The 144,179-nt window shown below is 46.2% G+C and overlaps 1 protein-coding gene across 2 annotated transcripts; it reads right to left on the reverse strand.

The window, feature by feature from the left end:
* Positions 1 to 17,046: 17,046 nt before the first annotated feature.
* MINDY4 (MINDY lysine 48 deubiquitinase 4) lies at positions 17,047 to 106,789 on the reverse strand. 2 transcript variants are annotated; one of them, XM_083466837.1, is made up of 18 exons: positions 106,556 to 106,789; positions 103,790 to 103,909; positions 102,474 to 102,691; positions 98,804 to 99,047; positions 94,162 to 94,616; positions 79,121 to 79,179; positions 78,077 to 78,186; positions 75,691 to 75,807; positions 73,724 to 73,812; positions 68,736 to 68,840; positions 67,211 to 67,274; positions 63,654 to 63,719; positions 61,959 to 62,026; positions 46,644 to 46,707; positions 44,598 to 44,759; positions 29,767 to 29,947; positions 26,052 to 26,124; positions 17,047 to 19,856 (listed from the first exon to the last, which is right to left on the reverse strand). In XM_083466837.1, the coding sequence occupies exons 1-18, from the start codon at positions 106,616 to 106,618 to the stop codon at positions 19,799 to 19,801; spliced, it is 2,316 nt and encodes a 771-aa protein (XP_083322963.1). In that variant the 5' UTR covers positions 106,619 to 106,789; the 3' UTR covers positions 17,047 to 19,798. The 2 variants fall into 2 exon arrangements, with proteins under 2 accessions (XP_083322963.1, XP_083322964.1); XM_083466838.1 differs by lacking the exon at positions 17,047 to 19,856 and adding an exon at positions 20,936 to 21,257 and having other exon boundaries at positions 106,556 to 106,788.
* Positions 106,790 to 144,179: the final 37,390 nt, after the last annotated feature.

The following is a 144,179-nucleotide window of genomic DNA, read 5'->3' on the forward strand; positions in this document are numbered from 1 at the left end:
TTCAGGCACTCCTGTCTTCCACTGCCTCCCGCAGTTTGGTCAAACTCATGTTCGTAGCTTCGAGAACACTGTCCAACCATCTCGTCCTCTGTCGTCCCCTTCTCCTTGTGCCCTCCATCTTCCCCAACATCAGGGTCTTTTCCATGGAGTCTTCTCTTCTCATGAGGTGGCCAAAGTATTGGAGCCTCAGCTTCACGATCTGTCCTTCCAGTGCGCACTCAAGGCTGATTTCCTTCAGAATGGATAGGTTTGATCCTCTTGCAGTCCATGGGACTCTCAAGAGTCTCCTCCAGCACCATAATTCAAAAGCATCAGTTCTTTGGCGATCAGTCTCTACTTTTTTTAGCAAAGTGTAGAGAGATGAAATAAATGCCCTTGAAAAAGAAAGGCCGGGAACTGAAGGCAGGGTAAGGTGAGATAGGAAAAGCTCAGACAGGACAGGAGACTTGGAACTGGAAGAACTCCCTTCAAAAACCATCGTCTGAGTAGAGCCGCTTAAATGCTTTGGAATTGCAATTTACCCATCATTCCTTGCGACTTATGAAGAAACTGCAGGGGTGTAGAGGGTGTGTGTGTGTGTAGTTGTATTGTTAAGAACCTGGCAGATTCCCCACTCTCTTCATTGTGTTGACAGCTGTGAAATGTTGAGCAGAGCACAGAGAAATTATTCATTTTCCTGGAAAGCTGACAGGCTCTCCAACACCTCCTCTTGCTCCCAAATATTTCAGGCTGAAAAAACAATGGCTGGGTTTTGTGTGTGTGTGTGTGTGTGTGTGTGTGGTGTTTTTAACTTGCTCCTTCTTGCTGTTAATCTCTCACAATGGTATCACGCTGTTATGCTAATAAGAGAAAACCCTAAATCAGTGTTTCCCAACCGGTGTTCCGCGGCACACTAGTGTGCCGCGAGACGTTGCCTGGTGTGCCGTGGGAGGGAGGCGGGCGAGTCGGGCAGCGAGAGGCGGGGCGGCGGCGGCCAGGAGAGGCCGCCCAGCGCGGGGCTCTCGCCGTCTGCCTGCCTGGCTGCCTGCGTGGCGCTGACGTCACGGGGCTGTAACGTGCCCCACATAGGCATACGCGGGGCGGCGAGCGAGCTCCCTCCCACATCCCATCGCCGCTCGCTTCGGCCGGCCTACTGGGCTGTCGCAGGCGGAAGGCCTGCGCATGCGCGAGGTTTTCGCGCCTTCGGGATTCCCTTCACGCCTTCCTCCTCCCGGGTCCTTGAGAGCGCGGGAAGCGGCAGCGCGAGACCGGCGTTGAGCCTGGTAGGTATTGCGCTTGCCAAGGCAGTCATTTGGGAAATGAAAACTTGCAAAGCAAGCAACCAGTTCAATCTGAAGTACGTGTATGCTTAATATCCTGTATCTGAAACCTGTTCTGCCCCCTCCCCCACACTTGGTGCCATTTTCATCTACACATGCAGCAGAGTAAGTTGACCCAGAATAGTACCAATTCAGATGGCAGATGGGAGAATGACAGTGCTGAATGCTTTCCCATGTAGAACAGTCCCTGCAAATAAAAACCTAGCATATTTGGAAGAGGGATGCTAGCCTAACCATTACCTTCTATGCTGTTACTATTTTTTTATTTTTTTTTACATAAGTAAAAAGTGACCTTTCCCCATCTGGCATGGTGGTGTGCCTCGAGATTTTTTTCATGAAACAAGTGTGCCTTTGCCCAAAAAAGGTTGGGAAACACTGCCCTAAATGATTTCAAATCCTTTGCCTTGTCACTAAGATACCAATGGTACACAGAGAGGGAGAGACGGAGATGGTTTTGGTGGACACTTATGTGTTGTGTTTTAATGTTGCAACATACCCTGGGACCTTAGGGTAAATGGTGGGTTATAAATTATCATCATCAACAACAACAACAAGAAAGCAGTTAAGCATCATTAAATAGAAAGGAAAAGAGGACCCAGATTTGAATTTTTTTTAATGCAGTTGTTGTTGTTGTTGTTGTTGTTGAATTATTATTTATTCAATTTTTCAAAAGATCCCAGGGTGATGTACAACACCAAGCACACATTTTACAGAGCATCAATAACATAAATAGAAAGCACAATAACAGCATGATAATAAAATAATCATAATAGCAGTCACCACCTGCCCCTCCCCACAGCCATAGATTATTTAATGACTAAAGAGCCTGGGAAAAGAAGACATTTAATGACGGCGCCAGGCGAGCCTCTCTGGGGAGAGCATATGTAATTTAGTACATACAGATGAGTGCTTAGAAATTTCTCATATAATACAGTGGTACCTCGGGTTACAGATGCTTTGGGTTACAGACGCTTCAGGTTACAGACTCCGCTAACCCAGAAATAGTGCTTCAGGTTAAGAACTTTGCTTCAGGATAAGAACAGAAATCGTGTGGCGGCAGCGCGGCGGCAGCAGGAGGCCCCATTAGCTAAAGTGGTGCCTCAGATTAAGAACAGTTTTGGGTTAAGAACGGACCTCTGGAACGAATTAAGTACTTAAACCGATGTACCACTGTACAGATAGAATTTGGACACAATTCATGCAATACATTTCAAGTGCCTCAATACCACTGTCACAGGTCCCTGGGAATCCTGGGAGCTGTAGTTTATTGAGGGTGCTGAGAATTGTTGGAGACCCCTTATTGTCAACAAAGAATTACAATTTGCAAAGTGAAGAGGGATTGATTGTTAAACCACTCTGGGGGCTCTACACACACACACACACACACACACACACACACACACACACACACCGTATTTACACCAGCTCCTGAAGAGGACTTTAGAGTTGGCAACTCTTGAAATAATAATAATTTAAAAGATCTGGTTCATGGGCAGGGCCTGGGGGTGGAGCCAAGAGACGATTCAATGGGCAGAGTCTCGACTAGGCTCTGGGGGCAGAACTAGGGTATGAGAGAGAGAGAGAGAGAGAGAGAGAGAGAGAGAAAGAGAGAGAGAGAATTTATTACAGTTAAAGACCAGCTCACATAACATAACACAATAAAAACAGCATTCATAAAGATAAAATATACAATTGGAACAGATTGCAGTAATAGCTCATGAGTTAAAATTGAGATACAGTGGTACCTCGGGTTAAGTACTTAATTCGTTCCGGAGGTCCGTTCTTAACCTGAAACTGTTCTTAACCTGAAGCACCACTTTAGCTAGTGGGATCTCCTGCTGCCGTGCCGCCAGAGCACGATTTCTGTTCTCATCCTGAAGCAAAGTTCTTAACCCGAGATACTATTTCTGGGTTAGCGCAGTCTGTAACCTGAAGCGTATGTAACCTGAAGTGTATGTAACCTGAGGTACCACTGTATGTACATACACCCATACAACTGAGATTTGGGCTACCATAAAAAATTGACCCTGAGGCGCCTCAAAGGGCAACTTCAGCATTTCCCTAGTAAGCTATTTTATTCTAGAGGATGATCTGTGCCTACAAATCTGGGCGCAGAATCTGGCTACTAGCCAGGTGTGAGCTGAGCAGGGGTGCCAACCAGAATAAAATGCCGAGGGGGCCCAGGTAAGCCGCACCCTGCATAACTGATCACAAGACGCAGCACATCCAGACCATTTGAATGGCAATGCCCATCAACTTTGGGGGGGGGCCCAGACCCCTCAAATATTTTACTGGGGAGCCAAAGGGACCTCAGCCCCTAGGAGTTGGCTCCTACGGAGCAGAGTATTATACGTGTTAAGTTGTGGGTGAACATATCAGACGACACAGCGATTCTTCAAACAGCTCTTGTTTATTCACAGGCCAGAAGAGAACTGCACTGAAGGGTTCAGCCAGCCTGCTTATATAGAGCTCTGCTACAACGCAACTGTAACCACTTTCTGTAACTATCCAATCACTGAACGTCACTTTCAATCCCCTATTTGCATATGTGGACCTGAGTGAAAACTATCTACAGTACCCCTCTGCTGGCCCAGGGTGAGAACTTCAGTACATAACACCATGGGGGAGAGCAGCCATGCCCCTTTCAGTTGCTCCAATGCAAACAAAATAAAACAACTCTCCTGCCTCTTTCCAAAGAAAAAGAAACATCCTAGCCAAGCTGTGCTTTTTTTTTAAAAAAAAATTGCAGGTTAATTAGTGGCCTTAATTACACCCTAGCACTTCCTCTGGGGTTGTGCGTTGATTCTTTTGGCTGTGAAAAGATTCCCGAGACCTCACACACACACTGTTGGTAAATAAAACCATGAAGCCTTTCTCTTTCAGAGAGACTGGGGACTTGACTATATTTCATTTTATTTTTTTTAATAAATATTTATTAAAGTTTTCACAATATTACATAATGAAAAAGAAAAAATAAGAAATAAAAAACAGTTAAAAATAATTCCATCTTTACATCACTTATCTTTCATTTACTTGTTTCCCGGACCTCCTCATACCTCCCTTTTTTGTATTCCAGTTCAATTTATTAGTTCAGCAATTCCTTTCCCTCCTTATTATCCTGATGTTTAATCTTAATATATTATAACATTAAATTTTTACCTATTAAAAATCCAATTTTTCCATATTCTTTTAAACCATTACCGCTAGAAACCACTTAACTTCAATCCAACATCATTCTAACATTCCTAGGGACTTGGCTATATTTCCCCCCAAAGATTAAAGTGATTCTTAATCACACAGTTTGGTTGAGAACTGCAGAAATCCCTCCCTCCATCCCTCCCTCCTTCACTCCTCTAGCAATTGACATTTTATTCACAGCCCCACACATCTCAAACATCCTCAGTCCTAACCCCCCCCCCCCCCCCCGCTTTCCCCTTTGCAGCCAGCACAATTCATGCTCCGAGTCTCTTGGCTCTCGCCAACTCCTCACTTGCGGTGGGAATTAGTGTATAACAGGGCTGGAAAAGGTGTTTAGGAAGACATCATCCCAGGGGTAGGCAAACTAAGGCCTGGGGGCTGGATCTGGCCCAATCGCCTTCTCAATCTGGCCCGAGGACAGTCTGGGAATCAGCGTGTTTTCACATGAGTAGAATGTGTCCTTTTATCTCAAATGCATCTCTGGGTTATTTGTGGGGCCTGCCTGGTGTTTGTACATGAATAGAATATGTGCTTTTATTTAAAATGCATCTCTGGTGAAATATACTCGGAGTCGAGAGTGGATTTCATGCTCTTTATTCAGCTCAAAGTGGTGAGGAGGAATGAAAGTTCCCCCAAAGTATCTGCTTTATATACATTATTTACACAATGGGCTGCACGTGATTGGCTAATTCCAGGATCTCCTGTAGGCCAATCAGGTTGTGGATTCACTTCCATCTGGAGCTGGATTGGGTGGCTCCTGCGGACCAATCATACTGCTGCATTGTTCTAGGACCAATCAGACTGCTGCAATTTGGATCCTATACAACTCAGTACATAACATTTGGGTTATTTGTGGGGCATAGGAATTCGTTCATTCCGCCCCCCCTCCAAAATATAGTCCGCCCCCCCCCGCAAGGTCTGAGGGACAGTGGAACAGCCCCCTGCTGAAAAAGTTTGCTGACCCCTGACTTAGAACACTGCTTCCACCTGGTGCCTGTTATTCTATAGGCCAGCAATGTTACTCAATGGTCGATACTCAGCCTGCAGAACTAAACCACCTTAGAGCATTCAAACCACATTTTTAGTGTTAAATGCATACTTACAGAAGCATAAACGCAACAGCAATGTAGAAATCTGTGCCCTGATGTCACTTGCTGAACTGGCATTTTTTTAAAAAATTGCTGGATTACAAAAATTAGCACCCACATAATCACAATGGTGGAAACAGAGGAGCGGTTTGAGATTCTGCGGTATAAGCCCCAGAAAAGGAGAGCTGTAATCTACACACTGACTTGAAATCGCTCACTGATCTCTAGTTATTAATATTATTTTTTTAAAAATGCAGGTGTCTTTCTTTTGCCTTAAATTTTGCATGTGGAACAGTTCCTTCTTTTTGCTTGACAGAGGGCAAGCACGGCTGCGTTGTACGGAATTCAAACCAGACAAAAGAGGGGGTTTGACTCAGAGGAGTGGAAAGGCTGTGACCCCTGCTCCTAAGTGTGTTTCTTATGAACTGGCACATTGGAACCGAGCCACTGAACGACTGAATAATGTCACCAGAGGCTGTTTCCTACACCCTGGGCTGTTGATGCTCAAAAATGCCAGCGAAGGCTCCAGACCAAACTGAGTTTCCCCTGTCTTGCTGCAGTGTGATTCTTCCCCAGGCTGGAACAAGAAGTTCTGTCCTGTAAACTCTGAATTGGAAGGGGGGGGCTCTCACAAAGCTATAAAAGACTCCATTTTGGGCCACGATGGAATTAGCCTCGTCTTGCCCAGATTCCTGATCCAGGAGACATTCTGTATTCACAAATGTCATCCTTTAAGATGGGAATAGGAAACCTTGGGCCCAGGAGGAATGTGGCCCTGAAGACCTCTCTGTATGGCCCTCAATACTCTCTTCAGGTCCTCCCTAGCCACACAACCTGTCTTCAGGCCATGCCCCTTCCCTGCCTTCCATTTCAGTTTTTGAGCCTCCTATAATTCATTTTTAATGTAATTTTCACTGATACAGGCATTTGACCCTGGTGTATGCATTTTTTCCATCTGTTACTTGGCTGCAGAACTGCATTGCAAAATTCAGACAAGTGAGAATTTGGGGGAGAATTGTGTTTATGTTTGCATATTGTTTCAGAAAATTAGGAAGCTTTGCCTCGATATCATAATCATAATCATAATCATAATCATAATCATAATCATTTATTATTTATACCCCGCCCATCTGGCTGAGTTTCTCCAGCCACTCTGGGCGGCTTCCAATCAAGTGCTAAAAACAATACAGCATTAAATATTAAAAACTTCCCTAAACATGGCTGCCTTCAGATGTCTTTTTAAAAAAGGATAGCTGCTTATTCCCTTCACATCTGAAGGGAGGGCGTTCCACAGGGTGGGCGCCACTACCGAGAAGGCCCTCTGTCCAGTTCTCTGTAACCTCACTTCTCGCAGTGAGGGAACCGCCAGAAGGCCCTTGGCGCTGGACTTCAGTGTCCGGGCAGAACGATGGGGGTGGAGACGCTCCTTCAGGTATACAGGACCGAGGCTGTTAAGGGCTTTAAAGGTCAGCACCAACACTTTGAATTGTGCTCGGAAACATACTGGGAGCCAATGCAGATCTCTCAGGACCGAGTTTTTGTGGTCCTGGCGGCCACTCCCAGTCACCAGTTTAGCTGCCGCATTCTGGATTAATTGCAGTTTCCGGGTCACTGAACTGCATTTTTTCCCTCATCCTTAGTCCAATGGAGTTTACTTCTGAGTAAACATGTTTGGAACTGTGGTGCTAATAAACAAACCGCTTCAGCGTGTTCTCCTTCATAGAGAGCATGTGTTTTGGTGAGGTCTGACAGGCCACCCCTCTGTTGCTGGGCGGGTTAGTATGGATGACCATCCGCAGTGATTGGGCGGTTGGGTTACTGGGCAAATTTTGGTGTTGCCATTCAGGGGGACGGACCAAAGGTTATAAAATTAAGTCATGCAGCACTGACTGGGCTCTTTTGCTGTGTGCATCGGATACCCTGCCCACCCTTCCTAATCTAGGGCTCTTGCGTTTGACCTTGCTATGCCTCTCATGGGGTCGTCTGCTTTTGGAGCAGGGGCCTGGTAGGAATTTTGTCCATTTGGCTGATTGGCTGGTGCCATTGGTTTTTTGCCTACAGCATAGCAAATTGACACAACTTGTAAGGTTGTGGTTAAAGGTAAAGGTAAAGGGACCCTTGACCATTAGGTCCAGTCATGGCCAACTCTGGGGTTGCGGCGCTCATCTCGCTTTATTGGCTGAGGGAGCTGGCATACAGCTTCCTGGTCATGTGACCAGCATGACTAAGCTGCTTCTGGCGAACCAGAGCAGCGCACGGAAACGCCGTTTACCTTCCCACCGGAGAGGTACCTATTTATCTACTTGCACTTTGACATGCTTTCGAACTGCTAGGTTGGCAGGAGAAGGGACCGAGCAACGGGAGCTCACCCCATTGCGGGGATTCAAACCACCGACCTTCTGATCAGCAAGTCCTAGGCTCTGTGGTTTAACCCACAGTGCCACCCACGTCCCTTAGGTTGTGGTTAGGCATTGGTTAATTTTTGGTTGGTGGAGGGGCAAGGATTGGCAGTGCCTGCCCCTCCAATGCTGCTGCTGTAGGGGAATTCCTTTAAAGGAATCCAGGGGCTCGCCATTCTTGTGTCCGTACCCCTGAATGGGGTTTAGGGCCATGCAAGCCCCAGGGAGCATGCGGGGGAGGGGATGAGGGTCTGGTGCCCGTCTCCATGCTCTCCCCAGTATTGTTTCCCCTTACTGGCTTTCGCTGGAATCCAGAAGTCAGTTCTGTCCTTGGGCTTGGGGACAGACAGTCATAACCAATGCCTAAGCAACCACTCACCTTTATGTATTTTAATAAAGTTGTGGCCCAAATTATGCCAAAAACCTTAAGCAAAAATTATGTGTGAATTGTGAATGATTTAGGGGTGGCTTGGGGACCTCGACACACAACAGACACCCTGTAGAAGATGCAGAAATGTACCATTTGGCATCGCCAAAGGCTCGAGACACGCTTCCCCAACCTGGTGCCCTTGAGAATTCAGCATCCTTGACCACAGGGGAGGTTGGGAACTGGAATCCTACAATCTCTGGCGGGTACCAGAGGGTGGGCCCACATTGTGCCTCCTTCTTGGGAAGAAATGAGTTGATGCCTTATTTATAACACGCCACAAATCATGCCTGGGAATGGCCACCATTTTGGAGAAACATTTATTGCCCGTGGACAACATGATTTACAAGTGCCGGCTCAACGCCCCGAAAGCCGAAGGGAAACAGATTGTTGGCATGACAAAAAGGTATTTAGCACTTTATAAACAAACCCCTGTTGCATTTCCTTTGAAAAATAAAAGAAAAGGGCAGCCTACCCGAAACCCCTCAGGAAGGAGAGAGATGTTTTCTGCAACTGTTCCAGGCAAAAACGTCCTAGACGACAGTCGGCGAAGCTCACTGGAAATCTTTTCGGGAAGGGCCGGTGAAAAACATTGCCGCTTCGTGATTAGAGCTTCCTAAATCAAGTTTTGCTGGCATGACATGAAGTGAACAAGGGCAGTAAAACCGAGGAAGTACATTGTGCTTGTGTCCCGGCCTGGACATGGAGAGGTTATGGGTGAACCGAAATGTCAGCTGGCTGGGATTGTCTTGGTTAAATCCCTGACCTTGAAAGGTGGGAACGGATCATTCACAGAGGGGGATGTAATCTACAAACTCAACCTCACATTGAGCTCTTCTGGTTCCAAAGACGGACATCATGCGATGGCAGCAGCTGCAAAGAGCCACCTTGGCTTTGAGGGCGAGAGCTTCACCTATCCATTTTTCAGTCTTCACCATCCAATTTCCAGAGCTCCCAGTGAAGGGGGATTGTTAAATCACCTGGGAATTGTAGCTCCAGGAGAGGCATAGGGTGGGGTCTCCTAAGAACTCTCAGCTCCCTTAACGAACTACAACTCCCAGATTTATTTTCGGGGGAAACGAAAAAGAATGTTCAGAGTAGTATCTCAGTGCTTTAAATGTATGTAGCGAATGTTATGTACTGAAGTTCTCACCCTGGGCCAGCAGGGAGATACTGTAGATAGTTTTCACTCAGGTCCACATATGCAAATAAGGGATTGAAAGTGACGTTCAGTGATTGGATAGTTACAGAAAGTTGTTACTGTTGCTTTGTAGTTGAGCTCTATATAAGCAGGTTGGCTGAACCATTCAGCTCAGTTCTGTTCTGGAAATAAACAAGAGCTGTCTGAAGAATCGCTGTGTCATCTGATATGTTCACCCACAACTTAACAGTGAATGCAGTCTTGGTTTTTAGCGACATGCTGTTGGGCTACCCATGTGGTACTGCAGTCTTTTTGGGTATGCACCTAGGGGATTTTGGGGGGTTGGTAATTATTGTTGAGAGTAAGGGTGAGTGCGTTTGTGTGGGGAAATGTGTGCTGGCATAGGCTGGATTGGCATTAAGTTGTGTTGGTGGGTGTGGTATTTGTTGGCAGTGTAGCTAAATTGCAGCTGGGAAGCCAAATCATGTGCAATACCGACTCTTTTCTCGAAATTAAAGCAATCTCCAAACATTTGTTAAAATATTCAACAGCTTTCTACTTTGAGAACATATAGCTAAAGAAAAAAATATGCAAAGTATTTACATTCGCGTGCTTATCCAAGCATGGACTAAGTTTTCCTTAGCTGAAGATTACAGCTTCTTCCTTAAACATTCAAGCAAATCTGTGTATATCTCTTTTTCTGGGGCTTGCATGACCCAGCAAGGCCACACAGTTCCTTCTGGGAGGTTTCCACTTTCTCTTTCCAGAAGACTTCTCCTTGCTGCTTTTTTGGGAGAACGTCAACATTTGTACTTCTTTCTGTCACATGCATTCACACAGAACCATTACCACTCCTCTCCTCTGTTGTGTTGAGAGAGAGTGTTATCTAACACAATCTCTTCTTCAGCCTTCATGGAGATGTAGCCGTTACAGTCACGTCACTCACACACCAAACAAAATGGAGAACAGAATAAGATACCTCCTGTGGGACCAGTTAACCAGTCACACAGGAGTTACTGGGGAACATTCCAGAATCAAACACACAACAATGCATTTAAGCACTCCCAATTTCAGAAAATTAAATCACTATACTTAACATAATTTGTGTGGGCATAGAGTAAGTGGAAATCTATTTTATAGATTTTTGATGTTTCATCTGTTTTATTGTGTTATGTATTTAAATATATTGTTTGCTTTTCTTTGCAAACCACTTAGTCAAATGAAAAGCAGTCTATAAATATTTGAAAGAAACAAACAATATTACCCCTTTTATTGAATGGACCAGCTGTTTTGAGTCTTGGGAGTTTGCATGTGCAGTGATTAGTGATAAGACCCTGGGAAATCAGGGTTCAAGCTCAATGCTGAAGCTCATTGGATGGTCTTGGGTCAATCTCAGCCTATCCTAACTCATGGGGTTGGTGGGAGGATAAAATGGGAAGGGAGGAAAGAGGGAATATACCGGTAAATGCACTTAATAAACAATGAAATCAAATACAGTGGTACCTCGGGTTAAGCACTTAATTCGTTCTAGAGGTCCGTTCTTAACCTGAAACTGTTCTTAACCTGAAGCGCCACTTTAGCTAATGGGGCCTCCTGCTGCAGCTGCGCCGCCGGAGCACGATTTCTGTTCTCACCCTGAAGCAATGTTCTTAACCCGAGGTACTGTTTCTGGGTTAGTGGAGTCTGTAACCTGAAGCGTCTGTAACCCAAGGTACCACTGTAGTTTGCTTTCTATCAACTATGCACCCTGTTCAGTTAGACATCAATAGCCCTGGTGCCTATAAACCAGGGGTCAGCAACCTTTTCCAGCAGTGGGCTGGTCCAGAATCCCTCAAACCATGTGGTGGGCCAGACTATTTTTTTTGGGGGGGGGGAATGAACGAATTCCTATGCCCCACAAATAACCCAGAGATGCATTTTAAATAAAAGCACACATTCTACTCATGTAAAAACACGCTGATTCCTGGACCGTCTGCGGGCCGGATTGAGAAGGCAATTTGGCCACATCCGGCCCCAGAGCCTTAGGTTGCCTACCCCTGCTATAAACCTCCCCATTCCCCCAGCCTCAAAGCCATCGAGATCCACCCTTTGAACCATCAAAACCTTCCAGAACCTACCCTTCCAAACCCTGTTAGGTATTACCACCCCTGCCCATCAAAAGCTTGCAGGCTCCGCCTGTTATCTAACCCCCAGAAGACCAGGTATTTGTGAAACGCCTGCTTGGCAGCCCTAGCTGTTATTCGCAAGGCTCAACCAAAACAAACAGGTCTAATGAGAGGATTATGTGTGTTGGACATAATTCACCGATATCTATTCTCTGCGCAATGCAGCGAGGGCAGGAAAGGCCAGTGGTTGTTTGTCCTGCACATTCTTTGCTTGCATTCTGCAAACAGATAAATACCAGTGGAACAGCATGGCGGCAAATACTTGGCATATTTAGTTGCTGGTGATCTGCAGGCCTGGGCCCAAGGAGTTTCAGAAGATCTGGAAAGAAGCCAGTTCCAAACCCAAACCTACTCTCTCTCTCTCTCAATCTCTTCACATCTCCCCCTTCCCCTTTTGTGCTTTGGGATTGCTGTGGAAAAGGAGTTTCTGCTCATCAAACACACCCCAGAAATTCTCAATTTCCCCAGCCTTGGCAAAAGCCCAGGTCCCTGTTCTCAGCCCATTTGTCAAGTGTTATCGGCTGAGCGCTGACTCCCACCCCACAGGCAAATCCTACTTATCCTTTCTCAACTGCCAAGGCCTCCTGGAGAGCCTTGATAAACCTGACCACGTTAGTTAAGGGATAGTTTCCCTTAAGCAACATTTCTGGGTGAATGTGAAGACTTCTACTTTGGCGGAATTCCTGGTGGATTCCAAAACAGCTCCCCAACACCAGAGTGTAAACGAAGGAACATAGGAAATGGTCTTATTTCCAGCGTGCACTCAGATGTGGGGGATGTTGCCTTTGTTTTCCTGATTACAGTGGTACCTCGGGTTAAGCACTTAATTCGTTCTGGAGGTCTGTTCTTAACCTGAAACTGTTCTTAACCTGAAGCACCACTTTAGCTAATGGGGCTTCCTGCTGCCGTCGCGCTGCCGGAGCACGATTTCTGTTCTCATCCTGAAGCAAAGTTCTTAACCTGAAGCACTATTTCTGGGTTATCAGAGTCTGTAACCTGAAGCGTATGTAACCTGAAGCGTATGTAACCTGAGGTACTACTGTATAATGCTACCACTTCTGTCCCCAGTGTGGTACTGTAGTTAGAGCAGGAGTCAGCAACCTTTTACAGCTGTGGGCCAGTCCACCATCTCTCAGACCATGTGGTGGGCCATACTATATTTTGGGGGGATATATGAATGAATTCCTATGCCCCACAAATGACCCAGAGATGCATTTTAAATAAAAGCACACATTCTACTTATGTAAAAACACACTGATTCCCGGACCGTCCATGGGCCGGATTGAGAAGTCAATTGGGCTGCATCTGGCCCCTGGGCCTTAGGTTGCCTACCCCTGAGTTAGAGTGTCGGACCGGGACCCAGGAGACCAGGGTTCGAATCCCCGCTTGGCCATGAAGCTCACAGAGCTGGGCAGTCACTGTTTCTTGGTTTCGACATGGGGATGAAATGAGGAATAGCTGGACCTGTGATCTGAAGTAGCAGGGCTCTTATTCCATTCCTCCCCCAAATCGTATGAGGAAAGACTGAGCTCAAGAACTTTGGGCAAAACTAAAAAAGAAAGACAGCATCTTAAAAAGTAGAGACATCACCTTGCCAACAAAGGTCCGTATAGTAAAAGCCATGGTTTTCCCAGTAGAGATGTATTGAAGTGAGAGCTGGAACATAAAGAAGGCTGATCGCCGAAGAATTGATGCTTTTGAATTCTGGTGCTGGAGGAAACTCTTGAGAGTCCCATGGACTGCAAGAAGATCAAACCTTTCCATTCTGAAGGAAATCAGCCCTGAGTGCTCACTGGAAGGACAGATCCTGAAGCTGAGGCTCCAATACTTTGGCCACCTCGTGAGAAGAGAAGACTCCCTGGAAAAGACCCTGATGTTAGGAAAGATGGAGGGCGCAAGGAGAAGGGGATGACAGAGGACGAGATGGGTAGATAGTGTTCTCGAAGCTACCAGCATGAGTCTGACCAAACTGCGGGAGGCAGTGGAAGACAGGAGTGCCTGGCGTGCTCTGGTCCATGGGGTCACAAAGAGTCGGACACGACTAAACAACAAAAAAGAAAAGCTTTTCTGTTCACTTTTTGAAATATGGCAACCCTGCATATATCTGTAATGGCTGCTGATATATTTAGGCAGTCCCTAAATATATCAGCAGCCTGCTGGGACACTCTTGTAACAGTTTACACAGCAAACGGGAAGCCGGTGTTGTACTTCAACGGCAGGAGGGATTGTTCTCTCACGGAGAGTCGCCTCTTGCCAGCAGCTCAGAAGTGAACATAATAAAAGCAGAAATACTGCAGAGTAGTCATAATATTAACTCAGATAACAATAGGTGGCTTGAGCCTTGTTGAGTGACGCGCTGAGAACTGATAGCATGGACAATCTGGACGGCAAATGTGTTCCTCTGAAAGACCACCAAATATTAGGGTACAAAAATAAAACCTCAAGAGATTTGGCAGCTACTCCATCATAATAATTTTACTATTTATACCCCACACATCTTACTGGGTTGCCCCAGCCACTCTGGGAGGCTTCCAACATATATAAAAAAACATAATAAAACATTAAACATTAACAAAATACCCTTCTCTATACAGGGCTGCCTCCAGATGGCTTGGGGATTGCATAACTCCATATCTTCCAACATTTTTCGCATGAGAATAGGGTAATCCTAAGGAAAAGCGAATAGGGACGCGGGTGGCGCTGTGGGTTAAACCACAGAGCCTAGGACTTGCCGATCAGAAGGTCGGCGGTTCGAATCCCCGTGACGGGGTGAGCTCCCGTTGTCAACCTGCTCCTGCCAACCTAGCAGTTTGAAAGCATGTCAAAGTGCAAGTAGATAAATAGGTACCGCTCCGGCGGGAAGGTAAACAGCATTTCCATGCGCTGCACTGGTTCGCCAGAAGCGGCTTAGTCATGCTGGCCCCATGACCTGGAGGCTGTACGCCGGCTCCCTCGGCCAATAAAGTGAGATGAGTGCCGCAACCCCAGAGTCGGTCACGACTGGACCTAATGGTCAGGGGTCCCTTTACCTTTACCTAAGGAAAAGCGGGACATTCCAGAATCAAATTAGAAACCAGGACGGCTTCTGTGATTCTGGGACACTTGGATAGGAGCATCCTAACAACTCTCAGCACTCTTAACAAACTACCCTTCCCAGAATTCTCTGGGGGACGCCATTACTGTTAAGGGTGCTGAGAGCTGCACTTTTCATGGTGGTTTAACAATCCCTCTTCCCAGGGAACTCTGGGAACTGTAGTTCTGTGAGGGGAAAAGGGCGTCTCCCGACAACTCTCAGAGCCCTTCGCAAGCTAAAGCTCCCAGAATTCTTTGGCAGAAGCCACAACTGTTTGAAGCGCTTCAAATATGTGGTGTGTCTGTGGCCTAACTTAGATCCATCATTTTAATGGCTCTATTCTGGGTAGAACTTAGTTGGACACAACCCTTTGTTTTGTTACGTCAGCGGGGGCTTGTTTCTCATTGATATACACAAGCATATATGTTTATATATAAATAGAATCATAGAATCATAGAATCATAGAATCATAGAGTTGGAAGAGACCACAAGGGCCATCGAGTCCAACCCCCTGCCAAGCAGGAAACACCATCAGAGCACTCCTGACATATGGTTGTCAAGCCTCTGCTTAAAGACCTCCAAAGTACGAGACTCCACCACACTCCTTGGCAGCAAATTCCACTGTCGAACAGCTCTTACTGTCAGGAAGTTCTTCCTAATGTTTAGGTGGAATCTTCTTTCTTGTAGTTTGGATCCATTGCTCCGTGTACGCTTGTCTGGAGCAGCAGAAAACAACCTTTCTCCCTCCTCTATGTGACATCCTTTTATATATTTGAACATGGCTATCATATCACCCCTTAACCTCCTCTTCTCCAGGCTAAACATGCCCAGCTCCCTTAGCCGTTCCTCATAAGGCATCGTTTCCAGGCCTTTGACCATTTTGGTTGCCCTCCTCTGGACACGTTCCAGTTTGTCAGTGTCCTTCTTGAATTGTGGTGCCCAGAACTGGACACAGTACTCCAGGTGAGGTCTGACCAGAGCAGAATACAGTGGCACTATTACTTCCCTTGATCTGGATGCTATGCTCCTATTGATGCAGCCCAGAATTGCATTGGCTTTTTTAGCTGCCGCGTCACACTGTTGGCTCATGTCAAGTTTGTGGTCAACCAAGACTCCTAGATCCTTTTCACATGTACTGCTCTCAAGCCAGGTGTCACCCATCTTGTATTTGTGCCTCTCATTTTTTTTGCCCAAGTGCAATACTTTACATTTCTCCCTGTTAAAATTCATCTTGTTTGCTTTTGCCCAGTTCTCTAATCTGTCAAGGTCGTGAGAAGAGGGCAGAGGGCGACTAATGCATTTTGGAGAGATGCAGAAACACACGAGTGGCAGGGAAGGCCAGTACTGGCACTGGAAAACAGAGGGAATTAACATTAAACACTGAAGCAGCAATTATTGTTGCTTAACACACAGTGAAATTGTCAAATGTTTCGCCAGACCAAGAGCCCTGCATTCATTTCAAAGTTTGCTGGAGGTGTAATTTCGTGGCAGGTTAGAAATGCGTCTGTGCTCCTCTTGGCTGAAAAACTTTACTAGTCTCTCCCAAAAACAGGGTTTCCAATAGTGAAGATCTGGACAAAGTTGTTGAGGTGTTTTTTTGGGGGGCGGTCCTTTGCTTTCCCCATTTTTTAAAAATAAAAAGTAGCACTACTTGCCATATGTCCAGGTTTCCCCTGACATTATGCCAATTCCCAGACATGTCAGGAAAGACCTAGACACATGGCAGCCCCACCAAAACTCTCACTTGGGGTGGAATTTGGCAGCAATTCTATTTTTAAATGTTTTTTATTGTCACACACAGTTCCTCAAAAAACAGCCGTAGTTTTTCTTTTTTTTGGGGGGGGGATGGAGGAGGGATACAAAGTTGTTGTGACAGCACTAGCCAAAAGATCTTTCCCCCTTCACATCTGAAGTAGGCATCTTATTTTATCACCCCTTCCCCACTTATCTTCCCTGTCAGCTCAAACATTTTTCTCCTCAGCCCCCCGGGCCGCATCTCATGTGTTTTGAAACCATGACAAGAGAATTTGCAAGAGCAGTCCAGGGTGTGTGAAAATGCTTTCCTAACAGTAGCTTGAACATATTTGGTATGATTCATTTGTTAATTCTACAAATGGCCTCAAAAAAAAGGGGGGGGGAATGAAAGTCTTCTTTCCTGCTACAAATACAGTCAAGAGCCACCCTGAATTCCTTCGTTTGCTGCTTCTGTGGGGAAAATAAATAATAATGCCTAATGTTAATCTTCAGGCCTTTGTTTATTTACAAAATGGCATGTCCACTAAGTACAATATATTTTGCTTTAGAAATAAAATCTGGAGCTGCAAGGAGCATCGCCAAAGGTACGTACTACTATGTTATGCTGAAAACATTTCTGCTAAGTATCGTATGCATTTGCTTTGCTTAATGGAAATTATAGAAAAGTGTAACTCAAAAGATATGCTGAAAGGCACATTTCACTTCTAGTAAACCAAGGGCACAAGTGGGGAACAAGATAACCTGCCTGCAGTCCTTTGACTTCTCCCCACATCCAACCGCTGCCACCCCCAAACCTACTTCGCCGAAATAACAGAATCCAGCCCCAACGTTGACCACGAACATTTCATGCCAAGCTCCAACTAGAAGGAACCGGGCAGCATCTCATCAGGAAAAGGCGAAGCTCTTTTCACCAGTGAAGACTGACAGGCCGCAAGAGAAACCGCCCACCTCTTGTCATTTTATTTCCGATAGATTCCTAGATAATGCATTTGATAGAATTACTGGAAACGCTTCCAGGGATGGAGACCCAGTCTAGACGTTTCGGTCACCACGGAGATCAGCATCCTCCCCTGGGCAAATTCTCTCCTTAATCCCAGCCATATTGTCTGCTGGAATGGCCTGTGTGAGTCAGGACCGTCTTGGAGATGAGTTTCCCTGCCCATAATCCACACTGCTTACGGCTTGCCAGCTGGGCAAAGGAAACTCACAACGCTGTGGCCTAGCTTCAACTTTAACTGCACTGTGACCGAGCATCACATGCTAACTCTCAACAGCTTTAAGGTGGGATCAGTTGCCGGAAATTGCTGCAGGGATTCGAGGCCTTGAAGGAGCAATTTATAGAGTCATACGTCGGGTTGTGAATGTGATCTGTGCAGGGTGCACGTTCGCAACCCGCAGCGGCGTGTCTGCACATGTGCTTCTGTGCATGCGCAAAGCGCGATTTAGCACTTCTGCGCAAACGCGACCCCTGAAACCCGGAAGTAACCCGTTGCGGTACTTCCAGGTTTTGGCGGGTCCGTAACCCAAAAAAACGCAGCCTGAAGCATCTGTAACCCGAGGTATGACTGTACTGGGATAGCCACCATCATGCTCTGTGGATGCTACTGGACTCCTGACTCCCATCAGACCTTGGTTCAATGGCCAGGGGTGATGGGAGATGCATTTGAGCAATATCTGGAGCAGGCATAGGCAAACGCTGGCCCTCCATATGTTTGGGACTACAATTCCCATCATCCCTGACCGCTGGTCCTGTTAGTTAGGGATGATGAGATTTGTAGTCCCAAACATCTGGAGGGCCAGAGTTTGCCTATCCCTGATCTGGAGGGACTCAGATGTCCCCTAGCTGCCCAAAGTGGCAACCCAGCCAGACGGACAGGTTATAAGTTATAAACTATTATTATTACCCTTATATGGGAGTGACCCAGTCCCAGAGCTCAGAACCCTGGCAAAACATTAACCGGGTAGCCAAAGCAGTGCCCTCTGTTTTGTTTGACAACAATCCCCATCGTCCCCGATCACCATGGACAGCGGTCAGGGATGATGGGAGCTGGAGTCCATCAACAGATGGAAGACGTATCACTTTGGCTCTCCCCAACAGATGCCAATAAATCTGCGTCAGTAATGTGACCCTGCCTCCTTAGGTGGTGGAAAGGTGGAAAGAGGTGTTGCAGTTGTCATTTTTTTAAATAATAAAACTGTTTGCAGTGCAGCAGGAAATATAGCTTGCGGTTAGGGTAGGACAGTGATGGTGGGAACCATTTTCAGCCCAAGAGGCTGAAGGGCCAATGGTAGAAGGGCCAATGGACCTGACTCTTAACTTTTGTTATTATAGGCTACATTCCATCTGCACAAGTCAGAGGTATCTGTACACAGCTCTCCCTCCATCCAGGCAAACAAGGGGCAGATTCCAGCCAGGCAAAAGCACTTAAGGTGCAGAGCAGGGCCGGTGAGGGGTGTGCCCTGTTTGGGCTGGGGGAGGAATCCTAAGGGCCAGAGATAGAGAGAGCTGGCAGGCCACATTTGCCCCCAGAACTTGGGGTTCCCCACTCCTGGGCTGGAGCAAAAATAGGAAACAAAGGGCCAGTTAGCGTTTAGGCCACTCTGCACACTGATGAATACTACGTGAACCTTGACACAGGAAGTACCCAAATAACTATCTAGGTCAGGCACCCCCAACCTGCGGCCCTCCAGATGTTTTGGCCTACAACTCCCATGATCCCTAGCTAACAGGACCAAGTGGTTAGGGATGATGGGACTATAGTCCAAAACATCTGGAGGGCCGAAGGTTGGGGGTGCCTGATAGAGGTACTTCCTGGAGCTTCTGACTGACAGACAGAAGCTGTGCCTGAGACCCGGAGGTAAATGTTAGAGAGACAATCAGGGATTGACAAAGGGGCACAAGCAATGGCATAAAAAGGGATGGCGAGAGAAGCTTGGGTGACTCTCTTGACTTGGATCCCGGTGGAATTTCTATGGGGGACTTGCTTTGTTGCATTGCTGGTTAACCACCAAGATTGGGGCTGACAATCTAGCTACCTCCCCTAGTGGAATATAGTGTCTTTGGAAGAGTAAGAAACCTTTATTTTCGCCGATTTTTTATCTGCTTCTGCGAAGTCTGGGCAGGGGCAGGGACACACTGTGGGTGCGTCCTTGATAAAGCTTTTGTTCAGTTTTTGCAACTCAGTCGTCTTTGCTGCACCAGTTTGGTTTGGCCGGTGGATAAATCCGCAGGACTAGGGAAGTTGAACGGATAGGCTGTGGGGATACTCGCAGTTCAGGTCCTGGCAGCTCCTTAAAAAGACCATGTTTTGGCAAGCCAGCCGTCATGATTCTAATATCTAGATTGTTTCAAAAGCACACTTAGATGCAGATCACGACGATGTATTGTGACCTGGCTTGCAGTGGGCAGCCTTTAATGCTTAAGAATTACAACCGGATAGTTCTCATTGTCCAACAATATTTTGCGGCTTAGATAAGGTGCCCCTTAGTGCAGGCACCAGTATACCCACCAGTACCTCCATAAAGGTATCCATAAATATCACCTCAAAAATTCTCTTTGACCTCAGCTCCCATGTGTGCTGGCTCAGCCTCCTCTACACTGGACATGCCCCCTTAAAACATGACATTTCACTGGGTGCCAGGACTGGATGCCCACCCTGTGTGGCGTCTTCTTCCCTATTGATGGGATGGCTGGCTGGTGGTGGGGTAGGCCCCCGCCATTTTGTGACCCTGTTTTGTATTCATCTCTCTAAGAAGTGGCAGCCATTACGCCACACCACCGCAGCGGCCATCTTGTGCTATGTCACATCCCGCCCAACGGCTGCCATTTTGTGACGGGCACCCACGGCACTTTCTCGGCATTCCAAATGGGCCCACTGAGGCCTTCCTTGGTGGAAATAAGGGAGGACCAATGCTCGTGACCAGGCATAGGCAGACTCGGCCCTCCAGATGTTTTGGGACTACAACTCCCATCATCTCTAGCTAACAGGACCAGTGGTCAGGGATGATGGGAGTTGTAATCCCAAAACATCTGGAGGGCCGAGTTTGCCTATGCCTGCTCTTGACTTGGGTCTCTCGGTAGCCAGGAGTCAAAGGACCAACAAAAGGGGAAGGAAAAAAAGAGGGAAAATGATAATAAGCGTTGGCAGTGATACCCTTTGGTCCAGAGTGTTTGGGGAGCCACTAAGTTAGCCTAATGCTTGATCACACTATTAGGAAGAACAGTTTCTTCTCTCATTTTTGTGTGTTTGTGCACTCCAGTTTCCTTGATTTAGAACGGAGACAGTGAAAAACAGCCAACTGTGGGCGCAGTCGGCGTTGTTTAGAAGCAGATACAATCGCAGGACGTGGATTGGATTCAAAAACGGAACTTGAGTAGATGTTGACAGATTTACTGCTCTCTCCCCGCAGCTTGTTTTGGCTGTCAAGGTTGGCTCTCCATTTTCACACGCGGCACGCAGCGCAGGCCTAGATGCGCGTGTGCGCACGGCCACTTGTTTACAACAATAGGAGGAGCGCACGGTGCGCCAGATGGAATCCTGAAACGTCCTTCGTCACATGCGATGGAAGCAGGCACGGCACCTTCCGGGGTTTCCTATCGCTGTGGGAACAGGCTGGTTTTCAGTCGCTGCGGGCCACAGTCATCACAGGATGGGTTCTGTGCCATTCCAATCGACGACGGCGCCTTTCCACCTAAAGGCAAAGCAGAATTGTTTACTTTGATGGGTTTAAAGGTGGAATTACTACAACACTGGTGAGGACCGGTTGAAGGAGAAATTAACAGCTGACCATGAAAAACAACATGTGTTTATTGTTGTTTATATTTCGAATCAGATATATACAGGGGCACAAAAATCTTTTAAGCGCTGAGGACCTCTAAAGGACTTAATCTGGCCTTGCCAGATGTTTACGAGTTCTAGTTTCATGAGAGAGGGAGAGAAAAACAAAACTTCTCTCTATTCGCTTTTTCCATGCCCTGCTACCATCCTGTCGCCTCTCACTCGCCTTACAAAACAGAACTGTTGTTCCTGAGTTGAGAGTCAAGATTCTGCAACTGAATGAGGCGGGCAAACCCTCTCAGGAGGAGCGCTTCGGCCCAACGACGTCACATGAACCGCCATTACAATGGGAGCTCATCAGCAAACGCTTCCTGCCGGTGGCCTTCACAAAAGTGCCCCGAGGCTTGAATCAGCCTGGACCGATTGTTCTCTTAAGGACTCTTTTGACAGTCATGTTTATTTATGGCTATGACTTCAAAGGAGCTCCAGCGAGGAGCCAGAATCGTTGAAATACACTTGGGAGTTCAATGGAGAGTCAATTCTCGCTTCTAAAAGCTTTTGTAACAGCGCAGGTTTGCCGCCTTAATTGACTCGGGAGTCAGTCCGGGAATGGCAACAGCACAACTTGTTTAACTTCTTTTATGTCCTCCAAACACGTATCTGTTTTTTAAAAGACACAGAGGCCTCTCCGGGTCTCTGTTCTTCCCACTGTAAGTCCGCACACAGATGTTGTAGAAACTTGGGTCTCCCACTGTTTTGGGACTACAATTCCCATCATCCACAGCCGCTGGTCCTGCTAGCTAGGGATGATGGGAGTTGTAGTCCAAAAACAGCTGGCGACTCAAGTTTGGGAAACCCTTTTGCAGATCATGCAGCTTTTGCCTTGCGTGTTTGCTTGGTTTTTGCTTCTTCATAAGTTGTTTTAAATGTGCAAATAAATGGGATGAAGGAATCGTATGACTTCTTTGATTTCCACTACGTATTTGTAGGGTCAGACGATTATTCTGAACCTATCTTCTGATAGACAACCTAGACAGAATCTTAAAAAGCAGAGACATCACCTTGCCAACAAAGGTCTGTATAGTTAAAGCTATGGTTTTCCCAGTAGTGATGCATGGAAGTGAGAGCTGGACCATAAAGAAGGCTGATCGCCAAAGAATGGATGCTTTTGAATTATGGTGCTGGAGGAGACTCTTGAGAGTCCCATGGACTGCAAGAAGATCAAGCCTTTTCATTCTGAAGGAAATCAGCCCTGAGTGCTCACTGGAAGGACAGATCCTGAAGCTGAGGCTCAAGACTTTGGCCACCTCATAAGAAGACTCCCTGGAAAAGACCCTGATGCTGGGAAAGATTGAGGGCACAAGGAGAAGGAGACGACAGAGGACGACATGGTTGGACAGTGTTCTCGAAGCTACCAGCATGAGCTTGACCAAACTGCGGGAGGCAGTGGAAGACAGGAGCGCCTGGCGTGCTCTGGTCCATGAGGTCACGAAGAGTCGGACACGACTAAACGACTAAACAACAACAATCTTCTGATTTTGTCTGTACAGACCTTGACTAAGATGGAACAGTGGTGGCACAGAGTCACATCTCTAGCTATATATATGCCGACTTGGAAACTTTGAACCTTAGGGGCCTTATGCTGCACTTGTGTGAGGAGCCAATCTCTTTCATTGTGGCATCTCTGGAACTCCCTGCCACAATGAAAGAGATTGTTCTTTAGGTTGTAGTTCTTTAGTTTGTAGTAGCTATTAGAAAGAAAAGGAGTTATGCTTCACAGCTAGCTTCCGCGTTATTTATACTCTGCACGAGTCTGGTGCTCAGAATGCACAGTTGTGGGTCCAGTATACTGGGACCTGCTTTCCAGAATTGGAAGGTCTCTGAAGGTGCTCCAGTCACGTTGCCCAGTTGGGGCAGAACCAGTTGTTGAGCCCAGTCACTGACATTGGTTGAAAGGCGTACTGACAGATGGGAGTTGTAGTCTGACAACCTCTGGAAGGTACCAGGTTGTGGGGAGGCTGCCCTGGGATATCTCTGTGCATGAGACTCTTAGCCCCACGTTGAGCAAAAGATGCCTCCATTGCAAGAGGGCTGGACTAGAACCTTTGCATTCCAGAGATATGCATCCAAGCCAAGGGAATTCCAGGAGAGGGAGGCCTCAGAAGTTAACAAAATAAGACGGCTGCCTTAGAGATCGCGGCGAGATCAAAGTAGCAGCCTACCCTTCGGCAGAGCTAACAGAAGTTATTTCCTCTTGCTGGAGACAGTAAACAACAGGGGGATCAGGAGTGTGATATGAGCCTCTCTCTCCCTTTCTTTTTTATTCCTTGGGGCGATGGAATACATTACGGCCACATGACATTCCGGGGGGAAAAACTCCAGAAAGGCACATTCCTTTCGTCTCTCGGATCAGAACTGAGCTTCTCGCACAGGTGATGGGAGTTGCAATGCAGTCTGAGGCTGGAAGCAGCACGAGGAAGGGGTGTGGGTCGTGTCTCCCAGATTTTCATTTCATACATGTCAGAGGAGGACGACAGGAGACACCCCAGCAGTAGGGTTTGCTCTTAGGGATTTGCAACACATTTAAAAACATAGGGTATACCTAATCCACTGAAATCAATGAGCCTAAATAGTCAGGCCTACTAAATTAGTCAAAAGGGACGCGGGTGGCGCTGTGGGTTAAACCACAGAGCCTAGGACTTGCCAGTCAGAAGGCTGGTGGTTCGAATCCCTGCGACACAACACCAGAGTCGGTCACGACTGGACCTAATGGTCAGGGGCCCCTTTACTAAATTAGTCACACATCAGAGTAGGACTAGCATGGAATGCCACCCATAAAAATGACAACATCACACCATTTATGAATTCACACAAAATAACAAAATGTTTTGTTAATCCTCCATGGGTAAGGTAAAGGTAAAGGGACCCCTGACCATTAGGTCCAGTCACGGACGACTCTGGGGTTGCGGCGCTCATCTTGCTTTACTGGCCGAGGGAGCTGGGGTACAGCTTCCGGGTTATGTGGCCAGCATGACTAAGCCACTTCTGGCGAACCAGAGCAGCACACGGAAACGCCGTTTACCTTCCCACCGGAGCGGTACCTATTTATCTACTTGCACTTTGTGCTTTCGAATTGCTAGGTTGGCAGGAGCAGGGACCGAGCAACGGGAGCTCACCCAGTCGCGGGGATTTGAACCGCCGACCTTCTGATTGGCAAGCCCTAGGCTCTGTGGTTTAACCCACAGCGCCACCCGTGTCCCAAACCTCCATGGAAGGACCACACAAAACATTCATTACACAAGGATTCCCCCATTGCCATCAGATCCATGCTAGAGGAAAAACAGTGCCTGTTGAATTTCTGGCTGTCATGCAACTGTTAAAAGCACAGGAGCCCTGCCAAGAGAAAAATAGTCCCTTGTAGAGGAGTGGAGAGAGTTGGTGTGTCATCTGCACATGAACTGTGATGGCTGAATATTTGGGTAACATATCAGATAAGTTTTTGGATGTTCTGAAGAGGAACCCCAATTGGCTGCTGGTCGCATTAAAGGTAAAGGTAAAGGTAAAGAGACCCCTGACCATTAGGTCCAGTCGTGACCGACTCTCGGGTTGCGGCGCTCATCTTGCTTTATTGGCCGAGGGAGCCAACGTACAGCTTCCGGGTCATGTGCCCAGCATGACTAAGCCGCTTCTGGCAAACCAGAGCAGTGCACGGAAACGCTGTTTACCTTCCCGCTGGAGCGGTACCTATTTATCTACTTGCACTTTGAAGTGCTTTCAAACTGCTAGGTTGGCAGGAGCAAGGACTGAGCAACAGGAGCTCCCCGTCGTGGGGATTCAAACCGCCAACCTTCTGATCAGCAAGTCCTAGGCTCTGTGGTTTAACCCACAGCGCCACCCACGTCCCTCTGGTCACATTATCTCTGGCCAAACAAGTTAGCCAGGTTTTTGAAGCATTTAAAAAAAACCTTGAATCTGTTTGAACAGAGATTCCAGCAGGAAAAAGATAAATACATAAACGAAAGTGTGTGTTTGCAGACAACAGTTATTTTATCTAACCTTCTGAAAATCCACCACCTGGAAATTATAAAAGTGTAAGGAAAAGAGAGTCTAAGGGAGGAAGGGGACAATTAGGCAGGTGTATTAGCAACAAAACAGGTTGTGATGTTTGAACAAAGGCTTTAATGGCAGCTGAAAAGACTCCTCACGTTCTCTGAAAATCGCACATAGGCTGCAGATAACGCCTTTTGCTAAGCAGCATGCAATTTAGCCGGCATTGTTGGGAGACGTAGAACCAAGAGATGCCACCTGCATTTTCGGCCTGCAAGACTTCCCAACTACCATCTGACTATGAAGTCATACCAAAAGGACTAATTGGCTGCAAGCACGTATCTGGCACTGAAGACATGCAACTCGCTTGAAAAAATATGAACATGACAGAATAATGGAAGAGAAGATGATTAAGAAGAGTTTGGATTTGATATCCTGCTTTTCACTCCCTTTAAGGAGTCTCAAAGCAGCTAACGTTCTCCTTTCCCTTCCTCCCCCACAACAAACACTCTGTGAGGTGAGTGAGGCTGAGAGACTTCAGTGAAGTGTGACTAGCCCAAGGTCACCCAGCATGTGGAGGAGCGGGGAAGCGAACCCGGTGCACCAGATTACGAATCTACCACTCTTAATCACTACACCACACTGGCTGGATTTCACCTACTTGGTCCGAATGCAGTGTTCCAGCGGTGGGATGAGGTCATTATCCTTTCCTTCGATGTAAGGCTGTGAGGTATCTACAGGGGGAAAATCAGGCATCCATTAATGTTGCATGTGAGTGGATCAAGCATACTTAACGGCTGCACGATTACTTTGTTATATTATGTTTGGATACCTGTGCAGAAATAAGTCTTTTGCTTTACAGCCAAATTTCTTTAGGCCCAGTGTTTTGGTCAAGACCACACCCAGTCTTAACCTGAGGAAAGGCTGACCCAAATCATCCTTCAGTCTCATCTTACTTAGGCTGATGATTTTTTTGGTTGCATCCTTGCCTGTGCACCAGGATATGTGCAAATTTATCGCTTTCTTGTTTCTATTTCCATTGTCTTTTCGTTAGAATAATGCACATTTTCCTGGCGGTGCTATGGGACCTCTTAAACTTGACTTAGCTTGGGGTTCCAGCATGTCTTTTTTTTTGGTATAATTTTTATTAAATTTTCTGTTTTACAATTTGGAATATTCATTTAAACAACCTTAAAACGTCAGTGACTTCTCTTCTTCTCCTTCCATGGTTCATTTTGCATATCATAAATCCCTGCCTATTTTACATAAACAAAACCATTCAGTATTCCATTATTACATCCATCAAAACTTGTTTACACTGTTGAATTTATCTTAATGCTGCCGACGTTATCAAGTGTACACAATTTCCCCCATATAATAAATAAACATGTTTCAATTTCCTTTATTCTTGTTCTTCTTGTTCTCTTATTCTATATGTTAGGTCTGCAAGTTGCACATATTCCATCAGTTTAAGTTGCCAACCCTCTTTAGTTGGGACCTCATTCGTTTTCCATTTTTGGGCTAACAAAACATGGGTCGCAGTAGTGGCATACATAGGGGGGTAAAGGGACCCCTGACCATTAGGTCCAGTCGTGACCGACTCTGGGGTTGCGGCGTTCATCTCGCTTTATTGGCCGAGGGAGCCGGCGTAAAGCTTCCGGGTCATGTGGCCAGCATGACTAAGCCGCTTCTGGCGAACCAGAGAAGCGCACGGAAACGCCGTTTACCTTCCCGCCTGTTTATCTACTTGCACTTTGATGTGCTTTCGAACTGCTAGGTTGGCATGAGCAGGGACCGAGCAACGGGAGCTCACCCTGTCACGAGGATTTGAACCGCCGATCTTCTGATTGGCAAGTCCTAGGCTCTGTGGTTTAACCCACAGCGCCACCCGCATCCCTTTTAGTGGCATACATAAACAACCTTTTTTGACACCTGGGAATTTCCACCTGAATTATCTCCAACAAAAAGAACTCTGTGTGTGTTTTTTGAAAAGTACAGTGGTGCCTCGCAAGACGAAAAGAATCCGTTCTGTGATTCTCTTCGTCTAGCAGTTTTTTTCGTCTTGCGAAGCAAGCCCATTGACGGATTAGCGGATTAGCGCTATTAGCGCTATTAGAGGCTTTTAGAGGCTTTTAGCGGCTTATCTGCTGATCGGATCAGCTGATAAGCGGCTTAGCGACTTAGAAAAAGGGGGGGGGGGAGGAGAAAAAAACCAGCAGGAACCTGCAAGACATTTTTGTCTTGCGAAGCAAGCCCATAGGAGATTCGTTTTGCGAAGCACCTCCAAAACGGAAAACTCTTTCGTCTAGCGAATTTTCCGTCTTGAGAGGCATTCGTCTTGCGGGGCACCACTGTACTTGGTTCCAGCATGTCTGAATCTGGCCCTGTTGCTGTGTTCTAAAAGGAATTTCCCCTTTCCTATCTTCGGGCTGGAGAAATCTGATTGTCCCTTTGACAGAGGAACTGGGTGTAGAAAAAGCAGGGGTGGGATTCACCCCCCCCCTCTGCAGGACATGGGCCTTGGGGGCAACATTTTGGGGGCGCCTTTGTTGAGCGTGACCAGAGGCAAAAGCAAGCAGAGCAGCAACTGCGACCCCTGAAATGCAGGCATCTTTCGCCCAACACGGGACTCGAACCCGCAACCCTATGATTCAGAGTCTCATGCTCTACCGACTGAGCTATCAAGGCAGAGGTTTCTAGACATAAACATCTCTCCATCACCCAGGTAAGCAAGTGGCAGCTTCAGAATTCAAAGACTTATCCCAGCCAGGCAAAAGCATTCTGTCTCTATAAAACCCTTCTCTCTTTTTCCAGGTGGAGCTTTAATTTCCTTGGTCAGTTTTCCTGAAAGTGCTGTAGCCCAACATTTTGGGGACATATGCAAATGTTAATAATAATAATAATTTATTTATACCCTGCCCTCCCCAGCCAAGACCGGGCTCAGGGTGGCTAACACCAGGTATAAAAACAATTGATTAAAATACCACTTAAAGATTCATCATGCTAATTGTTGTGCAAAGGGTGGGTGGATTTTTATCAGGATCATGGCTGGGGAGGGAAGGGTTAAGCATCCCCTCCCTGTGTGGTTGAAGTACGGAAAAGTATCGCACCCTCTGGCCAGGCAGGGAACTGGGACTTTTTAAAATAAAAGCCAGACGGTTCTGCCAGCCACGAAACTGAAGCACCATCTATTTGGGCCATAAATTCGGGCCACTTCTGGCAATATGATAAAGGGAGAAAGAGGCAGGCAGGGCCAAGCCGTGGGGGGGGGGGTGGCAAATGCTTTTGGAAACCAGAAGGGAGGTGGGGGAGAATTTCAGAGCTCAGCACCAAATTCCACTCCCCTGCGGCTTCGTTTTCCCGTCGGCTGAACGACATCTCTCTGTTTCACAACACCCACTGCCTCTCTCCCCTGCCGTTCCTCTATGAATAGAAGCCCACAGCTCTGGAGCTACTGGCAGCCGGGGTTGCCAGGATGGTTAGACGCGTGGGTGCATTTGGAATGAAAACAAAGAGTTTTCCTCCGTTCAAACTGCGACGCGACAATACGCCGAAGAACAAGGGCTGGAAAAGTTTGAGCCTTGCAGGTACCCTGGCAGCAGGCTGGGGGTGAAAAATGTAAAAAAAAGCCAGAGTTATGAAGGCGTCTAAAGTGAAACTTAGTACATGAACCACAGCTGCAGGAAGTCAACAGGAAGCAGCTTTTCTCAAGCTACGGACTACAATTCCCATCATCCATGACCACTGGGCTGGGGATGATGGGAGTTGTAGTCAACCACATGCAGGGACTCAAGTCTGGGAGTCTGGGATGGTAAATAAGGAGAGTTGACAGATGCCACCATGAAACTGCATCTGTTTTGAATGGTGATCCAGAAATAGGATTTTGCAAATTTCAAGACAGTGAGACTGAGCAACGCAATGTGGGAAGACTTTAAGCTAGGGGTTGCCAACTGTTTTCTCAATAGCCCCTGCTGCTGTCCTTGTAGCAGCAGGTTGATGTGCAAGAATTAAGCAGGTGAGGCTCATTCAACAATTTAATCTGCTTTTCATGTGGACTGGGATGATGTAAGGGAGCGAGTCCTTCAAACCAGAACTGAAGACCAGGATCAAATCATGGTTTGAAAAGTTGTCTTAAACCATAGTTTGCTGGCTCAAATGTAAAAGCAAACTGTGGTTTGATCAAACTTATTCAGCTGGGCATGCCAAGAGGGAAGAGAAGGGGAGGAATGGAGCTCACAGAACTTGTCCTTGCCTTCCAAAACATGGTTTGGAAAATCAGGGATGAGACGTCTGAAGGCACCCTAAGTCTCTTCATGAAATGCATGATTAAAAATCACACACACACCCCAGTTTCAATCTTTTTTTTGTCTCCCTACCGACGGTTAGACGGATCTCGTCTTGCTGATTGGCTAAGCCGTCGTAGTAATAGAGGTCAAACCGCCTCTCGGTTTTCCAGTCCGCGAGCAGATCCTTCCGCAAGCAGAAGAGCACGCTGAAATGGCTTTCGCTGCACACAACCCAGATTGGGAACTTGGGGGTCTTCAGGTAACAGCCAACCTGAGCAAAGAGGAGGGGGGGAAAGTGCACACATTTAGGACAAGGTTATATTTTCACAACTGGATAATGCCCGGAGGCTCTTTCAATCTTATTTTCACTGTGGAAGACCACAAGCATTTTAAGAAGTGGGAGGAAAGTCCCTTCAAATGTCGTTTCTGTTTCCTAGCAAAAAATCACAATCATGATGATTTATTTATATTCCACTCATCTGACTGCATTGCCCCAGCCACTCGGGGTGGCTTCCAGCAAATTATTTTGCTAGGTGAGAACGTTCCTCTTCAACGTGATACTCTACAGCCTTTTAAATGTGTCTGTGGGAAGGAGGGCGTTACTGTTTTGCTGTTTTGCTTCACTTATCTACTGGTTTTTATTCCGTGAAGCGCCCTGAGATCTTATGATGAAGGGCAGTTTATAAATCTAATAAAATAATAATAATAAAACCACAGTAAAACATCACACGTTAAAAACTCCCCTAAACAGGGCTGCCTTCTGATGTCTTCTAAAAGGCAGATAGTTGTTTATTTGCTTTTCTTTTTTTAAAAAAACTTTTTTTATTCAAAATTAAAACAAAACATATTATCCAGAAACTTATCATCCTTACTCCCCCCACATTTTTCCTCCCTCCCCCCACCCTCCCACACAAAACCCACCCATCCCCACCCCCGACTTCCCTCAGTTCCAGTCTTTGATTTCTCTAAAAATGCTGTTTTCTGCATGTTACACAGTTGTATAGATCCTCAAACTATTTAGCTGATTATTATCAATAAAAACTTTGTGAATGTTTATTCAAAGCCAGCCAAGGAGTTCAGTTCGCTTTGTTGCGTCTTCAAATACTTCAAAGGGTTCCCATTCATCTTTAAAGTCACAGTTATCCTTGTCCCGTAGCTTATATGTCAGTTTTGCCAGTTCTGCATAGTCCATCAATTTTTCTTGCCATGATTCTTTAGTTGGGGTTTCTTCAGTCTTCCATCCTTGTGGTATTGAAACTCTCGTGGCTGTTGTCACATACATGAAGTTGTTTATTTCCTTGACATCTGGTGGGAGGGCGTTCCACAGGGAGGGCGCCACAACCGAGAAGGCCCTCTGCTTGCTTTCCTGTAACTTCGCTTCTCGCAGGGAGGGAACCGCCAGGAGACCCTTGGAGCTGGACCTCAGTGTCCGGGCTGAACGATGGGGGTGGAGATTCTCCTTCAGGTCTACTGGGCCAAGGCCATTTAGGGCTTTCAAGGTCAGCACCAACGTTTTGAATTGTGCTTGGAAATGTAGCAGCTTAATTCCATACTGCTGATGTGACATTTGAAAGCCTAGGCGTTGTTGGCAAGGCCAGTTGGCAGCTCTTTGAGTGAGAAGGACCCGTGTTGTGAACAACATCAGACGAGCCCTGTTGAATCTGGCCAAAGACCCATCTAATCCATCATTGTGTTCTCCCATCCTAAGCTCTTGTGATTCCTAGCAGCTCAACACCATCACCTGTCTGGCCCAGAGGAAAAGGTGGGTGAACATTTGATCATATGTGGTGGAACTGTAAGGTGGTAAAAAGATTTTGGGAAATGATATATAATGAGTTGAAAAAAAATGTTTAAAATAACCTTTGTTAAAAAGCCCGAAGCCTTCCTTTTAGGAATTCTAGGTGCCGAAATCCCAAAGGAACAGAAAAGACTATTTATGTATGTGGTCACGGCTGCACGGATGTTATTGGCCCAGAGATGGAAAGAAGATAAAGTCCGTACCAGAGAAGAATGAAAGGTGAAGTTAATGGACTATGCAGAAAGGGTTAAAATGACCAGAAGAGTCAGAAATAAGAAAGACCAAAATTTTAACAAGGAATGGGATTTTTTTTTAAAAAAAACTTATCTTAAAGACCATTGTAAACAGTTAAAAGTAGGATAGGAATATCACTTGTAGTTTAAGGTTAATTCTGGACATAATGGAAGAGGTAAAAGGTTTGGATTATCATAAAAGATGCAGGAGGAATTGTTTAATAATAGGACCCACAAACTCCAGGAGATTCCTGTTTTTATGATTTATGCTTGATATATCTCTGCAAAATTTTAAGTTGAAAAACCAAATAAATATTTAAAGAAAAGAAAAGAAAAGGTGGGTGAACATGCAGGTAATAATAATAATAATAATAATAATAATAATAATAATAATAATAATTTTTATTTATATCCCGCCCTCCCCAGCCGAAGCCGGGCTCAGGGCGGCTAACAACAATCAAATAATCCAACATTCTAAAAACATCTCATTCTAAAAATTAATTAAAATCAAATTGATGGCAACCGTTAAGCAAAATTCTGTGCAGGTTGCCAGAGGAGGGAGTCAGGCTGCGCCCTGACCAAAGGCCTGGTGGAATAGCTCTATCTTGCAGGCCCTGTAGGGAATAATAAAAAAATATTTCAAAAGAAGAAGAAGAAGTGAGTGGTAGGAGCAGATTCAGAGGGGCTCTTGTTTGTGAGTCCCTTAACGAGTCACCATCAAATGTCCATTGATGTGGACCTTTGACGCCAGTTCTGAATGGAACAACTGACCTGCTTTCTTTTCGATTGAACAATTAGATAACCCTATTTCCACCCCCTCATTGGGGGGATAAACCGTTCTCTGCTTCATTACTTTGATAATGACTATTTTAAAAGCCATTGTTCCAGACAATGGTTTGTTTGTTTGTTTCTTGGGTAAATTTTTGATTTGCGAACAGAGGCCCGCAGTTATAAATACGCCGTCAGAATTAAACAAAGAGAGAGAAAGAGAGCGCAAAAGGTAAATTTCAAAAGGGGGAAAGATAATATCGCAAGGATTTCCTTTCGAATGCATGCATATGGAAGCGTTTTGAAAAGCAAACAAGCCGTTCAACTCTTTCCCACTCCAGAAGAAACAAATTCTCAAGAATGCCGTTTGATGTGAAATGAGAAACACATTGAAACATTTCTCCGGAGCGAAACCGCAAATGCCGCTCAATTAAAAGATTTTCAAACTTTCTAGCTTCAAGGAGCCTTTTCCGCATCTATTTGTTCTTTAAAAACAGACGACAAAAACCCCCTCCATGATCAACACAGAATGCCTGTAACTTGCATAGCAGGGACAGACAGAAAGCAAGGCGGGAGCTACCGGTAGATTTTTGGGTGGTTTGCAGAACATTGTCAAATATCTCTGACTCTCCACGGTTTAACAAGAACAGCGAAGAAGAAGAAGAAGAAGAAGAAGAAGAAGAAGAAGAAGAAGAAGAAGAAGAAGAAAGACCTCTGGGTGCCTTTGCCCAGAGTCTGATTGGCACCTCTCCTATGCCTGCAAATTTCATTCACTTTTGTAAAAACGGGATGGAAAGTTATATCCAAATAATGAGTCCAATTGGGAAAACACAGAGCAGCTCTAAAACAGATCAAGTTGCTTTGCAAAGCTACAGATATAGATCTTGTGGCTGGTGCCTATCCATAGCCTATATATTTTCAAAGTTAAACTGTGGATAGCCAGCTTTCAAAATGCTATAGTTGTGCAGAGATGAACGAAGTATCAGATCAGAGCGCAGAAGAAACCTTTCACCTCTTTTGATTGGTTCCAAGACATTCCCAGCAATCCACTGTTGTGGGGGAAATGGTGGGTCCAATATGATCAGAATAACTGCATACCTCACTGCCCTTCTGACCAAGGGAACTCTTGCTTTATCTCATAAGTCTGAGCAGTCGTTTTCATTTTGGGGGGGAAATGTCAACCTCTTTTACAATGGGGCCTCTTCAAAGGCATAGCAATTGCCAGCTCCCCAGGAGGAGTTCATGCCTGTTTGACTTCATTCCATGCTTCCGGGATGGTGAATCAATTCCTCTCAACAAGGTGACCCTGGTCAGTTCGAGCACAAAAGTTCTTAACACCCAAAGGCATTTTGCCCCTTTGTTAGAGCTGAGAGGCAGAATCCTGCCTGTAGCTACTTAGAGGGGGGGGGGGGTGATAGGAATGAAGCCCAGACTGCTTCTCTGCCTTCAATGCTTGCAACATCCCAAAATGCAAATAGAGGGTGGGGAATCAGGTTATTGCCATGTTTTGCAAGATAAAAGGAAGGCATTACAGCAAACAAGGCGCCCCAACAAATTGCCAAGGAGGTTACACTGGATAGTGCAGAGAAGGGAGCTAATAATGAGGAGGAGGGATGGATGAAATTCAAAGACTATTTAGTTAAATATGTTAAGATAGCTTAATTGGAAAAGCTTGCAAATTCCAGATAGGCTTAGGATTTAATTATGTGATTTTAGAGAACAATATGCTTAAAGTCAAAATGAAAACAAAGTAAGAGGTTAAGTGATTAAGTTAATTTTATGAGAAAATAGGTTTTGGAAAATTGTTACAATGATATAGACTGAAATGCAGCCAGGGGGATTTGAGGAAGTCACTTAACAATGTTACTAAGATTGGATCAAGTACAGTTAAGGTATATGTGTGTTTGTTTGTTTAAAATTTTGGAAAACCATTTTTTTTGAATAATAATAATAATAGCAATAATTTATTTCATTTATGAATCACATCCTATGAAACATCTCAAAGCAATTTAGCATCAAAAACACACACAACATGATTTCATATATGAGAAGAATTTCAAAACCGATACAGATTACAGGCTGGGTTAAAAAACAACACCACCTCTATTTGAAAGGCCTGTTGAAAAAGGATAGGTTTTGATAGGTGCTGAAAAGACGCAATGCCTGCCTGAAGCAAGATGGGAGGGAGTTGCAAGTATTTGACATCAACACAGACCTTTTCCCTGCATCTGCAAAGCATTTCACACTGATTATCTCAGAATGCCTTCGGTACAAGAAACAGAAGCGACCTGGATTTTTTTTGAGACCTTTTTCTTTGATGGTTCTCTTTTCCTTTTCTTTTATCCCACCTCCCTAGGTGGGATAAAATAACTCCATCGTTCTTTATGACATCCTCACCCCTGTACCACATGCCCCACAATGCCCTGGAAGGATGCCGGGTCTGGGGCGTTGTGGAGGGTGCAAAATGGCGTCCCGACACCACAGGAGTTGTCCCTGTCCCTTGCAGGGAGGGCACAAAACGCAGTGAAACAAGGGCATGGAACCATTTCAAGTTTGATGTCCTTCTTCCCTGCTGACTGATCTTCTGAGGGCCACGTACAGGTGTTGGATGGAGCCAAAGGTCAAAGTGTGTGGTGCAGGATAGAAGGCCAGGCTCTCAGCTTCCACACTGGCTATGCAGCCTCTGCTGAAATGCCACTGGCGAAGGTAAAGGTAAAGGGACCCCTGGCCATTAGGTCCAGTCGTGGCCAACTCTGGAGTTGCGGCACTCATCTCGCTTTTTTGGCCGAGGGAGCCAGCGCACAGCTTCCGGGTCATGTGGCCAGCATGACTAAGTCGCTTCTGGCGAACCAGAGCAGCGCATGGAAACACCGTTTACCTTCCCGCCGGAGCGGTACCTATTTATCTACTTGTACTTTGACGTGCATTCGAATTGCTAGGTTGGCAGGAGCAGGGACCGAGCAATGGAAGCTCACCCTGTTGCAGGGATTCGAACCGCCGAACTTCTAGTCCTAGGCTCTGTGGTTTAACCCACAGCGCCACCTGCGAAGGACAACCTGTTAAATTCCAAGGCAACCTGTTTCACGGCTGAACAGCTGTTAGGTCTCTCCCAATGTTCAGGTAAAATACGCTTCCTTGCCATTTCCATTCCACTAGCTCTAGCCCTCTGGGGCAACAGAGAACATGTCTTCTCCATATTCTAGCTTGACAGATACTGGAATACACCTGCCACACCGACCGTTAACCTTTCCACTTCCCAGGCTGAACATATCTAGTTTTTTCAACTGGTCTTCACAGGAAATGGCTTCCAGAGCTTTCTCCATCATGGTTGCCCTCTTGTGAATGAAGCCCTCGTTTGTCAATGTCCATCCTAAAATGTGTTGCCCCAAATTGTACTCCAGATTTGGCCTGATCGGCGCAGATCAGCACAAAACTTTATTATAGAGTTCCCTTAGGTGGGCTCAGCAAATCAGGGTCCTGAGTCAACTAAGCTAAGCACTTTGTTTCTTATTTATATTTTCAAAATACAAAGGTGATTATAGCAAATTCCACAGTGTCATGAACTATCAAGACAATGCAGTCATATAATTTCCACCCTGGTCGATTACACATTGGGGAAAAGGGTAACAGCGCATTGTTCCTTTTTAAGGTACAGTTTGATTGGAAGTTACCATATTTTTCTGTCTATAAGATGTCCCCATGTATAAGACACCCCCTATTTTGGGGGACTCAGATTTAAGAAAATGGGGGGAGATGGCCCCGTGTATAAGACGCCCCCTAATTTTTGATATTATTTTTTTTGGGGGGGGGGGCTAATCTTATACACGGAAAAATATGGTAGTTGTTAATGCATAGCCAAATGCATACGACAAGGAAATCTATACGCAATTATTTTTCTCCTACTCCAAACATAACAATAACTCTCTTCAAAAAAAAGTCCATTCTACTTGAGCAAATGCCTTTTGTGTATCAATATCTAAGCACTAGTCTTTATCTATCATTATCTCTTACACTGTGATTGTCACATTACTTTACCAGATAATCTTCTACACCAGGGTTTCTCAAACTTGTGATAATTGTGTATGACTTCCGGGAGTTTACCCTTCGCCTTCTCAGGTGAAGATAATTTGGTTTTAAGAATAATATTTTTTCTATGATAAATTAAAATAAAAAATTATGCCACATACCCTTTGAAACCCTTTCATATACCTCAGCAGGGAGGAGTACCACACTTGGGGAGGAAAACTGTTTTATACAAAGCAACCTTCCCCCTTAATAATATGTTTAGGTGAAAGACAACATGGCCACCCATGATGAGGTGAAAAGATTTTGGGGACAAATTTATGATGAAATAAAGAAAATATTGAAATACACTTTCCCAAAAAAACCTGAAGCGTTCCTCTTAGGTATGATCGGAGAGGAGATCAAAAGCGAAGATCAAACATTCTTCCAATACGCAACGGTGGCGGCTAGGATCCTGTTAGCGCAAAACTGGAAAACCCCTAATATCCCCACGGTTAGAGAATGGCGGACGAAATTATTTGAGTATATAGAGTTAGCGAGATTGACACAGAAGATCAGGCATCAAAAAAATGTAAAACTAAAGAATGATTGGAATAAATTTTTAAGTTATATTGAAGGTAATTTGGGAATTAAAAAAATAACAGTGGACGGAATTTAAAACCTGCGATGTATAGAGTTATTATAATACAACTGCAGAATGGTTATAAGTTTATCTAACCTAAATCGAGATGGAAGGAAGCCAATGTGTAACGTCTGTAAGTTTGTTTCTTTTATGTTAATATGTGTTAATCTGATATCTATTTTCTATTCTTTTTCTTTTCTATTTTTTCTATTTCTTTATTTTTACCTTTTAAATGTCTGTATGTCTTGGCTGATATAGTTTGCAAGAATTTAATAAAATTTACTATAAAAAAACAACAACAACATGGCCACCCAACATTTTATAATCCAGAGTTATTGGTCTGAATAGTCCAATCTACAAGAGATCCCCTTCAAACTTAGGTTTTAATATAATGGTTCTCTCAGGAGCTGTATCTCCCACTAAGTAGTCATTCATACCCAATGCTACTTTGGATGACAAGATGCTTTTATATTACTGATAATATTCACAGGAAAAGCCAACTGGGCCTGAAGCCATATTTTAACTTACTGCTCAGACTTTTCTTATAGTTTCTTTTACATCTTTAACTCTGATAAGAGTTTCCAAGAAGCTAAGTCGTCACCATCCAATCAATCAAAATGCATTTTCTTCTCTGCTGTTGAAACCACATTCTGATTGGATATATTTCACAAAATCTATCACCTGCCGACATCTCTCCCTTCTAACACTTCTTACTGGCCATGACAATTCCATACGACTTGCTCACCCCCAAAACAAAATTACATCTTTACTGCCCGTCATTCGAACATGTGGTAAACCAGTCTCCCAATAACAGAGTCCCATCAATTCAAACTCCCAAGCTCAATCCTTGCCGAGTTCATTAATTCAACAGCCTCGGCTCCGTTTACAGTCAATCAAAAGCTCCAGGTCAGTTTCTTGACATCAAATGTCCAACTCAGCTCTATAAATAATGTTTCCAGCACCACTCCGTGCCTTGAACAAGGGTTGCCAGCACAGTTTATTGAAAGATGTTCCCATCACAGTCCATTTATCAGATTCCCAACAAGGCTAAAATCAAGTACTTGCTCCCCATTCTCTTTGAAACGAAACACGAGGTGCATCTTGCCTATGGGACCAGTTGCTCTATTTGTGTCCACCCCACCCACCCCGGTGGCTCCGCTTTGGGCAAGGACCACAGCTCACTTGTAGAACACAAAGTTTTCATGCGAAAGCTCCCAGGTTGAATTCCTGGCATCTCCAAGGCTGGGAAAGAGATGGCCAACACTCTTGAGAGACGGTACCAGCCAGTGTTGACAATATTGCAGTAGACGGACCTGTTTATCTCCCCCTCTCATAATACCAGCACTCAAGAGCCATCCTATGAAGATTCAGAACAGACAAAAGCACACAACGCATAAAGGACGGAACTCACTATCTCAAGATGTAATAATGGACTACAATTTGGTTGGCCTTAGAAGAGCACTGGATAAATTCATAAAGATGGATTCATAGAGTATAATGGCTACTTGCCATGACGACTAAGTTCTACTTCTGCTGCTGGGAACTGCGAATCTGCTGGGAATTGTGGATGGGGAGAGGCCTGTCAAGCTCAGGTCCTGTGTTCTGTGTCCTGTGTGTGGGCTTCCCAGGGGCATCTGGTTAAAGGTAAAGGTAAAGGGATCCCTAACCATCAGGTCCAGTCGTGACCGACTCTGGGGTTGCGGTGCTCATCTCGCTTTATTGGCTGAGGGAGCCGGCGTACAGCTTCTGGGTCATGTGGCCAGCATGACTAAGCCGCTTCTGGCGAACCAGAGCAGCGCACGGAAATGCCGTTTACCTTCCCGCTGGAGTGGTACCTATTTATCTACTTGCACTCTGACGTGCTTTCGAACTGCTAGGTTGGCAGGAGCAGGGACTGAGCAACGGGAGCTCACCCCGTCACTGGGATTCGAACCGCCAACCTTCTGATCGGCAAGCCCTAGGCTCTGTGGTTTAACCCACAGCACCACCCGCGTCCCTATCCTTGCAGTTACATCTGGGTTAATGTCAGACAGATAGAATCTGGTATTTTCATTGTGCCATGATGTTAGACTACCCAAAAAGAGGGGATAGCGTGTGTTTGTGTAGGTGGTTGTACGATGGACAGTAGAAAAGGATATGTTCTACTGTGTCTGTGGCATTCAAAGAACATCTGCAATATCTATTGTTTCTGGGGATGTTTGGATATCTGCTCCTTGACAAAAGCTGGGGGAGAAACGTTCAGTCGGGCTAACATAAAGGCCCTGCGTTGGACTGGAATGTCCATGATGCAACAGTGGTGAACCAATGGCAGATTCATACTGGGCCATCCACAGGTCATTTTGCTGTATTAGTTGTTCTCCAAAGCTTCCCCCATGTTATCATGTTGTCGCTGCCTGGAAAACGCAAACATGGGTCCAAAAAACGCAAACCAAAATGTTTGTGGTCTGGGAAGTTCCAGGATGCCATCAGGAAGTGACGGGAAACATACCAATTGGAAACAGAGTACAGTCAACAACCATTTTGTGCAGCGGTTCTGTGCTGATGGGAGGCAGGCAGGATTGGGCCGAGCGACACTCCAACCCAGTCCAAACCTTCCATCGACTGGTGCAAAGGTGGCCTAGATTTCTCTGTCTCCCTCTCTGGTATGGTTGTTGCTTCTAGCGCTTCCTTTTTGGGGGTTGTCTTTAGCTCCTGTGATTTCTGTTGCATTTTACATTGGTTGGTTTTAGCCTGCGTTAGATTCTTGAGGTTTATTGTCACTTTTTATTTTATCCTGCCTAGAGCGCAGTCTAATTGGTCACATTTCTCACTGACGTGCGTGATGCCCAGAGAGCTTGTTCACGAGGCATCTGAGAAGCCTAAGTAATACATGCCATAAATAAGTAAATATCCCACATTTCGCCCTGTACTCTAAAGGGATTCTAGCGTTTGATTAACATACGGCGTCTGGGGGAAATTGGGCTCCTGGCAAGCGACTTAATCAATTGCAGAAATCCCTGCAAAAGGGCATGCCCATTTTTTGCCTTAAGTGAAACTCCTGATGCAAAGAGGCTGGGTATATATATAATATAATTATTGAGAACATGTGCCCCACCACTGTGTGTTGGAATGATTAAGTCTCCAGGCGCACAAGGGAAGCAAATGAAATTCTAGTGGGTTTAATTCTTCCTCGGCTCGGTTCTAAAGCGGGCTGGGGGAGAGCGGGCGTGCTGTCTCCTCTCAACCGCCGGTGTGTAAACAAGAGAGAGGCTCGTAATACTCCTTTAAGCAAGCTGGCATGACCAGAAACCAAGCTGAACCCAAACCTCTGCAATCACACACACACACTTAATTCTCCTGCCCGAAATGTCACCAAATGGGCTCAGTCAGCACTGAATTAACTCGCAGTAACTGAAAACAGGAATGGAAGAGCAGTAGGGAGAGAGACACGTGTTCAAGGATAAATGTAGGGCTAGGGAACCTATGGCTTTCCAAGCAAGGTTGTCCAAGCTTTTTGTCCACAGGGGGAAGGCTGTAGCTTGGTGATAGAGCATCAGTCAGCCTTGCATGCAGAAGGTCGCAGGTTTAATCCCCGCCATGACTGTCAAGCAGCTCTTACTATCAGAAAGATCTTCTTGAGGTTTTTGTTGGAATCTCCTGTCTTGTAACTTGAATCCATTGGTTCGGGTCCTAGCCTCCAGAGCAGGAGAAAACAAGCTTGCTCCATCTTCCATGGGACAGCCCTTGAGATATTTGAAGATGGCTCTCATATCTCCCCTCAGCCCCCTCTTTTCCAAGCTAATCATGCCGAACTCCCTCAAACGTTCCTCATAAGGCTTGGTTTCTAGACCCTTTATCATCTTGGTTGCCCTCCTCTGTCAATATTCTTAAATTGCCGTGCCCAGAACTGGACACAGTATTCCAGGTGTGGTCTGACCAAGGCAGAATAGAGCGGTACTATGACTTCCCTTAGGGACATGGGTGGCACTGTGGTGTAAACCACTGAGCCTTGGGCTTACCGATCAGAAGGTCGGCAGTTCGAATCCCCACGACGGGGTGAGCTCCCGTTGTTCAGTCCCAGCTCCTGCCAACCTAGCAGTTCAAAAGCACCTCAAAGTGCAAGTAGATAAATATGTACCGCTCCGGCAGGAAGGTAAATGGCATTTCCGTGCGTTGCTCTGGTTTCACCAGAAGCGGCTTAGTCATGCTGGCCACATGACCTGGAAAAACTGTCTGCGGAAGTGGACAAAACCAGCTCCCTCGGCCTGTAAAGCAAGATGAGTGCCGCAACCCCAGAGTCCTTCATGACTGAACTTAACTGTCAGGGGTCCTTTACCTTTTTTATGACTTCCGTTAATCGGGACATTCTATTTCTGTTAGTGCAGCCTAGAGTAGCATTAGCTATTTTTTGCTGCTGCTTCACAGAGTTGATTGACCTCCCTGTCAAGATCTGAGCTTGTTATATTTATTCTGAACCTCTCGATTCTTTCCATCCTCTCTCCTCTCTTCATTGCCTTTCATGTTCTCCATTCCTATTCAAATCTGCAAGTGATCATAGAGCAGCCTGGTCCTTGTGTTTATTTTCAGATGTGGCCTGTCCATATGGGAATGCGTTTTATTAATGACAAATCCTTCACCCTCCTGGAAGAAGCTCGTGTCCAGCTTACAGGTTTTCCGTGGGCCTCTACTTGGCCCCTGTGAGAACGGGCCTGATCTAACAGGCCTCTGCCCAAGTGTGTGTGTGTGTGTGTTTATGGATTAATAGAATTCCAGGGCTGGCGATGCCCTACAAGTTTTTGTTGTTGTTTAGTCATTTAGGCACTCCTGTCTTCCACTGCCTCCTGCAGTTTGGTCAAACTCATGCTGGTAGCTTCGAGAACACTATCCAACCATCTCGTCCTCTGTGGTCCCCTTCTCCTTGTGCCCTCCATCTTTCCCAGCATGAGGGTCTTTTCCAGGGAGTCTTCTCTTCTCATGAGGTGGCCAAAGTATTGGAGCCTCAGCTTCAGGATCTGTCCTTCCAGTGAGCACTCAGGGCTGATTTTCTTCAGAATGGAGAGGTTTGATCTTCTTGCAGTCCATAGGACTCTCAAGAGTCTCCTCCAGCACCATAATTCAAAAGCATCCATTTTTTGGCGATCAGCCTTCTTTATGGTCCAGCTCTCACTTCTATACATCACTACTAGGAAAACCATAGCTTTAACTATACGGACCTTTGTTGGCAAGGTGATGTCTCTGCTTTTTAAGATGCTGTCGAGTAGCCCTACAAGTAATTTCATTTCATGCCAATGGTGGATGATATTGGAGACTGGCGGGTGTGCAGCAGGGAAGCGGTGCTGGAGTCTGACTCGGGAGAGGAGCCCAGTGATTTGTGGGGACCTGTACCAGCCAGGAGGCAAGAATTGAAGGCAGGGGGAAGCTTTAGAGCTGGAGGGTCCAGCATAGGTTGGGCTGGAGGAAGAGGCAGATCAGGCAGGTGAAGGGCCGGGTTCATCTCCACTCTCTCCTGCACCACCCTCTCCCAGAACCAGGAGCGGATTGAAGAGGGATGAGCAGAGGCAGCTTCCATGCAGGCGTAGTCTCTGTGTGCATGCAGCCCCATCGGGCAAAGGTACATAAACTGATGGAGGGGGGTGTCCTCTGTTGCTGCAACTGCTCCATAGTGCACATACCTGGGAATAACTGCCTAGCTGTTAGATTGGTGTGTGTAGGTCTCTAGAGCTGTAGAAGCAACTATGTTATTTTGACAATAAAGAGACAGATTTCTGCTGTGTGCATTCCTTTGGCGGGGAAGCACCCTTGACAGATTACGCTCTTTAAATTAGTATGGTAATGGCCCAACTAGCCCAGCATCCTGTTTTTACAGTGGCTAACCAGATGAAGGGATGCGGGTGGCGCTGTGGGTTAAACCACAGAGCCTAGGACTTGCCGATCAGAAGGTCGGTGGTTCGAATCCCTACGACAGGGTGAGCTCCCATTGCTCGGTTCCTGCTCCTGCCAACCTAGCAGTTCGATAGCACGTCAAAGTGCAAGTAGATAAATAGGTACCACTCCGGCAGGAAGGTAAACGGCGTTTCCATGCGCTGCTCTGGTTCGCCAGAGGATGCAAGGATGCAAGGATGGCTGAGCTTTTATCAATAGTTTCTCAAGAGCAGTGAATGGCACTATTTAGTGGGAAGAAACTCCAATGAAAATACTTGTTATTACGAAGATTATTATTTATTATTATTATTATTTACGTGGCTGTTTATTTGTATTTTTTATTATTATGTTGTTGTTGTTTAGTTGTTTAGTCGTGTCCGACTCTTCGTGACCCCATGGGCCAGAGCTCGCCAGGCACTTCTGTCTTCCACTGCCTCTCGCAGTTTGGTCAGACTCATGTTTGTAGCTTCGAAGACACTATCCAACCATCTTGTCCTCTGTGGTCCCCTTCTCCTTGTGCCCTCCATCTTTCCCAACACCAGGGTCTTTTCCAGGGAGTCTTCTCTTCTCATGAGGTGGCCAAAGTATTGGAGCCTCAGCTTCAGGATCTGTCCTTCCAGTGAGCACTCAGGGCTGATTTCCTTCAGAATGGAGAGGTTTGATCTTCTTGCAGTCCATGGGACTCTCAAGAGTCTCCTCCAGCACCATAATTCAAAAGCATCAATTCTTCGGCGATCAGCCTTCTTTATGGTCCAGCTCTCACTTCCATACATCACTACTGGGAAAACCATAGCTTTTACTATACGGACCTTTGTTGGCAAGGTGATGTCTCTACTTTTTATTATACATGGGTGTTTTTAGGATTGTCTTTATTTGTAATGCCTAATAAAGGTACGGCGAAGTAAGCATCATGGACATGTTGTAGAATACATCTCTCTCCACCCACCCACAAAATCCCACAAGGCAGGGAGGGGGCTGCTTCTTTCAAGACTCTTTACAGAGTTGGTAGGCTCTAGCCACCTCTGCAAACGTTTTTGAAGAAAGCTCAAGGGATAATGAGAGGATTCAGTAGAAGGCAGCTCCATATGCTCCTATATTCCCATGGGGCTGATTACAGAAATTCACCTTATCATCCTGGAATGCGGGAGCAAGTAAGAACAACAGAGAGGTAAAGGAACACTGACACACCCCAATTTTGCACAGATGTCAGGATGGGAAACAGTGTACCCTGTGGCTCAAAGAGGGTTCTCCTCCTAAACTAGATAGAGTGGTACCTCGGGTTAAGTACTTAATTCGTTCCGGAGGTCCATTCTTAACCTGAAACTGTTCTTAAGCCGAAGCACCACTTTAGCTAATGGGGCCTCCTGCTGCTGCCGCGCTGCCAGAGCACGATTTCTGTTCTCATCCTGAAGCAAAGTTCTTAACCTGAAGCACTATTTCTGGCTTAGTGGAGTGTGTATCCTGAAGTGTATGTAACCCAAGGTACCACTCTACAAATAAATCAAAGACAGCTTTTCTGGACAGGGGAAAAAAGCCAGTTTCATCAGTGTCGGAGGCCCTGGAATTTGGTGCGTACCTGACAGATGTTGTAGTGCTCAAAGAGGGACAGGACGCCGATGTCGCTGCGGCCGGAGACACCTTTCAGGAGGGTGATGTTGCCGTTCCCAGAGTCCAGCTCCATCACGTCGTTGAAAACGTTGGACACGGCTTGGCCAGTCAGGAGCAGGTTGACTAGTTCCTGGTTACCGCAGAAGAAAAAGGGGCTCTTTGAACAGACACTGGTCTAGTAGGAAGAGCTGGTGCTCATGTCCTAGGAAGAAGCAAGGGGGTCTCTTCCTCCTCCTGCAACAAGCTCCCTTGCAGGATCAGAAGAGGCATGAAAAGGGCAGAGGAGAGGTTGGTTGCACATGGGCACAGTCTCCGATTTCTTGGGGAAAGCCTTGGAGAGAAGGGGACTTAGACAGCTGTGGGGAGGTGGGGATTTTTAGTCCCAGCAACTGATTAGTGAGGATGAGCTGCTGTGCTCATTAGGCCTGACACTCAGCCAAGTCTCTGAAAATCCTGTTTTTGCTAATAAAGAACTAACTCCAACTTTGAACGCTGTGATTTACTGCCAGCTGGTTATTTGGCAGTGGGTGCCATGGGCAGCCCTCCCCCCAGAGTTCCATCTCTCTGCCCTCTCCCAAATCAGCCCCTCCCCCTGCAGACAGAGAGAAACTTTTCCAAGGGACCTGGAGGAAAGTTGAGTCCAGCAGAATTAGTCCTAGAACAGGGGTCGGCAAAGTTTCTGTGGCTTGGGCCGGTTCACGGTCCCGCAGACGCCGCGGTGGGCTGGAGTGTGTGTGTTTGTGTGCATGCATGCACAAACGCTATTTCCGGTGCTCCTTCCGGTGCGGAGGAGGCGTGCACAGCTTCCCATTGGCTACAAGAGCTTCCCGCAGCCAATGGGAAGCTGGCCAGCGTTGCGGAAGGCGTGCTCTGCTCTGCTCTGTGCCAGCTTAGCGTGGCGCACAGGAACCAACCGAGCAGGCAACGGGGGTCCCCAAGTGGGCAGCGGGGGTCCATGGGCCGGTTAAATGACCCCCATGAGCTGCTTGTGACCCATGGGCCTTAGGTTGCCGACCCCTGTTCTAGGACTAATTCTGCTGGACCCAACTTTCCTCCAGATCCCTTGGGAAAGTTTCTCTCTGTCTGCAAGGGCAGGGGCTGATCTGGGAGAGGGCAGAGAGATGGAACTCTGGGGGGAGGGCTGCCCCAGTTCAAAGTTGGAGTTAGCTCTTTATTAGCAAAAACAGGATTTTCAGAGACTTGGTTGAGTGTCAGGCCTAATGAGCACAGCAGCTCATCTTCAGGGATCAGTTGCCGGGACTGAAAATCCCCACCTCCCCAGAGCTGTCTAAGTCCCCTTCTCACCAAAGGCTTTCCACAAGAAATCGGACACTGTGCCCATGGTCAACCAACCTCTCCTCTTCCCTTTTCATGCCTCTCCTGCTCCTGCAAGGGAGCTTGTTGTAGGAGGAGAACCCCTTGTTTCTTCAGCAGCCTGACTCATCCCTGCCTCTTGGCCTCCTCTCCTGCTTCAGCTTCTGCCTTGGATTCTGGACTGCTCTCTGCCACAGATTCTCCCTGCTCACTAAGCCTTGTTACCTCTTCAGCTTCTGACATCTCCTCCTCCTCCTAGGCTTCTCCCTCTGACCCCTTGTCGTCGTCCCACCACCAACCCCCCAGGCTCTGAGCTTTTTCGCTTTGGGGTCCCCCCAGCTGGTTTCTCCCACCATTCCTCTGCGTCCAACCAAACCATGACAACCGCTCACAAAATTCACCCCCGACATACAGTGGTACCTCTGGATTATGAACGGAATCCGTTCTGGAGCCCCGTTCGCGTCCTGAAGTAAACGTAACATGCAGGTGCGCGGGTCGCATTTCACTGCCTCCACGCATGCGCGTAAGGTCATTTTGAGCATCTGCGCATGAGCGAGCAGCAAAACCTAGAAGTAACGCGCTCTGTTACTTCCGGGTCGCTGCAGAGCGAAACCCGAAAATATTCATCCCGAAGCTACTTCAACCCAAGGTATGACTGTATATATTTCGGCCCTGTCTCAGAGGCCTTTGCCATATTTACCTGCGTACAGTACCCGTGTGCGCCAATCAGCCGGTTTGTGATCACGTCAAAATCTCCACGTACTCTGGGGTGGGATGATAAAAATGAAGGCAGCAAAGTTAGATCGACTGAAGTTCCCACCAAAAGGGCACATCAAGAACACATCATAAAAATGGGTCTAGTCCGGGGGTCAGCAAGGTTTACTTCCCCTGGGCCAGTTCACTCCAGCAGAGATCCCTCCATGGGCAGGATTGCGCTCATGTGTGAGCGTACATAGCCACAATTTCCTGTGCCTGCGCAGACGCGATTTTTGGCATCCGAGCATGCGCAGACGCGATTTTTGGCATCCGAGCATGCGCAGACGCGATTTCCAGCACCGCGGAAGCGAATCCCCACACTGCGCTGTGCCAGTTTAGCACAGTGTGCGGGGACTCTCCGAGAGGGTGGCTCGGTTTGGGGGTGGCTCATGGGCCAGTTAAAGACCCCTGTGGGATGCTTGCGGCCCATAGGCCTTACCGTATTTTTTGCTCCATAAGACACACCTGACCATAAGACGCACCTAGTGTTTAGAGGGGGGATGCAAGAAAAAAATATTCTTTAAAGGAAGCGCTGAGCAGAGCCTGTGTACATCCCAGGCTCTGCTCAGCGCTCCCTTTCACGAGCCGCGTGGAGCGTGTTTGCGGCTCTTGGGGGCTTTTCCCTGAGGAGGGAGAAGGGACTGGTGGGCTGCCCTTCTCCCTCCTTGGGGAAAAGCCCCCAAGAGCCACACACACGCTCCATGTGGCTCATGAAAGGGAGCGCTGAGCAGAGCCCCCTGCCTGCATTTGCTCCATAAGATGCACACACATTTCCCTTTACTTCTTAGGAGGGAAAAAGTGTGTCTTATGGAGCGAAAAATACGGTAGAATGCCTACCTGGCTTGTCCAATATTTTGAAGATTGGGCCAGGTTCCGTGACATTCTAGGAGATGGCTCTCAAATTCTGCCATGGGTGTGCAAAGTCCTATTATAAGTGTGCACCGTTCAACCCAAGTGCATTTTGCATTTCTGCTGCACACTTTAAACCAGCCTTAGCCACTTTCTTGCCCTCCAGATGTGTGGATTTCATCTCCCTTCAGCCCCAACCAGAATCCAAAACATCTGGAGAGCACTAGGCTGGTGAAGACTGCCTTAAACCCTTTTGATATATATATGCAATTATTAAGTGAAGACTCTGGAGGAATCTGGGTGATTTAAGAAGGGCTGAACCTGACCAAAGTCAGAGACTGAAAAGACCCAACTCAAGAACTACCGCCCAATATCATTGCTTAATGTGGATTACAAAATTTTTGCAGACATTTTGGCAAAAAGATTTAAAAGAGTGTTGATGGAGAAGATTCACAAGGACCAAGCAGGCTTTCTCCCTAAAAGACACCTGGCAGATAATGTAAGGAATGTAATAGACATTCTGGAAAAGCTAGAGGTGAACATAAACACTAAAGCAGTACTGATCTTTGTGGACGCGGAGAAAGCCTTTGACAATATTTCTTGGAGCTTTATGAAGAAGAATCTTCATGGGATGGGGGTAGGCCAGGGTTTTGAGAATGGTATGGCTGCAATATATTCTGAACAAAAAGCTAAACTGATTGTAAACAATGTTGTGACTGAGGAACTTAAGATAGAAAAAGGAACACGACAAGGGTGCCCGATTTCCCCATTACTTTTTATCTCAGTTCTGGAGGTGTTGCTGAACATGATAAGAAATGACCAGCAGGTCAAAGGTGTGCAGGTCGGAGCTAAACATTATAAGTTAAGAGCGTTTGCAGATGACTTAGTATTGATTTTGCAAGAGCCAAACACTAGTACGAAAAAGGTTTTATAAATAATACAACAGTTCGGCCAGGTAGCTGGATTTAAGTTGAATAAGCAAAAAACTAAAGTTTTAGGGAAAAACTTAACAGATATGGAAACGGAGAAATTTCAAGAGGAGACAGGTTTGACTGTGGTCAAGAAGGTGAAATATCTAGGGGTTTACTTAACATCTAAGAATGTGAATTTGTACAAGGATAACTATGAAAAATGTTGGTCAGAAATTTAAAAAGATCTAGACATATGGTCAAATCTGAAATTGTCAATGTTAGGCCGAATTGCAGTGATCAAAATGAATGTATTGCCTAGAATGCTATTTTTGTTTCAGACCTTGCAGATTCTCGACAAGATGGAATGTTTTAAGAGGTGGCAGAAAGATATCTCGAAATTTGTCTGGCAGGGCAAAAAGCCCAGAATTAAATTCAAAATATTGACAGATGCTAAAGAAAGAGGGGGATTTGCCCTGCCGGACTTAAAATTGTACTATGAGGCAGCAGCTTTTTGCTGGCTGAAAGAATGGATGCTCCTCGAGAACACGGACATCTTGGATCTGGAAGGTTTCAATAATGCTTTTGGTTGGCATGCATATCTTTGGTATGATAAAGTTAACAGTGCCTTTAAAAACCATATTGTCAGAAAAGCTTTGTTTAATGTTTGGATAAGATACAAAGATCTATTGGAAAATAAAACCCCTAGATGGGTGTCACCAGTGGAGGCTAAAGCAGTGAAGAAACTCAATATGGAGGTCGGATGGCCGAAGTATTGGGAAATTTTAGAACAGGATGGAGATAAGTTCAAACTACAAAGTCATGAGAAATTGAAACATAAAGTACAAAATTGGTTTCAATATCGTCAAATAGTGGAATTTTTCAAACAGGACAGGAAAATCGGTTTCCAGGTGGAAAAATCAAAATTAGAAACTGAGCTGTTAAACTGAGCTGTTAAACTGTCCCATTAAACTTTAATTAGTTTAATGGTTAGCACATGTCCAGTGCGCTTCCGATGCCACAATGTCCCATTACAGCAGAGCATTTCGCACAGCGGCTCAAGAAGGGCTGGAGAGTCAGCATCTTTTCAATAAAGTAATCTTGGAGCAAGCGGTTTGGAACTCAAAGAAAAGGTTTATTTACACAAAACCAAAAAACCCTGGTGAAGAACCACACATTTCAACAAACACGCCCCAAAAGAAAGAGGAAGGGGGGAAGGAAGGGCAAACACACTAGTGAGTTGACTATTTATACAAACTCACATTCCTGGAAGCCTAACGACCTTCAGCTGCTCAGTGACTAGAGCGTCTTGATTAGAGCTTCTTAACCCTTTAATACCAACAGAACCCAACACTAAGAATTTATCTAGAATGTATAACTTGTTGCTGAAATGGAATACACAGGATGAAACAGTTAAATCGGCTATGATTAAGTGGGCACAGGATGTTGGACACAACATTATGTCAGCTGACTGGGAATGGTTATGGAACACCGGCATTAAGTTTACGGCATGTAATGCCTTAAAGGAAAACATCATGAAAATGGTTTATAGGTGGTACATGACCCCAGTCAAGCTGGCAAAAATTTATCATTTGCCCGATAACAAATGTTGGAAGTGTAAAGAGACTGAAGGTACCTTCTACCACCTTTGGTGGACATGCCCGAAGATTAAGGCCTTCTGGGAAATGATCTATAATGAAATGAAAAAGGTACTCAAATGTACCTTTCCTAAAAAACCAGAGGCCTTTCTCTTGGGCATTGTCGGCCAATTGGTGACAAAGAAGGATAGAACTTTTTTCATGTACGCTACAACAGCAGCAAGAATACTCATCGCAAAGTATTGGAAGACACAAGATTTACCCACTCTGGAAGAATGGCAGATGAAAGTGATGGACTATATGACATTGGCCGAGATGACAGGCAGAATCCGTGACCAACGAAAAGAGACGGTGGAAGAAGAATGGAGAAAATTTAAAAGTTATCTTAAGGACTATTATAAACTTAATGAATGCTAAAATGTTGTGGTTTCCAGAAATAAGGGGGTACAGGGATATAAGGTTAGAATATAAAAGAGGACTAAAATGACAGAGATTGGAAAGTAACAATTGGGAGTTGCTAGTTGAATTATGGACATTGGGATGCAGAGAGGGGGGGTATGAGGAAGTCCAAGAAAAGAGGTTTATGAAAATAGGTTTGAAACTATACGTGTATGTTTGTCATTTTAAGTGTTTGTTTTTCTTAAAAAGTTTGTAAAATCAATAAAAATTTTATAAAAAAAAAAAAAAGAAGGGCTGAACCTGAAAATCCTCCCCCAAAGTCAAGTGATAGAATCCATAGGCCTCCTCTATCTCTCTAAATAAAAGACTTCATTCAAAGAACAAGGCCACAATATCTTTTCATTGTCAACATGAGTATCCGTAGAAAGTATTGAGGAAGTTACTATGAGTACTAAAAAAAATAAAAAAAGAGCCTTTATCACGGGAAGGGCATTCAAAGAGCATGTTTCAATTTTTAAAAGATGATAACTTATAAAATAAAACAATATTCTTATTATTTTAGTTACATTGATGACCGGAACTGTTTTCAGAGCTGAACTGACAAAGCAGAACGTCAAATAATGAGCAGTGAAAGAGAAAATATCACTGCACACTTTCATGGGGCTTCAGAAAGAACCACCTTTGGCTACTGGCCACGGTTTTTCGCTGAGGGAACAATCGAACTCTGGAAACCCCAAACCTTTGCTAGAAAGAACTGACCGGTGCAACCTGCGTCAATTAGGGGCCGTGGGATGTTGAGTCTGGACAATAGGAGGAAGTTTCTAATTCCATCTTTGGGTGCAAACGGTCTGGGAATCTTGAGTTGTACCTAAGACGCCCACAGAGGAGTGACATCTGCGCTTCGCATCATTTCTGAGAGTGAGGAAGCCATCAAGGACATGGGATGGAGACGGACGGCTAAGCTTGGGTTGTATTGAAATCCCCCGAGTAGTCTCCATTAGGTACATGTAACTTGGTGAGGAGCCAACCAGGCAACCTATCAAGACAGGCCAAACGTGAACAACACGGGAGCTGGGTCCATTGCTTCGCCCTCCTGCTGCCCCGAATCCGGGCAAAATACAGTGGTGCCCCGCAAGTCGAATGCCTCGCAAGACGGAAAACTCGCTAGACGAAAGAGTTTTCTGTTTTGGAGGTGCTTCACAAAACGAATCTCCTATGGGTTTGCTTCGCAAGATGAAAATGTCTTGCGAGTTCCTGCGGGTTTTTTTCCCTCCTCCCCCTTTTTCTAAGCCGCTAAGCCGCTTATCAGCTGATCCGATAAGCCGCTAAAAGCCACTAATAGCGCTAATCCGTCAATGGGCTTGCTTCGCAAGACGAAAAAACCGCTAGACGAAGAGAATCACAGAACGGATTCTTTTCGTCTTGCGAGGCACCACTGTACAGTGGTACCTGGGGTTACAGACGCTTCAGGTTACAGACTCCGCTAACCCAGACATAGTACCTCAGGTTAAGAACTTTGCTTCAGGATGAGAACAGAAACCGTGCGGCGGCAGCAGGAGGCCCTATTAGCTAAAGTGGTACCTCAGGTTAAGAACGGTTTCAGGTTAAGAACGGACCTCCAGAACGAATTAAATTCTTAACTCGAGGTACCATTGCAATTAATCTGAGCACACAGAGGCGAAAGAGGAAGAGGGAAAGAGCCTCACACTTCCATCTTCCTCCTTTGGTTCGGCACACTTTTCACGAGACAAAATAATGACCCCCCCTCAACACCTCACAAGCAAGGGTGTAGTAAGTGAATGGGCCAGTGCTGGATTTGTGTATAAGTTACACAAGCTATAGCTTAGGGCCCCGCTCTCTTGGCCCCCCCAAAGGAGAAAAAACCTGGATGTACATTTCCAAAATATAAGATAAAAAACAAATAAAATAAAACCTACATACAGCAACAGTGTTTTGTGTTGTGTAGGCTGCTATGATGCAAGTAATGGGTCCCGCCCATTAGTGGACTACTATGGTGATATTGATATTATATAAAAAATGCATTGTATTAACTACAATGATAACACTTAATTTCATCTTAATAAAGCTATTTACAATTATTAGCACAGTGGTACCTCGGGTTACATACGCTTCAGATTACAGACTCCGCTAACCCAGAAATAGTACCTCGGGTTAAGAACTTTGCTTCGGGTTAAGAACTTTGCTTCAGGATGAGAACAGAAATCGTGCTCCGGCGGCGCGGCGGCAGCGGGAGGCCCCATTAGCTAAAGTGGTGCTTCAGGTTAAGAACAGTTTCAGGTTAAGAATGGACCTCCGGAATGAATTAAGTACTTAACCTGAGGTACCACTATAGTTTGCATCATATATTTACACCTATTATTATTTCATGTTATAGCAAATTTTTAGAGACTAGATTATGAGTCTTTGTAAACTGTGTTTCTAAAAGAACTTTTGTTATTGCCAAATGCCAATGTGTTTGCATTATTAAGTTTCTTACGAATAAAAAAAAAAATCATTTTAAGTTAGAGCTTAATAATTATTTCACTATTAATATACTTCTTCTTAATTGTATTTCAGTTCAACAATTACTTTGATAAAATAAAAATTTTGTTATGTGCAAATGGCTTTAGATACATACTGGGTCCATAAATTACCCTATAGCATATATTCGGCACAAAAAACAGCAACAGCTGGACATATAAAGGGCCCCATTGCCTTCAGTAGCTTAGGGCCACATCAAACCTAAATCTGGCCCTGGGGGTGGGATCAAGAGACATTGTGGTCACTCAGGGAAGGCCTCGAGGCTGCCGCTGTCCCCAGGATGCCTGAAAAGCATTATTCCCTCATCTGAATCTGCCCGGGCTTTGAGATCTTCAAAGGAGGCCCTTACCTCAGTCCCAGCACCTTCACAGGCACTCTTGACGGGGATGTGGGACAGGGCCTTCTTGGTGGCTGCTCCAACTCTGAAAATCATAGAGAAGCTAGACCTGCTCCTTCTTTGTTGTCCTTCTTGCTGGCAGGCAAAGACGACCTTGTACCACCGGACTTTAGAGAAGGGGCTGTTTTGGCGTTCTGCTGTTTTCAATTATCATTATTGTCACTAGTGTGTTTTTTTAGTGGATCTTTTAATGTTATTTTAATTCCAATAGTGTTTCCTCACACCTTAATGACTGTTTCTGCTATGCTTTTGGCTTCGGTTTTATTTGCGCTAGGCACCTTGAGCCACCCAGACAGGGGGAAGGGGGCAGGGCACAAATATAATAATCATTATAAAAATAATTCTCAGAGTCCCTTGTCAGATGGGAGCCAGACGGGGCTCCCCCACGTTCCATGACGTTAACGGACAGAAAGTAAGAGAGTTGACTTCAGGGGAAAACCCTAACTTACAGACACAAAAATAAACCATCCTCCTCTCCTCCCTGCTCTCCCCCCCCCCAAACCTTTTTTAATTGTAGATTTTCCTACTCCCGGCCGCTTAAAAAGCAGAGGACGCCACGTGTGTGTGTGTGTGTGTGTGTGTTTTTAATGGGAGGCCTGGCATTTCTGCAGTTCCTCTCCATGTGGCGAGCTTTCAGTGCTCCAGGGCTGACCTCACACCCCTTTCTTCATGGCAACAGACTGTTAACATTAGCAAAACACACACAATTACGGGGTTGGCGACAGAAATAGGCCATGGGTGGGGGAGAAAAGGTCTTAAAATAATTGCAAGGGACGCTTCTAGGAAAAGGCAGCCTGGGCACAAGGGATCTCCGAAGGGATGTTCTCCTTGGCCATGTACATGCGCCACCATTAATGGGTTTGGTCCAATGGCATGCAAGACAGGAGAGCCCAGCAGCCACATGCCAAGTGTATCTTTTACGGGCTGAAATAAATAATAATAATACGCACGCCACTTCCGTCGCCCAGCTTGCGCAGAGGGGTGAAACGCAAGGAGCGGAGGAGGAGGCTTGGGGTGCCGAAGTTCTAATAATAATAATAATAATAATAATAATAATAATAATAATAATAATAATAATAATAATTTGTTATTTGTACCCCACCCATCTGGCTGGGTTTCCCCAGCCACACTGGGCGGCTTCCAACAAAGATTAAAAAGACACTAAGATGTCACACATTAAAAACTTCCCTGAACAGGGCTGCCTTCAGATGTCTTCTAAATGTCAGGTAGTTGTTTATCTCTTTGACATCTGATGGGAGGGCGTTGTACAGGGCGGGCGCCACTACCGAGAAGGCCCTCTTCCTGGTTCCCTGTGGTTTTGCTTCTCGTAATGAGGGAACCGCCAGAAGGCCCTCGGCACTGGACCTCAGTGTCCGGGCAGAATGATGGGGGTGGAGACGCTCCTTCAGGTATACAGGACCGAGGCCGTTTAGGGCTTTAAAGGTCAGCACCAACACTTTGAATTGTGCTCGGAAACGTACTGGGAGCCAATGCAGATCTCTCAGGACCGGTGTTATGTGGTCTCGGCGGCTGCTCCCAGTCACCAGTCTGGCTCCCGCATTCTGGATTAGTTGTACTTTCTGGGTCACCTTCAAAGGTAGCCCCACGTAGAGCCCATTGCAGTAGTTCAAGCGGGAGATAACTAGAGCATGCACCACTCTGGCGAGACAGTCCGCGGGCAGGTAGGGTCTCAGCCTGCGTACCAGATGGAGCTGGTAGACGGCCGTCCTGGATACAGAATTAACCTGCGCCTCCATGGACAGCTGAGTCCAAAATGACTCCCAGGTTGCGCACCTGGTCCTTCAGGGGCACAGTTACCCCACTGAGGACCAGGAAGTCCTCCACACCTGCCCGCCCCCTGTCCCCCAAGAACAGTACTTCTGTCTTGTCAGGATTCAACCTCAATCCATTAGCTGCCATCCATCCTCCAAAGGTGAAGATCTTCCTGTATCTTCCTTCCCTATTCCCCTGTGGCCTACAAAGCTGGTGTGTATTCTACCCTGCAATTTTAGCTCTGAATGCACACTTCTGACTGCCAATCTTACTCATTTTGCTTTTTCCATAAGCTTGCCAGTAACGTAGGTTTTCTAACCGGCAGTTCCGAAGCACGTTTTTGCATTCTTTGTAACACCGCACGGAGGTCTCGTGTACAGTTAAGCAGCATACACATTTTGTTAAATACAGTGGTACCTCAGGTTACATACGCTTCAGGTTACAGACTCCGCTAACCCAGAAATAGTCCTTCAGGTTAAGAACTTTGCTTCAGGATGAGAACAGAACTCATGCTCTGGCGGTGCGGCAGCAGCAGAAGGCCCCGTTAACTGGTGCTTCAGGTTAAGAACAGTTTCAGGTTAAGAACGGACCTCCAGAACGAATTACCGTATTTTTTGCTCTATAACACGCACCCGACCATAACATGCACGTAGTTTTTAGAGGAGGAAAATCCGTAGGCATGCCACCCGTAGGCATTTCCTCCATAACACGCACAGACATTTCCCCTTACTTTCTAGGAGGAAAAAAGTGAGTGTTATGGTGCAAAAAATACGGTAAATACTTAACCCGAGATACCACTGTACAGTTAATTAAAAAAAACCATTTAGAAGATCCAAGCTACGGCTGCCGCCTTGCATGCAAGACGCAAGAGGCCGGGGTGTGAAGATTGAGATGCAAAATATCCGGAACACCACGCAGTGCTAATAGAAGGGAGCTGTCGGCAGCCCACACAACAAAAGCTGCAAATTTCAGGGTGTGAGCACTTGTATTAATTTGAAGGCAGTGTGAGTTGAGGAGGAATTTCTCCTACACATTATAGAAACATCAATGGGATAAACATATGTTTGAATGCACAGCAAACTTCTGAACCGTGCAACGGAAGCCCGGTTCCCTTCAGGAGGGAGGTGGGAACATTTTCAGGAAGGTAAGAGGCCAGAGAGAGAGAGAGAGAGAGAGAGAGAGAGAGAGAGAGAGAGACCTGGCTACTCAAGTTCTGAGGCAGATTAAGAGGCTATGAAGCACATTTTCCACGGATTAGAATAGATTGCTCTTAATGGACCAAGCAGCCTCCCCAATTGACCTTCTGTGTCCCTGAGACTTGGAGCTGTTTTCTCAAGGCCATTGTTTTTTGGCCTGTTTTCTTTTCTTGTTTTTAATGATGCTATATATTCCCGATTAAACACATAAGCAGCCATTGTTTGCTCCATCGTCCCCAAAAGCAAAAAACAAAACAAAACAAAACAAAAACGTTTCAGAGGCGAAAGTTAAAAAGCTCCGAGAGTTTTCTGGGAGTCTAAGCTGGGATGGGGATCTGTGTTCCAAACATGCTTGATTCCGCATTCAAAGAAGAAGAGGGAGGCCAGGAGGGAGTTATTCCAAGTCGCGGGCTCACGATACTCACGGCCCCAAAATGCCATGCTAACTGTCTTGTCCGTTAATCCTCTAGCAAAGTGTCTTTCCTTACGACAGGTGGCCTACGCCTGCCTTAGCTGATGGCAATCTCCAGAGGCTCTCCTCTTCCACAGGAATGCAGGAAGCAGCTTGACAGAATCACAGAGAGTTGGGGGGTACCCCAAAGGACATCTAGCCCAACCCCTGTAATGCAGGGACCTCAACCTCATACTGAGTCAGGCCGCTGCTCCATCTCAGCACTGAATGACTGGCAGCAACTCTCCAGGGCTGCAGATGGTGCCACTCTGTGTCCTAGCTGGAGATGATGGGGATTGAAGCTGGAACGCTTTCTGCATGCGAGGAAGAGCGCAACAAGAGCCTGTTGGATCAGGCCAATGGCCTGTCTTGTCCAGCATCACGGAGGCCAATGGGAAACCACAGAGCACAGAATCAGAGAACCATGGTGTCAGGGGACGGCCATCGGAACAGGGGAGGAAGGCGGGGGGGGGCATTGGGATACAGAGAGCCTCCGAAACTCCTGAGGAGCAGTTCCTCTTCCAGCGGTGGGGAAAGCCACACCTCCAGTGGAGAAGAGAGGGAAGGGGCTAGCCGAGCGAGGAAAGGGCTTGCGGATGCTCCTGAAAGCCCCAGTGGCGGGCCAGGAGGGACGCACGCCACTTCCGTCGCCCAGCTTGCGCAGAGGGGTGAAACGCAAGGAGGGGAGGAGGAGGCTTGGGGTGCCAAAGTGTTCTAATAATAATAATAATAATAATAATAATAATAATAATAATAATAATAAATTTATACCCCGCCCATCTGGCTGAGTTTCCCCAGCCACTCTGGGCGGCTCCCAATCAGTGTTAAAAACAGTACAGCGTTACATATTAAAAACTTCCCTGAATAGGGCTGCCTTAAGATGTCTTCTGAATGTCAGGTAATTATTTATCTCTTTGACATCTGATGGGAGGGCGTTCCACAAGGCGGGCGCCACTACCGAGAAGGCCCTCTGTCTGGTTCCCTGTAGCCTCACTTCTCGCAATGAGGGAACCGCCAGAAGGCCCTCGGCTCTGGATCTCAGTGTCTGGGCTGAACGATGGGGGTGGAGACGCTCCTTCAGGTATACAGGACCGAGGGATGTTGGGGGAGAAGCCGGAAGAGGCCGCTCCCGGATTCTGCACGTGACTAGGACAGACATGAACTTTGTGTATCTGTACTGTAAACAGTTTGCACAATAAAACCTGTAAAAGACAGGTCGGAGTCCTGCCTGGTTACTCACAAGCAACCACCAAACAGCATCTGACACACAGAACCGTAGAATTGGAAGGGACCCTAAGGGTCATCTAGTCCAACCCCCCTGCAATGCAGGAATCTCAGCTAAAGCATCCATAACAGATGGCCAGCTATCCTCTGCTTAAAAAGTGCAAGGAAGGAGAATCCACCACGTCCCGAGGGAGACCTTAGCAAAAGATTGTTCTCACCTCCTGCAGTTTTCAGCAGCAAGAAGGCATGGAAAATGTCCAGCTTCTCTCAGGCCTTTGCCTAATTCTTTGGCTAACTCTCTCTCTCTCTCTCTCTCTCTCTCTCTCTCTCTCTCTCTGTGTGTGTGTGTGTTTCTTACTACAATACTGTATGTACTGTTGTGTTTTTACATTGTAAACCACCCTTCATCTTTATATAGAAACAATACTACAGTAGTACCTTGGTTTTCGAAAATAATTCGTTCCGGAAGACAGTTCAACTTCCGAAACGTTCGAAAACCGAGGCGCAAAGGGTGGCCTGCAATATCAATGGGGGAAATTGGGGGGAAAATTCAGCAGAAGCCATTTGACTTCCGAACAGCGTTCAAAAACGGAAGCAATGACTTCTGGGTTTCGGCGTTCGAAAACCGAAATGTCCGGCTTCCGAAAGACTCGAAAACTTGAGGTACCACTGTAATAAGAACAACAACAACATTTATAATTCAAAAGCATGACTGCTTCCAACCGTGGAGGCAAAACACAGCCATCGTGCCTAAAGGTAACGGTACCCCTGACCGTTAGGTCCAGTTGCGGATGACTCTGGGGTTGCGGCGCTCATCTCGCTTTATTGGCCGAGGGAGCTGGCATACAGCTTCCGAGTCATGTGGCCAGCATGACTAAGCCGCTTCTAGCGAACCAGAGCAGCGCACGGAAATGCCGTTTACCTTCCCGCCGGAGCGCTACCTATTTATCTACTTGCACTTTGATGTGCTTTCGAACTGCTAGGTTGGCAGGGGTAGGGACTGAGCAACGGGAGCTTACCCCATCACGGGGATTCGAACCGCCAACCTTCCGATCAGCAAGCCCTAGGCTCTGTGGTTTAACCCACAGAGCCACCCGCGTTGGACTGCCTCCAACCGTGGAGGCAAAAGCACAGCTATCGTGCCTAGTAGCCATCAATATCCTTGTCCTCTGTGAATTTCCCTCATTGTCTTTTGAAGCCACCCAAGTTGGTGGCCATCACTCCCTCTTGTGGGAGGGAGTTCCACAGTCCAATTAGGCGCTGTGTGCAGAAGTGAAGGCTCTGCCACTGGGGATATAGGAACATATTCAGACCATTGGTCCATTTAGCTCCACATTGAAGATGCTCAAGAGTGAGGTCAGGACCCTCTGAATGCCAAAGAGATGCTCTGCCGCTGAGCCATACCTCCTTAGTATCCCCTCTGCATTTCAGATTGGGTGAGGGGAGGACTCTGAGGCCTTTAGCGCCCAAGGCCCTCTGCTGAGCTTTTGTTGAAGACGATGCTTGAAATGGAGACTTCCAACCAGGGCCAGATTGACGTATAAGCTAACAAGCTACAGTGGTACCTCAGGTTAAGTACTTAATTCGTTCCGGAGGTCCGTTCTTAACCTGAAACTGTTCTTAACCTGAAGCACCACTTTAGCTAATGGGGCCTCCTGCTGCTGCCGCGCTGCCAGAGCACAATTTCTGTTCTCATCCTGAAGGAAAGTTCTTAACCTGAAGCACTATTTCTGGGTTAGCGGAGTCTATAACCTGAAGCGTATGTAACCTGAGGTACCACTGTATAGCTTAGGGCTACCGCCAAAAACTACAGCATCCGTCTTGCCGTCTGCCGCGGCAACACTAAGTAACTTACACAATTTGCATAATCAATTATAGGAATTAGGGAAATTGTGCAGGCCACTGTAGATGCTTGCCTGATGCAGCAGGTTCTTCTTTTAAGCGCTGGCCATTTAGAATCATAGAATCATAGAGTTGGAATAGACCACAAGGGCCATCGAGTCCAACCCCCTGCCAAGCAGGAAACACCACCAGAGCACTCCTGACATATGGTTGTCAAGCCTCTGCTTAAAGACCTCCAAAGAAGGAGACTCCACCACACTCCTTGGCAGCAAATTCCACTGTCAAACAGCTCTTACTGTCAGGAAGTTCTTCCTAATGTTTAGGTGGAATCTTCTTTCTTGTAGTTTGGGTCCATTGCTCCGTGTCCGCTTCTCTGGAGCAGCAGGAAACAACCTTTCTCCCTCCCTTTTTTTCCTCTGGGTTCTGCGTTCATCAGAATTCTCCAACAGCCCTCACATCCAGCCAGTGCCGGATTTGCGTATAAGCTAAACAAGCTATAGCTTAGGGCCCCACTCTCGGTGGTGGGGGGGGGGCAAAAATTAAAAGGGGAAAAAAACTGGATGTACATTTCCATAGATAAAAAACCAATAAAATAAACCCTACATACAGCAACAGTGTTTTGTGTTGTGTTGGCTCCTAGGATGTAAGTCATGGGCCCCGCCTGCTAGGCTGCTCCCTAAAATATCACTGCTTTGCTCATTTCTATATATAGGGTGCCTACATTCTGCATGTGCAAATGGCTTTAGATACCCACTAGGTCCATAAATTACCATATAGCATATATTCAAAACAAAAAAGCAGTGGCAATTTGTTGTTGACAAAGGACAGCTGGACATATAAAGGGCCCCGTTGCCTTCAGTAGCTTAGGGCCAAATCAAACCTAAATCTGGCCTGGCTTCCAACGCTCTGAATGTCAAAGTCGCGAGAGGCGGGCGTTGCGAATCGAAAAACACACAGCAATCAAAAAGGCATTAGGTGAATCAGAGCCGCTGCCCAGAGGAAGCGAGCAGAGGAACTAAAATGCCCCATTTCTTATCATCTGTTTACATTCAAGAACCTTAATGAGCTTATCGCTTATCTCTCCCGAGAATGACTTGTGGGGTGTTGCTGTTTTTCGGACGGCTCTGCAGGGCAGGAGTGGAAGGAGCAGGCTGCCCTGCCCTAAGTATATTTCTAATTACTTCTGTCAAAATTTTCAGGGGAAGATGGATTCCCTTGTTTTCTTGCCCGAGGAAAAAATATGTACCAATGAGTTTCTGGTACAGGCATTGCGAAGGGCAGCTAAACGGACGAGGCAGGCATCGTTTGGGCATGGGAAGCAATGGAAGGGATGGGAATTGCTGGCCAGCTGTCCTGGTATGGCAAAGAAACTTCGCAGGAAACCCACACGACTAACGGGAGAACCCCACCCTAGTTTCCTTCTTACGTTTTGGTAGGAGCCGTGGGAATGTGGCTGCCTTCACATGTCTTCTAAAAGTCTGATAGTTGTTTTTCTGTTTGACATCTGGTGGAAGGGTGTTCCACAGGGCAGGTGCCACCACCGAGAAGGCCCTCTGCCTGGTTCCCTGTAACTTGGCTTCTCGCAGTGAGGGAACCACCAGAAGGCCCTCGGCGCTGGACCTCAGTGTCCGGGTAGAACGGTGGGGGTGGAGATGCTCCTTCAGGTATACTATACTATATACTATACTAACAGTTCATCTATCTGGAAAAACTGTTCTGCTCTTTTCCGCTGGAGCGCCTATCACCACTTCCTGCAGGACATTGACTACTGAAAGGCATCCTGCCTTCATTGCAGTGTGCTTTGATAGTGACTGTCTATGCTTGCCATTTTGGTTTAATGAACTTTAAAACACTGCACACATAACAGATGCTACCTGGGCAGGTGGAGCGCAAGGAGACGTGCCCGTTAAGGGAGTCTCAGGGAAGCCTTTTTTCGAGAAACCAGGGCCTAAGGAATTCCATCCGCGATAAGCCAGAGCATACTTGGAAACTTTGGCCACGCTGCACATCGCACAACTATATCCCAGAGGCTTAGGAGCCAATGCCAGCCACCCTTCAGAAAGAAATGCAGATATACTCACTGATCGATGGATCTTGATAGTATCGCGGACAAAGTCAGAAGAATGCACCCGTACGGACCAGCTTCAAACTGGGAGGGAAGGAAGGGAAGAAGGTCAAGGTTCTCAGCTAGTCCTTACCTTCCTGAACTAGTCTTTCGCAGCAGAACCAAAAATGCATCCATTTGTGTTATTTAAAAAATAATTTTTGTGTTAAATTGCAAGGTGGTGGTGCTGACTGAGTGGAAGAGGACCGCCAACTATCCTTTTGGCAGATACTTGGGTTTCATCTTACAAAATGTAAAGGTAATTATGTTGGTGCTTAAGAAACGAATCCCAAACCTACAAAGACAGGTGGCCTTGTGGTCTAAACCACTGAGCCTCTTGGGCTTGCCGATCGGAAGGTCAGCGGTTCGAATCCCCCCGACGGAGTGAGCTCCTGTTGCTCCTAGCAGTTCAAAAGCATGCCAGTGCAAGCAGATAAATAGGTACCACTGCAGCGGGAATGTAAACGGCATTTCCATACGCTCTGGCTTCCATCACGGTGTCCAGTTGCACCAGAAGCGGTTTAGTCATGCTGGTCACATGACCCGGAAAGCTGTCTGTGAACAAACGCTGGATCCCTCAGCCTGAAAGCGAGATGAGTGCCGCAACCCCATAGTCACCTTTGACTAGACTTAACCACCCGGGGGTCATTTATCTTACCTTTCTCAGACCCATTGAAAAGAATGGACATGACTAAGTTAGGTCCATTGATTTCACTAGGTCTACTCTTAAGCAAAACTGTGAACTACCACCCGATATTAGGCCAACCAAAATATCACAATATTTATTATGATGATTGATTGGGGGGGTTGAATTTATTTTGTACTGATGTAGAATTGGGAGTTGGTCTGTAAGTCATTTTTGGAGTCCCTGCCAAACCTGTGATTTTAGAAATATAGGGAGCTGCCTTATAGCAAGGCAGAATGTTTGGTCTGTCTTGCTCAGTATAGCTTACTCTGACTGGCAGAGGCTGTCCAGGATTTCTGGCAGGCAGCCTCTCCTAACCCTGCCTGGAGACTTCAGGGACTGAACCAGTAAGCTCTTGCTTGCAAAGCAGACATTCTGCCTCTAAGCTATGGACCTTCCCAGCATTCTGTACCTGGAAGATGAGATTCTATAGAAGCAGAGACAGCTAAAGGGGTCAAATCCAGTCTCTTTGACAAGTTACTGTCGCCAGCCAAGTCTGCTACATGCTCCACAGAAACTTGCTAACTGAAGATTATAGTAGACAAGCCGAAAGAAAGCAGGTTTTCCTCCCTTTCCTAGCTGGAGGTAAAGCCATCAAGGTAGAATTGTAGAATCGTAGGTATTTATTGGGACAGTGATTTTTGCAGCTGCTGTAAAAAGTTGCAAAACAACGAAACACAGGGCAGAGCAATGGAGAATTTCTGAAACAACAATGGGATATCAGCTCTGCCCAAGGCAGGACGCAGAACAGCAACAACCAGGAAAAGATAGATATAACACTTTACAAGGACAGGAAGAAACATCACAGATAGAATAGTTGGCACACACAGGAAGAAGAAGGATATAGTTTGAGTGCCTCACTTGTAGATTTATGAATCATGTAAGGCAACGTGCAAATGGAAATAAATGCTCTGAACAAGTGTGCGAGAGAAAAATCACGCTGCGATTGAGAAGCGACTGAGAACCGGACCGGGCCAAGATTCGTACCTGATGAATATTTTGTTGCAGGAACCTCAGCAGGTCTTCGTAACTTGTGGCAACGTGCAACATCAGCTGTGAAAGGAAGAAAAAAGCATGGGGGGGGGGGAATTTAGGCCAAAATACAAGGGGAACATCCAGCCAAGGTCTAGGCAACAAATCCCAAACTGAGAGAGAGAGATAGGACTACTGTCATGTGTAGCAAAGAGTTTCTCTTGGTGGAGACAGGCATTCTGCTATGCATTGGGGTCCTGAGGCTTTCTAGCAGGGTTATAAAGGTAAAGGTAAAGGACCCCTGACTGTTGGCGCTGTGGCAGGTGGAGCTGTGGTCTAAACCACTGAGCCTCTTGGGCTTGCTGATCAGAAGGTCAGCGGTTCGAATCCCCGCGACGGGGTGAGCTCCCGTTGCTCGGTCCCAGCTTCTGCCAACCTAGCAGTTTGAAAGGGCGTCAAAAAAAAGTGCAAGTAAATAAATAGGTACCGGCTTCAGTGGGAAGGTAAACGGTGTTTCCGTGAGCTGCTCTGGTTTCGGTGTTCCATTGCACCAGAAGCAGCTTAGTCATGCTGGCCACATGACCCGGAAAAGCTGTCTGCGGACAAACGCCGGCCTGTAAAGCAAGATGAGCGCTGCAATCCTAGAGTCGCCTGTGATTGGAATTAATTGTCAGAGGTCCTTTACCTTTTTTACCTTCACAGGGAGCTCTGGGAACTGTAGCTCTGTGAGGGGAATCGGGAGGCCTCCCGATAGCACTCACCACCCTGAACAAACTACAGCTCCCAGAATTCTTTGCGGGAAGCCACGGTGGTTTAACACGGCATGATGCTGCTCTAAAGGCATGGCGTGGATGTGGCCCTGGTTTAAGCAGGAATGTGGCAAACTAAGCTGTTAGATTATGCTGAAATGGCAAAACTGACTGGGAAACTCAGAGACCAAGAAGACGAGAAATTCAAGAAAGAATGGGAAAAGTTTATAATTTATTTAGGAGACTACTGTAAGCAGATGAAAATGTTAGCAAGATTTTAATCCCACTTGGAATGTAAGAAATATGGACAATGAAAGTTAAGGTAAAGGGACCCCTGACCGTTAAGTCCAGTCACAGAGGACTCTGGGGTTGCGGCACTCATCTCGCTTTACTGGCTGAGGGAGCTGACATTTGTCTACAGACAGTTTTCCCAGGTCATGTGGCCAGCATGACTAAGCCGCTTCTGGTGAACCAGAGCAGTGCACAGAAACGCTGTTTATCTTCCAGCCAGAGTGGTACCTATTTATCCACTTGGACTTTGACGTGCTTTCGAACTGCTAGGTTGGCAGGAGCAGGGACCGAGCAACGGGAGCTCACCCCGTCACGGGGATTCGAACCGCCGACCTTCCGATTGGCAAGCCCTAGGTCAGTGGTTTAGACCATAGCGCCACAGCGTCCCCTATGGACAATGTGGATAGATACAAAACAGAGACTATGAAATAACATGCAGTTGGAAGTGTTGCCAACAGGACCCACAGAGTGGATGGGGGGGGGGAAGTAGTGAGATTCAGAGAAATCTCGTTTTACGGATACGTATTTGGTACTGTAACTAATTCTCATTTGTAAAATCAATTAAAAATGATCCCCCCTTCAAAAAAGCAGAAATGTGGCTCAAATGGGTTAAGGAGAAGGCTTAGTGGAGCTTTGAAGAAGGGGGGGGGGTCCAGCCCGGGAAGCTGCCTGGTCAGGTGAGACAATTTGTCTGCCTAACCCAAGATAGTCTCTGACCAGCCACAACTCCCCAGTGTCTCAATGGGGGGGGGCTTTCCCATCACCTGGGACCCTCTGAAGACGGAAAGCCCTGAACTATGGTGTCTCTCTCTCTCTTTCTCTCTCTCCCCCCTGCTTTTTGAGATGGTCGGGAGATGTAGGGCTGATGAGGATCCTCTGTTGCGGAGGTGGAACGCGAAGCTCCGCGGCTTCCCAGGGAGGCTTAAATTGAAACGCCTTGTATTTTTCATGACGTTCATTCCACAAGAACGATCTTTCCGGTTCATTACTGTTTTGATCTCATCTCCACTCTGCTCAGTTTGGGGCTCGCTCTACGGGTTTTGTGCAAACATGTATATTGGAGTCCGGGTGTCAAGGTTTCTGTTTGTTTTTTTAAAATGCTTTTTATTGATTTTCCAAAACAAAAATAAATAAAGCATATACTCTTACATTCAACATTTTTTGTGTCTTCTTATTTACCATGCGCATTATCGCGCCCGGACTTCCTTCCTTCCCTACATCGGCTTTCACAATTAACATGCTCTCTTACAGATTCTTATTTACACTCTGTCCAAGTCACAAGATTTATATTAACCTTGCTACAGTCTTTAAGCTTCTACAATTATTCCGTATGTACTCAACAAATTTACTCCACTCCTCTCTGAACTTTGTTCCTTTTTGGTTCCGAATCTTATAGGTCATTTTCGCCTATTCTACGTATTCAAACATTTTCGTCTGCCACTCCATTAAAGTTGGGATTTCCTGGGTTTTCCATTTTTGAGCCACTAGAATCCTAGAGGCGGTCGTGGCGTACATAAATACTGTATGGTTTGTTTTTTAACTGCTGCGTAATGTTTTACGCCTCTTCCCCACCCTAACAGCAGCCCCGCTGGAAGAAATGGAATTTGGGTTCCCTCTTTTTTGGGAAAACACACACACAACCACACCCTCCTAGGACTGTGGAAATAGCTGTTAAGCGGCTAAACCCCCAGATTTGCTGAACCCTGCTCTAGCTTCTCAGTATTTGCCAGACGCTGACCACATATTTCCCGGTTCTGTTCTTGTTGGCATTAAGGGCTAGAAGCATGCATTTAAAGTTTGATGGATAGCAGGGATTCTTGGGATTCCGAGAGCGCAAATCCCAGATGCACAAGTTTGCAAATTCCACACGTGCAGAATAGAGTACAGTGGTACCTCGGTTCTCAAACTTAATCCGTTCCGGAAGTCCGCTCCAAAACCAAAGCGTTCCAAAAAACAAGGCACGCTTTCCCATAGAAAGTCATGCAAAATGGATTAATCCATTCCAGACTTTTAAAAACAACCCCTAAAGCCGCAATTTAACATGATTTTTACTATCTAACGAGACCTTTGGCCCATAAAATGAAAGCAATAAACAATGCGCTGCAGCCACACAGTCAATCAATCAGTAGCTGAACTGGGTTCCACAGTGTCACAGAAACAAAAAAGCCGCAAAACAAATAGCAAAAAGAGACAGACCTCAGTGTAAGACTCAAAATGGAAGTGTGGCACTCAATTCCGAAGCCTAACACTCAAAACGGAGCGCGTTCATCTTGCAGAAAAAGTTCGCACACTGGAACACTTTACTTCCGGGTTTGCAGTGTTTGGGTTCCAAGTTGTTTGAGTACCAAGGCGTTTGAGAACCAAGGTACCACTGTATGCTATTTCTAACTACAAAGCAGAAACATATACCCAAGAAAGGTTTCTGCATTGCAAGCGGGTTGGACTAGATGACCCCTCAGGGTCTCTTCCAACTTTCTACAATTCTATGAAAGGTTGAGGGAGGGTGGAGGACAGTTCTGGCTAAAACATTACCGTTTCCAAGATCCCATCTGCTTTGTATTTCCCTACAGGAGTGAACTGCTGCGTTCCAGTGCACCTAAAAAGAACAGAACAACAAAAGATCTGAAGAAGGAAAACAGCCGATGAGGAGCCCCGTTCGCTAACGGCAGGAGTCATTGAAGGACTGTGCCCTTTGCATCCAGGGTCAATATTTGGCAGGGGCTGGAGGAGCAACTAGAGTTTGGAATCTCTCCCCCTCGATACTTTCCCAGGGAAGAGGAAAGCGGCAATCCCATGTGCTTTTGTCCTTCAGATTTTCTTTAAATAGGAACCTCAGAGGTTGGGAAAACATCCTCTCCTCTGAGCGACACCACTGGTCCAACTCTGGTCCAAAGAACTACCATAGCTATTGTAAGGTTTTTCTATGGAAAAGGGGGCCAATATATCCTGGCAGCCTCCCATGTCTTTGCTGCAACACACACACACACACACACACACACACACACACACACACACACAGTTTTTTTAATATATCATTTTCAACAGTAATTAAACATACATTATTAGTCCTTGCTGCAAAAATAATTAATTTGCTGCAAAAAGATTAACAGAACTGACATATTCTGACTGATTCTGCTACTGCCAGCGAGCAACAAGGGCCTCTCCCTGAAAACAGCAGCGTGGGCTCCACGCTGCAACCTTTTGTTGCAGCGCTCGCTGCAGTTTCATAAATGGACGAATACTACGTGTGCAGAGTGGGCACGGTTGTCACAATGCTCTGTGCAACTTTTGCAAACATACCAGGGTGGGTGGGTGGGTGTGTTTTCCAAATTAGGAGCAGATGTGAAAGGCACCAAAAATCTTTGGGACTTGAGTGGTGCGGAGTGGCCAGGATTAGACCTTCCCTCCCTTGCTGCAGTCCTAATGAACACCACTCCCTGCGGCTGCTGTTAACTAGGAGAGGGAAAACCCAAGGGATTTTCACGCAGCATCCCGCCTGGTTTGGCGTGTTCTGACATGCACAATATTTCCCCGTATCTTCCCAGGTGGAAAATCGGTAAGGGAGGCCGAGCTGTCTCCGAAGGAAGCTGACCCTCTATTAAAGGTAAAGGGACCCCTGACCATTAGGTCCAGTTGTGACCAACACTGGGGTTGCGGCGCTCATCTCGCTTTATTGGCTGAGGGAGCAGGCGTACAGCTTCCGGTTCACGTGGCCAGCATGACTAAGCCACTTCTGGCGAACCAGAGCAGCTCACGGAAACACTGTTTACCTTCCCACCAGAGTGGTACCTATTTATCTACTTGCACTTTGATGTGCTTTCGAACTGCTAGGTTGGCAGGAGCAGGGATAGAACAACGGGAGCTCACCTGCTGATCAGCAAGTCCTAGGGTCTGTGGTTTAACCCACAGCGCCACCCACGTCCCCAGACCCTCTATTATCATGATCTTTATTGATGAAATGTGCAAAAATCAGTGGCTTAAGGAGGGCGTTGTCAGAAGGGGGATGGAAAAGGGAGGAGGTCTGCTCAAACTTTCCGAAAACACGTCTTCCACTTACAAGACAATCGTGGCTTTCCTGCGGCCGCCTGCGCGCCACAAAATGCCGGCGATGGCCAGAGCGAGGCACTGGGTTCTGGTAGCCGCCAACACTTGGAGGCACTGCCTGCTTCGAGACAAAAAGAGATAGCAAGGCGTCACCAGCAGCAAACGTTGCAGGGGGAGAAATGAAATGGGCAATGAACAGGGAGGACCATTCTGCAGTGACCATAGGAAGCTGCCTTCTGCCGAGTCAGATCATTGGTCCCTGTAGTTCAATGCTGCCTACACTGGCTGGCAGCAGCGGCCCTGAAGGGCTTCCGATGGAGAACATTCCAGGCTCTACTTGGATCTGCTGGGGATTCCAATATTAAATTCCGATCCCCTCAGTTCACATGAAAACACACCAGCATTTTAGTGTGCATTTCTAATAATATAAACATTATTTTTTTTTTTGGTATTTCCTCCCACATTTTTCAAAGCAATTTTTGCCTCTTGTTCCTTATTTTCACAAATATGCATATTTTATCTGCACGCTTTCCCCTCCTAGTATATGCACTTTTGTTACGCATTGTAAAGGTAAAGGTAAAGGGACCCCTGACCATTAGGTCCAGTCGTGGCCGACTCTGGGGTTGCGGTGTTCATCTCGCTTTATTGCCCGAGGGAGCTGGCGTACAGCTTCCGGGTCATGTGGCCAGCATGACTAAGCCGCTTCTGGCGAACCAGAGCAGCGCACGGAAACACCATTTACCTTCCCGCTGGAGTGGTACCTATTTATCCACTTGCACTTTGACGTGCTTTCGAACTGCTAGGTTGGCAGGAGCAAGGACCGAGCAACGGGAGCTCACTCCGTCATGGGGATTTGAACCGCCGACCTTCTGATCGGCAAGTCCTAGGCTCTGTGGTGTAACCCACAGTGCCACCCGCGTCTCATGTTGCACATTGTACTTGGCTGCAAAACTGCGTTGCAAAATTCGGAGAGGTGCAAATTTCAAAAGATGGCCGTGTTTCAGTTTCCATATTGTTTTGGACTGTACATTAGGTCGGTTCCCATTTAACTGTGAACTGGATTCTGTTTCTCCCCCCTCCCTACCTGGGAGAGTAAGTTCCACTGAACACAGCAGGACTTCCTTCTGAGTAAACACGCAAAGGATTATGCTGTAGGAGAAATTGAAGTCTATACACCTCTTCCTTCCTCTACTCCACCAATAAGCTGTATCTGTTCAAACGTCGTCTTTTGAGCCACACTCTCATTGGAGACTGGACTAGGGGGGAACTAAGCAACCAATTCTCTCACATATCAGCCTTGCTGTTGCTCAAACATTGGTAGACACCATTCTGATTCATGCAGAATACTCTCTCTTTTTTAACATAATTTTTATTTTATTTTACAAGTATAAAATTAGAAAAATAACAGCATACCCACAATTAAGAGATTTCTCCAAAGCTCAGGACTTCCCACCATCCCTTCCATGGGCTCTGTTATTAAATCTTTTCTACTGCATCTTTTTCTATACAATCGCACCTTGCTTGTCGAATGGCATCCATTCCAGAAGTCCATTCGACTTCTGAAAACGTTCGAAAAGTAAGGCACAGCTTCCGATTGGCTGCAGGAGCTTCCTGAACTCAATCGGAATCTGTGCAAACCATGTCAGATGTTTGGCTTCCAAAGAACGTTCGCAAACAAGAATACTCACTTTGTGGCGTTCGGGAGCAAAAACGGACGAGTACCAAGGCGTTCAACAACCAAGGTACGACTGTGCTCCCTATTATTATTATTATTATTATTATTATTATTATTATTATTATTATTATAAACTTCATTATCTCCAGAATTCCCGTTACATTACAAGTGTTATTGCAACCCTGCTCATGTTTTCATCTGTTTGCAGTGCAGCTTTTTCAAACAGACAAAGCAAAACTTCACATTTAAATTGCACACAATTTGTATGTACCATATTTTTCGCTCTATAAGATGCACCAGACCACAAGACGCACCTAGTTTTTGGAGGAGGAAAACAAGAAAAAAAATATTCTGAATCTCAGAAGCCAGAACAGCAAGAGGGATCGCTGTGCAGCGAAAGCAGCAATCCCTCTTGCTGTTCTGGCTTCTGGGATAGCTGTGCAGCCTGCATTCGCTCCATAAGACGCACACACATTTCCCCTTACTTTTTAGGAGGGAAAAAGTGAGTCTTATAGAGCAAAAAATATGGTACTTTCTACACAAGGTGCACACTTGAAAAGAATTGCTAACGTACACACAATTTGACACATTCGGTTGCAAAATGCAAATTTTGCACGCATCTTTGGCACGCAATACGCCTTTGTATGCACTGAAACAAAATCTTGAGAGGTGCAAGAAACCGACAGGGGAGCCGGCTGTGTCATGATCTGAAAGCAACCTTTGGGCTGGCCGCACAAACTCCTCTTCCTTAATGCCCTTTCCATTTTAGATCTTTGGTTCAAAGAACGACACTCCCTTTTCAAAGGAGGCTGATTGATTTCTATGGGAGGCGGCCGGGCGAGCGAAGTGGCGGCTTGCAGAGCACGATGGCAGATGTCTGGAAATAGCTGATGGGTTTAGATCGGGAGGGAAAGGAAGTACTTAGCATAAAGGTTAAAAGCAGAGGGAAGACATTAGGAAAGGGCCGTTTCAGGCCAGATATTGGAAAACGACCCCGCCCTGGACAGCGAGTTCCGTAGGATGCAGAAGAATGTACTTTGGCTAGGGCAAAGGAGACCCCAAGGGGGACATTTTGTGGAACGGCTGAGAGGGGAAGAAAAACCAAAACAAATGAACATTATGATGATGATGGGCTGATGACTCCTGATTGTAACCCATAAGCTTAAGCGTGGGAGGCTTTAGGTTGTCCCTCACTGCCAGGGTTTCAACATACCACTCAGCCCCCAGAATTGAAAACAGAGGCGGAGAAATGCAGAAACTGAAAAAAAAATCAAAGTCTTCAACAGCTTTGGCCCTGTATACCTGAAGGAGCATCTCCACCCCCAGCGTTCTCCAAGGACCTTCTGGCTGTTCCCTCACTCCAAGATGTGAGGTTACAGGGAACCAGGCACAGGGCCTTCTCGGTAGTGGCGCCCGCTCTATGGAACACCCTCCCATCAGGTGGCAAAGAGATAAGCAATTATACGACTTTCTTTAGACATCTGAAGGCAGCCCTGCGTCAGGAAGTTTATATATGTTTGATGTTTCATTGTGGTTTTGTATATGTTGAAAGCCGCCCAGAGTGGCTAGGGCAATCCAGTCAGATGGGCGGGGTACAAATAATAAAAATATTATTATTCTTCATCCCAGGCTGATGACAGTTTGAGCTCATGATTTGGGACAGGAGTAGCGACCGGCAGAGAAGTGAGCCGTAGGACTTGCACCTGCTCCCACCTGCTAAATTTTGGATATTCGCCATGTTAACACCTGCCCAAGTGGGTCCCTATTGGATGCAATCCATCTGATGCAAGGTAGGCTAGTCTTTGCCAACCTGGTAGCCTCCAGTAAGCCCAGCCAACCCAGCTCAACTGCCCAACTGGTGCTTGGCCTGCAAGGCTATTGATCTGACCCCTGGCACTGTGTCCTCAAATGCTCCCAAGAAGCACCCAAAATAGCTGCGGGTGACATAAGATCTTGCTTCCTCTTTCCTCGCCCGTAAGTGACCAACACCAAGAAGTGCCCAGATTAGCTGTGAGTGATGTAAGGTTTCGCTTCGCCTTTATCTGCTTCCCTGCAAGTCACCAACACCCTTCCGAGGAGACATCCCACACTGTCCCAAAGGCAGAGGAAGAACGCCAAAGGACTCTCTTTCATGTCTGATGCTTTGATTTGATGTTTAGTCTTCTCAAATGGGGAGATCTTTTGAGCAGACCAGCAGTGGGAACACTGAGAAGACTTATCTCTCACAGAGAGGCCTGCTATTGTCTAAAATTCCAAATGGCGTCTTCATCTGAAATGCGGATGTTTCAGATTTAGAATGTGCGTGGAAGGGATTTTGATCTTATCCCCCTTTCGGTTTACTTCAGGGGGGTGAGTATTGGGACCACAGCACGCCAGGCACTCCTGTCTTCCACTGCCTCTTGCAGTTTAGTCAAACTCATGCTGGTAGCTTCGAGAACACTGTCCAACCATCTTGTCCTCTCTCGTCCCCTTCTCCTTGTGCCCTCCATCTTCCCCAGCATCAGGGTCTTTTCCAGGGAGTCTTCTCTTCTCTTGAGGTGGCCAAAGTATTGGAGCCTCAGCTTCAGGATCTGTCCTTCTAGTGAGCACTCAGGGCTGTTTTCCTTCAGAATGGATAGGTTTGATCTTCTTGCAGTCCATGGGACTCTCCAGAGTCTCCTCCAGCACCAGAATTCAAAGGCATCAATTCTTCGGCGATCAGCCTTCTTTATGGTCCAGCTCTCACTTCCATACATCACTACTGGGGAAACCGTAGCTTAGGTATTCATTATTTTAATCGGGAGGAGTTAGCAGTCAGCAGCAGTCAAACTTAGCTCATTGCAGCTTCTGGGAGCTCGTGGCCGAGAGTTGCAAACAGGCCTCTCAAATGGGGGCATTTGCAAGGGAATTTTGCAGAGGAATTTAAGGGGGAGGCAGAGAGTACTGTCTCACGGTGTACATAGGACCAAGAGACATGGTGGTGGGGAGCTGATGCAGTGACCTGCCAACACCTGTGCCATGTTTGTGCATGCAGAGGGTGTTTGTGCACTTGCGCACAGCGACACACTGCTTCTACAGAGGGTCCGTCTGGCTTCCTAGCCCTCCCCAAACGCACCCGGCCCGTCACGAACAACGTGTGTTTTGCAAGTGCAAAAAATACATGGGGCTTGACCCTGAAGGACGGTGTCCATTACCCTCTCAGTCAACACTGGCGCTGCAATTTGGACTTTATCTCCCTTTAATGAGGTCAAGACCAGGAAGACCCCTTTTCCCCTTCCAACAATAGAGGGGGATTTGCGTTCAGCTCAGGGTGGAAAACAGGCCGGCTCTCACCAGCGTCGACTCACCACGTATCGCTGTTCCTGCTGCTGTCTCCAAAGATAAGATGTCGCAGGAGGCAGGCTTGGACTACTGCCAGGACCCCGCACGGCCCACCCTAGACAGCGGCAAAAGGCAAGGGACGGACAAAAACAATGAGCGCTGTTTGAAGCTGGTGAGAAGCTTGCACAGGCTGCAACCCTCTTCAGCTCCACCTAGTCTCCTGCCTCTTGTTTCCCTTTGTTTTCTGTGTTTTTAACCGCTGTGGCCCAAATGTCGTGGACGTTGCAACCGGCTGAAAATTCTGCGCTTGTAATTAAAAGGTTGCGTCCCTGGATGTTTTCCCGGGGACGAAAACCTCAGAACAGTATGTGTGGGTGATGCCAAGATCTGGAGCATATGGTTGATTTGTTTAGTCGTCAAGGGGTGAAGGAGGGGTCTGATTTCTCTCAGTGGCCAGGTGGCCTGGGAGCAAACGGCTGGAGCAAAAGAGCTCAAATATCCCGGCCAGGAGGAGATTTGAACTCTGGTCTCCCCGTCTGTATCCTTCTAAGTCTTACTCTTAAAGGTAAAGGACCCCTGACCATTAGGTCCAGTCGTGGACGACTCTGGGGTTGCGGCGCTCATCTCGCTTTATTGGCCGAGAGAGCCGGCGTACAGCTTCTGGGTCATGTGGCCAGCATGACTAAGCCGCTTCTGGTGAACCAGAGCAGCACACGGAAACATCGTTTACCTTTCCGCCGGAGCGGTACCTATTTACCTACTTGCACTTTCACGTGCTTTCAAACTGCTAGGTGGGCAGGAGCTGGGACAGAGCAACAAGAGCTCACCCCGTTGTAGGGATTCGAACCGCCAACCTTCTGATCGGCAAGTCCTAGGCTCTGTGGTTTAACCCACAGTGCGACCCGCGTCCTAAGTCTTACTCTTAGGAGGTCGATAATGGGTCCTCAGACTTGAGCACATGGGGCACTCATACGATGTCCTCTTCCTTAAGGCAGCCAACTGGGCAATGTTTGGAGGGTTCAGACTGGGAGACCAGGGTTCGAATCTCCACCTGGCCAGTGCGCTCACTGGGTGATCTTGGGCCCATCACTATCTCTCAGCCTAACCCACCTCACAAGGCTGTTGTGGGGGTTAAATAAGGAGAAGGGAGAACCATATATGCCCCCTCAAGCCCCTCGGAGGAAAAGGTGGGGCATAAATGCAATAATCAAATAATAAACATATAAACAAACAAACAGGCTGTGGAGATGCAAAAGCATATGTCTGGAGATCACACAATTAAAAAAAATATTCATTGCTTTCACGAGGAAATGTTTATAAATGGTTTTTTTTAGGACGTTTTTTTTAGGACGTGTTAGGCTTGGCTGGCCAAAGAGCGAAAAACTATTTCGTTTCATAAGTGATCGCCACTATCCTAAATGGAACAGAGGTGGCAAATCTCTGCCCCACTCCAGGTACTGCTGGACCCCCAACTACCACCAGCCCCAGCCAGAATGGCCAGCAGCCAGGAATCATGGGAGCTGAGGTCTAGAAATACACGGAGCACGATTCTGCTCTGTGCATGAATATTTGGAGGGGAATGACTGAACAGAACTTTCTGTGTCCTGGAGTCGCAGGTGATCTGCTCTTGTCCCAGAAGTGGGATCGGTGCATCAGGAATTCTGCGCATGCACTGTTTGCCACAGCTTCCGGTTCCTTCAGCTGTTTTGCTCATCCCGGGCCCCAACTCTATGACAAAGGCGGCACGAGTGTGCATTGCTGCCAAAGAGCAAAGACAGTCTTTCGTGAGGTCACCAGTACAGCCTCATCAAGATGTGTGGTGATTTACGCACAAGCACATTTGACTGAGCCTAGGGTTCCGTCCAGATGAAAGTCACCTTGCACACTATTACACTAGAGCCATTTCAACGGGACTGGCCTAGGACAGTGCCCACCTCCTTCCCCCCATAAATTGTGCCCCCAGTGGCTTCGAAATCCTGCCTCCAGACTTTACCTTTTTCTGCACAATGCCATACTTCAGCTGAGGGTTCTCGTTAAACATAAAGCTCTGTATTTGCCATTCCTCACTGAAGCAGCCGAGGCTGGAGCCAAACAAAAGGATCTTCAGGTCCTTGATTTAAATGAGGAGGGGAAAACATGAGATTAAGAATTTTAAAAAAGGGAAGGACAGACCTCCTGTTCTTTTTGAAATCTAATTCTTCACTCTGGGGGGGGGGGGTGCACAAAAACTCCCAACAAATAAGAAGTTTTCAGGGACGGCCCAAGGGCGCATGCGTGATCCAGACAGTTAGGATTGCAGCCAGCCACACCCTATTTCAGGGAACTCCATTCCATTCTCTCTCCCCCAGTCAGCATTCTGAGCCCCCTGATTCCTGCAGGGATTTCCAAGCAGGAAGGAGAAACCCAGTGGCACGCTGCCCAAGCCTGTCTCGCCACACTCGTAAATTTAATAAAAATAAATGGCGTATACAGTTGTCCTGATTAACCCGAGGAGTCGTTTTTTCCTTCCCTCGCAATGTTCCTTCAGCATAAATGGCTCTGTGTGTGTGTCTCACTGCAACAGAATGAGGCTTTTTGGCTGCAGACCCACTTGGGACTCAACCAGTCTTCCATTATCTTCGGGAAGGCTGTGCCAAGCCTAATTGTTAAAAGAAAATGGAACCCACTGCAGCTCGGGGGGGGGGGGAGATAATTAATTTGAAAGGTTGAAAAGCATATTTTTTTCAGGGTATTTGTGGGCCTTGCTATCAAAATATTACAGCGTGGAGCACTCCTGCTCAGGATGGGTTCCACCAGTTTGGCTACAACATTGGCTCCCAGTATGTTTCTGAGCACAATTCAAAGTGTTGGTGCTGACCTTGAAAGCCCTAAACGGCCTCAGCCCAGTAAGTGGTAACTCGGGTTAAGAACTTAATTCATTCCGGAGGTCCGTTCTTAACCTGAAACTGTTCTTAACCTGAAGCACCGCTTTAGCTAATGGGGCCTCCCGCTGCCGCCGCTGCGCGATTTTTGTTATCATCCTGAAGCAAAGTTCTTAACCCGAGGTACTATTTCTGGGTTAGCGGAGTCTGTAACCTGAAGCGTCTATAACCAGAAGCGTCTGTAACCCGAGGTATCACTGTATACCTGAAGGAGCGCCTCCACCCCCATTGTTCTGCCCAGACACTGAGGTCCAGCTAGAGGGCCTTCTGGCGGTTCCCTTACTGTAAGAAGTGAGGTTACAGGGAACCAGGCAGAGGGCCTTCTCGGTAGTGGAACCCACCCTGTGGAACTCCCTCCCACCAGATGTCAAAGAAATAAACAACCACCTGCCATTTAGAAGACACCTGAAGGCAGCCCTGTTTAGGGAAGTTTAAATGACTGATGCTTTAATGTATATTTAATCTTTTGTTGGAAGCTGCCCAGAGTGGCTGAGAAAACCCAGCCAGATGGACGGGGTATAAATATTTTGTTGTTGTTGTTGTTGTTGTTGCCAGATGGACAGGGTATAAATATTATGTTGTTGTTGTGGTTAAAATATGGTATTAAAATCAGCTTAAAACACTTTGCAGTCAAAGAGAATAGGTGAATCTTGAAGGGCAGGGTAAATGAAGAAGGCTAAGTGAAAGAGATGCATCTTCAGTGTAAGACAGAATTTGTGCAATGAAGGTCAAAATAAAAAAATTTCTTCCAGTAGCACCTTAAAGACCAACTAAGTTAGTTCTTGGTATAAGCTTTCGTGTGCATGCACACTTCTTCAGATACACTGAAACAGAAGTTGCCAGATCCTTCTATATAGTGAGAAGGTGGGGAGGGGTATTACTCAGAAGGGTGGTGGGAAAGGGAGATTGGCAGATAGCTGAGATGAGCCTGCTGACGACTCTTAACGACTGTAATAGGTCTTACAGGAAAAGCCATTTCTCACCTTCTCACCCCTTGCCTTTTCCTGTAAGACCTATTACAGTCGTTAAGAGTCGTCAACAGGCTCATCTCAGCTATCTGCCAATCTCCCATTCCCACCACCCTTCTGAGTAATACCCCTCCCCACCCTCTCACTATATAGAAGGATCTGGCAACTTCTGTTTCAGTGTATCTGAAGAAGTGTGCATGCACACGAAAGCTCATACCAAGAACTAACTTAGTTGGTCTTTAAGGTGCTACAGGAAGGAATTTTTTTATTTTGACTATGGCAGACCAACACGGCTACCTATCTGTAACTGCAATGAAGGTGACAGCCAACTTCTGAAGAACCTCTCTCCAAAGAGCTGGGCCTGAGACCTCCTAAATGTTGACCACACTGGGCTAGATATGAGGGTGCTGGTCTGCTTCCATGTACAGCAAGAGTCATTCGGCCTTTCCAACAGAATGTTCTGCATTGGCCACATCAATGTGTTTCTTACCCTTGCAAGATAGTAGTCAATGGGCTTTGACGTTACTTGGACAGCAGACAGAGCAGAAGAGTCGGGGGTCATGTAGACATCCTCCAAATTTTCTTCGTCCTCGACATCAACTGCGGAGGGCAAAGGAAAGGCTGTTTAATACCCAGAACACATACTCAGAAACATGCAACCCCAAAACATTAGCTTTTGTGGCTTTGGCAAGTGAAGGCGCCCTCCGTTCTCTTCCAGTCTTTAAATATGTGTTCCGTCTACATATCTGTCACGGCTGAAGAAGAAGAGTTTGGACTTGATATCCCACTTTATCACTACCTGAAGGAGTCTCAAAGCAGCTAACAATCTCCTTTCCCTTCCTCCCCCACAACCAACACTTTGTGAGGTGAGTGAGGCTGAGAGACTTCAGAGAAGTGTGACTAGCCTACATGTGGAGGAGCGGAGGAGCGAACCCAGTTCACCAGATTACGAGTCCACCCCTCTTAACCACTACACCATGCTGGCTGACACACACAAGCATCACCCTCCAGGAATACTGATTTGACACGTACATAAAGTTCTGCTATAAAGAATCTGGATTTTCATTACGAGAGCTTGGGGTCATAGCAGGCAGCTCGATGAAGACCCAGTGCGCAGAGGCTTTAAGATGCTACTGGAAGGAATTTTTTTATTTTGTTTTGACTATGGCAGACCAACACGGCTACCTACCTGTAAATGAAACATATGTTGTAGATATTTTCCCACATTTATTATGCTATTTTTGTGGCATACAAATAACATGAGAAAACGTGCTACACTTATTTGTATAACGTTATTCTTGTTTATAAAGCCCAATAAAATAAATCAATAAAATTTTCTATCGGCCTCCAGAAATGTTGTTGTCGTTTAGTCGTGTCCGACTCTTCGTGACCCCATGGACCAGAGCACGCCAGGCACTTCTGTCTTCCACGGCCTCCCGCAGTTTGGTCAAACCTCCAGAAATAGTGATGGATAAACATGTAAAATCTCTACCCTCGAAATAAGTGAGCTAGTTGAGAACGGAATAAGACATACCTAGTTCCAGAGCGTCTTCGTTCAAGCTGTCTCTGCTGGGAGAGGACACAGGCATCTTTCTGGACAGAAACAAATTAAGCACACAGATGACCAAACAAGAGGCAATTTATCAGAAAGGCTGCTGTATAAACAGAGATGAACAACAACATTTCAGCAAGGAGAGCAGTTTTTCATCCGCATTCTGTGCTCAGAAGGATGGGGGCGAAGGGGGCATCAAGTCCCCCACCCCCCTCAACAAAATTCAGGGACTGTCAATCTCAGTTCTCAGTTTCCCGATCTTAAATTCGGACCTCCACAGCAAATTTGCCATTTCTTCTTTAATGCTTGCAGAGATTCGCCAGCACTTCTAATTTCTCCCAATAAACCCATTCTGGTCTGCAGTTCCAACCAACGTACAGTGGTACCTCGGGTTAAGAACTTAATTCATTTTGGAGGTCCATTTTTAATCTGAAACTGTTCTTAACCTGAGGTACCACTTTAGCTAATGGGGCCTCCCTCTGCCACCGCACCACCGGAGCACGATTTCTGTTCTCATCCTGAAGCAAAGTTCTTAACCCGAGGTACTATTTCTGGGTTAGCAGAGTCTGTAACCTGAAGCGTCTGTAACCTGAAGTGTCTGTAACCCGAGGTACCACTGTACACGTCTTAGCAAGCAGTCTCCCCTAATGGAATGCATTTTTGTAAGGTATTTCACTATCACATAAGTTTTCATTCCCTGAATATGTGCATTTTTGTAACTTGGTTGAAAAACTGTGTCACAAAAAATCAAGTAAGTGAGAATTCCAAAAGATAGCTGCGATTTTGTTTGCAAAGTGTGTATTGGGTAGCTTCTCACTGAAATGCAAACAAAATGAAATCCCCCTGTTCCTATTGGGGAGGGGGAGTACAATTTTTAGGCGGGGGAGAATACCCTGCTGCCATGTTTTCTCTGAAAAGCCCTTGCAGGCTATTCTATATGATGTAGCAACACTCATATAGTTTCAATATCTGCCATTTTGGGATGCAGGAAATGGTTGCTACTGGCCTCCAGCGATGGACAGGAGTCCTGATGCTACTGCAAATCCCGTCCCTACAGGGGAAAGTCAAAATTGCCCTTTCATTTTAGTATCTGCTAATAGATTAGTGAAATGGAAGCGTGGGTGCAATTTTAGCCAGGGCCTTCGAAAAAGCCAACAACTTCTTGACGACATGTTGTGCGTTGAAAGAAAACAATGTGAAAATGATGTACCGGTGGTATTTAACCCAAACTACATTGGCAAAGGGACGCGGGTGGCGCCGTAGGTTAAACCACAGAGCCTAGGACTTGCCGATCAGAAGGATGGCGGTTCGAATCCCTGCGACGGGGTGAGCTCCCATTGCTCGGTCCCTGCTCCTGCCAACCTAGCAGTTCAAAAGCATGTCAAAGTGCAAGTAGGTAAATAGGTACCACTCCGGCGGGAAGGTAAACGGCATTTCCGTGTGCTGCTCTGGTTCGCCAGAAGCGGCTTAGTCATGCTGGCCACATGACCCAGAAGCTGTACGCCGGCTCCCTTGGCCAATAAAGCGAGATGAGCGCCGCAACCCCAGAGTCGTCCGCGACTGGACCTAATGGTCAGGGGTCCCTTTACTGTTACCTTTACCTTGGCAAAAATGTATAGGACAAGTACAAATACCACTGGAAATGTAAAGAAAAAGAAGGTACCTTTTATCATAAGTGGGGGACTTGTAAGGTAATAAAAGCTTTCTGGGAGATGATATATAATGAAATGAAAAAAATATGCTTAGAATAACCTTTGTTAAGAAATCAGAAGCTTTTCTATTAGAAATTATAGATACCGATATCCGAAAGGACAACAGCCGCTCGGATGCTACTAGCCCAGAGATGGAAGGAAGACAAAGTCCGTACCAGAGAGGAATGGCAAACCATGTTGATGGGACTACGCCAAAATGGCAAAACTGACCGGAAAACTCAGAAACCAAGAGGACAAAAACTTTATAAAAGAATGGGGGAAATACGTTATTTAGGAGACCACTGTAAGCAGATGGAAACATTAGCAGGATTTTGATTTCACTGGTAGTGTGACAATCACCATGGATAATATGGTTTGATATAAAAATTGGAGTATGGAAGAAGATGCAGCAGTAAATGTTTAAAATGGGACCCCATGGAGAGGGTGGGGGAGGGGAGTCCTGAGATTATGAGGAATCTCTTTATATGGATACACAGTGGTACCTCAGTTTACGAACTTAATCCATTCTGGAAGCCCATTCTTAAACTGAAGTGTGCTTTCCCTAAGTGTGCTTTCCCTAATGAGGCCTCCCACCACCAGTGCCCTTCCACCGTTCGGATTCTGTTCTCAGACCGAGGTAAAGTTCTCAAACTGGGACACTATTTCCGGTTTTGCGCAATTCATAAACCAAATCGTTCTTAAACAGGGCTGTTCTTAAACCGAGGTACCACTGTACTTTTTGATTCTTTGTTTATAATTTTGTATTTCTAAAACCAGTAAAAATGATTTTTTTAAAAAAACCCAAACTTCTTGTCACAGAGGACTTTTTAATTCTTATTTTGACTATTATTGCATGGTACATCCCTCCCTCGTTTTGCACATTGCGTTGTCTTCCCATCGGGCTGTTAAACCTACTTGGATCTGCTCCAGTTTGGTAACTGAAATTGGACCCTATTCCTGGCATCTCTTTGTCTCCACAGAGTGAGGGAACCGTTTCCACACCCAGATGGGAGGAGAGACGGAGGTTGTTATCCAGGATATGGGATCCCACACATTCCCAGCTCAACAATGTCATCGCATCAGCGATTGCCGACTTGCAACATCCTTCCCATTCATACGTTTCCCCTCCTGGCTCTTTAGCAGGAGATGAGCAAAGCAGGGAACTCCCTTCGTGACATTCAGGATCTTCGTAGCAGAATATGGGGGGCTTTTTCTGGTGGGGCGGGGGTGTCTCCTGGACCTCTGACTACTGGACCCCTTCTGCAACTTAAGAACATAAAGCTAGCGCTTGTTCTCACCCTGGAAAGCTATAAGGAATTGATTCAACAACGTGACTCAGTCAGGAGAACTGAAGCATGCGTACACACTGGAGTAGAAAATGAATCACCAGCGCTAGGGCTGAGTCAAGGCAAAAAAAGAAAACCCCACCCAGCGAAAGTCTGTGTTTTAAAAGACCAGTCATGGGATTGAATCAAATGGGTTGCAAATCAATAAAATTACATTGTAGTGGGGTATGGTAACCTTTGGGACGCGGGTGCCGCTGTGGGTTAAACCACAGAGCCTAGGACTTGCCGATCAGAAGGTCGGCGGTTCGAATCCCTGCGAAGGGGTGAGCTCCCGTTGCTCAGTTCCTGCTCCTGCCAACCCAACAGTTCAAAAGCACGTCAAAGTGCAAGTAGATAAATAGGTACCACTCCAGCGGGAAGGTAAAAGGCGTTTCCGTGCGCTGTTCTGGTTCGCCAGAAGCGGCTTAGTCTTGCTGGCCACATGACCCGGAAGCTGTACGCCGGCTCCCTCGGCCAATAAAGCGAGATGGGCGCTGCAACCCCAGAGTCGGCCACGACTGGACCTAATGGTCAGGGGTCCCTTTACCTTTATGGTAACCTTTGGCAAGGATATCTAAAAGGTAAAGGACCCCTGGATGGTTAAGTCCAGCCAAGGGCGACTATGGGGTTGCGGAGCTCTTATTCCTTTCCTGATGGGTCCATTCAGGACTGACCACGACTCAATAGGGTCAGATTCCACATAGGGATTTTATACAGTTCATAGTGCAAATATTCCCCATCTTGTAATGTTCAATTATATTACAAGATGAGCACGGTTTTCCTGAAGTTCTTCAACACAAAATGCAGAGCAAGCTTGTGCATGTGCGCCATCCGCAGGGTGTCTTGGGAAATGTAGTCTCTCAAGGTACCTGAGAGTGACCTTGGGCCAGTCGCTGCCTCTCAGCCTAGCCTACCTCGCAGGATTATTGTGGAGATCAATTAGGAAGGAGAGTACCTAATGAGCTCCTTGGAGAAAAGGGTGAAGCATGAATGCAAGAAACAGACAAATAAATAAGTGTGCACCAGGGTAAGGTAAAGGTAAAGGTACCCCTGCCCATACGGGCCAGTCGTGTCCGACTCTAGGGTTGTGCGCTCATCTCACTCTATAGGCCGGGAGCCAGCGCTGTCCGGAGACATGTCCGGGTCACGTGGCCAGCGTGACGAAGCTGCTCTGGCGAGCCAGCACCAGAGCAGCACACGGAAACGCTGTTTACCTTCCCGCTATAAAGCGGTGCTTTCGTAAGCACTTAAGGATGCTTTTGAACTGCTAGGTGGGCAGGAGCTGGGACCGAGAGACGGGAGCTCACCCCGCCACGGGGATTCGAACTGCCGACCATACAATCAGCAAGTCCTAGGCACTGAGGTTTTACCCACAGCGCCACCCGCGTCCCTTGTGCACCAGGGTACAGCAACACAACTCTGGCATCTGCACACTGCCTCCCAGTCAACACAATGCAAAAACCACAATCCCAAAAGTTGAAACAAGAGGGTTTCTGGGGCTGGGAAAGACTCGCAAGGACTTTACCACTGTTTCCCCTTCAGCTGATGATCTCGCAATCGCAGCTATTGTATACATAGCACGCATGGGTTGGTGGAGCAGGAAAATGCACGGTTCCCGCATGTTGTAAGAAGGAAGCAATCCATCACATTAGGAAAAGGGGGCAGGAAGAAAATAGGCCTCCCCATAAGGAAGCCATACGGTGCTCTCTCCAGATTGACAGGCCTCCCCCTTTTGATCTCCGCGCATTGCGGGCCCGGTGTTTACACGAAGAGCAACGCTGCTGGGGAAAGTCCCTCTCTTGATACAATAAGGCCCTCTTCCTCTACAGCTTCCTATTTACAGTATAGAACAAATACACAAAGGGTTTTTTAAATAAGCAATGGTCACCAGCCACTTCAAAACAACCAACTCTCCTTGCAGGAGAAATCAGGCTGCAGCATTGGGCTGGCTTGCATGATGGGTTTTCCACGGCATGGTGGTAGCTTTAGAAATAAATCTAGAGCCTCAAAAGAACTCTTCTAGGCTTATAAGAGACAGCACCTTGCCGACAAAGGTCCGTATAGTTCAAGCTATGGTTTTCCCAGTAGTGATGTATGGAAGCGAGAGCTGGACCATAAAGAAGGCTGATCGCCGAAGAATGGATGCTTTTGAATTATGGTGCTGGAGGAGACTCTTGAGAGTCCCATGGACTGCAAGAAGATCAAACCTCTCCATTCTGAAGGAAATCGGCCCTGAGTGCTCACTGGAAGGACAGATCCTGAAGCTGAGGCTCCAAGACTTTGGCCACCTCATGAGAAGAGAAGACTCCCTGGAAAAGACCCTGATGTTGGGAAAGATGGAGGGCACAAGGAGAAGGGGACGACAGAGGGCGAGATGGTTGGACAGTGATCTCGAAGCTACCAGCATGAGTTTGACCAAACTGCGGGAGGCAGTGGAAGACAGGAGTGCCTGGCATGCTCTGGTCCAGGGGGTCACAAAGAGTCGGACACGACTAAGCGACAACAAGGCTTATAAGAACAGAAAGAGAGTTTGTAGGATAAGTCCAGTGGCCCATTTGAGCCAGCGTCCTGCTCTCACAGAGGCTGAACCTATTATTATTATTATTATTATTATTATTATTATTATTATTATTATTATTAATATTTATACCCAGCCACACTGGGCACTCCCAACAGATAAATAAAAAGAATAAAACATCAAACATTAAAAACTTCCCTAAACAGGGCTGCCTTCAGATGTCTCCCAGATCTGACGGGAGGGCGTTTCACAGGGCGGGCGCCACCACCGAGAAGGCCCTCTGCCTGGTTCCCTGTAACCTCACTTCTCACAGAGAGGAAACCGCCAGAAGATACTTGTGGGAAACCCGCAAGCAGGATTCGAGCAATAGAGGCCTGTCACTCAGAAGCATCGCTGCTTCCAACCGTGGAGGGCAGAGGATAGCCATCAGTAGTCCTCTCTTCCATGAATTTATTGCTTCTCGGTCTCTTTTAAAGCCATAATAATAATAATAATAATAATAATAATAATAATAATAATAAAAAAATTTATTTATACCCCGCCCTCCCTGGCCAGAGCAGGGCTCAGGGCGGCTAACACCAGTAAAATTACAGTAAAAACATAATAGGAAAAGAAAAACCAATTTAAAATACAGGTTCAAATGCAATTTAAAATGCAGCCTCGTTTTAAAAGTAGCCCATAGATCAAAAACATAAGGGGAGGGAAACATAAGGGTCAGACTGAGTCCAAGCCAAAGGCCAGGCGGAACAGCTCTGTCTTGCAGGTCCTGCGGAAAGATGTCAAGTCCCACACGGCCCTAGTCTCTTGTGACAGAGAGTTCCACCAAGTCGGGGCCAGTACTGAAAAGGTTGGTGACCGTGACTGTCTCCTGTGGCAAGGAGTTCCACAGTTTAAATGAAAGATCTATTTCCCCATGCGAGCCCAAGACGGTGCCCAAACATTATCCTGGGCTCCCTTTGCTCGGTAGCCAGCTTGTGGCTGGATGCACTCAGTGGTACTAGGCAAGGCGTTCCCTTTCTGTCTCTCGCTATCCAGAGGCAAAGTTGGCAGGGGCGAGGCGTTCCGTCTCTGAAGGAAGGTGCCAGCTGTCATTCCCTTCTGCCATTTCCTGCCAGGGCTCCAAAGGCAGCGGTGACGTCAAGCTGGGGAATAAGGGGCACAGGAAACGAAGAGCTGCCCTTTGCATGACGCCAGCCTGGGAGTCAGAGAGAACGGGAAGAAGACTCAGACTCGTAAGCTGGGCCCAGAGACAAAAGGCCCTTTCCTCCCCCAAAAAAGACAACCACACAGGACTTCCTTCCAAAATTCGGTACCAACTCCACCAATTCCCGGTTTCTGACTCAGAGCCAACACCCACCTAGTCCAGCTCTGGAATAATATATGCATATATATATTTACAGCTGTAAAGTTAGTAAGATGTACCAATCAATGAAAAGATAACCTTTAAAAACCCATTTTATTCTCTTGTTAATTATGCTGTGCATTTTATATCTGACTTCACTTAGCAATGGTTGTTTGTTTTTTGAAATGTTTAAGGGGTTTTTTTGTTAACTTTGTGTTAAATACATATTCTGCAGTTGACCTCCTTTGTAATGTTTTCTTTTGAAATCTTTAAGATAATATTTTACATTTTCTGTTAATTATGTTGCTTTGACTGTATGTTCTATATCTGACTTTCTTCAGAAATGTTGGGTTCTGGATTGTTTTACTGATGTTTCAATATGATGTAAACCACCTTGAGATTTTCCTTAAAAATATAAAGCGGTATAGAAATGAAATAAATAAACAACAACAACAACAACAACAACAACTGTAACTGAGCAAAGCACAGAGGTTGTTTGCAAGGTTTTCTAAATTGCTCAGGACCGCAATACCTCAATGACTGTCTCTCTCCATATGAACCTACCTGGACCCTGAGATCATCCTGTGAGGTCCTTCTTCATGTTCCTCCTCCTCAAAAGGTCTAGAGGGCAGCAACATGAAAACGGGGCCTTCTCTGCAGTGGCTCCCTGTCTATGGAATGCACTGATCTATTAATATGTAGCATTTATAAACCACCTTTAAACTATTTATGCCGCACCAAATTGCACATCCCTCGCAGCTGCCTGATGCTTCATGACCCTTTTTCCATCCCAGAATGAATTGAACAGAGCACAGAGTCGCTCAAAAACAGACTGGATTTTTTCTTCTTCTTCGAAACACACACAGATACAAGGTGAATCTTGGAGCCTATTCACATTCCTATCCTGTACATGAAAAAACAACAACCCAGCATACTGCCAATAAATTTACCTGCCAGGTTAGGATGACCAGAGGCAAGATGCCCTTTATCCTTCTACAACACCTGGCATCCATATGAGAAATGACAATCAATCTATCGAGACAACCTGCACAGAAACATCTGGAGGAACCTATTGGATTACAGTCTTTAATACGCATCACAAACCGGTTTTCTAAGTAACTTGAAGCTGCTGCTATGCCTTTTTCCAAGAAATGTCAGACTAGCTGCTGCTATTGTTGTTGTTTATTGTATTTTAAATTATGCTTATTACATGTGAAAAAGCAATAAAATGCATTAAAAGAAAAGGCTGCGTCGTCTGCCACGAGACCAGAGGCCAGGGAAATCTAATGGATATCAGGCTTCCCTTGACAGGGCCGTCTTTAGCACATGCGTCACCGGGGTGCAAAGATCTGCCCATCGTCCCCAAATTTAGTTAATTTATTGGCATTGTAGGGGAGGATGTTAACAGACAGGACTGTAAGTTGTTTTTATATGCAGTAACGGCAGCAAGAATAGTATTGGCACAAAAATGGAAGCAAGAAGAATTACCGACGAAAGAACAATGGCAAATGAAATTAATGGACTATGCAGAATTAGATAAATTAACAGGAAGGATTTGAAACCTGCTGGACCAGAGATCCTTAGAAGACTGGAGTAAATATTTGAACTATTTGAAAAGCAACTGTAATAAGCAGATTATGCTAGCAGGACTACAAGAAGTTCTGTAAGGAGGATTATATGAAATATTGCAAGGAAGACTGTGAAGAGAATTAGTAGTTAATGATAATTAAAAGTAACAGAGAAATTAAGAAATGCAGAATAAGTGATAAAGAACGGAAAATCTTCAGAGGTTGTTGATGGAAGTCTAAAATATTGTATAAGATAAGTTATGTTAAATGACTGTTGGAAATGATATGTTAAAAAATTAATAAAAATGTATGTGTGTGTGTGTGTGTGTCTAACTAAATATATAACTAAAATAATTTAGTTATAAATATATAACTAAATATATAACTAAAATAATTTAGTTAATTTCACGTGCACAGCACCACTGAGAACGTTGAGTCTGACAAGCGCCGCTGTTGTGAATGACAAGCGCCGCGTCTTTTGTAAATAAGTGCACAAAGTTGAAAGTCCTTTAGTGAACAAGTAGGTATACATTTCAGTAATACCTAGGTATGTATGTATTTTGTTTTTCCAGCTTGATCAAAATTATTTATTATTCCGTAACACGTACATAGTTAAGAGCTTAGGCGGCTTCAGCGGCGGGAACCTGGCACCCCCCAGAATTCAGCGCCCGGGTGCCCCACACCCCTTGCACCCCCAGGTAAAGACGGCCCTGTCCCTTGATGAAAGAAGTGAGACAAGTCACTCTGGTGCGGAAGGTGGCAATTGCAGTTTCTATCCTCTAACTGTGACAGAACTGTATGGCTAACCAGAATAAGCAGCAGTTGGATGTGCCCCCCCCCCCCCCAAATCTAGAGCGTAAGGACTGGGCTGGTTCCACAGCCAGCCAAATGTTCCATATAATACACAGGAGCAGCATTGACAGAGCAAACGGCAAGGCTTGGGTAGAGTTTTATGGTGAGGGAAGAACTAAGCCGCGGTTTAGATAATATTAGATAAACACTTTTTCCATCCCCAGAGCCTGTCCGTCTTCCCCAGCGGCTCAACACTCAGAGGGGTGTCATAGGTTAAGTGCCGTCTCAAAAACTTTTTACAGCCTCTGCTACTGGTGGGTTAACTTGTTAGAACTGCTATGTGTGGCGGCTTGGGAAAACGGGCTGCAAAGAAAACGAGACGAAAATCTGCAAAAAACCAAACAGGATTTTGCTTTACAGGCTGGGATAGCAGGGATGAAGCAAAGCGTTAGAGAAGAATCGGGGGAAATGGGTTTGCTGATCTCACGAGCCTGCACTAAACTTGGACCAGCCTCGCCAAAGATAATGGTATTTACGAACGCCAGATTTCCTCCACAAAATGTTGCAGGGAAGGAAGAGCAGTGACTGTACTCTGAATGTATCAGGTCCAAAGGGAGAAGAGCAATTATCCCCCCCTCCAATCTTCATCAGATTTGCAGATGACTCCAAGCTGGGAGGGGTAGCTAATGCACCAAAGACAGAATAGCAGGATTCAAGATGACCTTAAGAGATTGGAGAACTGGGCCCAAGATAACAAAATGAGTTTCAATAGGGACAAATGTAAGGTTCTGCACTTAGGCAGGAAGAACCAGATGCACAAATATAGGGTGGGGACACCTGGCTTGCTAGCAGTGCATGTGAAAAGGATCTAGGGGCCTTAGTAAACCAAAAGCTTCACGTGCCCCCTACCAACTTTACAGTTTTATATTCTATAAGTTAACAGTGTGATGCAGCAGCAAAAAACGTGAATGCTCTTCAACAGAAGTACTGTACAGTGTCCAGGTCAATAGAAGTAATGTTGTTGTTTAGTCGTTTAGTCGTGTCCGCCTCTTCGTGACCCCCTGGACCAGAGCACACCAGGCACCATAATTCAAAAGCATCAATTCTTTGGCGATCAGCCTTCTTTGTGGTCCAGCTCTCACTTCTCAGTAATAGTACTGCTCTATTCTGCCTCGTTCAGAACACACCTGGGAAACTGTGTCCATTTCTGGGCACTACAATTTAAGAAGGATGTTGACAAGCTGGTAACCCGAGTAGCGAGGTCCAGGTCCGGTCCCAAATCCAGGGGTTCCGCAAGGAGTCAGTCCGACAGGCCAAGGCAGGACACGAGGCAGAAAACCAGGCAAGGTCAGGCATAGAATCACAGGCAGGTTCTTGCAAACAGCAATGTTGCTCCCGCAACCTGGGGCAGGGTCCGACAGCCTTTTATCTTTGTCGGGGTAGCGGCTGCTCCTGATCCCCTGGTGACTCACCTCCCTGTTTCACCCAAAGGAGAGCATGTCTCCTGCAAGGACTCAGGTCTCTCAGACCTCAGTCTCTGCAGCTCGGGAGATGTCAGTGGGTTACTAGACCCAGAGGCCGCCTCAGCGTCCCCTGACCCAACCGGTAGTGGAGCAGCTGTAAGTGATGGCCCAGCTGAAGGCAACCAGGTCATCCCCGCATCTGGAGCCAGGGCAGGCTCAGGCCCCTGACTCGGCCCAGCTGGTGTTTGTTGAAGGGGAACCTGTGCAGACTGGGGCTCTTCAGGATCAGGCCCCAGACTTGGTTCAGATGCCGCCTGAGGCAAAGGATCCGGTGCGGACTGAGTCTCCTCTGGATCCGAGTCCGAGCCCAAGTCCCAGGCCATCACATTGTTCACCTCCTGCCATCTATCCCTCCTTCTCTCCTCTGAATGGAAAAGAATTAATACGGACTAACACCTCATCTTTGGCATGGAAGATTTCGCCTCCCCGCCCCACCCTGAACCCCCCACCCCCACCTTGCACAGAGGCAAGTGATTTTTAATAGCTCCTGAAATATCACTGCAAAAACCTCATCATTTGATAATGGGTTGTTTTCGAGCTGTGTCCATGGAGGGATCCTGAAATGGCCACAAAGGCTTAAAAGGCCTCTATTGGAAAATTAGTCATGTTTCAGAGAAGCATCGTTTTTTTAAAAAGGAGACACTTTAGGCCATTTTGCTTCCCAGACAATTACTCCAAGCTGTGCCTTTGCACTTGCGAGAGAGAGAGGGAGGCTGTTGGCAGGTCCCTGTACACAAACACAGAGCTAAAATGGCTATGTTTGCACATCGCATAGAACCATAGTGGATCATAGATCATAGAATTGTAGATTCTAAGGTCATCTATGTTGAGATTACACTCCTCCTGAGCTGCAGATGTGTGGGATTATTGCATGTCACATGTCTGTTTACATCCCAGCACAGATTGCTGGACGCGGCAGGGACATGGGTGGCGCTGTGTGTTAAACCACAGAGCCTAGGACTTGCCGATCAGAAGGTCGGCGGTTCGAATCCCTGTGATCGGGTGAGCTCCATTTCAGAGGGCGTTTCAGAGGGCACATCCCAGAATTCCCAACAGCTGGAACTGACAGGGAGTTGTCTTCCAAGGATGGGAGAGGAAAGAGCAAAGTCTGAGCTAGTGGCGGTTAATGACGTCTTTAGAGCCCAATGATAACACTTAGAACAGTCACAGCTCCTCCCGACCAGAGAAGAATGGCGAACCAAGCTGATGGAGTTATGTATGAATTATTTAAACCACAGAGCCTAGGGCTTGCCGATCAGAAGGTCGGCGGTTCGAATCCCCACGACAGGGTGAGCTCCCGTTGCTCGGTCCCTGCTCCTGCCAACCTAGCAGTTCGAAAGCACATCAAAGTACAAGTATATAAATAGGTACCACTCCGGCAGGAAGGTAAACGGCGTTTCCATGCGCTACTCTGGTTTGCCAGAAGCAGCTTAGTCATGCTGGCCACATGACCTGGAAGCTGTACGCCGGCTCCCTCGGCCAGTAAAGGGAGATGAGTGCCGCAACCCCAGAGTCATCCACGACTGGACTTAATGGTCTGGGGTCCCTTCACCTTTACCTTAGACAAACTAAGGCCCAGGGCCAGATCCGGCCCACAGACGGTCTGGGCATCAATGTGTTTTTACATGAGTAGACTGTGTCCTTTTATTTAAAATGCATCTCTGGGTTATTTGTGGGGCATAGGAATTTGTTCATTCCCCGCCCCCCCCCCCCAAAAAATATAGTCCGGCCCCACACAAAGTCTGAAAAAGTTTGCTGACCCCTGATTTAGGAGACTACTGTAAGCAGACAGAAACACTGGCAGGATTTTGATTTCACTTATAGTGTGACAATTACCATGGAAAATATGGACTGATATGACAGAGTATGGGAAAAGATGCAGTTTAAAATGTTTAAAATGGGACTCCAGCGAGGGGAAAGTCCTGAGATGCGGAGGAATCTCTGTATATTGATGTGTATTTTATCATTTTTCTTATAACTTTGTTTTGTAAAATCAAATAAAAATGAATTTCGAAATAACAGTCACCCCAGAATCCTGGGAGGTGTAGTTTGTTAAGGGTGCACAGAGCTAAAATTCCCAGAGTTCCTTGGGAAGGAGTCTGGCGCGTCCTGGTTTCACTCAGTTTGTAGAGCATCAGCATCCTCATTATCAATAACAACAACTGAATTTGTATACTGCCCTACAACTGAAGACCTCATGGTGGTTCGCCACGTAAAATCACAACATGAAAACCACAAAATATATAGATAAATAAGAACAGCAGCAAGCCAATAACCCCTTGCAGAATGCATTTAACAGGGCATTGGATGCCGGAGCGTGAGACTCTTAATCTCATGGTTGTGGGTTCAAATCCCACATTGGGCAACAGATTTCCGCATTTCAGGGGGTTGTTGTTGTTGTTGTTTAGTCGTGTCCGACTCTTCGTGACCCCCTGGACCAGAGCACGCCAGGCACTCCTGTCTTCCACTGCCTCCCGCAGTTTGGTCAAACTCATGCTGGTCGCTTCGAGAACACTGTCCAACCATCTCGTCCTCTGTCGTCCCCTTCTCCTTGTGCCCTCCATCTTTCCCAACATCAGGGTCTTCTCTTCTCATGAGGTGGCCAAAGTATTGGAGCCCCAGCTTCAGGATCTGTCCTTCCAGTGAGCACTCAGGGCTGATTTCCTTCAGAATGGAAAGGTTTGATCTTCTTGCAGTCCATGGGACTCTCAAGAGTCTCCTCCAGCACCATAATTCAAAAGTATCCATTCTTCGGCGATTCAGGGGGTTAGGTTAGATGATTCCTGCGGTCCTTTCCAACTCGACGATTCTGAGATTGTTAAATCACTCTGGGAAGTGTAGTTCCTTGAAGGGGGCCTCCTAACAACTGTCAGCACCCTCAACAAACTACAGCTCCAAAACTTCTTTGGGGAAAGTTGTAGCTGTTTAAATGCTTGCCGTGAATGTGGCCGGAGAGGGGGGGACGACAAAATCTTTCTTTGCGCCACACACACCTTTAGAAATCTCCCAGCGTGGCGTTCCCCCCTCCTAAATCTCCTTGTTTTTCTAAAGACTGGACCCCCGAAAAGTCACTCTCTCTCCTTGCCTGGAAGGCGTTGCAATCCTGTGATCGCTGATCACACCAAACCGAGTTGAACTGAGGCAGCTCCTCCTGCTCAAAGGTCAGCGATCGTACATCTTTCAGAAGCGTTAGTCAGAAGCTCTGAGTCACAGCATTTTGGACGGTGAATTTTGGGAGCTGGCAGAATGGGGGCAAGCTATCTGCCAAGGAAGCAACGGCAGGGAGCATTGCTTTTCAGAGAGTGCCCTCTGCTGGACTTCTGGACGTATGACCATACTGCAGGCATCCCAAGTTGCAAACGAAAACCGTTCAAACAGTCCATCTCCCTCCGCAGGGGGACTCTGGGAATCGTAGCTCTGGGTGAGTAATAGGAGCCTCCTAGCAGCTAACAAGCACCCTTAAGAAACTACAGCTCCCAGAATTTTTCGGGGGAAGCCACAGTTGTTTAAAGTGTTACCATAGTGCTTTAGATGTATGGTCTGAATCTGACGTATAGATGGTATTTAACACCAGCTAAACTTGCCAAGGAACGCAGGTGGTGCTGTGGTCTAAACCACTGAGCCTAGGGCTTGCAGATCAGAAGGTCGGTGGTTCGAATCCCTTCAATGGGGTAAGCTCTCGTTGCTCAGTCCTTGCTCCTGCCAACCTAGCACTTCGAAAGCACATCAAAGTGCAAGTAGATAAATAGGTACCGCTCCGGTGGGAAGGTAAACGGCGTTTCCGTGTGCTGCTCTGGTTTTGTCAGAAGCGGCTTAGTCATGCTGGCCACATGACCTGGAAGCTGTACGCCGGCTCCCTCAGCCAATAAAGAGAGATGAGCGCCGCAACCCCAGAGTAGTTCAGACTGGACTTAACTGTCTGGGGTCCCTTTACCTTTAAACTTGCCAAAAACTTGCAGGAGGCAGTGGAAGACAGAAGTGCCTGGCGTGCTCTGGTCCATGGGGTCACGAAGGGTCGGACTCGACTAAACAACAACAACAGAGTTTGAAGGGACCACGAGAGTCATCTAGTCCACCCCCCTGCAACGCAGGAATCTCTTTGCCCCACGTGGGGCTCGAACCCACAACGTTGAGATTAAGAATCTCATGCTGCTACCAACTGAGCTATCCTAACCTAACAGAAAATAAAGCACTGGAGTAGCATATTTACACACAAGCGTGTCAATAAACGACGTTTTAAATACGATTTCAATCATGATCCTACCTGAATTCTGTATTTTGAGGTTCGCTCTTTGGTGTGGATCTCGCTGTCCTTTCACGGTCAGCTCCCATCTGCCTCGGAAGAAAGTTCAAGCGGCTGCTCCCCTTATTCACCTCCGCAGGGTACAGGGGCGCAGCTTTCCTTTCTTCAACTGGGCGTCTTTCGGACATCAGTTTGGCAAACGGGCCTTCGATGCTTTGGGCTGAATTTCTTGCCCCTTCCCCGCCGGCATTTGTGTACGAGCCAGTCAGGATCGTGGATGAATAGTCCTTGGTTACGTCGATGGAACGGCCGAGGTGCGGAGAAAAGAGATTTGCAGATGGCCGGGAGATTCCTGCCCACTCTTGCAAATCCCCCATTGGAGCAGCCAAACGGTCTCCGGTTTCCTTTTCCTCTCCGGGTTTAAATGTTCTCCGGATTCCAGATGGTTGTTTCGTGCGCCGTCTTTTCAAGGATTCCTGAAATAAATTGTCGAGAGAGGAGAGCGGTGGTCAAAGCACGAAGCTTTTAATCTCGGGGTTATGAGTTCACGACCCACATTGGGCGAACGATTCCTGTATTGCAGGGGTTGGACTAGATGACCCTTGGGTATCCTTCCGAAGCTTAATAATAATAATAATAATAATAATATATTACTTCACATAAAGTATGCACAATTCTCCCTATGACTCTAAAAGAGAACTGAATGTAAAATACATACACGGTAAGTAGAATTATTACTGATATTCTTGTGCTATCATCAAGACTCATTGCTCTTGGTGGGATTTGCTGTTGATTTCAATGTTCCCCCTGAAAAATACCCTCTTAAAGAAGACAGGCAGGCAAGCCCCAAGACTACCTCCTATGGAAACCCATAAGCAGAGATCAGGCAACGCATAGATTCTGGAGCAACCCCAATTCCCTTTCCCCACATTGGTTAAGGTTGGTTGAATCAGGTGCATTTAATAATAATAATAATAATTTATTATTTATACCCCACCCATCTGGCTGGGTTTCCCCAGCCACTCTGGGCGGCTTCCAACAAAATATTAAAAACGATACAACATCAGACATTGAAAACTTCCCTAAACAGGGCCGCCTTCAGTTGTCTTTTAAAAGTAAAATAGTTGTTTATTTCCTTGACATCTGATGGCAGGGCGTTCCACAGGGCGGGCGCCACCACCGAGAAGGCCCTCTGTCTGGTTCCCTGTAACCTCACTTCTCGCAGGGAGGGAACCGCCAGAAGGCCCTTGGGGCTGGACCTCAGAACGATGGGAGTGGAGATGCTCCTTCAGGTATACAGGCCTTGCTACAATTCTATAGGCCTTGATGCACCAAAGCACCCTAAAACTGCATGTTTTTAGAATAAAATGAGAATATACACACAGCAGTGTTTTTTATGACAGAGGGGTAACCGACCTACGCTTGTCCTTCTCTTCTGTACAAGACGCATTGATAACTCGACTCCTCAAAACATCTAAAGGTGGCCCTAGGATGAGCCACACAGGATGGCAAAGAATTAAAAAAAACTGTAGAGTTGGAAGGGGCACCAAGGGTCATCTAGTCCAACCCCCTGCAAATGGAGGAATCTCAACACATGGTCTCCCATCCAGTTTGAAACCATGTCAGACCCTGCTTAGCTTTGCAAATGTGCAGTTTTAATTGCTGCACTATAGGGATTAGGATGGTCGAATCTGCCTTACATTGAGCCAGGTTCTGGGTCCATGTAGCCCAGAATAGGTGGTTTCTCTTCAGGGCAAAATGGGGCACTGCCCTTCTCCCAGCCAGGGTTCAACACTGTTCCTGTCACCCCAACATAATGACCCACATAATCATCAATTAGATCACTCAGCCTACCTCTGGTGGCCAATCAGCTGCAAGTCTGCAGCCAAATGCACCCAATGAGCAATCACTATGTGTTGCTAGGCCCCGCCCCCTTGTCACCTGGTGAAAGCCATTTTCCCCAAACAATTACTTTCCCTTACAGGGAAAGCCGGGGTAGGTCACTCACTGGAACCCAGATCTTCTCCATTAACAGCACATACTTAAAGAAAACAAAAGAGATTATTGTGGACATGTAGGAAATGTAAATTGAATATTCAGCCACTTGTTATTGAGGGGAAGTGTGTGGAACAGGTCTCAGTGTTTCGATTTCTAGGAATGGAGTTGAGAGATGACCTAACCTGTGGAAGACACAAGATCTACCCACTCTGGAAGAATGGCAGATGAAGGTGATGGACTATATGGAACTGGCAGAATCCGAGACCAGGGAGAAGAGTTGGTGGAAGAAGAGTGGAAGAAATTTAAAGATTATTTACAGAAATATTGTAAAATTAATGAATGTTAGAATGATGTTGGATAGAAACTAAGTGGTTTTTAGCTGCAATATTATAAGGGAATATGAAAAATGGATTATTAATAGGTAAAGATTTAATGTTATAATATTTTAAGATTAAAGATTAGGATAAACAAAGAGGGGAAGGATTTGAGGAACCAACAAATTGAATTGGAATACAAAAAAGGGAGGCGTGAGGAGGTCCGGGAAACAAGCTAATGAAAAATAAGTAATGGAAAGATTGAGTTGTTTTTAATTACTTTTATTTTGTATTTTTCTTTTTTCTTTTTTTATTTTGTAATATTTTGAAAATCCTAATAAATATCTTATAAAAAAAAGAGAGAGATGACCTAACCTGGGGAGAAAACAGCAAAGACCTGATGAAGAGAGCACAGCAGAGGTTATATATTCTGAGACTCCTCCGGAAAAACAATGTCTCAAAGGACCTGTTGATGGCATTTTACGATTGTACTGTTGAAAGTGTATTAACTTATGGTCTGTGTGTGTGGTTTGGGAGCTGCACGGTCAGGGGAAAAACAATGCTGTCCAGGGTTGTAAAAACTGCGGAGAGAATAATTGGGTGTACTCTTCCCACCTTGGATCAACTCTATGCTTCCAGGTGTCACAAGAAAGCTGCAGAGATAGCGCAGGATAGTGCGCACCCCAGAAATGATCTCTTTCAGCTTCTGCCTTCTGGAAGAAGGTACAGGGTTATAAAGACTAGGACTAGCCGCCTGAGAAACAGTTTCTATTCAAATGCGATTTTGGTTTTAATTGCAGTGTAAGGTAGTCTCTATGGGAGTATATTGTATTTAATTATGGGGTATCAGAGTTTTTAGGGGGTTAGCTGGGATAGCAGGCTTATTGGTTTTTGAATGTCTGATGTAGATTTTCAATTTCTTTGTTCTGTATGGGACAATGACAATAAAGATTATCGTATCGTATTGTATCGTATAAAACCCCCAACTGAGTCCTGCACAACCCAACAGGTTTGCATAGAGGTAAAGGTAAAGGGACCCCTGACCATTAGGTCCAGTCGTGGCCGACTCTGGGGTTGCGGCGCTCATCCCACTTTATTGGCCGAGGGAGCTTCCGGGTCATGTGGCCAGCATGACTAAGCCACTTCTGGCGAACCAGAGCAGTCCCCTGAAACACCGTTTACCTTCCTGCCGGAGCGGTACCTATTTATCTACTTGCACTTTGCACTTTATCTACTTGCACTTGCACTGCTAGGTGGGCAGGAGCAGGGACCGAGCAATGGGAGCTCACCCCGTCGTGGGGATTCAAACCGCTGACCTTCTGATTGGCAAGTCCTAGGCTCTGTGGTTTAACCCACAGCGCCACCAGCATAGAGGTAGAGCTGTCCTAATCAACAAACCATCTGCTGCCTTTTAAAAGATGTGGCTTTTATCCTTCCACAGATTTGTCCCAGCACTTTGGCTCTTCAGATAATCCCCATTCAGGTGACTTTCACAACTGCCTTGGAAAGCTCCATGGCTCAATGTGAGAACACCTGCTCTATCCAAAGAAGGTATTGGGTTTCACCCCCAACACCTGCAGGTAGGGTTGGGAATATATATCCCAGGTCTGAAACCCCGGAGAGTCCCTGCCGCTCAGTGTAGACAATATGGAGCTATGTGGACTAATAATAACGCTCTCTCCCTCCTAAAATCAGAGGTGGATGATAGGCAAATACATCCGTTTGGCTTCTCTCATTTCCTCACTCTTCCAGCCTTATTATGTTCAGTTCTCGACATATCTACATCAGTCTGCATTGCTGTTTAAAAAGGGGAAATGCCGCAGCGTTTTTGTGTGAATTTCTTCTACAACACACACTTCCTATGCCATTTTGTCTAATATACACATTTTTACAGAGCTAGTTCCCTTAATACAATTCATTCTTGGACATTATTCCTACCAATGTATGCACAACATATATGCACACTATAAAATGACATTGCCAAATTCAGAGCAGTGGAAATTTTGAAGGAGGGCTGCTTTTTTCCAGTTCCCATATTGTTTCAGGAAGTACGAATTTGGGAATTTAATTTAATTTCTCCCTAGTCTGGGGAGCCCAGCTAAGGAAGTCCCTGTCTTCAGGTTCTGAGGAAACCACCAACGACCTGAAATGACTCTGGGGTTGTTGTGTTTTTTGCTATGTTTACATATTTTCCAATGTTGTGGGTTTTCTTGTTCTGTTTTCATATCTTAAATTGCAAAATTTTATTGGGCTGCCTTGTCAGAAAGGTGGTACAGAAGTGCAATAAATAAAATTATTTAATTTTTTATAATAATAAAAATAACAAAATGTTTAGAATGAGAGCAAAGAACCTCTGGAGAGTTGACTGGGGGGGCCGCCATCGTTCCTCTGCCAAATAGACCACCGCTCCTAGCTTGGGGTTGCTCCCTCATGGCATTCAAAGAGAGCTCAGGTGTCCTCAAGTCCCCGTAGTGATGGCTCGCTGGTTTCTCTCCCTCAGAGAGTGAGCTGCTCTCGAATGCCGTCCCAGATTTGCACTTTTCGCTTTTCTTGTGCTGGTCTCGCTTGGGGATTATTTCCCCATCGATCTCGTAGCTGCAAGGACACAGATGCAAGGAAGTCTGTCATTTAGACCGCCTGAATGAAGTTCATGGACCATTGATGGTTCTACAGACCAGCGTACAGGAAGAAGCAAAGATCACCAGTGTTGACGCAATGATTCTTCAACATCTACTTCGTTGGACTGGTCATGTTGTGTGGATGCCTGATGATCGTCTTCCAAAGCAACTACTCTATTCCAAACTTAAAATTGGAAAGCGTAATGCTGGGGGTCAACAAAAGAGGTTTAAAGATTGTTTCAAGGCATATCTAAAAAAATGTAGTATAAAAAGGTAAAGGGACCCCTGACCATTAGGTTCAGTCATGGCCGACTCTGGGGTTGTGGCGCTCATCTCGCTTTATTGTCCGAGGGAACTGGCGTACAGCTTCCGGGTCATGTGGCCAGCATGACTAAGCCACTTCTGGAGAACCAGAACAGCGCACAGAAATGCCGTTTACCTTCCTGCCAGAGCGGTACCTATTTATCTACTTGCACTTTGACGTGCTTTCGAACTGCTAGGTTGGCAGGAGAAGTATAAACACCAACAATTGGGAAACACTTGCCTGCAAGAACTCCAGTTGGAGAGCAGCCTTTACCAAAGGTGTCATGGGCTTTGAAGACACTCAAACTCAGGACGCAAGGGAGAAACATGCTAAGAGGAAGGCACGCTTGGGAAATCCACACCGTGATCATAACCTGCCCGGAAACCGATGTCCCGACTGTGGAAGGACGTGTGGATCCAGAATTGGCCTCCACGGTCACTTACAGACTCATTGCTAAAACTGTATTTATGGAAGACAATCTTACTTGGCTACGAGTGATTGCCAAAGGACAGACCACAGTATGGGAACAGCTGCCTGGAGAGCTATGGAGTCCAGTAGAAGCACGCTTTGGTTTAGAAACTGTGTCTCATGGTTTAAGCAGGCATGAATGTCATTTCAGTGAGCTTTCTCTTTTCCGTTCATCAGGCACAGGCACATAAATAAAACCATAATATGACAAAGGAGCCACCAGTGACCTTGCTTCCAAGGAAACCAAGCCCTCTGGGTTCTCTTACTATTCAGAGATTGGGGTGTGCACCGCACTATATTAATAGGAAGGCAACAACAGTATACAGTGATACCTCAGGTTACATACTCTTCAGGTTACAGACTCCGCTAACCCAGAATTAGTACCTCGGGTTCAGAACTTTGCTTGAGGGTGAGAACAGAAATCGTGCTCCGGCGGCACAGTGGTAGCGGGAGGCCCCATTAGCTAAAGTGGTGCTTCAGGTTAAGAACAGTTTCAGATTAAGAACGGACCTCCAGAATGAATTAAGTACTTAACCTGAGGTACCACTGTATTGCGGTGTTGAGTTGGGGATATATGTTGAAAACCATTGTGAATCTCGACAAGACATAAGTACAGTTTTGGGGGGACGGGATAGGCAGATGTGGAGGTCTCCCTGGTCCTGAATGGGGTAACTGTGCCCCTGAAGGACCAGGTGCGCAGCCTGGGTGTCATTTTGGACTCACAGCTGTCCATGGAAATGCAGGTTAATTTTGTGTCCAGGGCAGCTGTCTCCTAGCTCCATCTGATACACAGGCCGAGACCCTACCTGCCTGCAGACTGTCTTGCCAGAGTTGTGCCTGCTCTGGTTATCTCCCACTTGAACTACTGCAATGCGCTCTGTGTGGGGCTACCTTTGAAGGTGACCTGGAAACTGCAATTAATCTAGAATGTGGCAGCTAGACTGGTGACTGGGGGTAGCTGCCAGGACCATATAACAATGGTCCTAAAGTATCTTCATGTTTCCAAGCACAATTCAAAGTGTTGGTGCTGACCTTTAAAGCCCTAAAGAGCCTCGGCCCAGTATACCTGAAGGAGCGTCTCCACCCGCATCATTCTGCCTGGACACCGAATTCCAGCTCCGAGGGCCTTCTGGCAGTTCCCTTCCTGCGAGAAGCGAAGTTACAGGAATGCAAGCAGAAGGTCTTCTCGGTAGTGGCGCCCTCCCTGTGAACACCCTGCCATCAGATGTCAGGGAGATAAGGAACTACACAAGTTTTATAAGACAACTGAAGACAGCCCTATATGAGGAATTACTTAATGTTTGACCTTTTATTATGTTTCTGTAAGTGCTATAAGAGACGCGGGTGGCGCTGTGGATTAAACCACAAAGCCTAGGACTTGCTGATCAGAAGGTCGGCGGTTCGAATCCCCGCAACAGGGTGAGCTCCCGTTGCTCGGTCCCTGCTCCTGCCAACCTAGCAGTTCGAAAGCACATCAAAGTGCAAGTAGATAAATAGGTACCACTCCGGCGGGAAGGTAAACAGTGTTTCTGTGCGCTGCTCTGGTTTGCCAGAAGCAGCTTAGTCATGCTGATGACATGATCCGGAAGCTCTATGCCAGCTACCTCGGCCAATAAAGCGAGATGAGCGCCGCAACCCCAGAGTCAGTCACGACTGGACCTAACGGTCAGGGGTCCCTTTACCTTTACCTATAAGTGATATAAGCTGCCCAGATTGGCTAGGGAAACCCAGCCAGATGGGCAGGGTATAAATAATAAAATTATTATTATGACCAGTTATTATTAACTAGATACCACCCAGCCCTAGTTATGTGGTACCTGTAGGAGTGTTAATTGCATCGACTGAAGTGGGTGAGGCGATCTCACAGGTCCTAAGGGCTTTAAATACTATCAATAACTTATTGAAGTAGTAATAATAATATTTTATTATTTATACCCCGCCCATCTGGCTAGGTTTCCCCAGCCACTCTGGGCAGCTTCTAACAATAGATTAAAAATGTAAGAAAACATTAAAAACTTCCCTAAACAGGGCTGACTTCAGATGTCTTCTAAATGTCAGATAGTTGTTTATTTCCTTGACATCTGATGGCAGGGCATTCCATAGGGCGGGCGCCCCCACCAAGAAGGCCCTCTGCCTGGTTCCCTGTAACTTCACTTCTCTCAGCGAGGGAACCGCCAGAAGGTCCTCAGAGCCGGACCTCAGTGTCTGGGCTGAACGATGGGGGTAGAGATGCTCCTTCAGGTATACTGGGCCAGCCCGCAACTGGAACAGACCTCTGAGTCCAGGCATTACGTAAATGCACACAAGGCCTCGCTCCTGTCAGCAATTGTGCTGCAGAATCTGTGCCTCAGTTGCGTGGGTAAAGGATGGAGAGAGGTTTGTGTGTGTAGAAACCCCTGACCTTCCTGTGCCTGGAATCACCTGTGCAAAGGTCAAAGTCACATCCATTGCTCCACGCACTAGCCAACCTGGCCCCACCCAACACTGGTATGTGGTCCCTAGAAGGATCTCCAAAAGGGAATGCAGAGATGAAAAATGCTCTCCACTTCTGAGTTACACCAAGAAGATTCATCTGTAGCGACATTTCTTGGCCCAAGAAAATGGATTTAGAATCAAAGCGCTTATCCATACCTGTAGGTCTCGGTTTTGCTTTTTCCAGGCCCAGTTTGCAAGTGGCCGTCTTCATCAGAGAGATAATTCTTCAGGACAGAGTCCTCTGTACACCTGGGCTGGCTGAGCTTCTTCTGTGGGGCTGGCGGGCTCCCCTTCACGCCCTTGGAGCCGCTCGTATGCTCCAGAAAATAGCTGGCCATGACTTCAAGGAGGGTTTTCAAGGGATTCTCCCTTGCCTGCAACAGAAGAGCTCAGCTGGTTAGAGAAAACCTCTGTCTTTCATTGAACCCTTAACTGAGATATGTGCACAGTGGAAGCTGCTTCAGACTACCGGTTCAACAAGCTCAATATTGTCTACACCAGGAGTCGGCAAAGTTTTTGTGGCTTGGGCTGGTTCACGCATGTGCAAACACTATTTCCGGCGCTCCTTCCGGCACGGAGGAGGCGTGCGCAGCTTCCCACTGGCTGCAGGAGCTACCTGTTAAGTTGTGGGTGAACATATCAGACAACACAGCGATTCTTCAAACAGCTCTTGTTTATTCACAGGCCAGAACAGAACTGAACTGAAGCGTTCAGCCAGCCTGCTTATACAGAGCTCCAGTACAACCTAACTGTAACAATTTTCTAAAACTATCCAATCACTGAACGTCACTTCCGATCCCTTATTTGCATAACTATCTACAGTATCCCCCTGCTGGCCCAGGGTGAGAACTTCAGTACATAACACTACCCTTCTTCTCTTCCCGTGGTTCATTTTACATATCATATACATCCCTGCATATCTTACTATAACTGTCCAAATCCGTTTTCCACTTTCACATCCATCAAAAATTATTTACTCTGTTGAATTTATCTTAATGCTGCCAGTGTTTTCAGCTGTGTACAGTTATTTTCCATATATTCCGTAAATGCTTTCCAATCTTCTTTAAATGTATGTTCTTCTTGCTGTCTTATTCTATATATTAAACCTGCAAGTTCTGCGTATTCTGTCAACTTAAGTTACCAACTCTTTTTAGGTGGGACCTCACACTCACTGTCCATTTATGGGCTAACAAAACATGGGCTGCAGTTGTTGCATACATAAATAACCTTTCCTGACACCTAGGAATTTCAGTCTGGGTTATCCTCGATAAAAAGGACTCTGTGTGTTTTTGGAAAAGTAGTTTTAAACATTTTTTTTCAACTCATTATATATCATTTCCCAATACACTTTTACCTTTTTACATGTCCAGCGAGTTCCGTAGTTTATCTATGGAACGGCTGGCCTCATCTCCACCCGCCCTCAGGTTTCCAAAGGATCCGGGGAATTTTGTACAGAGGATTCATCTTCTCACCTTGTTTTGCTTGCACAAAGACTGGAGGTGCAAGATATTTCGCAGTTCGTTTCTGTTGTTGATGCTGAGAGCTGTCCGGGGCAACTCTTCGTCCATCACAACGATGGTTTTCTTCAAGCACTGCGGAGGGAAGAGAGAGGACGGACGTGGCGCTGTGCAGGATAGAGACCTCTCCCCATCCTGTCTTAACAGTTCAGGACAACTTGTTGATAAAGTTCCTACAGAAAAATACTATCCAGTGAAGTTGGCATAGCACATAAAGGTAAAGGGACCCCTGACCATTAGGTCCAGTCGTCGCTAGGGAATATTTGCATTATGAACTGTATAAAATCACTATGAGGAATCTGACCCTATTGAGTCGTGGCCAATCCTGAACGGACCCATCAGGAAAGGAATAAGAGCTCCGCAACCTCATAGTTGCCTTTGGCTGGACTTAACCATCCAGGGGTCCTTTACCTATTAGATATCCTTGCCAAAGGTTACCATAAAGGTAAAGGGACCCCTGACCGTTAGGTCCAGTCGTGACCAGCTCTGGGGTTGCGGCGCTCATCTCGCTTTATTGGCCGAGGGAGCCGGCGTACAGCTTCCAGGTCATGTGGCCAGCATGACTAAGCCGCTTCTGGCGAACCAGAGCAGCACACGGAGACACCGTTTACCTTCCCACCGGAGCAGTACCTATTTATCTACTTGCACTTTCAACGTGCTTTCGAACTGCTAGGTTGGCAGGAGCAGGGACCGAGCAACAGGAGCTCACCCCGTCGTGGGGATTCGAACCGCCAACCTTCTGATCGGCAAGTCCTAGGATCTGTGGTTTAACACACAGCGCCACCCGTGTCCCTGGCATAGCACATAGGGGCATGCAATAGGATTCTGTGCATAAAGCAAAGGTTGCCAACCTTTTGGGGTCTGTGGGCAGATTTTGAGTTTTGGAAGCAGGGTGGATTTGATTTAAATCAAATCGATTTAAATCACGATTTAAATCACTAGTCAATAATACTTGATTTAAATCATCTGTTTTACAGAAAGACTCATTCTTGCTGGTGTAATCTTAATATTTACAACCAGAGGAAGGTTTCTTTTTTTGGAATGATAAATTTTCAGAGTAGTTTTTACAGTTATATCGAAAATTACTGATTTGGTTATACTATTGGAAATACAAAGACAGATAATTATGAAATCATTGTGAGGTTTCATAAGTTAACTGTTTATATTTGGGCAACTTTTCTGCTGTACTTTGTTGGAAGGGGAAAAAATAATTATTTCCTTAACAACCATTTAAACAATTTATTTAACTAAAGCAATAACATTATAGCATATGTATCCATGTTTGTTAACTGATGTGGTTAAATGTGTTTTTTTAAAAAAACTTAGACTGAGTTTTAGCACACATGAAAAACTTAAATCCTTATTTCCTGATGACTAGCTTCTGGACTATAATGTAACTTAAATAGAAAACTATCTTTAGAAAGATTTCTCCTCCGAAAGCATTTTATTTTAAAAATCTGATTTAAATTTTGAAAAAATCCGATTTAAATTTTTAAAAATCCATTTTTAATTAATTATTTTTTAAAAATCATTGATTTTTATGCACCCTGTTTGGAAGAGAGGTTGTGGGTGTTTACAACCCTATGCCCCTCTAGCAGGTCATGATCCTCACCAGGGCTGGATCCTGAGGAAGTGAGGTTAGCTGCTTTGCAAGGCAGCAAAACCATGCTTTGCAAAACCATTTCCCCCAGGTTTCAATTTCTTTAAAACTGTGACATTATGGCAGGGGACAAAGCTGTATTGCAACTTTTGGGTTTGTTTGTTTGTTTTTAAAAACCATTTAAAAAAGTTATATGATTTCATTTGCATTGTATCAGTTCTGTTTGCTTGTTTTCCCGCCACAAGTTGCAATTTATTTTTTTTATTAAGCTTGCAAGCTGTCCCTGATGATATGAAGTGTCGGCCAAGCATGTAAATAAATGCATAAACAAACATAAACAAAGGATGCGGAGGGTTGGACTAGATGAGTCGCTTCCCACACGGCAATTCTACGATTCCGTGAAACTAACAAAGATGATAAATAATCCAGGCTTGAATTAGATGTGTGAAATGGATATGGGTCACAAAAGCAGACATGCATTTTTACTATTGGAAATTCCTTCTCTGTCTCTTTCTCGCCGACTCTGCAGCTTTTAATGGATAAAATGCTAGAAGCGGCCAAACAGATGACTTTTAATAGCACCTCCTACCGGGGAGCTCTCAATCCCTTTCTCCCCTCCACTTTTTTAAAAATAAAAAATGTTATTTTTAAACAGAATAATCGCTCGTGCTTCATCGCTCGTGCTTTTTTTTTTCTCTCTCCAGTACACATCCGTTCAACACAATCTACGCTCTGTTTTAACATTTGGACAGCCTTTTCCTATCAAATTGGGTGGAAAACTCATGTTTCTGCTTCCGCGTTCATGGGAATCCCAAGTGCATTCTGGGAAATGTAGTCCTCGTGGTGGGTGGCTGAGATCTTGTTGTTGCAGCCTGAATCAAAGTCATTCTCATATATGTATATGCATATATATGCACACACACACACACACACACACACACACACACACACACACACACAGAGACATTAATTATCTTAGCAAAATCTGGGGAAAGCAGAAGGAATGTTTTAAGCTTAACAAAATGCACTGCTATTTTCCCCCCTTCCCAAAGCATCGTAAAGCGCGCATGCACTGCTCTCCAAGGCAGATCGCAAGCTCTTTATTTTTATTATTCCTTTACCTTTTTGCTGAGAAATTCTCTCACCAAGGATGCAGCCACCTCTTCCAGGAAAGAGGCTTCCATTGCAAAACTCCCAGAGCATGCAAAAAAAGGGAGATCTGCGTTTGCTGGCTCAGTTTAAGGACCGGGAGAGGGAGAAAAAGAGAGCGCCTTTGTTTTGTGCGCCTGGCGAACTGCAGCTGCGCAGCTTCCAGGTCTCCATCTGCAACCCGGCTGTTGCGTTGCCGTTGGCAGGTTGCCGTGGCGATGGAATCATGGCCGGGAGAGCGTTCGCAGCGCCCCCTGCCGCTCCTGCGGGGGCAAGGCACCCGGCGCGGCGAGGCAACTCACCTGGGCGCGCACAGGTAAGCGCGCAAGGCAAGGTACTCATCGCGCCGGGCAACTTCGGAGGGACCCAGCCAGTGCCGGATTTACCTGCGAGCGCTCCAGTTGGAGAACAGCCTTTCCTAAAGGTGTCATGGGCTTTGAAGGCACTCGAACTCAGGACGCAAGGGAGAAACGTGCTAAGACATGGGTAGGCAAACTGAGGCCCGGGGGCTGGATCCGGCCCAATCGCCTTCTCAATCTGGCCCACGGACGGTCCGGGAATCAGTGTGTTTCTACACGAGTAGAATGTGTCCTTTTATTTAAAATGCATCTCTGGGTTCTTTGTGGGGCATAGGAATTCGTCCATTTTTTTCCCTTTCCAAAATATAGTCTGGCCCCCCACAAGGTCTGAGGGACAGTGGACCGGCCCCCTGCTGAAAAAGTTTGCTGACCCCTGGTCTAAGAGGAAGACACGCTTGGCAAATCCACACCGTGATCAGCTCCTGCCCGGAAACCTATGTCCTCACTATGGAAGGACGTGTGGATCCAGAATTGGCCTCCACAGTCACTTACAGACTCATTGTTAAAACCGTGTTTATGGAAGACAATCTTACTCGGCTACGAGGGATCGCCAAAGAAGAAGTTAAACAAGCTTTAGCTTAGGGCCCCCTCTCTTGGGGACCCCTCAAAAAAATTAAAGGAGGGAAAAAAACCTGAATGTACATTTCCAAAATATAAGATAAAAAAAGTACATAAAAGAAAACCAGCATAAAGCAACAGTGTTTTGTGTTGTGTAGGCTCCTATGATATAAGTCATGGGCCCCGCCTGCTAGCCTGCTCCCTAAAATATCGCTGGTTTGCTCATTTCTCTATATAGGGTGCCTACATTCTGCTTTTTATAATTATTAGTGGTTTGCATCATATATTTACACCTATTATTAATATCTGATGTTTTACCAAGTGTCTAGAGACTAGATTATGAGTCTTTGTAAATTGTGTTTCTAAAGGAACTTTTGTTATTGCCAAAGTGTTTGCATTATTAAGTTTGTTATGAATAAAAATATCTTTTTAAGTTAGAGCTTAATAATTCACTATTAATATACTTCTTCTTAATTGCATTTCAGTTCAACAATTACTTTGATAAAATACATATTTTGTTATGTGCAAGTGGCTTTAGATACCTATTAGGTCCATAAATTACCATATAGCATATATTCAACACAACAAACAGCAACAATTTGAGCTTAAGGCCTCATCATGCCTAAATCTGGCTGTTATGTACTGAGCTGAATAGGATCCAAAAGGCAGCAGTCTGATTGCTCCTAGAACAATAGGATTCAGAATGCAGCAGTCTGATTGGTCCTAGAACAATAGGGTCCAGAATGTAGCAGTCTGATTGGTCCACAGGAGCCACCCAATCCAGCTCCAGGTGGAAGTGAAACCACAACCTGATTGGCCTACAGGTGAATCCCGGAACTAGCCAATCACGTGGGGCCCATTGTGTAAATAATGTATATAAAGCAGACATTCTGGGGGAACTTCCATTCCTCACTACTATGAGCTGAATAAAGAGCATGAAATCCACTCTTGACTCCAAGTATATTTCACCTGCCCTGGACCCAGCCAAATGCTAGGAAGGAGGCTGAGGGCGGAGGGGAGAAAGATGGAGGCTGCAGTGCCTGTCAGATGCTTTGTAAACTCCTGAGTCTATTCTTCTCAGGAAGATATACCGTAAGGCAGCAGAGGTTTAGGATGACTTTTCCTTCATTCTCTTAGTTGGGCCACCTTCCATGGGCACAGCCAGGGGGGGCAGGGCGGCGGTTCCCTCCCTAAATCAATCAAAATATTTTTCTTTCTTTCTTTATGCTTTTCATGTTTATATGTTTCACTAATTTTACAATCATTTTAACATTTCAGAACTTGACTTCCTCCCCCCTCTTTCTTGTGGTTCCTTTATTTTTAATATCTTCTGCATATTCCAATTAAGTTAATCTGCTCATTTATTCATCTACTTTAAATATATAAAACTGCAGGTTATTACAATAATCCTGCCAATTTTTTTAAATATGTTTACAATCTATCTGTAAATATTCAATAAACCATTTCCATTCTTTTATTAAAAAAAAAAAGTTCTGTTATCTTGATTTCTTCTTCTTCCAGTAAGTTTCGCCATTTCAGCATATTCCATAAGTTTTTGTATCCATTCTTCCTTTACTGCAACTTCTGCTTCTTTCCGTTTTGGGGCGAGTAACATTCTTGCCACTGTAGTCGCATACATGAGTAAGTTTCGATACAGTTTCGGTAGTTCTGTTCCTATAATTCCCCCCCCAAAAAAGCTTCTGGTTGTTTTGATTTGTTTTACAAACGTTTGTAACATTTCTAAAACCAATCAAAATCAATACAATTTTTTTAAAAAGTCTGAGGTTCTGCTCCACCACAAAAGCCTTCCCCCCACCCAACAAAAATCCTGGATACCCTTGTGGCGTTTGCCCTTCTAGGTGTGTGACATCATACTGGGTTCATAGGGAAAGGGTTAACTAATTGTAAAATGATTAACCAATGGGAACCCAGGGGGCAGAGTTAACTGTGTATAAGGTTTAAGCACAGAGAGAAATTGTTAAGAGAAGTTAGAGTGGCAGAGAAGACAGTCTGGAGTTAGACGAGAGAGGGAAGATAAGTCTGTGGGTTGGGCTAGTCTGGTGTGAGAGAGAGAGAATTTGTTAAGAGGAGTCAGTCAGACAGTTGAGATAATCAGTCGGAAGGTATTAGGAAGGTCTAGGCCGGTAAAGAAATGAAAGTTAAGATACTGACAGGAATATTATCTGAGAAACCATAAACTTGTTAATGTTTGTAAAATAAATTGTTTTTTTGGTTCACTTTTAACAGCTGACTGGACTCAGTGTTTTACCAGAGAGTAACTGGTTGGTAGGGATGCGGGTGGCGCTATGGGTTAAACCACAGAGCCTAGGATTTGCTGATCAGAAGGTTGGCGGTTCGAATCCCCATGACGAGTGAGCTCCCGTTGCTCGGTCCCTGCTCCTGCCAACCTAGCAGTTCGAAAGCACGTCAAAGTGCAAGTAGATAAATAGGTACTGCTCCGGCGGGAAGGTAAACGGCGTTTCCGTGCGCTGTTCTGGTTTGCCAGAAGCGGCTTAGTCGTGCTGGCCACATGACCTGGAAGCTGTACGCCGGCTCCCTCGGCCAATAAAGCGAGATGAGCGCCGCAACCCCAGAGTCAGCCACGACTGGACCTAATGGTCAGGGGTCCCTTTACCTTTACCTAACTGGTTGGTGGCGGCAGGGAAGCGATCACAATGGTGGCACAGGCATCAATAGACCGTTAAACATCCAGGGACTCTGTGTGATCGCCACAACCCCCATGCTACCTTTCCAAGTGGGTGAGGCCCTCCTGACCCTCACTTCCCTCTACAGCACATGCGGAGACCACCTTCTTGACTGTTGAACCCACTGTTGGTCTCATCCGCCATCTTCGTATGCAGGACAAGTCTTTCACTCAACAAGGCTTTGAGACCCATCGTCTACCCTCACCTGGTTTCTTCTCTGGCGATCCCTCGTAGCCGAGTAAGATTGTCTTCCCTAAACACCGTTTTAACAATGAGTCCGTAAGTGACTGTGGAGGACAATTCTGGATCCACACGTCCTTCCACAGTGGGGACATCGGTTTCCGGGCAGGTTATGATCACGGTGTGGATTTGCCAAGTGTGCCTTCCTCCTAGCACATTTCTCCCTTGCACCCTGAGTTGGAGGGTCTTCAAAGCCCATGGCACCTTTGCTAAAGGCTGTTCTCCAACTGGAGCGCTCGCAGGGAGGCCAGTGTTTCCCAATTGTTGGAGTTTATACTACATTTTTTAAGATTTGCTTTGAGACAGTCTTTAAACCTCTTTTGTTGACCACCAGCATTACGCTTTCCATTTTTAAGTTTGGAATAGAGTAGTTGCTTTGGAAGACGATCATCAGGCATCTGCACAACATGACCAGTCCAATGAAGTTGATGTTGAAGAATCATTGCGTCAACACTGGTGATCTTTGCCTCTTCCAGTACACTAGCATTAGTTTGCCTGTCTTCCCAAGTGATGTGTAAAAATTTTCAGAGACACCATTGATGGAAACTTTTGAGGAGTTGGAGATGGCGTTTATAAGTGGTCCATGTTTCACAAGCGTACAGTAAGGTTGGTAGTGCAATAGCTTTGTAAACAAGCATTTTGGTTTCCCTGCAAATGTCCTGGTCCTCAAACACCCTGCACTTCAATCAGGAGAAAGCCATTGCTCTGTCCCAGCTTCTGCCAACTTAGCAGTTCGAAAACTCGCCAGTGCAAGTAGATAAATAGGTGCAGCTGCGGTGGGAAGGTAAACGGTGTTTCCGTGCGCTCTGGTTTCCATCACGGTGTTCCGTTGTGCCGGAAGTGGTTTAGTCATGTTGGCAACATGACCCGGAAAGCTGTCGGTGGATGAACGCCGGCTCCCTCAGCCTGAAAGCGAGATGAGTGCCGCACCCCATAGTTGCCTTTGACTGGACTTAACCGTCCATGTGTCCTTTACCTCTGCTATGCAGCACTCTTGAGCGATCTGGAATGTGTCCTTCAACTCTGAGATCGAGATTGATGAGCTACTCTGCAAAGGTGGGATCTGCACTCATTGCCCCGCACACTTTTTTGACCCTGACCCTCCCCGCCGCTTGCATGTGGCCCCCAGGAGGATGCCCAGAACAGAATGTGGCCCTTGGACTGCAAAGGGTTCCCTACGCCTGCCTTATAGTGAAGGTTAACAGCATCCCTGCTTTCCACCTCTGCGTTCTTGGTTCATCTCACTAGCCAACCACTAGGTGACAGCATTAACACACAATTGGGTCTTGCAGGATGCAAACAGGTCGCTGGGCAATTGTGGTGATATTGGAGCAGGATCCCACCCCATTACCAGCCCTTGAAGCGGAAGGGTTATGAGTCAGTAGGGATAATTTTGGCCATCTCACCTGAATAATGGGCTCCCATTTGCCTAAGCGTCTCACTTATTATTTTATTTTATTGATTGTTTGCTGCGTTTATATCCCATCCTTTTCTCCAGGGACCTCAGGCTAGCATTCACGGTTCTGCCTCTCCTCATTTAATTCCCCAACAGCCCTGGGAGGTAGGCTAGCCTGAGAGAGAGACTGGGCCAAGGTCACCCAGTGAGCTTCATGACAGAGCGGGGATTTGAATCCTGGTTTCGTGGGTCCTAGTCCGACACGATAACTGCTGCACCAAACTGGCTCTCATACTTGCAACAATGCCTGGTGCTCATTGGGACCAGTGGGGCAGGAAGCAGGGAGAGCAATTGTAGAGAGTCTTCTCTTCTCATGAGGTGGCCAAAGTGCCCTCCATCTTTCCCAACATCAGGGTCTTTTCCAGGGAGTCTTCTCTTCTCATGAGGTGGCCAAAGTATTGGAGTCTCAGCTGCAGGATCTGTCCTTCCAGTGAGCACTCAGGGCTGATTTCCTTCAGAATGGATAGGTTTGATCTTCTTGCAGCCCATGGGACTCTCAAGAGTCTCCTCCAGCACCATAATTCAAAAGCATCCATTCTTCGGCAATCAGCCTTCTTTATGGTCCAGCTCTCACTTCCATACATCACTACTGGGAAAACCATAGCTTTAACTATATGAACCTTTGTTGGCAAGGTGATGTCTCTGCTTTTTAAGATGCTGTCTAGGTTTCTCATTGCTTTTCTCCCAAGAAGCAGGTGTCTTTTAATTTCGTGACTTCTGTCACCATCTGCAGTGATCATGGAGCCCAAGAAAGTAAAATCTCTCACTGCCTCCATTTCTTCCCCTTCTATTTGCCAGGAGGTGATGGAACCAGTGGCCATGATCTTAGTTTTTTGATGTTGAGTTTCAGACCATAATTTGCGCTTTCCTCTTTAAACCCTTTAAACCCTCCTCAAAAGATTTTTTAATTCCCCTTCCTGGATCACTGCCTTGTCGTGGCGAAGGGGCTTGAATAACTCAGAGAAGCTATGAGCTATGCCGTGCAGGGCCGCCCAAGACGGACAGGTCATAGTGGAGAGTTTTGACTAAACGTGATCCACCTGGAGCAGGAACCGGCAAACCACTGCAGTATCCCTGCCAAGAAAACGCCATGGACAAAGACAACAGGCATATAGTAGTGAATAGTATACAATAATATACAAAAATGGATATTTGGGAAATTGCACACGAATGTTCATATTGGGAGAAGTTTGCACTAAAATGCTCATAAATTCTCACAACCAAGTTTTTTAAAAGTAGTAAAAGTAAATTACAGATGCTGTGGAAATGTGGGAAAGTAAATTTAAAATTTGGAAAATCTGAATGGGAGAAACAAGCATATCTACCTATCCCTATTCTCCAGCTACTTTCTACACCTGGCTTGGATGCATAGCTGTCAACCGTCCCTTATTTGGCGGGAAAGTCCCTTATCCCAGCGCCGTGTCCCGCTGCTGTCCCTTATTGTTGATGTCCCTTAAATTTCCCAGGTTTCAAAGGAAGCAGCTCCTCTCCCTCCCTCCCTGCTGGCCAGGGAGGAGGGAGGCTCCAACTGTGTTGGTTGGCTGCGTTGCTCACCCAATAAGGAGTCTAAGAACGACTGGGGGGTGGAGCTTGCATGCTTTGTGCCAATCAAATCGGCCGCGTTGCTTGGGGACTCGCCTTTGCTCAGTACTTCCCAACGGAGAGGTGACGGTGGTTTCCCTCGCTGCATCCCCTTTGCCGGGTTGCTGTGCTGTGGGAACCACCGCTTGAGGCTTCGTTTGGCTGCTGGCTGGGTTTTCTGCCTTTGGCTCAGAGGGGCTCAGAAGTTGAACATACCTGTGTTCAGAAAATCCCTTATTTTGGCTGCTGGTCCCTTATTTTCCAATCTGTAAGTTGACAGCTATGCTTGGATGAGTGCTCTTTTGGCCTGCTGAACCCTGCATAGCTGGTTGGGATGCACATTTTAGGCTCAGGTGACGTATCCTGCACTCCATAATCTGCTTTGGAACTGATAGTTGCTGGTGTGAACATGTTCGGGGGGAGGGGGGAAAGATCCGTCCCTACCAGAGTTATCCAGATCCCACCTGGCTTTGGTTTCAAAATTCGGTTGAGCAGGCTGCAGGTCTTCTCTTTGTTATAAATACAACCTTTATATCCGATATTATGCCTTCAACGTCTCCTTCCTGGGTGTCTAGGCAATCCCTCAGCTGTTGTTCCATGTCAACAGTCAAGGTACTCTAAGCAGCCAAAGGGGAAACTCTTCTTCCACGTGGTTGATAATAAACCCGTAACAACTTCATTAGAGACCTTATTATAGTACCAAGGCTAATTTTTGGAAGACTCAATGTTGACCCAGTTTGCTTTGTAATGCCACTGCTGTTTCACACGGCCATCTATCAAGTTTGACAGCATCTCTACTTAGGGGAGCAAAATCTGTGAGCCAAGCAAACTTCACGGAGAAATACGTTTTGTCAATAAGGTCCCTCGTGCTCCTGAATTCCAAAAACGCAACTTCCATAGTGCAAAATAAATAAATAAAAATAAAACAAGATTTATTCATTTCAGATTGTTAGTCTTGCTGCAGTAAATTAATCCCATTTGTGCCACGGACTCATAATTCTTTTGTGGGAGAAAGATGGATCCCGCAGGGAGCTGAATGGATGAATTCAATAAAACATAATTATACAAGCTATGGGCCCCCCAATGTTATTGGACTACAACTCCCATGAATCCTGTCTACTGGCCATGCTTGGCTGGGGCTGATTGGAGTCGGAGTCCAGTATTATCAGGAGGGCCACTGATACACAATGCCTGGGTAAGAATGCAATTGGCTGGCAATTTGTTTGTGTGTGAACTTCCTGCTGGTTGCTGTGGTTCTTGCAAAGGACGCTGAATTAAGGTGGACTGAAATCTGCTCCAGCAAGGCACTTTTCACTCTTGCTTGAAGACTTGGACTCACCGGACAGCGTAAAACTTGTGATTGTTGTTGTTTAGTCATTTAGTCGTGTCCGACTCTTCGTGACCCCATGGACCAGAGCACGCCAGGCACTCCTGTCTTCCACTGCCTCCCGCAGTTTCGTCAAACTCATGCTGGTAGCTTCGACAACACTGTCCAACCATCTCGTCCTCTGTCGTCCCCTTCTCCTTGTGCCCTCCATCTTTCCCAACATCAGGGTCTTTTCCAGGGAGTCTTCTCTTTTCATGAGGTGGCCAAAATATTGGAGTCTCAGCTTCAGGATCTGTCCTTCCAGTGAGCACTCAGGGCTGATTTCCTTCAGAATGGATAGGTTTGATCTTCTTGCAGTCCATGGGACTCTCAAGAGTCTCCCCCAGCACCAGAATTCAAAAGCATCCATTCTTCGGCGATCAGCCTTCTTTATGGTCCAGCTCTCACTTCCATACATCACTACTGGGAAAACCATAGCTTTAACTATACGGACTGAAATTAATTGATCTAAGGTGCCCATTGATTTCACTGGATCTGCTCTGAGCAGGACTAACGCTGAATGAAACTCTTAAGCCTTTCATTTCTATCTGCACCAGGCAAGATCAGCATTCCCTGAACCTCCTGCATTAATTTTTTTTAATGGCCGTTTTGATTGTTGCGCTGTTTAAATGAGCTTGTTTCATAGCACATTTTCATTGCATATTTATTGTTAACATTTCAGTGGAACGGTTTGAGTGTGTTCTTCAGTTATGTGCGTTTCTATTTATCTGTAATTGGTTTTATACTTGTAAAATGCTTAGGGTCCAAGAAGGAGGAAGAAGAACACAGAAAGCTGCCATATCAGTCCCTTGAGTCCTGTTGGCTATTTTCTGAGTCATGCAGATTTCGCAACTGAAGCCCTAGTGATGAAGTAGACTCCACACCCCAGACTTTGAAGAAGGGCAGCAGCTATTACAAGCAAGATCATACATATACAGTGGTACCTTGGTTCTCAAACGCCTTGGTACTCAAACAACTTGGAACCCAAACACTGCAAACTTGGTAGTTAGTGTTTTGGTTTGCGAACTTTTCTTGAAAGCCAAACATGCTCCATTTTGAGTGTTACGCTTCCGATTTGAGTGCCACACTTCCATTTTGCGTGTTATGCTAAGGTCTGTCTGTTTTTGCTATTTATTTTGCGTTTTTGTGGCTCTTTTTTGTTTCGTTCTTGTGACTCTTTGGAACCCAGTTCAGCTACTGATTGATTGATGGTGTGACTGCAGTACATTGTTTATTGCTTTCATTTTATGGATCAATGGTCTCGTTAGATAGTAAAATTCATGCTAAATGGCTGTTTCAGGGGTTGTTTTTAAAAGTCTGGAACGGATTAATCCCTTTTGCATTACTTTCTATGGGAAAGCGTGCCTTGGTTTTGGAACGCTATGGTATTGGAACGGACTTCCGGAATGGATTAAGTTTGAGAACCGAGGTGCCACTGTATATTAAGTCCAATGCAATGCATTTCACTCTCTTGAGCCCAAGAGAGGGTGATCTTGATTCTTGATTCTAAAACTCCCTTCAAGCTGTCCATGAATTGTAGCTCGGTCCTCACCAACTCCTCTGGGCCACGTGTGCTTGGAGTTTTCACACTCGGCAAAACAATCAGCCAATTTCCCACCCATCCTATCACAACCCATGATCACTTTTAAAGGGTGCTATCCATTTCTGTGACCTTAATCAGAGTCACAAGATTTTGCAGCTGTTACATTACATCACATGGGTTTTCTTTTCCCTCAGTTCTTTGCAAAATGCAAAATGCATTTCCTAACAAATACGGAACCAGCACAAATACTAACATGCCCATCTAGCTCAGTGTCGGGAGCGCGTTCAGGAGCCAGGCCCTGTGACTGGTAGGGCTTCGCAGGACTGGGGCCTTCCTAAGTTTTTTCTGGAGAGGCAAGATGTGGCCGCACAGGTGAGGCCACTTGGTAACTCACTGCACCTGGTGGCAAGAGCCGGGAAGGGATATAAGGTCAGCATTGTCGGGATCTTCGCTCGGCCAAGCTGATAAAGCTCATCCTCCTCTGGCCGAGTCCTCCAGAATCGCCTCCGATGTGATTGACGACCTGAGCCTCTGATAAGGCTCCAGTCACATCCCCCCATTCAGCAGAGTTTCCAGCAGCATGCAGAAGGATGAGATAGTATGAGCTACATGCTATGCTTTATTTTCTAGCTACGCAGACAGCAAAGAAAAATACATCCTCTCTCTGTGAAAGACAGAGAGCAACTGAAACAAACAAAGGAACAGGAAACCAGTAAACATCACATCCGTCTCCTGTCTTCCGTGAGACTTCCAACAGCCTGGAATGTCTCTGGAATGTAAACAGAGTCTTGTGACTCTAAGCAGCTGCACAGTGGCAAACAGAAACTAAGAAGCATTTCCATTTGGCTCTTTGCCACAGCAACACGTTTCCTGCCTTGCTGCGTTTGGCTTCTTGCTTCCTGATCCTCGGACATCGGCTCCTTGACTCCTTGCTTCTCAACCCTCGGACCATTGACTTCGTGACTCCCTGCTTCCTGACCCTCGGACCCCCGGCTTCTGGACTCTCATTCCTGCTCCCACCCCACCATCTTGCCCCCGGTCCCGACGTACTCAGCTGGGACTTCCATCACCTGTAGACTGGACCATGACACTCAGCAGCAGTGCACACATTGGGCCAAATTCTTTCAAGTAAACAGCTCGGTAGCTGCAGGTCCTGGAGGGTTCAGAAGGAAGCCCCGGGTAGGAGAGGTGTGAACATGGGAGGTTCCTTTCTACGGAGTTAGATCCTTGGTCCATCTAGGTCTGTATTGTCTACACTGACCGGCAGCAGTTCTCCAGGGTTTCGGACAAGGGGACACTCCCGGCCATACCTAGAGGTGCCAGGGATGGAACCTGGGCCCTTCTGTATGCAAAGCAGTGTTAGAATTCCAGCTCCATGATTGCAGTCATGGGATTGTTGTCTATCACATGACGGTGTAAGTTTTGACTCCACAGAGTGGGAAGTGACAGAGACAGGATGTTTGTGTTACTGTGTTCTGTGAAGTGGGACTATTGTCCTTTGTTCTTTCTCTCTTTGCTGTCTGATGCTAGAGAGAGAGGGGGAGCCATGTTGCAGTGCTCCATGTGTGTTTATATGTAAATAAAGTAGATTAGCCAAAATGCTGAGTTGCTGAGGTCTGTTGGCGAAGACTCTGCGGTTCCCTAAGTGTGCCGATGTCTGTTGGCATCAGTCGCTGTGATGTTTGGGCAGAAGAAAGCTTTCGAAGCTCCCAAACAATCGACCAGGAGGGAGAGAACACGCCAGTCGGGCATGTGTCTCTCCCAGGGTCCTACTCGAGAGTAGGACGAGCTCCTGATAAGCAGATCCTTTGCCACTGAGCTATGGCACTTCCCCGAGAAAGAACAAGGAGGAGGAGGAAGAGGGTGGAATGTTGGTTTGCAAACACACAACACCATGGAGTTCTCTTAAAGCGAGGGAGGGACAGAGAGAGGGGCAACAAAACGCACAACTTCTCAGCCCTGGCCCCAGCCTGGTGGAACGCTCTCTCACAAGAGACCAGGGCCCTGCGGGGTTTGACATCTTTCTGCAGGGCCTGCAAGACGGAGCTGTTCCACCAGGCCTTTGGTGTGGACCTAGACTGACCCCCTTCTTTCTATGGGACCCTGTATGTAAGTGGCCTCCTTGGCTCTTTCCATTGGCCCATATGGGACCAGCACGGGGGGCCGGGCTGGTGAACTTCTAATTCCTTACCCCTACGGTTATGATTCATGGGTTCCCACTTACGGTAATTTTAGTTTGATTTTAAATATGATTCGAATTGTATTTTAAACTAACCATTTGATTTTGTGTTTTTAATGTATTATGGGTTTGGTATTAGCTGCCCTGAGCCCGGTCTCAGCCGGGGAGGGCGGGGTATAAATAAATTTTTTTATTATTGTTATTATTATTAACTGAGGCACCCAGTTGTTGGCTTCCTGCTGCAGAGGTCAACCATGGCCCTCTCTGCACATACAGACAGACAGTTTTTCTCCAGTAGATCGCCAGGACAGAGCCCAAACTTAGAATCCATTAGAACTTCTCCATCTCTTAATTCGTCGTTAACATGGCTCTCCTGGAACAGGAGCTCCCCAGAGGAGGGTTTCGTGTTCTGTATTTTCTCAAAACTGCCAATCAGTGTCTTCCTACACAACTGGGAATGCACACGCAAAGCTCTTTATGAGGTTGTTGTGACTTTTTCTAGAAGCAATTTATCGCTGGATCGCTGGATGAGGTCGTTCCATTTGGCAAGAAACACAAATCCCCTCTAGAGAAAAGCCTTATTTTAGCTCACGGCGGGCTTGCTTCCATTCCAAAGCAGGCACTTAACAGTCCCAATAGTGTGTGCTTGTGTGTGTTTCCCTGCTGACTACTGAAAATATTTTCTTATTTATTGCAAGCATAGTTTTTACCACCCGCTAACAGTTAGTTCTCTGGGCAGTGCACTTTTTTTTAAAAGCATCAAATCTAAAGGTAGAATAAACATCAGTTAAAACAGCAATCGGATCAAACTACAAATTACTCAAGAAGCACTCAAGTGTGTGTTTTCCAAAAACCTAGAAAATAACGAGGAATTCACCTAGCACCCAAAGGCCACAAAGCAGGCACAGTTCACTTTGAGGCTGAGAGGGGATTTGAACCCTAGCGCCCCAGGTTCCCATCCAAAGCTCCAACCACTGCACAACGCTGCCTGTTTTGACTATTGATTTGCCGGCAGGACATTGGCACTTTGGCAAACACACCCTATCAAAGCTCCTCTTTCAAAACCCCAGGGGGAAATGAAAAAGGAGTTATGGGGTTTCCGAAAAATGTCCGCCTTTGTGTTAGCCTCGGAGCATCCTTGTCAATCAGACAGAGCCAGAGTTGTGCAAAGGTAACACAGCTGAGTGACAGCAGTCACGAAATTAAAAGACGCCTGCTTCTTGGGAGAAAAGCAATGACAAACCTAGACAGCAACTTAAAAAGCAGAGACATCACCTTGCCAACAAAGGTCCGTATAGTTAAAGCTATGGTTTCCCCAGTAGTGATGTATGGAAGTGAGAGCTGGACCATAAAGAAGGCTGATCGCTGAAGAATGGATGCTTTTGAATTATGGTGCTGGAGGAGACTCTTGAGAGTCCCATGGACTGCAAGAAGATCAAACCTATCTATTCTGAAGGAAATCAACCCTGAGTGCTCACTGGAAGGACAGATCCTGAAGCTGAGGCTCCAAGACTTTGGCCACCTCATGAGAAGAGAAGACTCCCTGGAAAAGACCCTGATGTTGGGAAAGATGGAGGGCACAAGGAGAAGGGGGCGGCAGAGGACGAGATGGTTGGGCAGTGTTCTTGAAGCTACCAGCATGAGTTTGGCCAAAATGCGGGAGGCAGTGGAAGACAGGAGTGCCTGGCATGCTCTGGTCCATGGGGTCACGAAGAGTCAGAAACGGCTAAACAACAACAACAACAACACGGCTGAGTTGAGAAAGCCTCTCCTCCTTCCAGAGGGGAGGAGTTGTGAGTGAGAGGCGGTTTCTGCGTCAGCAGGGAGACATATTCGGCCCCCTGCATCAGTTACCCGGCTGCCACGCCACTCCCATCAGCCAGCCAATAGGGCTGGCTTGGGGGGGTGGGGTTTAGCCGCTTTCAAGAGGCTGTGGCAGCACCGTGCCCTCATTCTTTTATTTCCCTTCCCTCCCCTTTTATGAAGATCACCCACCCTGAGACCCCACAGCTAATTCTCCCCTGGTCTCCTCGCTGGCCCAAGTAGGACCAATTCAGCCAGCTAGCCCTGGGGATTATCTAATGCTTATTTCCCCTAAATTGATTTTTGAATTTTATTGTTATTCATGTTTTTATACTGTATTTTATGCTGCTTTTATAATTAAGTGTTTTAAATTTGTTGTTAGCCGCCCTGAGCCCGGTTTTTTAACCGGGAAGGGCGGGATATAAATAAAAATTTATTATTATTATTATTTATTCTGCTGCCAGACGTCATCGGATCACCCGCCCAGCCTCCCTTTAGGATATATTTATGCTTCAGACCTTTCTATGGACCTTGGTTGGTCGCCTTGGTTGACCAGGGGGCCTGGTAGGAATTGTTATCCATTTGGCAAATTGGCACCAGCCTCTTGGTTTTTCACCTCCCTTGTAGCAAATCGTCACAACTTTTCGGGTATTGGCGGTTAGGCATTGGAATATGTGTTGTGTGCTGGAGGGCAGGTTGTGGCCATCAGCTACCCCTCCCCTTGTTGGGTATTCCGTTGAAGGAATCCGGCGGTCGTGGATCCTGTCCGATGCCCTGCTGGTGGCTAGGGCCATGGCACAACCCCCGGTGACATCAGGGGAAGCTTCCAGTTGTATTTGCATCAACAAGCTCCTCCCACTGGTTGTTAACCTTCGGATGTCTCCCCGCTGAGCGGGGTGGAGTCATATATTAGATTGCTTGATCCAGTGCCTAAGCCAATACCACTCACATGCTGTAACCAATAAAGTTGTGGCCTTATTTAGTCCATCAACCTAAAATACAGTGGTGCCCCGCAAGACGAATGCCTCGCAAGACGGAAAACTCGCTAGACGAAAGAGTTTTCCGTTTTGGAGGTGCTTCACAAAACGAATCTCCTATGGGCTTGCTTCGCAAGACGAAAATGTCTTGCGAGTTCCTGCGGGGTTCCCCCCTTTTTTCTAAGCCGCTAAGCCGCTTATCAGCTGATCCGATAAGCCGATAAAAGCCGCTAATAGCGCTAATCCGCTAATCCGTCAATGGGCTTGCTTCGCAAGATGAAAAAACCGCTAGACGAAGAGAATCACAGAACGGATTCTTTTCGTCTTGCGAGGCACAACTGTACATGTGTCCTTGTGTCTTTATTTATTTAATAGGTGGACACTTCTCCTAATGTTGTAGTGCAGTTCTCTAGCCAAATAATGTGTACAAACATGCATTTTTATTAAGGAAGATGTCTTATTATTATTATTATTATTATTATTATTATTATTATTATTATTATTATTTAATACACCACTTGATTGAGGAGGGACCCTTCCAATCAGTTTCTAAAGAAGATAAAACAATAAAATTATCAACAGCTTTGTTGGAAAAGCTAACACGGAAACAGCAGGTAGCAAGGGGCCAAAAGAAAAACAATAACTTCTATGCAGTATGGGGCGGTTTTATTGAATACACAGGTAATGAGGAACATGGGGGTGTTTGGGGCGGGTAACATAGTAATACTTGCATTTTAACCTTTCATATTGTTGCAGATATAATGTATTCTTTCCTTTTAATGAGATTGGAGCACATGATGTGTTATTTTACGGTTTTCAAGATTATGAGATTGTTTGAAATATATACTGCGGCAAATAAACCGTTTTTAAATTTTAAAAAAACAATATAATGATCAATTAAATAATTAGTCGAAACTGCATACAGATATGTCCATATTATGCTAAGTTGCATGAAAATGCTGGTGTATTTCCCAAAATGGTGTGGAAAGGCAGATAGCTGAATGTAAGATTGGAAAAAGGAGAAACTGGAGGCAATTGAAATGGACTCCTCTCTCCCTCCTTAAAGGTAAAGGTAAAGGGACCCCTGACCATTAGGTTCAGTCGTGACTGACTCTGGGGTTGCGGTACTCATCTCACTTTATTGGCCGAGGGAACCGGCGTACAGCTTCCGCGTCATGTGGCCAGCATGACTAAGCCGCTTCTGGCGAACCAGAGCAGCGCACAGAAATGCCATTTACCTTCCCGCCGGAGTGGTACCTATTTATCTACTTGCACTTTGACGTGCTTTCGAACTGCTAGGTGGGCAGGAGCAGGGACCAAGCAACAGGGGTTCACCCCGTTGCGGGGATTCGAACCGCCGACCTTCTGATCAGCAAGTCCTAGGTTCTGTGGTTTAACCCACAGTGCCACCTGCATCCCTCTCGCCCTCCTTATGGCTGCGATATTCTTTGGTGCTTCAGAGTTCATCCTGCTATGTTTGGACGTCTGTTTGGCAACTCTAAAATCCCAAGGCAAGTTTTGCCCAAGAGATCTCAGTTCTTAACGTGGGTCAGAGGAGTGGGCATAGCGGTGCTGTCCAGAAGGGTCCATTTCCCAAAAATTGCTGGGGAGGGTGATAGAATGGAGCCGCAATAAGGTGAAAGGGATGGGGTGTGCAGGAATGGTGTTGGCATGTAGGCAGGCAGACAGACGAGAGGAGCTGAGTTTTCCCCTGGCTCAGTTTGAGAATCCGAGCCAGAGAATAACATTGTAAGTCATAGTACTTGCCTTGTATCTTAACTTACCATTCCGTGTCACTGAGGTCCACATTCTGAGTCGCTGAATTGCTAAGCTTGGCTGCACCATTAATAATAAGACACCTTTAAAGGGACTTAGAAAATATTCAAGAGATAAAATTGCATATAGCTTCCATCTAGCTGATACCTTGGGCAGATGAAATACATACTCGGAAGCAGAGCAACTCCCTGTGGTTGTAAATATGCAAAGTTCAATCTGATAGCACAAATTGGAACTTTATGCCCTTTAATGGTATATATTAACAGGAGCGCCAGAGCATTGTTACATTGAAACCCTATGCAGGAAAATGGACATTACAGCTTCTTTTAGAGCTGCCTTTACTAAGCCCTTGTGTGGTTCAATTTGAGTTTGCAGCTGTTGTCCATTCATGTGCCTCCAGGTTCAAAAACTGCAACAAGGCCCCCAAACGTTGCTCGCAAAAGTTTGAAAATTCAGCACCGTCGAAAGGAGACATGGCGCAACTCGCGTTCCTGCAGGCAAAAATATCGGCGGACATGTCTCTATCAGCAGGGAGGATTTTGAAGAGCAGAGTTCCTCTAGCAAGACACTCCCTCCCTTTTCCTCCCTCCCTGCACCTTTTGACTACAGCTGATTGCCAAATTTGACTGTGTTTCCAGCATAACAAAGGGCATAATTTTTCGTATCTGGAAATGGCTGTTATCAGCATATATTCCGTATGTCCCAGCAAATTCAGGGAAGCTTTACGTTCTAGACATACCACCCTGCCTTTGCTAGCTGGCGAAGTGAGACTGGTGTCTCTCCTGGAAATCTTGTTCTCACATTGCTAGTGGATAATTCCTGCTTTAAATGCGCTCTCACAGACACACGCAGGCATGCGCATGCAAACCAATTATGTTCCTTCTTTCCCTATAACACAGAGAACAGGGCAAAAGGTCTTGCATCATCCTGGGCTTTCTCGTTCCAAAACATTACAAAGGGCGACTTTTCCCCTACAAAACACTTCTCACTCGAACAATCTAGAAACGGCTTTTTAAAATGTTTGTGCCCAGGAATGAACATTATGTTCCCAGACTTGGGTTGTTGAAACAGCTTTGCAGAATCGTTTGCCTTGATTTTTAAAGCAGCGCCTCTTGTACAGCATTCCAAGGCACCCCGAGGCTCCCTTGATGGAAATATAAGCAACAGTGTGCAATTTACCCCTCCTAAAAGAAGCCCCCCCCCCAAGTATGGAGTTTGGGAATGCTTGGAACAAGTATGGAGTTTGTTGCTTGAGGCTCAGGTAGACTCAGTGAGAGCCAGTGTGGTGTAGTAGTTAAGAGCGGTAGACTCGTACAGTGGTATCTTGGGTTACAGACGCTTCAGGTTACAGACTCCACTAACCCAGAAATATTACCTTGGGTAAATAACTTTGCTTCAGGATGAGAACAGAAACAGTGCTCCGGCGGCTCGGCGGCAGCAGGAGGCCCCATTAGGTAAAGTGGTGCTTCAGGTTAAGAACAGTTTCAGGTTAAGAACGGACCTCCAGAACAAATTAAGTTCTTAACTCGAGGTACCGCTGTAATCTGGTGAACCGGGTTCGCGTCTCCACTCCTCCACATTCAGCTGCTGGGTGACCTTGGGCTAGTCACACTTCTTTGAAGTCTCTGAGCCCCACTCACCTCACAGTTTGTTGTGGGGGAAGAAGGGAAAGGAGAATGTTAGCTGCTTTGATACTCCAGATAGTGATAAAGCGGGATATCAAATGCAGACTCCTCCTCCTCCTCCTCCTCCTCCTCCTCCTCCTCCTCCTCCTCCTCCTCTTCTTCTTCTTCTTCTTCTTCAGTGGCTACCAGTTTCTTTTTCCTGCTATGGCTGAGATGCCAACTGCAGCCAAGCTTGGACAGGCGATACATACACTGGTAACGTCAACACTTGATTACTGCAATGGGCTCTATGTGTGGCTATCCTTGGACCTGGTATGGAGGCACAAAGTGTTGCAGCTAGACCAGGGGTCAGCAACCCATGGCCCATGGGGGTCATTTAAACAGCCCCCTAGCCGCCCCTGAACCGAACAGCCAGCCCCTCTTCACAATGAATTCTGGGAACTGCCTCTCTGTTAGGATGCAAGACGCCATTTTCAGTCAAGATGAAGGGCCAAAAGCTGGCTTTGCTGTGGCTTCACAAGGTTTTCAGCATGATGGGTCCAAACTCACAAATTACGCTATCCATTTAAAAACAAACAAACAGACAAACACTCCCTACAAGTGTAAATAGAGGTCAGGGGTGGGGAACCTTTCTCAGTTCAAAGGTTGCATCCCTTAACGTGCAAACACAGAGACATACATGGTTTTTGGCTCTTATTTTTGAAAAGGTTTTGAGCAACTGCTGTAGAGGAACAATAAAACCCAATCTCCGCAGGGATTCCAAGCACTGCATTTTTATTTAAAGAGAAAGACAAAGTAGAGCTCGTTAGAAATGCAGCCGAACATAAGAACTTAACGCTTATGGCAGTAGGCAAAATATTGCAAAAGCTGATGATTATAACCAGCTGTTTAATTTGTACCTCTCAGGAGGCTGCCTGTGAGAGATGCGTGGTTGGAATTATGGAGGGAACTTCATAAAGTTGTCTTCGTGAGACCTGGCATTAAATCTCCATTGTCTGAGTAACCAATTGCCTTCCTTTATCTTCCATGCGCCGTTTTAGTGGGGATGCCTTAGGCAGAAGAGAACCATAGCTGTGGATCCCGCAGTGTGTTACAGAAGGAAAAAAGAGAGAGACGAATGTTGTGGTTCGAGGACCCGACCCCGGTGAAGTGAAATGAAGACACATGGACACGTGATATAAGGTTAATGGGCTAGAAAAGGCCACAACTTTATTGGTTACAGCAATTGAAAAGGTATTGGCTTAGGCATTGGATCGAGACAAGTGGGTTCTTCACCAGTAGGTGGAGCCTGTTGATGCTAATCCAACTATAGGCTCACCCCTGCTGTCACCGAGGGTCGTGCCAAGGCCTCCCGCCAAGCAGGCATCGGACGGAATACACGACCCCCAGATTCCTTTAACGGAATACCCCTAAAAATTGAAGGCATAGGCGATGGCCACACCTAGCACTTCCACACAGCGCAACACATTATTCCAATGCCTAACCTACCCACCAATACCGCAAAAGTTGTGACGATTGCTACGAGGTAGGCGAAAAAACCAAAAAGCCTAGTGCCAAATGGAAAAACTCCTACCAGGCCCCCCAGCCAACCAGGGCGACCAACCTAAGGTCCATAGCAAGGCCAAAAACCTGAGCCCTAACTAAAGGGAGTGGAGGGTGGGTGACTCGCAAGGGGCGAAGAAGGAAGAATGAGGCCGGGGAAGGCTGGCGCTGCAGCAAAATGCTGCTGAACACGCCCCCTCCGTGGCCCCTGGTTGGATGGCCACCGAGGGGGCGTGAGCGCCAGCCAGGTGAGCGGGCAGCAGGGGGCCACGCCCCCTGCTAGCCGGGGCTTGGGCTCCGACCACAACCCCTCCCCTCCCTTTCAGGGAGGAGAGTCTTTACCGACTCTCAGATAATGGCGTTGCTCCGAGTAAAGTCCCACCCACCCCCCTCCTATTTTACATCATCAATGCGCTGGCTGATCTGTGCTTTCTGCCTGTGAGCTCTCTGTTCCACTACTCTCAACGCTCGCCTGGCCCTGAGAAGGGGGTCAGGAATGCTTTCTAAAGACACTGAGTCAGTGCCGGATCTATGTATAAACTAAACAAGCTATAGCTTAGGGCCCCACTCTCTTGGGAGCCCCCCAAAAAATTAAAGGGGGGAAAAACTGGATGCACGTTTCCAAAATAAAAGATAAAAAGCAAATAAAATAAAACCTACATACGGCAACAGTGTTTTGTGTTGTGTAGGCTCCTACGATGTAAGTCATGGGCCCCGCCTGCTAGGCTGCTCCCTAAAATATCACTGCTTTGCTCATTTCTATATAGAAGACATCTGAAGGCAGCCCTGTTTAGGGAAGCTTTTAATGTTTAATAGGTTATTGTATTTTGGTGTTCTGTTGGAAGCCGCCCAGAGTGGCTGGGGAAACCCAGCCAGATGGGCGGGGTATAAATAATAAATTATTATTATTATTATTATTATTATTATTATTATTATTATTTAGGATGCCTACATTCTGCATGGACTGGCTGCATGGCAACAAGTGCAAATGGCTTTAGCTACCTATTAGGTCCATCAATTACCATATAGCATATATTCAACACAGGAAACAGTGACAATTTGTTGTTGACAAAGGACAGCTGATCATATGAAGGGCCCCATTACCTCCAGTAGCTTAGGGCCGCATCAAACCTAAATCCGGCCCCCCTCAGGAAGGTTCAGGAAGAGGAGCGGGCAGTCCCCACCATTCTTTCTCAGTCCAGTCCCTGACACCACCCCTTTATTGAGAACCTTGACTGTGGACCAAGTGAGTTGTGATTTGCTAAAATGGGAAGAGATAAATGCAGGAAGAAGACCTGATCAATGCCCCAAGGATATTTCTTTTTTAATGCGGCTTTTCCGTATGATCAGATATTGATACCGCCAGCCTGTTACAGAATGGCATCTGCAGTCATTGTCATAGGCAAGAGCGGCCTTAACAGCTTGCTGCAGTCATCAAAGCTGAAATAATATCTTTCGTGCCTGGTCCATTTAACATTACTAGTGCTATTGCCCTGCAGCATTTATTTGTGTGTGTGTGTTTATAAAAGTGCAATGGCAGCTTGTATGCAAACTTTTTATATAACCTCCCCCCTCCCTGCATCCTCTTCCCCCTCCTTCAAAAAAACCTAGCAACTGTCTGGCAATTTCTGAGCAAAACTTGAATTTGGCTCTGTGTGCATTTCCTGTTTTAGAAGTAAAAAAAAAGAAGGAGGCAAGCGATCACAGGTTATGTGCATTTCTGCTGTATTTTTCTTGAGATTCAGGTTTTGTATAAAAAGGAAAGCCAAATTGGGTTTGGTTTGGAGGGAGAGAGAAAAAGATCTAAACCCAAAATTAACGCAGGTGAATTTTTGCATTTGGAATACAGGCAAAGCTTCTTCTTGGTTCACTGAATTCCCCCCCTTTTTGACAATTGCGCAATCAGCTCTTGTCTTAGGTTGGTGAGGCAATGAATACATACAGCACAGATTCACCTTAGATAGGATGAAAACCAGAAGGGGGCTATCTCTGTTGTGTTTATAGCACCTATGGAAGAACGTTGAAAGAGCTTGCTGGGTCAAGGCTCATCTTGTTCACAACCTGTCATCATCGTAAAGAACCAGATGCCGATGGGAAACATGCAAGCAGAATCTGAGCATATAAACACCCGCAGAATGTGCTTCTAAATGAAAACAGGCAAGCCCCATTCCTCCGAGTGGTTCGAGACAGGGCCGCCTTGGTGGTGGCTTCACAGCTGCAGAATTTGCTTCCAACTGAGAATTGTCCTCCTCTAAAGCCCTCCAAGGGGGGGACAGGTGGTGCTGTGGGTTAAACCACAGAGCCTAGGACTTGCTGATCAGAAGGTTGGCGGTTCGAATCCCTGCAGTGGGGTGAGCTCCCATTGCTCGGTCCCTGCTCCTGCCAACCTAGCAGTTTGAAAGCACATCAAAGTGCAAGTAGATAAATAGGTACCGCTCCAGCAGGAAGGTAAACGGCATTTTTGCATGCTGCTCTGGTTCGCTAGAAGCGGCTTAGTCATGCTGGCCACGTGTCCCGGAAGCTGTACGTCGGCTCCCTCGGTCAGTAAAGAGAGATGAGCGCCGCAACCCCAGAGTCGTCTGTGACTGGACCTAATGGTCAGGGGTCCCTTTACCTTTTCCTTTAAAGCCCTCCAAATGTTCTCAAATCAGGGGTTCCCAAACGATGGGCTGGAGACCACTAGCAGTCCTGTGTGTTCCGGAGGTCCAGGGCATATCTGTGAAGAACATTTGCCACTTGTATTCTATTGAATTCAAATTGTAATACGATAAAACACGATATAAGAAATAAAAGATGTCACTCATCTTATGCATTTATGACCTGCATACTTCACAGTGAACCAGGAAAATGGTTTGCGTGTTATGTGTGTGATTTGCACATCACATCCAACCTCATCCTGTGTCACTCTGACCTACGCTGCATTCATCCTTCATTTAGGAATCTCTCCCACTCTCCTCTTTAACAACAACAGGTGTTCAGTTTCCGAGGCACCTCAAAAATACCTGCCTTTCAACAAGCAGGTGCTAAGCTAAAAGCCAATTATAGTCCCCGGCTTCAGGGATTAAGTCCTCCGGTTTTGTCTTTGGCAAGCTCATGTTTTCAGCTCCTGGGGCCTCGGGGTCACCTCTGGGCTAAAGCATCTTGCTGTCAAATGAGACACCTGGCTGCTATGGTTTTAATAATGTTTTAAACCCCAAACCAGCATGTGTGATGTGCATGGAATAGGATGGCGAGAACTGAGAAGAAAATCAGCACTGTGGGAGAGAGAGAACGGTGTTAATTCCTGGTTTTCACATATTGGTGCCACACGGGGGAATCGAATGCATGAAAATGGAGAGGGAGGTGGATTTGAGCTAAAGAGTTGAGGGCCATGTAAACTAAGCTGCACACTGAGGTGTGGAGGCAGGCAGCTGTGTGGTGGAAACAGCTTTGTCTCCAGGAAACCAGAAAGAAAAGCTGATTCTCGATTGCCCAACACCTTGCCTGGATTTGAGGGGGTGAGTTTGGCCACGCCATCCCTGCACCAGCTTGTGTGCTGGGGGGCGCCTCCACTGGCCACACATTTAGCATTGGTGGGGCTGGATCCTATTCCTGCAGGGCTCTTCCGAATGAGGGGGAAACCTGAGGGGATCTGCACTGGCTCCCGGTGGAGTACAGGATCAGGTTTAAGGTGCTGGTTTTAACCTTTAAAGCCCTATGCAGCCTAGGACCCTCGTACCTACGGGACCGCCTCTCCTGGTATGTCCCACGGAGGACCTTACAGTCTTCCAACAAAAACATCTTGGAGGTCCCGGGCCACAGGGAGGTTAGGCTGGCCTCAACCAGAGCCAGGGCTTTTTTGGGTGTGGCCCCGATCTGGTGGAACACTCTGTCACAAGAGACTAGGGCCCTGCGGGACTTGACATCTTTCTACAGGGTCTGCAAGACAGAGCTGTTCCACCAGGCCTTTGGCTGAGGCACAGTCTGACCCCCTCCTTTGGTAATCTTCACAGAACTCTAGTCCAATGGTTGTCATTAATTTGATTTGAACTGATTTTATAATGAATTGATTTTAGAATGCTGTATTACTTTACTGTTGTTAGCCGCTCTGACCCCAGCTTCGGCTGGGGAGGGCGGGATATAAATAAAATTATTATTATTCTGTCCCAGGATGGGCTTATAGCCCAAGCGGAGGGTTCTGGATAGGGACACAGAGTCCAGGGAGAAAACTAGGTCGCATAATGGCGGCACAGGTTAGAGATCCAAGAAGCCGAGTCAGGCCAAGCAAAGGGCAGGTTCCAGTCGGGCAAGGTCAGGCAAAATAGAAGGTGAGTCTGGATAAGAAATATCAGGCAAAGCAGAGATCAGCATCCAAGAAGCAAATTGGTCAGCACCTTGGAGAGCTCCAAGTGGAGCTTTGGGCTGAAAGGCAGTCAAGGCAGACTTGAAGGTTGGTGCAAAACTCTTCAAACTCAAAGATAGGCTTCAACGGGGCTGCAATGGCTTTTGGGTAGCTAGCTGTACCCCAAAGAGTGGAACCTTTACCCTTGATCCAGCCTGCTTTAAGAGTCACAGACTCTGATAGAATTTTGTTTTGTTTGTTTAGTCGTTTAGTCATGTCCGACTCTTCGTGACCCCATGGACCAGAGCACACCAGGCACTCCTGTCTTCCACTGCCTCCCGCAGTTTGGTCAAACTCATGCTGGTAGCTTCGAGAACACTGTCCAACCATCTCATCCTCTGTCGTTCCCTTCTCCCTGTGCCCTCCATCTTTCCCAACATCAGGGTCTTTTCCAGGGAGTCTTCTCTTCTCATGAAGTGGCCAAAGTATTGGAGCCTCAGCTTCAGGATCTGTCCTTCCAGTGAGCACTCAGGGCTGATTTCCTTCAGAATGGATCAGTTTGATCTTCTTGCAGTCCATGGGACTCTCAAGAGTCTCCTGCAGCACCAGAATTCACAAGCATCAATTCTTCTGCGATCAGCCTTCTTTATGGCCCAGCTCTCACTTCCATACATCACTACTGAGCTTGAAAGTAGCAGCACTGGCAGGGGAAATAGGGACATTCCAGGATCAAATCAGAAGCCAGGATGGCTTTCATAATTCCAGTACTGTCCCTGGAAAATTGGGACATCTGGAGGGTAAATTGCATTCAGGTTAGCTGAATTTACTTTCAAGTAAAGGTGTTCAGGATCTGACTGAAAGCCCTGGGGAACACCAACACTGTATCATTGGAACACAAACAATGTGTCAGCCATGACCAGTTTCACAGTCTAGCCATGGAACCCTGTGAATCTCTACTCAGAAGTAAGTCCCACTGAGTTAAATAAGTCTTATTGCTAGGTAAGTGTGTATAGGATAGTAGCCTTAACAATTATTTTAATCAACTATTTGTGATTCCCCCCTAAAGGTAAAGGAAAAAGGACCCCTGACTGTTAGGTCCAGTTGCGGACGACTCTAGAGTTGTGGTGCTCATCTCACTTTACTGGCCGAGGGAGCCGGCGTACAGCTTCTGGGTCATGTGGCCAGCATGCCTTAGCTGCTTCTGGAGAACCAGAACAGTGCACGGAAATCCCGTTTACCTTCCCGCTGGAGCGGTACCTATTTACCTACTTGTACTTTGATGTGCTTTTGAACTGCTAGGTTGGCAGGAGCTGGGACCGAGCAACAGGAGCTCACCCCGTCACGGGGATTCGAACTGCTGACCTTCTGATCAGCAATCCTAGGCTCTGTGGTTTAGACCACAGCGCCACTCACGTCCCATGATTCCCCCCCTACCCTGCCCCAAATTATATGAGCCTCCTTCAGGGCCTGAAAGACAGAATATGAATTGAAAATAATTTGATTAGTAGAAACTCATGTTGCACAGCTGAAATGTGACCCCCCAAGGGGATTAGAGGGACTGTAAATTCAGCAGTTCATGATGTCTGAGGATCCAGCCAACTGCAATAACAGAAATCCGAAATCACCACAGGGCAACTGTTTTCCCGACCGGCATCATAAATTGGAGAAGACGTTTGGTAGTTCATAATCCGCCTCCCTCAAAATTTGCTCCAGGCTCCTGAGATGAACCATGCGCAGATGTAATTTTGGGAAGTCAATATGCCATGAATATTCATCTTCTAACCCAGTGAAGTTAACACCAAGACTCAGTTAAAAAGTGGAGGGGCTTTCCGTGGGATGTTCACATCACTCTCTTAACTTCACACCTTCTACAAGGCCCTTGGGACATATTTCTAATTATACTCACGGGTTGTGTTTTCACTGCCCATGTTTCAAATAGCTGGAGTGAAGTCGGTGCCACTCAGCAAAGGAAGACGTTCCGAAAGCAGAGCAAGACTCCCATCCTGGGCGAGAGAGATCCACTGTGCAGACAGAATTGCACCCATTATCCTTTAAGGTCCTGATTGTCAGGACCGGAGCAGGTAATTTTCCCATTCTACCCTGTTTATTATTAGCATACTGCTTAGTGCAATAATAAGGAATGCGGGTGGCGCTGTGGGTTAAACCACAGAGCCTAGGACTTGCCGATCAGAAGGTCAGCGGTTCAAATCCCCGCGACGGGGTGAGCTCCCGTTGCTCGGTCCCTGCTCCTGCCAACCTAGCAGTTCGAAAGCACATCAAAGTGCAAGTAGATAAATAGATACCGCTCCCGCAGTAAGGTAAACGGCATTTCCATGCGCTGCTCTGGTTCACCAGAAGCGGCTTAGTCCTGCTGGCCACATGACCCGGAAGCTGTATGCCAGCTCCCTCGGCCAATGAAGCGAGATGAGCGCCACAACCCCAGAGTCAGTCACGACTGGACCTAATGGTCAGGGGTCCCTTTACCTTTATCTAATTTAATAATAATAATAATAATAATAATAATAATAATAATAGCTACAAAGTGGTTTACAAGAATAAAAATGTCCATGTAGAAACATCCATAATTAAAATGTGCAGTAAGCCAATCCAATTAAAAGAAAGCAATTAATATGGAGACCCATCTTCCCCTCTCATCGAAAGATTCCTGCATTGCAGGGGGGGGACTAGATACCCCTAGTGGTCCCTTTCAACTCTACAATTCATAGAATTCTACGATTCTCTGTAGAGTTGGAAGGGATTCTATGAATTCCACGATTCTGTGAGCAGGATCTGTGAATCTCCCTCTCCAGCAGTAGAGACTGAGGTTGATGGCACCCAGCAGCTTCTTAGCTGCTCTTGGTAGGAGCAGAGGATCTATTTCCATTCCTTTATTTTGTGGGATGTGAAACACAAGAGCAGTCAAGTACAACATTCCTAGAGTGAACATGTTTACACATGGGGAGGAATGTTTGTCCAGCCAACAGGTCAACTTCCTGTTTCCTTCTGGGCTGGGACAGACTTCCTCTGCATGTGACTAGAGGTGGGTGTGGCCTCACCTGTGCAGGTAACTACAAAAGCAAAGTCTCTCTTTGACTACATGCATCGAAGAAGCAACATCTGCTTAGCCAAAGATTCTCTCTTGGCCTCCAGTCAAGAGAGGACAAAGGGACTGTCTCCTTATGAGATAGTTTCCAGGTGTATGTAACTTTTCTAAGCTAAGTCTGCCTTCTGGGATCCAATTGTGAACAGAATGATGTGTGAGTAAACTCTTTTTATACTTTTATAGAAGACTGTGTCGTGTTTTATCTTTTATGACGGAATAAGGGGAAAATACCAGAACAGTTATTACAGAGGCTTTAGCGAGCCTGAGCAAATGCATCCGCTGCAAGTTTAAAAAGGGGAATGTTACTCTGCTAAATTGTGAACTTGTTAACACAAGTTGGAAAGGCTATAATCAGACAATATATCCTCTCCTGCATCCCTGTACATTCCCACATATTTAACAGCTCCAAGGGGACCCAGCCAGCTGAAGGTCTCTTCTCTCCTGTGGCTGTAGGAAGACATTGTCTCAACAAGGTGTTAGAGCCCATGGAAGCCTTATGTAGACTGACAAGACCTAGAGTATTGTAGGCTACCCCTCCCTGGAGAACTGGCCAAGTGGATGGGCTTTCCCGAGCCCATGAAGATATAGGACAAGTCCCCTGGAAGGTCTCAGAGAATGGTGGCAGGTTTTTTCCCCCAGGTAGGAACAAGGACAAATTTTCTGTTAGTCTAATTCATCTCAGGACAGAACTAAAGTCCACCCCATCCTGTCTCTATCCATTATTTTAAGGACAAATAGTTGCACACGATTTTCCAATAGGAAAAAAAAAAGTTACAAAGTGGTCTGGGTTTTGTTTATGAGCTTTCTTCTTTTGTTGCGGTCGTTGTTGTTTTTTTAAAGAAAGTAATTTCAGTTGCCTGAAACCATTAAACTGTTTTAATTGCTGCCCTCTTTTAATGGGCTTATTGTGTTGCACATTTTAATTGTGGGTGTTTATTTTAGTGTCTTGATGGAACTGTCTCAGCGAGTATTTTAATGTTTATATGTTTTTTCTAATTGGTTATATACTTGTAAATCGCTTAGAAGGCACTCTGGCAATCAAGTGGTGTATTAAATATTAATTGCTCCTCTGGGAGGAAGGAGGGGATATAAATTATATATTATTATATATATTACTTCACATAAAGTATGCACAATTCTCCCTATGACTCTAAAAGAGAACTGAATGTAAAATACATACACGGAAAGTAGAATTATCACTGAGATTCTTGTGCTATCATCAAAACTCATTGCTCTTGGTGGGATTTGCTGTTGATTTCAATGTTCCCCCCGAAAAATACCCTCTTAAAGAAGACAAGCAGGCAAGAACCAAGACTACCTCCTATGGAAACCTATAAGCAAAGATCGGGCAATGCATAGATTCTGGAGCAACTCCAATCCCCTTTCCCCACATTGGTTAAGGTTGGTTGAATCAGGTGCATTTAATAATAATAATAATTTATTATTTATACCCCACCCATCTGGCTGGGTTTCCCCAGCCACTCTGGGCGGCTTCCAACAAAATATTAAAAAACAGTGTTCTGTTAAACATTAAAAGCTTCCCTAAACAGAGCTGCCTACAGATGTCTTCTAAAAGTCTGGTAGTTGTTCTCCTTGACAACTGGTCAAGGGCGGGTGCCACTATCAAGAAGGCCCTCTGCTTGGTTCCCTGTAACTTGGCTTCTGGCAGTGAGGGAACCGCCAGAAGGCCCTCGGCGCTGGACCTCAGTGTCCAGGCAGAATGATGGGGGTGGAGACGCTCCTTCAGGTATACTGGGCTGAGGCCATTTAGGGCTTTAAAGGTCAGCACAAACACTTTGAATTGTTCTTGGAAATGTACTGGGAGCCAGTGTAGGTCTTTCAAGACCAGTGTTATATGATCTCGGCGGCCGCTCCCAGTCACCAGTCTAGCTGCCGCATTCTGGATTAGTTGTAGTTTCCGAGTCACCTTCAAAGGTAGTCCCACGTAGAGCGCATTGGAGTAGTCCAAGTGGGAGATAACTAGAGCATGCACCACTCTGCGGAGACAGTCCGCGGGCAGGTAGGGTCTCAGCCTGCGTACCAGATGGAGCTGGGAGACAGCTGCCCTGGACACAGAATGGTACTGCGCCTCCATGGACAGCTGTGAATCCAAAATGACTCCCAGGCTACGCACTTGGTCCTTCAGGGGCATAGTTACCCCATTCAGAACCAGGGAGTCCTCCACACCTGCCTGCCTCCTGTCCCCCCAAAACAGTACTTCTGTCTTGTCAGGATTCAACCTCAATCTGTTAGCCGCCATCCATCCTCCAACCACCTCCAGAGATTCACACAGGACCTTCATCCCCTTCACTGGTTCTGATTTGAAAGAGAGGTGGAGCTGGGTATCATCCGCATATTGATGGACACCCAACCCAAACCCCCTGATGATCTCTCCCAGCGGCTGCATGTAGATGTTAAAAAGCATGGGGGAGAGGACAGAACCCTAAGGCACCCCACAAGTGAGAGCCCAGGGGTCTGAACACTCATCCCCCACCACCACTTTCTGAACACGGCCCATGGCTTTTGGAATCCCAGCTTGTGGGGTTTATCTCCTTCCATCTTCCCTACTGCCACCTGGGATGGCCCCAAATAAAATCCTGGATACTTGCTGCCTGGTCCTTTTTAATTGGAGATTCCAGGAATTCCACCAGAGAGATATTGATTGCAAAGTATGGGCTCTGACACTGACCCATGGCTGCCTCCTTCTTTTCTCTTGCGCAAATTCAGATGAAAAGGACTACGGTTTCTTGGCATGTTCCTGGGAGCCAAATGGTTTTGTCCCACATAGTTTAAAATAGCTGCCTTCTCTAATTGAATGAGAATGAAGTGTTGTCTTTCCTGTCACTGCCTGGAGACATCTCTGCTCCTTTCTGTTTTGTCAAGAGCTGTTGCTTCTCCCTGCTTCCTTGCCTGTAGCACATTTAACTCCTGCTAGGTGAGAAACAGCTTTCTGTACAGGGCTGCCTTCAGATGGCTCGGCAGTCAGATAACTCCACAGCCCACAACATTTCTCTGAAGAAATTTGTTGTTGTTGTTTAGTCGTTTAGTTGTGTCCGACTCTTTGTGACCCCATGGACCAGAGCACGCCAGGCACTCCTGTCTTCCACTGCCTCCTGCAGTTTGGTCAAACTCATGCTGGTAGCTTCGAGAACACTGTCCAACCATCTCGTCCTCTGTCGTCCCCTTCTCCTTGTGCCCTCCATCTTTCCCAACATCAGGGTCTTTTCCAGGGAGTCTTCTCTTCTCATGAGGTGGCCAAAGTATTGGAGCCTCAGCTTCAGGATCTGTCCTTCCAGTGAGCACTCAGGGCTGATTTCCTTCAGAATGGATAGGTTTGATCATCTTTCAGTCCATGGTAATTATTATTATTATTATTATTATTATTATTATTATTATTATTATTGACTTTGTATTGGTCTTCTTGCCTACATTCCTATCATTCTCAAGGGATAGCAGCCACCACCATGGGATAGAATCCCAGGCAGAACTGGAAGCCAGGCCTAATCATGGAGGGAGTAAAATGCATTTATATATTGGCTTGAAAAGTGATGGGCTATTATCCAGTTTACAAGGAAATCACCAAGAAGTGATATTTCCCCCCTATGTTTTTCTTATAATGGAGTACACAATCAGTTTCCCCTTGTTAGAACGAGTTAAACAGAATAACATGAAAATGCCTCCAAGCCCTAGTGACATTTCCCTGTAAAAAGTAAATTGCACAAATTCGCACTCCCAATGTGCTGCAGGGAAGGCTTGGCATACTTAACCCACCGTGTTTGCTTGTCTGTTATTTATTGATGCTAAATAACGTAGAGCTCTGAACACAGTAGCATGTTCCTCCTTAACAGGCCTTGGTTTTTTCAAAGTAAACAAAACTAATTAAAGCACTACAGAGTTCAGAGTAATCCTGGCTCAATTACTGAAAGCCTTTCTGGAGTGGATTTGGAGTGCAAGTAAATACAAAGCAAGCGAGATGGAGATTAACGTCGAATTATGCGTCCCTTTCGGCAAAGGGTTTGACTTTCCCACCAGTAAGAGAAAATCAGGGTGCTTGGAAACCTGGAATGGGATCTGCCTTCCCTAGATGGTGGTTCTGGAACGTGCTGTGCCAAACTGTGACTGAATCCAGACATGATAGAGATGTAACATGGGGCTGTGCATAGTCCCACTACAAAATCTGGGGCTGCAACTTGGTAAACACCTGCCCTGACCCACAGATATCTGTTTAGTTGTTACCTGTCCTTCAAGGCTGTATCCTTTAAGGAGTTCATTGTGTTTAGGATTGTGTTACTAGAGAGTTTTGGATTTGATATCCTGCTTTATCACTACCCGAAGGAGTTTCAAAGTGGCTAACATTCTCCTTTCCCTTCCTCCCCCACAACAAACACTCTGTGACGTGAGTGGGGCTGAGAGATTTCAAAGAAGTGTGACTAGCCCAAGGTCACCCAGCAGCTTCATGTGGAGGAGCGGAGACACGAACCCGGTTCCCCAGATTACGAGTCCACCGCTCTAAACCACTACACCACATTTCTAAGGGACATGGGTGGCGCTGTGGGTTAAGCCACAGAGCCTAGGGCTTGCCGATCTGAAGGTTGGTGGTTCAAATCCCCGTAATGGGGTGAGCTCCCGTTGCTCAGTCCCTGCTCCTGCCAACCTAGCAGTTCGAAAGCACATCAAAAGTGCAAGTAGATAAATAGGTACCGCTCCAGCGGGAAGGTAAACGGCGTTTCCATGCACTGCTCTGCTTCGTCAGAAGTGGCTTATTCATGCTGGCCACATGACCCGGAAGCTGTACGCCGGCTCCCTCAGCCAGTAAAGCGAGATGAGCGCCGCAACCCAAGAGTCAGTCACGACTGGACTTAATGCTCAGGGGTCCCTTTACCTTTTACTACACTTCTAAGTGATCACTGATCCATGGCCGTTTGATGTAACTTTGGGGACAATTAATTTGCTGAGGAAGAATTATCGTTGAAACATTTCATTATCCTGGAAGAACGGTTCTGTCTCCTACTGTGCTTGGAGCACCCTATTGCAACGTTCGGAGCACCCATCATCTCAGGTATGTAGGATATTGACTGTGGAAAGGCATTATGCCTCCATTTCAGTGATCCTTGACTGTGACTTACCACTTCTATCATTCCTGTTCATGGAACATTTACAGTCGACGCTCGGGTTGTGAACGTGATCCGTGCGGAATTCACGTTTGCTACCCGCAGCGGCGCATCTGTGCACATCCGGGTTGCGATTTAGCATTTCTTCGCATGCGCAAAGCACAATTTAGCGCTTCTGCACATGCGCTACCGCCGAAACCCGGAAGTAACCTGTTCCAGTACTTCCAGGTTTTGGCGGTCCATAACCCAAAAAACAACAACACACAACCTGAAGCGTCTGCAACCTGAGGTATGACTGTATTTGATTCTTATTAAGTTGTGACTCTATGCACATATTATTTGTCTTCTGTTTATGAATTTGGAAGCAGTATAGTGTTATAAAAATATTGTCAGTATATTATCAGCTGATGTGTTGCTTGTTGTTCTGTTTTGCAACACAGGGATTTTCTTTGGCGAATAGGATTGTGTTACATCATGAGAAAGAGCTGGGGTCTTCCGGTAAGACCATAGTGTGAGAAACTTTGGTGGTATGGTGGTACGATTGCCATCTTCAAATATCAAAAGGGCCGCCACATGGAAGAAGGGGAGGGGAGGGCCCAAACCAATGGATTCAAATGACCAGAAAAGAGATTCTGACGTCACATTAGGAAGAAATTTCTGACAGCGCCAGAGAGAAACTAAGTAACAAAAGCAGATAAATCATGGTGCAGTTACAGTGTACCTTGGTTCTCAAACTTAATCCGTTCCAGAAGTCCGTTCCAAAACCAAAGCGTTCCAAAACCAAGGCATGCTTTCCCATGGAAAGTAATGCAAAACGGATTAATCCGTTCCAGACTTTTAAAAACAACCCTTAAAACAGCAATTTAACATGAATTTTACTATCTAACGAGACCATTGATTCATAAAATGAAAGCAATGATAATCAATGTATTTAACCAAAAAAAAGCCTCAAAAACCCAAAATAAATAGCAAAAGCACCAAACTTAATCTGTTCCAGAAGTCCATTTGACTTCCGAAATGTTCGAAAACCAAGGCGCAGCTTCTGATTGGTGCAGGTGCCCTGGAAACAACAGCAGACAGTTGCCTTGGACGTTCGGCTTCCAAAAAATGTTTGAAAACCGGAACATTTACTTCCAGGTTTTCGTCATTTGAGAACCAAAGAATTTGAGTACTAAGGCGCTTGAGAACTAAGGCACCACTGTATGTGTTGCGGGTGGGAGAGTTTCAGACAAAAGGCACAGTAAGAGAATTGGCCCAGTTTACTGAAATGTGGGAAGACACCTAAGGATGCTATTGCGTGACCAGGCGGCGACTGCCCCAGCCCCCAGGGATCATAAGGAAGGAATAAAGACTCTGACAACATTATATGGAATTAAAATTAGGCCACGGCTTTATTAAACTTCCGAATGTAGGAAGACCTTGGCTTAGGCCTTGGGCGTGTATCCCTCCCAGCACACCAGCCGGGGGGAACTGGGGCTCATCAGGGCAAATGGGATAGGGGGATGCTCTGCGAGACATAAGTGTAGCAGGCAGCCCAGTCCATATCCCCCCACGCAGGGTAGTTCACGGACAACCTTTCAGTGTATGGCCAGTCACACCCATATATAATAATAATAATAATAATAATAATAATAATAATAATTTTTATTTCTACCCCACCCTTCCTGGTTCAGGAAACCAGGCTCAGGGTGGCTAACAACAAATTTAAAACACTTAATTGATGCTACAAAAAAAGCAGCATAAAATACGGTATAAAGCATAAATAACAATAAAATCAAAAATCAATTTAGGGAGGAAATCCATCCAATAAACGTTAGATAGTCACTAGGGCTAGCTGGCTAAATTGGTCCTATTTAGGCCCGTGAGGAATAAAAGATCAGGCTAAGTTCATATTGAAAGCCAGGTGGAATAGCTCTGTCTTACAGGCCCTGCGGAAGGAAGTTAAATCCTGCAGGGCCCTGGTCTCATGGGACAGAGCATTCCACCAGGTCGGAGCCATCACTGAGAAGTCTATAACCCCTTTAAGAGGGGGACCCTGGAATCGCCGCCGCAGGGGGGTGAGTCACCACTTCACACACACACACACACAATATAGGGAAGAAAAGACTAAAGGATTCCGCCCAAGGCCATAACCGTCAAAGTTGTGACAAATTGCTACGGGGAAGACAAAACCTGCCAATGCAGGAAAATTTCTTCCCGGTCCTTCAACAGCAACCAGTCAAAGACCGTAGCAGCGCACCCTAAACTGGAAGAAAAAGTTAACCTGCAAACAAGAAAACATTAAACTAAGGGAGGGTAGGGAGGGTGAATCTCCAGAGCTGACTGCCTGGCTATTGTCGGCTCCACCCCCTATTTATAAATGGGTCTGGCCCCACCTCCCAGCAAGAAACTTGATTACTGAGGCTGGGCAAGAACCTCCCAAAATTAACAGTGAGAGGCAAGCCAGCCCCTGCTTGCCAGTAAGCTCCCTGGGAACTGTAGCACCACACGCGATCCTGCAAAGGGCACCCACAATGGAAAGTGTGAGTGCTCATTCATGGAGAGAGCTTTAGATTCAGGCTGCATTTTATCTGAATCTTCAGGATAGGAATGAATGATCAAAATGAATGGACGTGATCCAGCTCAGAGTTTGGGGGTGCTTTACTTTCTTGGGCTCCATGATCACTGCAGATGGTGACAGCAGCCGCAAAATTAAAAGACGCCTGCTTCTTGGGAGAAAAGCAATGACAAACCTAGACAGCATCTTAAAAAGCAGAGACATCACCTTGCCAACAAAGGTCTGTATAGTTAAAGCCATGGTTTTCCCAGTCGTGATGTATGGAAGTGAGAGCTGGACCATAAAGAAGGCTGATCTCTGAAGAATGGATGCTTTTGAATTATGGTGCTGGAGGAGACTCTTGAGAGTCCCATGGACTGCAAGAAGATCAAACCTCTCCATTCTGAAGGAAATCAGCCGCGAGTGCTTACATATATATATATATATATATATATATATATATATATATATATATATATATATATATGCTTTCGTAGATTTTCACGGGTACAGGAATGCAGGTTTTGGTGTCTTCGGGTGTCTTCCCGTGTAAGAGTTGGGGTGTCTAGGCGACGTTTCGACGAGGTCTCACTCGTCATCTTCAGGCTGGTGCTTTCGGCTTCTTGTTACTGGAACAGAGCAGGATCTCAGTGTTTGAGTTCCTATAAATACTGTTGAGGGGGTGTGGTGTATAGCCTCCAACGTTATGGGCAGAGAGGAAGATCCCAGGGTGTGTCTTTTCTTCTTTTGTTCCTTAATTACTTGAGGGATATCTTGAGTGATTTCTTGAGTGATATTCTGAGTACCACTACTAATCCACACCTAATCACCCTCCTAAGTGGTACTCAGAATATCACTCAAGAAATCACTCAAGATATCCCTCAAGTAATTAAGGAACAAAAGAAGAAAAGACACACCCTGGGATCTTCCTCTCTGCCCATAACGTTGGAGGCTATACACCACACCCCCTCAACAGTATTTATAGGAACTCAAACACTGAGATCCTGCTCTGTTCCAGTAACAAGAAGCCGAAAGCACCAGCCTGAAGATGACGAGTGAGACCTCGTCGAAACGTCGCCTAGACACCCCAACTCTTACACGGGAAGACACCCGAAGACACCAAAACCTGCATATATATATATATATATATATAAAATATTTATTCAAAGTTTAAAATTACAAAAAGAAAAAAGAACAATACAAAATACAAAAAAGAATACAACAATAACAGAAAAAGAATAGTCCATCACTTTTGTCTGCCATTCTTCTCGGGTGGGTAATTATTGTGTCTTCCAATACTTTCCGATGAGTATTCTTGCTGCTGTTGTGGCGTACATAAAAAAAGTTCTATCCTCCCTTTGCACCAATTGGCCGACCATGCCCAGGAGGAAGGCCTCTGGTTTCTTCTGGAAGGTATATTTAAATACCTTTTTCATTTCATTATAAATCATCTCCCAGAAGGCCTTAATCCTTGCAGCCCTGAGTGCTCACTTGAAGGACAGATCCTGAAGCTGAGGCTCCAAGACTTTGGCCACCTCATGAGAAGAGAAGACTCCCTGGAAAAGACCCTGATGCTGGGAAAGATGGAGGGCACAAGGAGAAGGGGACGACAGAGGACGAGATGGTGGGACAGTGTTCTCGAAGCTACCAGCATGAGTTTGACCAAACTGCGGGAGGCATTGGAAGACTGGAGTGCCTGGAGTCGGACACGACTAAACGACTAAACAACAACAACAACAACAATTCCCAGAAAAAAATGATGGGTTTAAAGATGCTTAACTCCACGCTTCTCTGTTGCTCTCTGTGCCTCTGCAAATCCACGGACCGAATGTTTCTCAGTATAAGTAATCATTCCCCATTTGTTTGGTCCTAGAAAGTGCAATCCATTTTTGAAAAGCCTACGCACAGAAAGAAAGGTTCATTTCCCCGGAAAACACATCCGAACACCGTGTCAACGCTAATGGCACCAATGGGAGATTTTTCCTCTTAGGTCTTATGAAATTAGTATAAGAGCTTCGAATGCAGAGAAAGAGCTTCTGGCCGCGTCGCTGTCAATGCCAAAACCAGGTGCCTGTTTATTAAAGAGTATGGATGCGCATGAAGGGAAATGTTCTCTGTTGAGGTCACACTGCACCACAGCATATTGGTTCAGCAAGAGGGAAAGTGTGGGAGAAGCGCTCGGGCAATAGCCCCCACCCCCCATGTAAATGGTAGCATGAGTTCTCCCCATTAAAGGCATGTTCACCGCTGCCTACAGATTGCATCAGAGAAGTTGTTTATGCAGGAGCAGCTTGCGAATGCCCGAGCTAGGATGAAGATCAATATTATATCCAGTTTGCCTTGCAAAAATCACTGCTTCGATCTTCAGAACTGGAACCCTTAGACCTGCCGCATAATACTCCTAAACGGCCTAGGCCCAGTATACCTGAAGGAGCATCTCCATCCCCATCGTTCTGCCCGGACACTGAGGTCCAGCTCTGAGGGCCTTCTGGCGGTTCCCTCACTGCGAGAAGTGAGGTTACAGGGAACCAGACAGAGGGCCTTCTTGGTAGTGGCTCCCACCCTGTGGAATGCCCTCCCATCAGATGTCAAGGAAATAAACAACTACCTGACATTTAGAAGGCATCTGAAGGCAGCCCTGTTCAGGGAAGTTTTTAATGTGTGACATTTTAAGGTATTTTTAATCTTTGTTGGAAGCCACCCAGAGTGGCTGGGGAAACCCAGCCAGATGGGCGGTGGTACAAATAATAAATTACTATTACTATTACTATTACTATTACTATTACTATTACTATTACTATTACTATTACTACTA

Source organism: Podarcis liolepis (assembly GCF_965112155.1).
Source record: "Podarcis liolepis genome assembly, chromosome: 12".
NCBI lineage: Eukaryota > Metazoa > Chordata > Lepidosauria > Squamata > Lacertidae > Podarcis > Podarcis liolepis.

What these genes read in the sequence shown, in the direction of transcription:
- MINDY4 (XM_083466837.1), bottom strand. Translation starts at nt 106,618, where the DNA reads ATGGAAGCCTCTTTCCTGGAAGAGGTGGCTGCATCCTTGGTGAGAGAA. An exon ending in AGCAAAACCGAGACCTACAG is followed by an intron (nt 99,048 to 102,473) that starts GTATGGATAAGC and finishes GTGTCCTTGCAG; the next exon opens with CTACGAGATCGATGGGGAAA. An exon ending in TGCAACAAAATATTCATCAG is followed by an intron (nt 62,027 to 63,653) that starts GTACGAATCTTG and finishes CTTCCCTCCCAG; the next exon opens with TTTGAAGCTGGTCCGTACGG.